At 37.7% G+C, this 144,179-nt stretch overlaps 1 non-coding gene across 1 annotated transcript; it reads right to left on the minus strand.

The window, feature by feature from the left end:
* Window positions 1-117,231: 117,231 nt before the first annotated feature.
* On the minus strand, window positions 117,232-117,365 carry LOC139019116 (small nucleolar RNA SNORA5). Its single transcript, XR_011473016.1, has one exon. It is a non-coding gene; the product is annotated as a small nucleolar RNA SNORA5 (small nucleolar RNA).
* Between the last annotated feature and the right edge of the window lie 26,814 nt (window positions 117,366-144,179).

Consider the following 144,179-nt stretch of genomic DNA (forward strand, 5'->3'; position numbering starts at 1 on the left):
ATAGAATTGTCAAGTGACTCTGAAGGTCTCTTTCTCAGTGACACTGAAGTCTCTTATAGCTCTGTTACACACCAGGGTTTAAATGTTTTCTGAACTCAAGTGTGCAAGCAAACAGAAATAGCACAGTTTAATGAGGATGATATGATAATCAAGATCAGAAAAATTTGTTCCAGTTTATAGCTTAACTAATGAAAATTGACCAGATCAAAATAATCATCATATCACTCCATATTATACACAGGAAAAAATAATACTTTTCCCTCTCAATTCCTTCCAGTATGGAAAAAAAGGTTTTAATCAATAAATATGAATTTCTCGGGTATAACTAAAATAAGAATAGAGGAAGGAAATAATTGACTTCTTTGACTTCTTTGGTTTCTATATAGTTATTTCTTTCATTTGGGGGACAATCATCTGGAGTTCCACACCTGATCAGAGCAATAGCACAGGACCTTGAGCTGAAGTCCAAGCCAGGAGTGTAGCCCCATAGAGTCCATCATTCTCTGTCTGATCTCTTATCCAATATTTTCTCCCAAGGAATTTCCCATCTAGGGTAGTGATAGCTCAGCCGAGGGCAGATATTGCTGTGGTAGTTTCATATCATAGATTCATTAGCCACTTGCTTTTGGCCAAAAGTCTCTTTCTTTAGTTGTAATTATGTGAGCCAAAGGAGTCCTGACGGAATACATCTGCTTCACTTTAATTTCAGCCTCTGTGTGAATTCCCTTGTGTTTGCATATTATCTGTTTGGTATGTACCTCATTAATTAAGGTGTTTGGGATACATTATTCTTAAAAGTTCTTTTCTATCTCTATTACATAAAATATTTTTATTGTATTTTGTCTTTGCACTACACAGTTATGAGCTGAATAACAACATTTGGTCAGTGAGGGAACACATATAAGATTATAATGAAGCAAAAAAAATTCCTATTGCCTAATGATATCCTATTGAGTATGGATGAAAACTCCCTCTTCTGGAAATGAATGCCTCTGAGGACTTTTATCCATGAGGAGGCCAAGTGAATACTGATAAGTAATATTCCTCCATAATTAACTTATGTAGTTTCCAAAAAGTCTTTAGCTGCTTTTGAAACAGCACACAAATCAAATTGGCCAGCTTAAAACTCATTCTTTCCTTCTGCTCCCTTAAAGCAGAACCGTGATTAATACAATCATTGAGTTATTTTACTATGTATGTACCAGCTAGACGAGAGCCAAAGCCTCACCTTCCCCACTGAACCAAAGGCTGGAGACATGACCTGCACTTGAACACGGGCCATGAAGTGAACCCTTTCATAAGTGAAGGGTCTACCATCTAGGAAGATGCAATTCGAAAGCCCCTTCATAAACGGCCAAGTTCCAAAACTCTTCAATCAAAAACTTGCCCTGCCAGCACTTCTGCATAGCTATTCCCTCCTAACCCCTTATAAACCTATCCTGGATCAGGGAGGCAAGTTGGAGCAGTGTCTCCTGTCTCCTCATAGGTCAACCCACAAATAATAAAGGCTTTCCTTTTAAAAACATGTATTTTTATTGATTTCAGAGTGGAAGGGAGAGAGAGAAACATCAATTATGAGAATCATTGATTGGCTGCCTCCTGCATGCCCCACACTGGGGATCCAGTCCACACCAGGCATGTGCCCTGACCAGGAATCAAATTTTGACCTCATGGTTCATAGGTCAATGCTCAACCACTGAACCATGCTGGTCTGGCAAAGCTCGCTCTTTTCCTCAAAAGCTGGTGTCAGAGTTTGGCTCCTATACACATTGGGCAGAGGACCTTGCTTGGTAACACCAACACATCAGCACTCACAGACTTGACACTTACTTTCAAATTATGCAATGACTCAAGTTCACCATCCAGACATAAGCAGTACATTCATGATCATATTCAGGTCTAGCCTTTTTTTCCCTTAAATATATTTTTATTGGTTTCAGAGAGGAAGGGAGAAGGAAAGATAGAAACATCAATGATGAATCATTGATCAACTGCCTCCTGCACGCCACACACTGGGGATTGAGCCCACGACCTGGGCATGTGCCTTTGACTGGAGTCGCACCTGGGACCCTTCAGTCTGCAGGCCAACACCTATCCACTGAGCCAAACCAGCTAGGGCTAGCCTTTACTTTTAACATTGTAAACAAACAGGTTTGGCTGTATGTGCTGCACACAGTTTATAGACTAGACTATAGTCTATCATGTTCACCTAATGATGCATTTTTCAGAACCTATCCTATCATTAAGCGATGCATGACTGTACTTAAAAAACTTAGTGTTAGAATGCACAAGCATTTTTGTGTTGCACACTGACTGCTCACTTATTATCTTCCTTTTGCTTCATGTTTTATATTTGGAATCATTTCTCTTCTGGACTGAAACATGGAAAATGTTCACAAAGAACAGATAGGGATTGTTACATGATTGTCATTCTACCTGCCCTGATTGTGTCTCATTGCACAAAAAAAAACTATTGTCCTAATCTTTTGCTACACTTAAAACAAAAACAAATGTATCAGTACTGTGGAAAGTACAGAAATATACTCTGATTCAGGGAGCTCGCCATCGGTTAAGAAAACCTTTCTATGTACTATTTCAGAAGCATAGGGAACCAAACAACTTTGCCAGCCATTTATCAAAGATCAAGAGTCTATCATTTCAAGAAGAATAAAACAAGCACTAACGTTAGAGAAGTGAATCAATATATAGTATTGTTCTCCCACTTATTCAACTTCCCCCTTATATTCTTCTTAGGAAGAAAGAAAAAAAAAATATACTTATCCTGCTTGCTACCAAGAATAAGTAGCATGCAAACAACAGCATATAATCAGCAGATGGAACACAAAATATAAATCTTTATCTTATCAATTTGATAACTGGAAGAATTTCCAGTTTTTCAAAATGTGTATATCATATGTGAGATATACAGAATTCAAAATACATCCTTCACACTTCCTTTCCTATATTTTATTGATATATTTGGCTTTATGAGGCAGCTTGGAAAACTTATCCAGCCATCATTAAATGTTATAGTAATCCTAAAAATAATGGTATTAATATTATGTAAATGTATTTAATAAACAAAATGTCTCAAACTCATTCTGAGCTAATCTGTATCTAACAACCTTTGAGATTTCTTTTAATGATGAATTATGTAAATTTCAAAAACATAATGCAAAAAGGACAGTCTCCTTAATAAATCGTATTGGACAAATTAGAAGTTCACATGCAAAAGAATGAAACTATACTGCTATCTGATACCATAGACACAAATTAACTAACATGGATTAAAGTCTTGAATTTAAGACCTGAAGCAATAAAATACAAAGAAGAAAACATAGGCACTAAACTTATGGACCTTGGTCTCAGATGGGTTTTTGTGAACTTGAACCCAAAGACAAGTGAAGTAAAAGAAAAAGAAATGAGTAGGAACACTTCAAACTAAAAAGCTTTCCACTGCAAAAGAAATCATCAACAAAACAAAAAGTCAGCCAACCAAATAGGAGAAAATATTTTCAAATGATACCTCCAATAAAAGGCTAATAACCCAAATATATAATGAGCTCATATAACTCAAACAACAGCAACACAAAACCAATTTGGTTAAAAAATGGGCAGTGGACACTTTTCCAAGGAAGACATACAAGTTGCCAACAAAAATATGAAAGTGATATTCAAATTCATTAGCTATAAGGGAATTGTAAATGAAAACCACAATGAGCTACCACCTCATACCTGTTACAATGGCTATTATCAATAACACAAGATATAGCTAAAGGCTGCTGATGTCACCAATAGCACCAATTGCCCACCTCCATCTGGCTGTCTCGGTTTTGTCCGCACCCTGGCCACTTTCTTTCAAAACACTATTAGTCTGGCCACTATCTCTCTTATTGAAGTGGAGAAGCAATGGTTTCTGTCCAATCAGAATATGCCTGGAGGAGATTAAAAATGGCAGCAGATTAAGTGGATGCTGCATGGACATGCTCCCAGGAACAAACTGGAATTACAACTAAAATACAGAAAAAGTTACTGAATAAGCAAGGGAAATTTCTCAGGAGAGGACCCTGATACCTGAGGACTGAAAGTGGAGACCACATAGAGACTGGTAGGAGGGACAGAGGCGGGAAAGGGCTGGGTGGGTGCCCACAGACAGCAACTGAAGTCCAGGAGAGATATCTCAGCTGTGGGGGGTTGCCAGTGAGAATTCTGCAATATAATCCCCAAGCTTGTCCCCGCCCCCCAGCAGAGAGCACCAAAACTGAGGAGGGTACCCATATAACATCAGGCTGTGAAAAGCAGTGAGGTGCTGTTTGCCAGGGAGTAAGAGCTGAAAATTTTGGCACCCTCTTAAGGGCCAAAGTACAAAGTTCCCTGTGGAGCCACCCACCTTGCTCTGGCAGAGGAAGGGTAAAATAGAGGAACTGTGAGAGCAGAAGCTGGGGCTGGGGACTTGGGGGATGGAGCTCATAAGGCAGACACCCCAAGTTTCCTAGACTGAGGCATTTCCTCATTCAGTGGAGGACATCTTTCCCACATAGACATTTGCCTTGCCTGAAGGGAAGACAGTTAACACACCCTATTAGAAAAAACCTTTCCCTGAGGCCACTTAAGAGATTAAAAATAACAATTAGCCACAAGGCAGAAGCAACTGCCCACCCTGTTGAAAATAACTCTGGCTACACCTGAGAATGATTGTCTGGGGGTTAACTCGAGTCAGAATCCTATCAGTCTGTAGGCAGAGGTGGTCTCTGGAGCCTTTGAGTCTATGCCTGTACTAATTAGAAACACTGTCCTGCAGTAGAGATTGAGAGGTGTAAAGGATCTACTTAATACATAGTCACATACTCAAACAGAAAGCTAAAGTGAGGAGACAAAGAAACAACCCCAAATGAAAGAACTAGAGAATTCTCCAGAAGAAGAGATAAATAAAGCAGAGATAAGAAGTTATATGAAACAGAGTTCAGAGTAATGATGGTAAAAATGCTCAACAACATGATAAAATATATAGTAACTATGAAAAAAGAATAGTCTGAGATTAAGAATGACATAACACAAATAAGGAATACACTGGGAGAAATACATAGCAAATTAGGGGAAGCTCAGGATCAAATCATAGAATTAGAAGACAGAGTTGAAAATATCAATAAGATAACCAAAATAGCACTTTATAAGAGAAACAAAAAGAAAAAAATAATTAAAAACACAGGAGGACAGCTTAAGGGAGCTGTGGGACAATGTGAAATGTAATAATATTAGAATAGCAAGTGTGCCAGAAGAGGCAGAAAAGGAGAAAAGCATAGAGAAGGTGTTTGAAGAAATAATGGCAGAAAACTTCCCTTACCTGGTAAAGGAAAAAGTCACACAAGTTCAGGAGGCACAGAGAACCCCAAACAAGAAGAACCCACACAGGCCAATACCCAGACACATCATAATTAAAATGCCAAAAATTAAAGACAAAGAGAGATAATCTTAAAGGCAGCAAGAGAAAAGAAAACTTTACCTACAAAAGAGTTCCCATGAGTTTGACACCTGATTTCTCATCAGAAACTCTACAGAAGGGAATGGCATGAAGTATTCAAGGTAATGGAAAGCAAGGATCTGAGACCAAGATTACTATATCCAGCAAGGCTATCATTCAAATTAGACAGTCAAAAAAAGGGCTAAAGGAGTACATCACCACCAAGCCAGCATTACAAGAAATGCTAAAGGGTTTGCTGTAATGAGAAGAAGAAAGAGATAAGAGAGAGGAACCTAGCCATACAGAATTAAAATAGCAATAAATAAGTACTTATTTATAATAGTCCTACATGTAATTGGATTAAATGCCCCAATCAAAAGGCATAGGGTAGCTGAATGGATACAAAAACATTATCCCACCTCAAAACAAAAGTCACACGCAGGATGAGAGTGAAGGGATAGAAAAAAATTTCCATGCAAATGGAAAAGAAAAAAAAAGAATATGCCTGAAAAATAAAATACTTGTAGGGTACTGTCTTGAAAATGATAACAATAATCAAAGGAGTTATCACAGAAGAAGAAAAAAAAACACAAAACCAAAACACAGGATATGATACATGTTGGAGAGGGTGTGGACAAAAAGGAACCCTTATTCACTGCTAGCGGGAATGTCAACCTGTACAGCCACTATGGAAAACAGTATGGAGGCTCATCAAATAAAATTAAGAATAGAGCTAATATACAATCCAGCAATCCATCTTCTGGGTATCCACCCGAACATTTTGAAAACACTTGTGGGTGAAGACATATGTACCCCTGTGTTCACTGCAACATTATTCACAATAGCCAAGACATGGAAACTAAGTGCTTTTGATGGATAAGTGGATAAAGAAGATGTGGTAAAATTAAACGCTTTATCATACTTTATATCTTTATATTTCTTCAGCGTATTCTGTGGTGATTATCTACATGGGAGATCAAAACTCAAGATATTACATCAAGGTAACTTTTTTGGGGGTCATTTTGCTTTACATCTACTTTAGTATTCTAACTCCATACATTTAGTCTGGTGACCATATCCTATTATCTCCATCTCTCTCTCCTCAAGTTACTATCTACGTCTTGTCAATCATTGTTCAGTCTTCTTGCTATGTAAGACCAATAGCTTGCAAATTTTTGTTTGATTTACAACCCTTATCTTATTCCATCAATTTTTGCATCTTCAATTTCAGTTCCTGGCTGCCTTCCAACTCTGTATAACTAAATTGTTTTAAGATGACTATCGGATATCTAGGTATTCATTATTTCTGGAAGCTGTCTTCTACCTTTCTACCTCTCTATGATATATATAGCTGTCAAAATCCTGGACGTAATCCCAAGCCCTGAATTTTCTACGAAGAAACATTCTAAAGCCGCCATTGGGATATTTCTTGAGAAAATAACTAAGAGGTGTTAAATAATGGTAACTATCTTAATCAAATTTTCTAAGTTTTGTTACATTTATTAATAAAAGAGATGAATGTCATGTTTACTTTGTAAGGTCAATGAGACTGAGTTACTTTTTCATGACCTATTAACAGTTATACCACAGAAACTGACACTCTCTTCCATCTAAAGTGGAATTTTAATGAATATTCAGAATAATAGAACTGAAGATCCTAAAAGTATCTTAAATCCTCTAAAAATACAGGAATATGTCAGAAAGAAGTGTTAAGTTCATTTATGTTCTCAATGCTTTTTTCCCGTAATCTGGTAAGGTCAATAAGAGCCATATAAACATAAAATAGCATATTTATTCAGGATTTGATTCTGTATCAACATTAATAGCTCTCATTTCAGATAGCTAACAATACCTTATTCTTTTAAATTTTTTACTTGATTTTTAATTGCCTATTGATTTATAATTTTTCAAGTTGTTTGAAATCTCATGGAAATTGAGTAAGAACAACATCCTTATAGATATCCATTCATATTCTGAACCACTTCATCCACTGGAGAGGTTTTTAAAACTAACAAAAATAGACCTAATTTATAGAAAACCTAAAATTATATTTTGCATATTTTAAGTTAAATTCTAATGATATTTTTGAATAAATTTGAATTATATTCTCTAAAAATTAAAATAAGTTACATTAAATACCATTGATTAATAAAATGAAGTTCTCAGATATCATAATGAGGTCTCATTGATTTAAAGCATATTTTTCTAACCTTTTTACAATACTTGTGCATAAATCATAACCCTTATTTCACCTGTCACTTCCTCAAATGCTTCTAGATCTGAAAGTAACATCTATAAAAATGTTAGTCTAACACACAAAAAAAAGGTAATAGCACTGTGAAGCTACAGGGACTTGACAGACCAGGCATAAACCCTTAAGTCACATATAAGAAAAGTGGCTCCTGAAAAAGTACGATTTCATTAATTTCCTAGAGAGATTTTAGATCAAAACTGGACCTAAAACCCGAGTATATTTTTCATCCCAGTGCTTTCCTACAACTACACTGAGTATAAGAGCTAAACTACAATCAGGTCACTACATACTGGAGCACTCATTTGTAACAAACTGATTTTTTTTTAATAGAGAGGAAGGGAGAGGGATAAAGAGTTAGAAACATTGATGAGAGAGAAACATAGATCAGCTGCCTCCTGCACACCCCCTACTGGGTATGTGCCCACAACCAAGGTACATGCCCTTGACTGGAATCGAACCTGGGACCCTTCAGTTCACAGGCCAACGCTCTATCCACTGAGCAAAAACAGTTAGGGCACAAACTGATTTCTAAGATGTGTTTATATCTTCATCATTATTATTTTATAGAGGCATATAGTGTATGACACATGTTGTATGTAATTTTAAAACGTATATTTATAAAATGTGTTGTTTATAATTATGAATATTCAGTGGAACCATTTACTACACAAGTGTTTGCATAAAGTCATTTATGGTATATAAAATTAGAGGTATTATGTCTACTCTTAATAAATAATTGGTTCTAAAAATAAATCTTTTAGATTGGTAATCTTACTAGTACAGTGGAGCATCTCTGAAATCAAGCCTCTAATAAAAAAATATCAAGCGGTAAATAATTAGATAAAATGTAATAATATAAAGGGCTCATAAAGGGCTCATTCAGTCATTTACTCATTCTTTCAATCAACAGATACTTTTAAATGCTCATTTACCTGTCAATATTGCTGCCTTGTGTAAAAACATAAAAAGCAACACAGATCCCAAGGATTAGTATGGGAGTATTAAATATTAATAATCAGTAAAATAAATATTTTCAAACAGACAAATTCAATGAAGATACAGTACATTGTGCTAACGGGTAATAGATCTGGCCTTGTTTCGGGGTTCAGAAGTGATTTTCCCAAGAAAGCACAGCTTAAGCTGGCATCTGAAGGATGGGCAGAAGAGGTACATTTTTAAATAGGATTTGGGGGCTCCTGCAGCAGGTGTGGCAGGGTAGTGAGTTCCAGATGGGAAGGTCAGATTGGAAAGGGTGCTGGGCTTCGAGGGAGAAAAGCATGGTGTGGTCTAATCTGAATGGGATAGAGAAAACCCCGAGATGGAGACATAAATATGCAGAGCCATGAGGGCATGTTAAAGACTTTTTCTTTTTAAATCTAAGAGAAGAAGGGTGGTACGTGAAGCATGTTAATTGAAAAGTGTAATGACAGGAGTTCTGTTGTGAAAGATGACCTCCAATGTGGTGTGGACGGCAGACTGGAGAAAGGGCGCAGTGGATGGAAGGACGTCAGTGGATGTTGTAACAGTGAATGAGAGGAACGGAACGTTGGTAGTGTTAACTTAGGTAGAGCCAGAGGAGATGAAAGTGGAGTAGACAGAATCCAAAGGTATTCAGAAAGAAAATATCATGAATTTAATGGATGGACTAGACAAAAAAGGCTTAAGATTACATTTAAGTTTTGACCTGTTAAATGGAATAAAGTATGATATTCTTCACTGAGAAAGGAAAGCCGGAGAACAAATAGTTCAAGATAAGAGAGTGTCTGTTATGACCTTGATTTTGGAAGTATAAATATATAGAGAAGGAATATTTCTTCTCCGTATTGCCTAAGGGTAACTTTTATTATAATTTGTGAGTATGCAAAACAGATTATTTTTGTATTATTATTGTATTACTAGAGGCCCTCAAGTAAACTGGGGATTAAATCAGCAAATCTCTTATGGTTATTCTGAAGATTAAATGGATCAATACATGTAACCTCATTATAATTCTGTTTGTTACATTTAAAGTACCTCAATAAGTATTAGCAATGACTAATATGGGGAAAATGAAAATATCTTTTCATGAATCTCTTATCATGAGATTCGTGCAAGGGGCTTGGCCCTTGCAGCCCGGCTTCATTTCAGCTGTCCGGTTTAATTAGTATATTACACTTTTATTATTATAGATTTTTCATACAAACAGCTATAAACATACTATTGCTCACCCTTCTATGCAAAGGGTGACAGGTATTTAAAGTTCTTTCTCTGCCTCTTGCATGTGTAAGACCTTAAGCAAACTACTTAATGTCTCAGAACTTCAGTTGTCTTATCAATAAAATGGGTAAAATAATGAAAATCCTATTACATATATCATAGGCTTGTAAAAGGTGAAAATATGTGGATGTGCAAATCTCTTTTAAATTCATAATCATTATAATGATACATATTTTATATTGTTTCTGCTTATGCATGAGAAGTGCGAGGTGTATTGCCTTTGAAAGGTGAGCCAGACAATCTCTGGATATTAATTCCTTGACCTGAATTTCTAGATTTAAAAATCCACATTGCAATTACCCAACATTATATATATATATATATATATATATATATATATATATATATTCTTCAGATCTTAAATATCCCCAGGAAGCAAATACCTAAAGGACACCTTTGGAGCACCTTCATAAAAAGATATTTTCATTTTCCCCATATTAGTCATTGCTAATACTTACTGAGGTATTTTAAATGTAACAAACAGAATTGTAATGAGGTTGCATGTATTGATCCATTTAATCCTCAAAATAACCATAAGAGATTTGTTGATTTAATCCCCAATTTAGTAGAGCATACAGAGGTTATATGTCAGCTTTAAGTTTAAGAAGGTATACATAAAAAATTGCAGCCCAGCATTTGGTCCCATAGGTAGTACTTGAATCTTTATGCTATATTCTCAGTTCTCCTCCAATACAGCACTTCAGGGCAATAAGTGCTACAGTATTTTATACACCCAACATAAATCATATCCAACATGAAGTTCCATCATTAACTTGTGAGAGAGTAAATCAGTATTTTCAACCACCTTAAATTAAGCATTATGACCACCACAGGTGTTAGTAAATGAGTTCAATCCATTTGTGAAAAACTACAAAAAAAGGGGGGGATTGAAAGTGCTATAGAACTCATCTATACATATAAAACCCTAATATGCAAATAGACCGAATAGCCGAACAAATGGCTGCTATGATGTGTGCTGACCACCAGGGGGTGCACGTGGAACAGGGCAGCAAGGGCAGCAGGAGGCAGAGTGTGGAACATGGTGAGCATCGGCCATGGTGGGATGGTGAAGCAGGTGAGTGGGGGCACCAGACCAAAGTGGGGCACTGGTCGCTGACATCAGGGTGAGCATCTGGTGGTTACTGAAAATTCTTTGGTCCTGCCAGGCACTCACACCTGCTGCTGGCACCTGGCTTGGCTCTGTCAGTGGGTGCCAAGTGGCAGCTTCTGGCCCCAATCACCCCTCAGGGCTTCTCCACCTCCCCCTGCTCCTGAGGGGTGATTGGGGCCAGCAGCTGCCTCTCGCACCTGCTGCCAGTGACGGCCCCACTTGCACCTGCTGCTGGAGCCAGCCCCAATCACTCCGCGTCATCAGCTGGTGTGAGCAGGGCCAGTGGCATCAGTGCATAGGAGCTACAGAGTCTGCCAGCTGACAGGATAGGAGGGCAGAGACCCGACCCTGTGCCCACTGCAGCCTAGCGGCCCACAGTTCCTTTCAAGGTGCATGAATTTGTGCACTAGGCCCCTAGTTTTAAATAAAAATAAACCATTTTACTTTTAACAATGTTAAAATATCAGTTTTCTTTACATCCACCAAAGTTTTAATAAGAGCATTATGCATGGCAGATATGGATACTAAAAAAAAAAATCCATCATTTGTTTATGATATAGTTGAGTTACTTATTAAATGGGAAAGGCTTATTCTTTTATTACCTCATGACAATAGTAACCTTACTCTGTATACTCTGCTTGCCTATAGAGAAAAAGGACAAAGGGATTAATGAAGAACTCTCAGCTCTTATTGCTCAAGGAAGCCTTCAATCATGATAAGAGAACCCAAATGAAGTTTCAATTGGTATGTAATTATATGCAATTATAAATCTATTATTTTAACCAATTACTCTTTGCTCTGCAATGAATGCACTTCCATTTATAACTATTGGATAGATGACTGTTTGAACTTTTCAAAAGCAAAAGTTGCTCTTAGCATTGTAGTGCTTTGACACAACCAAAGCTGACTTTCAAGCACTTCATGGTTACAAAAAAAAAATGTGCAATGTCTGAAAGACCTTCATGAAGAATTACTATATTTGCTTGCTCTCCATGTTTACCTTAATGGGATGGGATGAAAGGTTATATAAGGTGGGGGAGGGTACTGCCAGACAAAGTATATTAGAGTCCTTTAAGAACGAATCACCGAGACCAATTGTGAAGAACAGGAGAATCATTACATTTTGACTTAGTTTTGATTTAGAGGTAGAATAGAATTCTTATAAAATAGCCAAAGGCCAAGATAAAACTATAAGAAAACTCTGGCAGTTTTGAAGAGAGGAAGAAAATGAGGGAGGGCGGGAGGGAGGGAGGGAGGGAGGGAGGGGAGAGAGAGAGAGAGAGAGAGAGAGAGAGAGAGAGAGAGAGAAAGGGGGAGGAGAGGAGAGGAGAGGAGAGAAGATATACATAAATACAATCTAGCAAAACAATTTTTTTAGAGGAGAGGGAAGAAATAAAAGAGAAAAAAAAGAAATAAAATCTTATGTAATGTTTACTAACTGTACATATATTTTGGTAAGCTCAATAATTGGTGCTTGTGGAACAATTTTAAATGCTATAAGTATACTAGCATATTTAATGACATGCTTGAAGGATTTACAAACTCAAAATTACATTAAACAAGTCAACCATAATTCCAATCTTAATAGTTATACATCATAAAAATATCTCACAATATCTGTAAATATGCTCATAGCTATCACAGGCCCACCCTTTGGTTATATGTTGTTATCATGGAGTCATTATAGTTATTTTAAAATAATTACAAGGTAAATAGCTCACATGTTACTGTTGAAGTCTAACAGTGTTTTAGGGTAAGCTTTCTTTTAGGCTGTGCCCCTTCCCTTCTAGAGCAACTACAACATCCTGCTCCACCTTGAACTCCATAACCTGCTCTACAGAAAAGTTCAATTGCAAATATTATTGCATTGTGTGATTTCTTAGTTTCAGGAGGAATAATAAATGCTGTACATTAATCAAAATGTAGTGGCACATTTATAGTAGCTCTGGGATCTATGACAACTCATCAAGAACTAATATTCTCATTCATGTTAAAACAAAGATTAAATTAATCAACAAGCCATTGAGAAAGTATTATTTTAAACATTTTTGCAGATGAGGGAAATGAGGGTTAGAGGAGCTAGGTAAATTCCAGCATCTTGGGAGGTAAGAAACAGATGGTGGAAGGCTTAGGTTTTATTTTGTCTTTTTCTCCATCAAGAAATTAGGAAGACAACTTAGAAACACACACACAGTACATCTAGAGATTCAAAGAAACTGAAACATGAACATATATAAAACTCAATCTTATATATGTAAATACTTAATTTTCCCTTCCAGAAACATTTCAAAGCTTTACAGGAGAGGGAAATACTTCTGTCCCTTTTCCTTACTTATAGAAATTAACAGGTTTAATTTCAACATGAAACATTTTCCCTCCAATATACCATGATATAGTTTAATAATTTCCAAGCATGACATGGAAGCATTACTAGTAAAGTAGTTGGTCTCATATGGCTATCCCAGGGAGCGCAAAGTGAAATACATATTCATATATCCTCTATTTACTAATTTATAAGACAGGCATTGAATATTTAATACCTGTATGAATTAATAGAATAGCTATAATGCCAACAAAATGGATAGGCTATGCTCGAACTACTCTTATGTGCCTATCTGTCTCACAGTTATCTATCTGTAACAGATGTAATAGATAAGGACTGGGATTTTTAAAAGGCTTCATAGTTTGTTTAGCTCAAGAGCCTCGAATAAAAAGCATCTTTCTAGTATCCAAGTTTTCCATCACATAGCATTTTCCAAAATGTTGGGTTACTTGCAAGGGAAACAGTTCAAAGAGATGACGCCGTATTTAAAATCAAATACCATCTAATTTCAACCTAAAAGAAATTCTAATATAAAGTTCAGGTGGTTCTCCCAAATTTAACTAGAGCACACCTTGACATTCAATCTCTAACTTTGCCTACTGGACTAGCAAACGATATGGGCACATTCATGAGGAGTTGAGCTTGTAAAAAGTGGGAAACGACCTTGGTTAAAGTTGTAAAGGACAACAAGTAGAAAACAGAAACCATATGCTTGATACACATTTTTTTTTTCGTAAATAGCAAAGATTTAAACCAACACGGGAAGACTGCAGCTGAATATTTCACTGTGTGCCTCTGAGTGTGGCATCTGTGTGCCTAAGGCTTCCACTCCAGACCACAGATTTATTTGCCATGTTTGAATCTCTAAAGATTCCTCTCTGTGATTCATTCCCCTCTCCACTGCTCTGAAGAAAACTAAATTCTCTTTCATTTGCTGCAGAAAGTTTTTATCAACAATAATGCCCCAGCATTGAGATTATTGCTTTCAGCTGCATGGGCAGATGTAGGCACACTCATGTCTAACTTGCTAATTGAATAGATCCATAAATTATCTGGGAGTCACAAATAGACATCCTGCAAAGACGTAAATGGTGTGCTTGAATTAGCTTTCCTATTCTCCGCAGTCTCTTACATCTTTAAATGTTTCTTCACATCCTAACAGTACATCGTGTTGCTATTACTTCTGCTTTTTTATTTTTCTCCCTTCAATTGTTTATTTACTACAAGTTCAAGTTTAAAGTTGAAGCTACTCTATTTTTCTTTACTTTAAAATCATTGTCACAGAAAACATTTACTGAATATGTGCTGCATTAGAATTCTGTATCGGTCATCTGATTATTATTTGTAAGTATCCATAAACACATTCGGGAAAGCAAAATACCTTGCCCTCATGGAAACTCAATTTACATTTGTACTACTTAGTCAATTCTCCTTTGATGTTTTGAGGTCCTTATTTAGATAAATCCCAATATTGTTTGCAATTTAGGAAGCCTTATTTGAACTTTACCTTTGAGACACTTAGGCACAGAGATTGACTTAGGCTTCAATCTCTTTGCATTTATATGTTTTCATAGAAATCCATGAACCTATTGCCTGTGGGGCATAGATACTAGTAGAAGGTTTAAAAAAAAGTTGGTGATGTAGGAAGGGTTGATTGGTTCACTTCTCTGCTACCAAACTCCAATCTTGATTCTTTGCATTATGGGATTTTATCATCTAATATCCTTACATTCTAATTCCTTGTCTTAGGAAAAATAATAGTTTATGTAGAAAAGTAAGATTATTGCAGTTAGAAAAGTATATTTGAGACACATTTATTTAGTTATTGCCATGCAAGTTTAACTAATTACTTAACCTCCCTGGGCTTAACTTTTTGTGTCTATAAAAAGGCACTCATAATGGCCAGTGCCTAGTTCAATTCCTAGGACTTAGTGGGCATTTCAGAAATATTTTCTCACATTTTTTCCCAACGAATCATTGTAAAAAATGACATACTGTAAATTAATGTTGTGGCACCTATAAGGTATGTGAGTGAATTCATTTAGAAAATTTATTAACTTCTGATGCCTTTCTATAATATTTGACAATTAAAATAGGATTTAAAAAAGTATATATTTTTATTGATTTCAGAGAGGGAGGGAGAGGTAGAAACATCAATGATGAGAGAGAATCATTGATCAGCTATCTCCTGCACACCTCACACTGGAGATCGAGCCCACAACCCAGGCATGTGCCCTGACTGGGAATCGAACCATGATCTCCTGGTTCATAGTTCGGTGGATGCTCAACCACTGAGCCATGCCAGCCAGGTTAGAATAGGATTATTTTGATGGACAAAGGCTTAAAAGGCACCTGGCTGTTTTTTCATACAATATCTCATATAATCCTCCAATAATCCTTTAGTGTATAAATTGTTTTCTACATTTTAGAAGTGACAAAAACAAAGGTCACTTAACTAAGGTTGCATAGTTATAGAACAGTCACAAATTTCGATTTAAAATGCACGTCTAAGGACACAGGCAATAAGGTACTGAGGGCCTGGGGCAGGGCTGGCTGAAAGAGGTCGATGGGGGACAAAGGAGGACATGTAATACTTTCAACAATAAAAAACTCTTTTTAGAAATTAAGTTAAAAATAATTATATCTAATAACCTAAAGTAGCTTTCTTAAATGAATGCATTTTCAAGTTATTTGTGTGCCTTAAAAAATAAAGGCCCAGAAAAAAGAAGCATGTCTCTCTTACTCTAAAACCTATGTTGTTCCCACCACACTATAATGGTCAATCATTGGGAAAACACACATTCAAATGTAACATTTCAAAGACAGTGTCTTCAAGGATATATAGCTCTAGGAGAAAAATGACTATACCAGAGCACCATGTCTGCTAGGGAGATGAAATAGGCTGAAGGGAGAAAGCACAAATGGGGAGAAAGTACCACATATAGAGCTATGGACATGGCAGGCAAGTTTCAGGAAATATGGAACTTCATTTAAAATATAGACACACACAATTTATACAATAGGGAACTGCTTCAATCAGAATAGTACACTTGTTTGGCTATAACAATCACCATGTTCTAATGGCTTAAAAAAAATCAAGGTATGGTTCTCATTTGTACTTCACGTTCATTACTGGCAACATTGAAATGGAGGACACGTGATTCCTCAGGATGCTAAGAGATGTGCTAGTGTTTGGTGGCACGAAGTCAAGAGGACTTGAATTAATGAGGACTTCAAGAGGCTTAAGCCAAGGCCATAGATGTAGCAGAGAAACAGGAGAGAGAGATGAAGAGACAGGGATAAATGAGTTGGACAAGAAGAGGAGAAAAGGAGGAAAGAGCTTGACTCCGATTAAAGAAGACCCAAATTCACAGCAGTGATTGTCCTCAGCCTCCACATTACGTCTTCAATCCAAACAAAAGCCTTTATTTGTTTCTTGTTATGATTATAACATTGACATGAGTTATATAGCATGATTGTGGCTAATTAAGATGCTGAAGGTTTTTAGAGTTTTTAAAAGGTTTTTCATAGGAAGTCAGTACAACCAGTTGGAGAAAGTGTAAAGTGCACAGAAATATATACCGTAGGGATCAGCATAGGACAAATGCAGATTTTATTCAAATAGGGTTTTCAAAGATCAAAGCCATAAAAATTATTATTGTAAGTATTGAGGATAAAAGTGAGGTGAAGCCATAAACGGGAAATAAATAATGAGAGAAGAAATCATAGAGGTAAGTAGGGCGGTTTTGCCAAGAAGCCCAGGAATGAATAAATGAGTGTCTAAGGTATGACCAATGTGTTAGCTTATAAAAAGTTTACAGAGATTATGAAGGACCTGATGTCAGGCACTAAATTCCTCTGGAGCTGAACAAAAGTGTCCCAGGGATGGACAGGAAGCCAGTGCCCAGAGTGATACCGCTAGCTCATTCTAATAATAGACCAGACACTAGAGTAATCTATGTAATCCTTGATATTTCATACACTATAACCTTAATATAGGTCATTGGCTATTGCCACCAATTGCTTTGATAATGCTATAAAAGTCCAAACCAAGCCCTAGCTGGTTTGGCTCTGCAGATAGAGCATCGGCCTGTGGACTGAAGGATCCCAAGTTCGATTGTGGCCAAGGGCACATGCCTGGGTTGTGGGCTTGATCCCCATTAGGGGGCGTGCAGGAGGCAGCCTATCAATGATTCTCTCTCATCATTGATATTTCTATCTCTCTCTCCCTCTCCCTTCCTCTCTAAAATCAATAAAATATATTTTTTAAAAAGTTCAAACCAAGCTAAGTAGGCATCATATTATGTTCATTTGTATCCTCCAGAAATCAGATGTCGGCATGGAATTAGAAATATAAGAAATATCTGGAATAATGCCTATAAAAGACAGAGAGAATGGCAAGAGGAGTAGGTAGTGTAAACATTCAGATTGCAGTGCTGGTCTAACATATGCGAATGGAGAGGGGGATAGAAAGAGGATTGAGTAGGAAGATTTACTTTCTGGTGCAGCTGAGAAAGTCCCTCCAGACCAGCAGGGATCTCAGGAGCAGAGATTGCCTATAGAGGAGTTTTGCTGTGAGCAGAAATGGCCAAGTTCATTCATTAGCTAAGACTGAACAAGAACCTGGCCTCTGCTTAAATTCTGCAGTGGGTCCCAAAGTTGCTTCAGTTGGAGTTGTCAATTGAATTTACTTCTCACAGCTGATTGGCAGGATCTTTCCCTGAAGGAGAGCCAAGTGAAAAACTCGCATGTCATACACATATGCCCAAAATGTTCCATAGTGCTAGGTCAAATTCTGAACACTACATTTTATATAAAGTATACGAAATTAAAGTAGCTCCCCAGAACTGGAATAAAGGCAGAGAAAGGAAAAAAAGAAATAAATGACATCAAGGTAAGAGAAGAATTAAGAAATGTTTGATGGTGCCCTGAAATATAAGAGTATGATAGGCAGGAGAAAAAATATTATCATAGATTGATCCATCAATGTAAGCAATATCCAATGTCTAGCAATGACAGTCTTTACAAGTAGTGGGGTCCTCATCCCTAGAAATAATCACTCAGAGGTTAACTTACTACCTAAGGTGATGTTGATATGGGGTAGCTGCACCAAGGGATCCTGGCCTAGGTGCCTTCTTCTCTAAACATGCCATGTTGTTCTGTAAGTTTTCTAGACTTAGCTACTGCACAATTCAGAGAAAAGCTCGTCATTTGCCCCACACTATTATGCTCTTTCGGAGAAGTAGACAACTACCAAGCAGAAAAGCTTTTTGTAAATTGTCACTGAACACCTAAAACTACAGGGCAATGCCACATTATACAGCCATGAATTACACCTCATGAGATTAATAGGAGAAATAATTGATGTCATTCTCTGTGCTCCAAGAGCATTTTGCATATGTGATCTCACTAGTCCTCAGGGCATTCCTGTAAGGTAAGTTGGAAGGCAGCATCCTTATCCTCATTATGAAGACAGCAGAATGAGCAGGTAGAGGATAGGACTGGCTCGGAGCTCTCTGTAATTGAGGGTGTAGAGAGAAATTGAAATCAGGATTTCTGTCCCCATGTATTAAAAACGGACAGTTCTAAAGCTGTTCCTCACGATCAGTAACTTAAAAACACTAACAAACACAATCCGAGAATATGAGAAAGAAGCAGTACTCACCCTGTGGGCCCTAGCCTACTCTCAGCATGAACTTCCATTAGCCTCTTTGTGAAGTGTAACTGCATGGAGGCTGGTGTTGTGATGTGGCTCCAGGGTTTTAATAGAAATGCACACTGGGTCCCAGAATGTAAAGCAATAAAATTATAGTCTCTCCTTTGAGCCAGGATGTTAGAATAAATTAAATGGTGAGCCAGATAAATAACTTGCCCTATAACTTGACCTGACAAATCTCAGATGCTATTATTATCACTAATTAACATGTGATCACCCACCGTGTATTAGGTGTTACTTTCTTCAACTAAATAGAAATAGAAAGGAATAGAACTGAACTAACTATAAAAGATGGCAAAAGAAAAATAATCCAGGGTTAAAGCACTTACTAGTAATTGGAAGTGGGGAGACCTGGATTTTTGTTGCGGATTTTCTACTAACATTCCCTGCAATTTAGAGAAGTTTATTTAATATCTTTACATAAAAGTTTCCTATTTTCTAAAATGTGCATTCATAAATGATTTTGAGTTTCATCCAGTTCTAAGATTCTATTAATAGTATATTGTGTTTTTATATGTTTTATTTTAAAGACTCAAATCCTGAACTACTTTACCTTGACTGACAGACTGCAGAGGATGTCATTTATAATATCAGCTCTACTTAAGCTACTTTCATTATATGTGGCTCCTGTATTTTAGTTAACAAAGAGGATCCTTTAATTTCAGTACAAAACAAAGAGACTTTTAAAAGTATACTTTTGTATAGGTTGTTCTTGTTTAACAGATGTTAAGACGTGATGAAAAGCAAGGACCTACAATGAAGATTATTCTATCCAGCAAAGTTATCATTTGTAATCAAAGGAAATATAAAGAGATTTCCTGAAAGAAAAAGCTAAAGGAACTCATCACCACTACAAAAACAGTATTATATGAAATGTTCAAGGGTTTCCTTTAAGAAGAAGAAGATTTAAAATGTTAACAATAAAATGTCACTAAATACATATTAATCAATGATTAAATAAAAAAATAAACAAGCAAAATAGAATTAGACTCATAGCTACATTTTGATGGCCATAAGATGGGAGGGTTTGGGGGGATAAGTGAAAAAGGTGAAGGACTTAAGAAGTATAAATTTATTGTTGCAGAATAGTCATGGGGTTGTAAAGCACAGCATAGAGAATATAGTCAATAATATTGTAATAACTATATGATTTCAGCTGGTATGAGATTTATTGGGATGATCACTTAGTAAGTTATATACTGTCTAACCACTGGCTTGTACACCTGGAACTGATATAATATTGTGTATCAACTGTAACTGAAAAATAAAAAAATAATGTAAATAAGAAAAGTTACTGAAGGCTCAGTGTTGACTAGCTTGAGAGTTAAAAATGTCACTGTATTGATTAATATTTTACTGTTAAAAGGGAGTAGTGAGTGGGAGTTCAAGGTGATGGTGGCATAGGTTACCCCTCAGTTTTGTCTTCCTAAGTTTGCAAGCAAAATGCCTCTATTGGCATTGTGGGGTCCATCCTCAGGGACAGGGAACCTAACTCATCAACTGGTATGTACTGGGTAACAGGCAGACAGACGTTTGTACTGTCTGTGAACTCTGAACAGTTACGGACCCCCTCAGCTCTGGTCCAGATGTACCTGGAGAACACTAACCTCGTCAGTCCCCCATAGACAGAAAGCCCCTGTGAGAGTCTGGATTCACATAAGAGAAGTCCAGTCACTGCACTGGAACAAAACATAACAGTCTGAATGCTTTAGAATGGGTAAGAGGAATAGTTTGACTTTGCCCTTGTCACCTGTCCCCCAAGGCCGCACAGCTTAGAGATACAGGAGACCTTGTGGGCTGTGATTTCTTCCACAGGAAAGAGGAAATGAGGTGAGTACATGCCTGGCCTCCCCACCGTACTGGATGCTGCCAAAGAGTTTCATTTTTCTCTCAAAGCATGTAGAGCAGGGGTTCTCAACCTTCCTGATGCCGCGACCCTTTAATACAGTTCCTCATGTTGTGGTGACCCCTAACCATAAAATTATTTTCATTGCTACTTCATAACTGTAATTTTGCTACTGTTATGAATTGTAATGCAAATATCTGATATGCGGGATGTATTTTCATTGTTACAAATTGAACATAATTAAAGCATAGTGATTAATCACAAAAACAATATGTAATTATATATGTGTTTTCCGATGGTCTTAGGCGACCCCTGTGAAAGGGTCATTCAACCCCCAAAGGGATTGAGACCCACAGGTTGAGAACCGCTGGCCTAGATGATCTATTGGATACCTTGCAAATTAATATGCAAATTAAGAGTTCCAGAAGGAGAAGAAAGAGAGGCAGGGGTTGGGCAAGGAGGAAGGGGGCACAAAGCTTATTTAAAGAAATAATGCAACAATAAAGATTAAAAGAAAGAAAAAAAAACAAAGAATACTGAATAAGAGTCCCTGACTAGGAGATAATAGTTGCTGGGTTTTTTTTCTAATGATTTTGTGCTGAAAAACAGAAAAGGATATAAGAAGTATGAAAAATCTACTAGAAAAAATACAAAATTTCATAGATGATATTCATTGTAATATAAAATTATGATAATTATGGTTTAAATTATAACATAGTATTATAATTAAAATAAAATACCTATAGAAAAAAAGTAAAAAGTATTTTTTAGAAAAGAATAATGGCTGAACCCTGGCCGGTATGCTCAATGGTTAGAGTGTCAGCCCCCAGACTGAAGGGTCGTTGGTTCAATTTCTGGTCAACGGCATGTACCTGGGTTGTGAATTCACTCCCTGCCCCATCAGGAAGCAACCAATCAATGTGGCTCTCTCACATTGATGTGTTTCTCTTACTTTCATACTCTGCTCTTTTTGGAAAAGAAACTGACTTGGAAATTTGTGTGTATGCGTGTTTTCCAGGTCACTTTGCCTCTTGCTTTGATTAATGAAAGCTATTGGCAGGAGATTGGAAGAGATTGGGGTGGGGGGGAGAAAGCAGTCTACATTTTTCTGCCCCTCCTTCAATCACCACTTTTGATAAAATAGCAGTGGTTACTTCTTTCCATGGGTAGGATTTTCCGTGGTTCCAGTTTCTGGGGTGTGGCTTTGGCTTCCAGGTCATGATAGCACAGTCTTTTTCTTTGGTCACTCCTGAACCAACCTTGTGCATTTATTAATTTCAGTTACCTCCTATTTCCTGCTTGCTTTTACAGCTTTTCTAACAGTTTCATTACTGATTTACATATTTCTATTTAGTTTCCTGGTATGGGTTTTGTTCTGGCTGGATACTGAAATACTATACCAGTTGCTAGCAATGACATATGTAAAATTGAAATATAGGATAAATCTATGAACTAATTGATATCCCAGGCCACTATGATTTTATTAAATGTCTCATTACAAAGTTCAAGTAATAACTTCATTTCAAAGATTGAGTAGACAAGCTAAAAGTAGTGTATTACTCAGGATGTTCAGAAGAAACCGAAACTTAAGATGGCTTAAATAATATAATTCAACTACTTTTATAACTGAAAATACAAGGGTAGTGGGGGTGCCAGATACAGTAGGATTAGGGACACTGTGTCCATTCCTCTGTTTTCACTCCCCATTCCTCCATACAAAGTCTTCATTAAGTCTGGCTTTGATTCTAGTTGCAATCTGATCATCAGTGGCAGCTAAGTCTAAATGTTTATATTTCTTTAATACTTCATTCACCATCACTCAGATGCTTCACAGGTCCTTAGGTTTGCTCTATTTTTACTAACGCTGGACAAATATTTATACTTAATGGAATGCCATGGTCTCATTAGCTCAGTTTCTCTAATGGTATTTGCTTATCATCACCACTAGTCCTAGGACTGTACACAGTGCATATCCTATCCAAATCATACAGCTGTAACACTTTCAGCAAGTAACAGCTCCCTAAAGGGAAAGATTTTTTAAAATATATTTCTTTGTTGATTTCAGAGAGGAAGGGAGAAGAGAGAGATAGAAACATCAATGATGAGACAGACTCATTGATCGGCTGCCTCCTGCACGCCTCCTACAGGGGATGGAGCCCACAACCCAGGCGTGTGCCCTTGGCTGGAATCAAATCCGGGACCCTTCAGTCTGCAGGCTGACACTCTATCCACTGAGCTAAACTGGCTAGGGCAAGGGAAAACATGTTTTAGAAAGAAGGAAGTGCAAGGATGGATGCCATGTAAATATTCAACAAGTGTCCACTACAGTGAGGGTTTGGAATTTCATTTTTTGTTAAATAGAACTTTTTCTTTTCTTTATGTCACTCTGACCTCGACATTGCTCTGAAATTAGGTGAGCCTGAATGGAGTATCTGGCCATTATCTGCTATCTTACAGGGCCTAATAGGGAGTTTTTACAGGGGTAATGGATAATATGTAATGAAAAGCTGGATCAATGTTACTCCCTTAAAATCCTCTTGTAAAAGTAATTACTAAAACTCACTGTGAATTCAAATATAAGTGCATGTTCTAAATTACTTCAAAATGTATATGGACAATTAGGAAACCCATCTATAGGTTGCTTTTCTCTAGGAGCCTAAGACACAGTAAGAGTGATACATATGATTAATGACAATAAAACATTATAGCCAAGATGTGTGTATGTGTTTTCCTGAGATACTCCATTTCAGAGTTTATGATCTATGACTAGTTGGTTGGGATCAAGCAATTACACTTTCACCAAGGTGCTATTTTATGCACATATATTAATAGGTATCATGCATGCACCTGTAGTGCTTAACCTGGCCAGAATGCTGTGCTAAGAATATCCCATTTAGTTCTCACTACAGTCTTATTAATTAATACTGTTCTTTCCATTTATAAATAAGGAAGCTAAGTTTAAATAGGTGGAAAGAAGTAAAGGGATCTTAAACTGCTCAAGTACAACTAATAATAGTATGCCATAGAAAGACGCTTGAAGTTTTCTTGCTATCAATTGATTCTTTACTGCTGTAGCCTGATCTTAGCTAAGTGAACAACTTTAAACAAAGCGGGAAGCAGCAACTATTTAGAGCAGGGATTAGTAGTACCCTCTCCAACAACAGTAACCATAATAATAAAATCCATTTGGTTTAAAGGCAGAAAAGAACAAGCCATCAAAAAAGGAGTCAATAAGGCACCCATAAACTACACACACTCCAACAAAAAATTGCTTCTTTTCCAGCTTCACATTGACACTGGCAAATTTTAAGACAGAACTCAAGAGCCACCAAAGGAGGAAGAGGGTGGGGTGGAGAGGAGAGCTGGGAGCTAAGGGCATGAACACTCTTTCTCTAACTTCCACATTGGCAGTTGTGAAGATGTCTCAGGAGTCTCCATTCTCTTGGCAAGGAATCTAGCCTTCATTCTCCTCCTTACATACAGCTTCTTCCATCTTTATGTTTTTTAGCTAATACCACAAAATTCAATATTCATGTAGCCATCCCTCATTTTTTTTAATACAATTTTCATGCAAGTATGTACATTCCAAATGTTTACCCATCTCCTAAATCCCCCCCAACTTTCCTCGGTACCACTGGAACTCAGGCACCAATCGGCATCATCCCCCATAGTCTTAACACCTCAGAATTTCCCCTTCTCCTTGCTCTTACAGAAACTTGATCTACCTCTGGAGATACAACTTCTGCCGCCTATTCTAATAGTTCATCTTTCTCTTTAATACCCCCAGAAAAGGGAGTGATTGCCGCTCTGGTTGTTGACACTTTCAATAACTGTCTTTTTGCTGAAAATCTCTACCTTAAATCACTTATCAATAGATTACTCTCTACAACCCTCACTTATTGACATTGTCTTAAAGACTTGGAAGATCACCCCTTTTGTTTTTGAAACACTTAATTCCTGAGTTGTTGTCATTATCTTGAACACTTCTGTCACATTTTTGGCTGATTTCACCATCCATGTTAGCTCTTATAGCACTACTGTTGACTTATCAAGTCCTTGACATCTTCACCTCCTCTTATGTTGACTTTAACTACTTCAACCATTCACTTCCTAAGCGTACCCTATATCCTGTCATTACCAATTGCTGCAACCCTATCATAATCTCAGTTTCAAGCACCCTACTCTCTAATGCCTCATATATCCAGCTCATATAATCCAGAACAATAATAGAGTCATCAACAATCCATTCATTTTGATCAAATTTTACTCTCAATCCCATGTCCTCTTTCCCTGCCACCATAAATAAGTCCCTCCATGAGTCAAACTAATCACTTCCATCTTAAACTATCCTTCTGCACTCTCAATCTCTTTAACCTTTTAAATTCAGCATTTTGCCTATTCTAACTCTGTATCCATATAACTGTCTAAAACTAGAAACACATGCAAAAACAGACCATGCCTAGTATACAATACATTTATGACATCAAACTTCAAGTATTCTCTTAATGCTGCCCCGAAATCACACACTCTTTCCTTAGGCTACCATTCACTCTCCTGGATAACGTTTCCAAACTTTCTCATTTACCCTGTAAATCCTAATGACTTCTGTATCATTTTTACTCTAGCATTACTTTCCATCTCATTAATAATGAAACAGATATTAAAAATGTTCACTTTATATTTACCTACCTGCCTTTTCCCTCTTATTATTATGGGCATGTTATGTGCAAATGAATGTCAATCCTTCCAATCTGTGTAGATCTCTTTGCCATTTGCCTACTGAAATGGCAGCAGTTTCTCTCCCTCTCCTGCTTCATCCAAGCTTATCTAAATCATTACCATCAGCATATATTATGCTGATGCATATATACAGCATATGCATATAACTTATGCATATTATTTCTCCCATTAAAATATTTCTCTAATGACTGCTATTCTCTCCTTTATATGTCATTTTCCCTTTTGGAGCAAAATTCCTTGATAAATTTGCTCAAACTAGTTGCCTATAATGTTCTCTGTATGTACTCACTTGGCTCCATACCAAAATACATTTGCCCTAAATTTGTACCCAATTCCTCTTTCAAGTCCAATCATTATTTTTCAGTTCTCTTATTTCTTCAGCTATCAATAAACATGTGGCATAGTTATGCATCTCTCCTGCTTTAAGCATGCACTTTACTTGAATTTGAAGACAACACACTATCTTGTATAAATAAATTCTGCCTCTCAGGTTAATTCATCATTGTGATAGAAGGATAATGATTTCACCAAAGATGTCCATGGCCTACTTCCCAAAACCTGTGAGTATGTTTACCTTACATGGAAAAAGAGACTTTATAGATATTGTTAAATTAAAAACTTAGGGTGGGCACATGATCCTGGATTATTCAAGTGGACCCAGTGTGATTACAAGGGTCCTTATAAGAGAGGGAGACAGAAGAATGAGAGCAGAGAAAGAGATGTGATGGCTGAAAGAAAGGTCAGTGAGATGGAACTGCTGGCTGTCAAAAGGGAGGAGAGGCCCATGAGCCAAGGAATGCCGCCTGATCCTTCCCTAGAAGCTCAGAAGGAATACACTTCCGGTTTGATTTCAGCCCAGTGGAGCCTATTTTTGGCTTTTCACTTTCATAACTCATAGAAAATTAATTTGTTGTTTTAACCACTAAATTTATAGCATATTGTAATAGTAAACAATAGAAAATGAATACAAGCATATCTCTCTCTCTCTCTCTCTCTCTCTCTCTCTCTCTCTCTCCCTTTCTCTCTCTCTCTCTCTCCTCTCCTCTCCTCTCCTTTCCTCTCCTCTCCCACCTCTCTTCTTTTCTTAATATTGGAGCATTCCTGGAATTAATTCTTAATTTTTCTTACCTTCTCTTTTTTCCCCTCTCCTCTCAGCTCCCCCTTCAATTTCTATCGCTTTCCTTCCTTTGTCCCCCTTTGTCTCTCCCATTTATTTTCACTCTTTGAATGATCTCCATGTTCATGGCTTTAACAAATATCTAAATGTTATTTTTTATTTAAATTATTTCCAGGCATAGTGTCAGTTCACTATAATAATAATAATAATGCTCACTTAGGTCATCCCTCTTGTAAATATTCATCATCATCCCACAAGCTAGATCAAGAAACAGAGAGTAGATGGACTAGGACCAATCCATCACTTTCACTTGAAGGAGCATATTGTCTTGTGGACTGCAAGAAACAGCATTTTATTTAGATATGGAAGTTGGCATTAGTACTATTGAAATTTTCAGTATTTTTAGGGGCATAATTTAATGTGGCTTATGTAGATTTTCTTTATAGTTTTTTATACCCCAAACTTCTAAAAATCAAATAAAATATATGGATAATAGGAAAGCATGCATTTATTAAGTTAATAGTGAGAGTCTATAATTGCCAGTATAAGCAAGTCAGTTTGATTAAATGGATACATCATAGTAATATAGAAAATTAATTCCAACAGTGATAATCATTATTATCTGAAATTCATCATCAGGAGAGAGGCATATTGAAGTATTGAAAAAACACACACACAGCAACACATTCTGCACCTGCTCAAACTCATGATATTCACTATTTTCACCTCCATTACGCTGGTCCACTCTTAATGTGCTTAATCTCCCAGAATGAAATAAGTAAGTTTTATGTTTCCCATTATTACATCAGAACATAAAGTAGAAAAAAAAATCTCATATTAGGCTCTAAGGTAGAAACTGCATCAGGTTAAGAATCTGAGTCAGGTATCCATTCCATTTCTGTCATTTATTAGCTGTATGATATCAGGACAATCATTAAATGTAATAGAGATATTATTTCCTTAACTGGTAAATGGGACTAAATAGATCTGCCCTGCTCACCTTAAAATATTATAAAAATCTGGCAAAATGTACGTTTGAAATTTTTGGTTTTACAACCATAAAACTGTTGAGATGTAAAGCACTTTTTATTGCATCATTCTGAGCTTCATTATTAATTGCCATTACTTTTCAAATTAATGCAATGTAATTTAAACCATACTGTCAAACCAAGCTTAGCATGTAGCTCAGATTCAGAATTATATCTGAGCACAGTCACCATATCAAGCTCTTATAGCTTAAGAGTTACCATGGTTACATCTTCCTTATTTTGACCCTTCATTAAGAATGTGTCTTTAATTTTTACTTTTAATACTTGAGTTTCTTTAATCATCTTCCTGGAGATTTCATCTCTGCCTATATTTTCCACCATCCCCTCTTGTGGGCTGATTAGGTAATCTTCATAGAGCAACATTTTCATTACCAATGTTTAACTTGTACAAAGCTAAATTCATTAGTTCACCTAAACCTTACACTTCTTTCTGCTTTTTTAGGCTCAGCATCATGGAGTATTTTATTTTGTTTTGTTTGCATCTCTTTCTCACCTCTTCTACCGAATCACTCTCTTATACCCCTTGTTCAGGTCTTGCTCCCACTGTGGCACACATTGGTAAGCCCCTTGGGATGCTTCATTAGGAAAATATATTACCCAACTCCATACACAGGACTTACTAGTACCTGTCTATTGGACTCTCCTTAACTGCAGAGACCTTTCCCCCTGATTCTAGCACAAGGCTTAGTACAAAGTATCTGCTCAGTAGACGCGAATGAATTAATGCATAAATAATTATTTCCTTCTAGATTCTTGCTTTAACTCTTGCATTTATTCTTTTTTTGAATTTTTGTTTTGTGTTAAGGTTTGTGTGTGTGTGTGTGTGTGTGTGTGTGTGCATCCCAATTTTAGTTTAAACCTGGTATAGCTGTACAAGCTCTCTCAGAGCTGAAACGAATGTGCTTTTATGGTGTTGGAGGAGGGCAGAAGGAGTATATGTCAAATTTTTACAGTGAGCTGTGAATCAAATTCATATTTTTGAATCACATACCAAAGTTCTATTCACATGTTCACATGTCCACAGATGAAATATTTTAAAAGAGCTTTTGTTAGGAAATTGTTCATATAAAATAAAATGCATACATTTATGAGCTTAGCAGTTTGAAGAGTTTTGGTAACTTTATACATATACCAACACTGTAATGAAGATATAAAACATTTTTACCAACTCCTCTTTGCCTCCTGCCACTTTGCAGTCAGTTCTGCCCCATTCTTGGCACCAGACAACCAGGCATATGTGGCCCCTCCCCTCCATCCCAGGCCCATGTGGAATATTTCAGGAAGCACAGGTCCTGAAATCTCTCTCCAGCATTTTCTACTGAAAGCTGAACACTGTGCTCACTTTAAAAGTAGAATATTTAATGTTATCTCTTTTTAATTTTTTATTGATTAAGGTATTACATATGTGTCCTTATCCCCCTATTACCTCCACCCTCCCACTCATGCCCTGACCCCCCTGTTGTCTGTGTCCATTGGTTAGGCTTATATGCATGCATACAAGTCCTTTGGTTGATAATGTTATCCCTTTTATAATACAGAGCATAAATTAAAAGGTGCATTGAGAATTGAGAGATAAAGAGTGGATAAATAGCATATAGGATGTGGCTGATTAAATTTATAAGAAACTCCAAATTGTTTTGAAAGTGGTTGACCATTGTACTCTCCTATCAGCAACGTGTGAGCTATGCAGTTGAAACACACTGCCTTCATTACTTGGTACTGGCATTCTTTATGCTCTAGCCATCCTCACGGGTCTGTAGTTGTATCTTGTGTTTTTTAAAAGACATTATTTTAGTGCAATTTTAGATTCACAGAAAAATTAAGAAGAAGGTACTGCTATTTCCCATACATACCTGTACCCAAACATGGACAGCCTCCCAGATTCACATCCCCCATGCAGAGTGGATTTGTTACAATCAATGAACCCATATCAACACTACATAATCACCCTGAGTTTTTAGTCTGCATGAAAGTTCACCGTGGTTGCTATACATTTTATGGCTTGGACAAATGTATAACATGTATCGATCATTTTAGTATTATACTGAGTATCTCCACTTCCTTAAAAATCCCATGCTCTATGCCGGAACCGGTTTGGCTCAGTGGATAAAGCGTCGGCCTGCGGACTGAAGGGTCCCAGGTTCGATTCCGGTCGAGGGCATGTACCTGGGTTGCGGGCACATCCCCACTGGGAGATGTGCAGGAGGCAGCTGATCGATGTTTCTCTCTCATCGATGTTTCTAACTCTCTATCTCTCTACCTTCCTCTCTGTAAAAAATCAATAAAATATATTAAAAAAAAAATCCCATGCTCTGCCAATTTGTACCATCCACACCTCACCACCAACGTTGATCCCTACCACTACCACTGATCCTTTTACCCTCTTCATAGTTTTGCCTGATCCAGAATGTCATGTCATTGGACTCATGGAATTCAACAATATGAAGCCTCTACAGATTGGCTTTTTCACTTAGATGCATTTCAGCTCTTGCACCCTGAGATCTTCTATGACAGTCCCGGGCCTCCCAGTTCTCAGGTCTCAGGGGGAGACATAGCCTCGCTTACATCCCAACAATGGAGGCTTCGACCCTGAACACCCTCAGTGCACCCTTATAGGTCACCTCACCTGTACCCCCCTCGCAGAGTCCCCCTCAGCGCTGCTCTGGGGTTGCTGTCTAGGGCCAGTTTCTGGATTTCTCAGCACTGCAAGCAACAGAGCTGGGGAAGTTGCTGGCTGGAGTCCTCTACCCTCCATCTTCCTCTACTGTCCAGCTTTCTGCCCCACCGTCCCTTGCTTGAGGCATGCCAGGATCTAGCCACTCCATCAGATTTTTATTCTACTCCTCTGCAATCCAGAGGCCAAAATGGCTTCCTCCACTCAGGAGCCCTGCACAGCAGATGCTTCTACCCATGGCTAGAGAGCTCATTTCAATTTTATTTTATTTTTTTAGCTCTGAATAATACTCCATTGTCTAAATGTAACAGTTTATCCATTTATCTATTGAAGGGCATCTTGATTGTTTTCAAGTTTTGGTAATTGTGAATCTAGTTTCTATTACCATTTATGTGCATGTTTTTGTGTGGGCATAAACATTGGGTTAATAACAAGGGGCACAATTGCCCTGTTTCCAGATCTTAGCTATTGTCAATAGTGCTTCTGTGAACACAGGGGTGCACATATTCTTTCTGAATGGTATTTCGGGATTTGTAGGATGTATTCCTAGAAGTGGGATCACTGAACACATCTGGGTATTTTCATGATTTTATTGGACATTTGTCTATCCTTTTCTGTGAAATGTCTGTTCAAATATTTTATCCAGCTTTAAAAAATTGATTTTAGAGAGAGGATGGGAGAGGGAGAGAGAGAGAAACATCCATGACAGGGAAACATGGATCAGCTGATCAGTTGCCTCCTACATGCCCCCTACTGGGGGAACCAGCCCTCAAGCCAGGTATGTGCCCTGACTGGGAAATTGAACTGGTGACCTCCTGGTGCATGGGGCGATGCTCAACCAACTGAGCTACACCAGCTGCTATTTTGTATCCCCCTTACCCCTGCACATTTTTTTTTTTTGCAATCCTCACCCAATAATTTCTTTTTCTCGTTGATCTTTACAGAGAGTGGAAGGGAGGGAGAGAGACACACAGAGAGAAACATCTATGTGAGAGAGACACATCAATTGGTTTGCCTCTCAGACATGCCCTGACCAGAGTATGGATCAAGCCTGCAACCAAGGTGCCCTTGACTGAAAATGAACCCTTCACCCTTAAGTCCAAGGGCTGACACTCTAATAACTGAGCCAAACCAGTTAGGGCATATTTTGACCAATTTTTAGTGGGTTACTTTTTCTATTATTGAGTTTTGAGGGTTATTTAGATGGTCTGGATATAGGTTTTTTTATTGGATATACTGCAACTATTTCCTCTGTTTGCTTACCTTTTTATTTTTTACATACCTTCCATACCTGGATAGTCAATCATTCTAATAATTTTTTGTTGAAAATGTTATCCTTCCCCATTGAATTACCGCAGTGCCTTTTAAAAAATCCATGGACTATACATGCCAAGGTCTATTTCTGAGCTCTATTTTGTTCCATTGATTTATGCTTATACTTATGTCAATACCATACTGCTTTGATTACTTTAGCTTTATCAGAAGCATTGAAATTGCAAATTCTTCCTTCTCTTTCAAAATTGTTTTGGGTTTTCAAGATCATTTGTATTCTCATATGAACTTTTGATGTCACTTTCTTAAAAAGAAAGATAAAAGTATCCCACTGACATTGAGCCTATAGATTGGTTTGAAGATAATTGCATTTTTACTGTGTATAACATGAGGTCGATGGGGGAGGGGAGGTAAGGGAAAGGCAGTGGTTGTGACTTTTCAATGCTATGGAGATAATACTAATTATAACATAAGAACTATGGATTGACTACTGCTATTGTCTTTGAAATATATTTTAAAGAAATGGAGCAGTCATCTAGCTGGCTGCCAGTTTAAGGCATGTCCAGAATGCAAGAGGATTCTTTGTAGTAGCTTTTAAGAAAAATAATTTTCTGTGGATTGTATAGAAAATCAGATCAAGTATTTGATGAAACTAAAAAGAGACCTAATGCTTATATTCAAAAAATCTCTGATATAAAAATCAGGTGGGGAAAAGGTGAGATATATGAAATATCTAGATATTGAACCTAGATATTTCAATGAATATGCATTAAAAATATAAATACTCCCAAACTCTACAGATTTACAGAAGCAGCCCTGACAATTCCAGAAGAGTCTACATTTGATAGAGATAATCCTATATAATAAAAGCATAGTATGCAAATTGTCCCCTTGACTGGGAGGTCATCCAGGAGTTTGACCAGGGGGTGGGGTCAGCGGGGGAAGGGAGGGAGGCCCTGGCCAGCAGCCAGCAGTCACTAGGGACCCTAACCAGTGCACAAATTTTGTGCACTGGACCTCTAGTAATGGATATTGAAAGAGTGTCAAGTGTTGCACAAAGATAATGCTTGTTCTATTTAAGACCTGCTTCTGCTACTCATCATTGCTGTTGAGGCCAATTTTAGGTTCAGAGCTTAGAACATCCCAAGCAAAGAAGTGCAGTGCTTATCTGGGGAGAAATAATGTACCACAGCCCCTAAACGTAGAACCTGATTAATATGTATGGGCAGGAATTCAGGAAGAATTTACCAAAGTGGATCTCAATGGGCAATAGGAGTTGTTGCAGAATCTAAGGCTGCAGAAGGAGTATATGATGATATAGAGTGCTCATCTGTTCCTTGAGGATCAAGCATATTCACAATGATACCTCATCCAGTCCTAAGAGTCAACTGGGGTGACTACTGGAAATATGAATACAAAAAATTACTTATGACATTGTACTACTGAAAGCATTAGAAAACCCAGAAAAGTGGGAATATTAGATGGAGTTACTATGTAAACCCTGAGACTGTACCACCTGAATATGTTTATCAGTGGGACCCTCATCTAGGCCAACAAGGAATTAACAGATGAAGAATAATGGAATCTTTGAGAAATTCACTAGTAGCTATCCTCTGTAGGACAAGATTGACGGTGGAAGACATTTCTGTGGACCGGGCTTCTTAATTTAATTGGGCATGATAGGATCTCATAATGTAGCTAGGTAAGAAGACAGTATGTATAGACAAGGTATTTGTGCTTATTACAAAGGATAGCAAAGATGCCTTGCTTCACAGGCATCTGTTGGAGTTAATAATGTTTCTCAGGTTGAGCTAAGTGAATGAACAACTAAGTTGTCATTCATCTTACAAAACAATAATTTTACTTAACATCCGAGCAACTTTTAAATTCCCCCAAAATTAAAAATAGAACTACCCTATCATCCAGCAATTCCACGTCTGAGTATTTATCCAAATAAAATGAAAACACTAATTCAAAAATACATATGTACCCCTAGGCTCATTGCAGCATTGTTTACAATAGCTAAAATATGGAAACAACTTAAGTATTTATTGATAAATTAATAAAAAAAGATGTGCTACACACACACACACACACACACACACACGGATATTATTCAGCCAGGAGAAAAGAGGATACCCTGCCATTTGCAAGAACATGGGTGGCCCTTGAGCATCTTATGCTAAGATAGTCAGAGAAAGATAGTGCTATATAATACCACTTATATGTGGAACCTAAAAAAGCCACACCTGAATGAAAAAGAAAAAAAATAGAGTAAAATGGTGGTTGCTAGAGGATGAGGGATGGGGATATAGGACAGATTTTTTAAAGGGTACAAACTTACAACATATAGTCAATAAGCCCTAGACATCTAATGCAGTATAGTAAATATAGACCACAATATATTATAATCAACAAATGTGCCAAGAGACTACAATTTAATTATTCCAGCCACTAAAAAAAAGATAATTATGTGATAGAGGTGCTAATTATTGTTATAATGACAATTATATTACAATAAATAAATGTATCAAATTAACATGATGTACAACTTAAATTTATATAATGTCATGTGCCAAATATAATTCAATTTAAAAAAAGAAATGCATGGATGGACTAATGAAATTGTACAGAAAGCATGCAAATAGTGTTGTCTAGCATCAATGACCTCAGGAAGTGTCTGCCTCAGAGGTCATTCTCTGAAACCAGATGGGGAGGATTACATGGTCTGTGGATGTCAGTCAGACTCTCTGGGCTGCGTCAGTGCTGGCTCAGTGGACCAATGAATGTAGTTTCCATTGTGGCAGTGATGAAGGCTATACGTTAGTTCAGCAATTTTCAACCAGTGTGCCCTAAGAATTTTTAAAACATGCAATGCCTGATTGTTTAGTAAGGGCATTAACCGCTTTACCCTTATATTGGCAAATAAAAAAATGACAACAGCCAACACAATGTTAGCCTCCTGGTGTGAATGCTGTGTCTTGAACTATAAATATATAGGTCATATAACAGATTTATAGCTTATTGGCCATGTTGCATAATAAGGTTGTGTCTGATTGCTTAATTCTTGGTACCAGAAACCCTTATATACCAGCATAGGTACCTGATTTTTTTTAAAAGTCACTTTGGAGCAAAAAGGGTAGGTAATTACTATCATTATTATTATTCTTTTGTAAATCGATCAAAATTATACCTATTTTTTTCTGTTAGATTAGCAAAAAATATATTTCTGGGTTTGCTGCAGAATGTTAGTAATTAGTTTATGTGTGCTATGACACGATAAAGGTTGAAAATCGCTGTATTAATTCAACAGCATAAGTTCCATTTTATCAAGGCTGAGCTAGCTACTGCCACTGCTAGTAGCAAAGAGAAATATTGATCCCTAGACATGACATAATTCCTTAAGAAGACTAGTTATCTACTGGAAGACATCATTAGTCAGATATCTTCCAACCTGAAAATTTTGTACCAATTCACCCTTACCCATAAGTGACACCTACTGCAAAGTGTATTTGCCTTCTACCAACAGTACTAATGTATAACTTATATAATAATTCATGTGTTGATATCTAATCCTATGCAGTATTGTCACAGCTCAAAGGACCAGTTTAATATCTAATCCTATGCAATATTGTCGCAGCTCAAAGGACCAGTTTATGACAAAGGACGATCACTTCAATAGGCACAAGTGTCTTAGCAAGACATATTCAAGAAACAGAGGGACTAATTATATTGTGCATGATCTTTAAAGGCCCAGTCAGGATGTCAACTTAGAGGCAGCAATATGGTAGGATTAGGATATTACCTTTCAAGGTATGGTAAATATGCCAAATTACCAGATAATATATGGTGCTATGTCTCAAAGAACAAGAATTTACAGGGTATAAATTAAGAGGTAAGATTTGGCTGGCCTTCTCCAGGTAGTTGCTGTTGGTTCATATATTAAAGAGTCTGAATTCATTTTTTAATGTCTGAGTCTCGATGAACGTGTGCCAAGAAATGCCTAGAAGGCTATGTATGCCCTATTGCTGAACTGTCACCAAGCCAATAACTGAATGAAATGAGCTACAGAAGCCTAGCCTCATTTCCTCTCAGCCAGACAACTCTGGGGTACCATTCATTCTTCAGAATTTTGTATAAGGTCAGTTTGAGCTTGACTTAAGCTGACTTCATATCTTTGTCTACCTTCTTTCTCTGCCCTATTCTGCTTCCCTTACTCCCATATAATTTCATATTAAGAGTACACATTTAATTAATCCATTGCACAATAGTCTAATCTCAGGCTCTGCTTCTTTGCAACCTCAGCTAAAATAGTTTATATCACAAAAGGTCCTAGGACTCATAAGAATAGGATTCCAGAGTTGGTTTATTCTTGGGCCCTATAACAATGAAGACCCCATCACTTATGAAAGGTGAACTATTAGAAGGGAGTGGAGCTGAAAGGGATGCACAATTTGGTGCAATAGCTCGTCTTTGATCAGTGGAGAATAAAAATAGTTATAAAGACCTAGGCCCTTGCTTAGCATATTTTATACTTTCAATAGAGAAAATGATTAGCTCAGATGAACTAATGCCCTATATAACACAAAGAACACAAAGTTTAAGCACCAAATGTCTTCTTTGGTGGCATTTGAAGAGTCTTTCATCTCCTGGAGCCAGATGACAGGTTGAGCTGGAAGACTGGGCACATAATTAATTGCAAGAACTGAAATGGCTGACTTCAGAGGAGGATGAGTTTTCAGCCAACGTTAAGCCTTCTATGCCAAAGGCAGGAGCCTGCTATTATTACTGAGTTATCTGGGTAGACTAAAGAACCCTGAAGTCTCCAATAACACTGAACTCTCTGGGATTTCAGGAGTTGCCTACTTACTTTGTCAGATGACAGAAGCCCCTGCTATGATTGTAGACTTGGCAGATATCTTATAAGACAATGGTTTTTTCTCTCAGAATCTATCTCTCCTACTGGCCACCAGAAAATCAATAGAATCAAATCTAAGCATGACCCCAGTGGGGAACACTAGGGCTTGTAAAGGGAGAGAATGCTTATATTCCAAAAGGTCTGGCTAACATGTATGGCAAAGAACTGGGAGCACTTGCCTGGGGATAAATCGTGAAGGTGCTGGATAAAGAAGAGCGAAATATGAAGCTGGATGAGGGAGATTCTATCAATATGGGGAATTTTCCTTTGACACAATATTTAATATCTTGTCAAAGGGCCCCGGATACAGCTCTCATGTCCTCTGGGATGACTGGGGGAAGTTTGGAAGACTATAAACCTTGTTAAATTAGTATGGATGCCAAAATTTCCATAATAAACCCCCCAAATGGGAACAAGGACACAGAAAGATGAATGTGCTAAAGTGGATTTGTCATATATAAGATACCAGTGGCTGAGGGCATTCTTCAAGAGGGCTGGGAGGATTTTTGTTCACCAAATGATAAGGAACATTCTGGTAAGGGCAGGTAACAGTGGCTAGCTGTGCTCTGTAGCCAATTGGATATAATCTCTTCCCCATTTTGAATTGCCATAGCATTTGATTATGTGTTGTTTATAGGAACCTAACTAAAATCAAGCATCATATTATTTGTGTTCTTGTTTCCTTATCCTCCCATTTGGTCCTGTTGAATTCTGAACACTTAGCACTATACCTGTTACAGTTAATGCTAAACATGTCATTGTTAAACTTTTAAACGTGAAGTCAATTTATATCACCTGAAACACCAAGCATACTATTTTGAAACCAGTAGGCACTCAGTAAATAATTGTTAGAATAAACTGAGGTTACATTACCAAATTAATCTTCCTACAATACCATTATCATAACATTAGTGCTCCACACAATTGTCTACAACATTTTCCTATTAAGTTAGAGAATACAATTAAACTCTTTTGTGTTATAGTTAGAGCCTTCCAACAATCTGTTCCTAACTTTTGCATCTGTTCCCAAACATTATAACTAGGCTCATTGTTTACATCTATTTTAAATTAACCTTGTGCTTGAACTAAAAAAGCATTTTCCCCGCCTTTACTCCCCAAAATTCTCTGCACTTTCTTCCATCTTAAATTCTATGCATATTTGTATTTTACCTTCATAACCTATTTCTAACCAGCCTGGAAAAATAGTCCGATGCTAAATAATTAAAATGATTTTTATTGTATGCCTTTCAACAGGTAAATCCATCCCTATGTGAGCATGGTGCTAAGAGTGGGGGATAAGGGCATTTTATAGCTATCCTCTCTCCTTCCTTTTATCCCTATTTGCACTTTTGAACCTGAACTTCTGAGGTGCTCTCCCTGTCTCACTGTTCCATCATTGACTAAAAGATCCAAAGCCACTATAATAAATATTTGCACCAACTGTACTTCTGTGATACTGTATACCACCAATTTTTGTCTGAGTAAAATTCTTCAATTCTAATGTTCAAAATAGAAACAGTCAATTATAAAATTCATAATTAATCAAATAGAATTAAATAAATTATTCAAGAGAAGTATTATTCTTGGAAGAGTAATCAGATAAAAATTTAATCTAGATGTTTCTAAAATGAGGATACATGTGATGTAAGAAAATTGTCTCAAATGTTATTCTTAAAGAATAAACAATGAGTTTGGTGTTTATTTCAATAAAGCTTAATACATTAAACTAATAATATCCGTGAGCAAAAATGGGGTGTCTGTAATAAACTTGACAAGTCTAGTAACCAAAAGTAACCGCACAAGGTAATTTGATCATAAATTCCTAAATAGACAGGTCATGGTGCATAGTCTCACCCCAAACATATAACTTTTTTAGTAAAAGGTCTATCTTTGCCTTAAGCAAGCCCTGTCCACTGTTCTTGTGGATCTAGGTTAACATACCTTTGAAATGACAGAGTCATACATTTTTTTTCAGACCCCTGGGAGGCATAACTACCCTCAAGGGAGCATATAATGCTGTGAATTAAATCTGCTTATGTCCCTCCTTAATTCCAAATGTATAAAAGAAACTGCAAAACTGTCATTCTCTTAAGCATTTTCTCAATCTGTTGAGATCTTGCTTCTTGGAACATCTTGTGTTGAACTCAAACTAAAAAATCCTCAAAGGGTTTGGAAATTTTTTACATTGACATTTACTTGATTCCAAAGAAGCCCACCCAGGACCACCCTGCAGAGCAGGGCCTGGTGCTGGGTGGCAGCCTGGGCCCACTGTGCCCCGCCAGCGCCTGCCTTGCATTGTGTAAACTTGGGTGAGTTTTCTCTTGGAGTGTGGACCTCCCTGCTTTTCATATCAGGTTTGCACTTTATTTGAACCGTCTTTGAAAAATCCTCTAGTCCGTGGTCGGCAAACTGTGGCTCATGAGCCACATGTGGCTCTTTGGTCCCTTGAGTGTGGCTCTTCCTAAGCCTTAGGAGTACTAACCTAATTAAGTTAATAACAATGTACCTACCTATCTAGTTTAAGTTTAAAAAATGTGGCTCTCAAAAGAAATTTCAATCATTGTACTGTTGATATTTGGCTCTGTTGACTAATGAGTTTGCCAACCACTGCCTATCAGTGATGGTGAACCTTTTGAGCTTGGCGTGTCACATTTTGAAAAACCCTAACTTAACTCTGGTGCCATGTCACATATAGAAATTTTTTGATATTTGCAACCATAGTAAAACAAAGACATATTTTTGATATTTATTTTATATATTTAAATGCCATTTAACAAAGAAAAATCAACCAAAAAAATGAGTTCGCGTGTCACCTCTGACACTCGTGCCATAGGTTCGCCATCACTGGCCTAGGTGAAAGAGGGTTGAGATAAGCAGGGAAAGGAGAGGGGGAAAAAAGAGAAAAAAAAGAAGAAGAAAAAGGTGACCCTTTTATTTTTGGATTCTTATTGGAGTGCTTACTGAGGATCAGAACTAAATCTTTGCTGATAAATTAGAGACTGAACTCTATTTAGCTCTGAAAGAGAAAGGACACTTGCTCCCCCAACCCAGATCTCAACTCTTCTTAGGTTACGGAGAATCTTTGGGGATTGACTGAGGAAAAATATCCTCTAGGCATGAAGCAGTCCCATGGGGATATTCACTGCATTCGCCTCATCCTGAAACATGCATATGCAGGCTAGTTTCTCCTAGAAGCTTGTGCAGTTTTCAGAAGAAAACCTGAGATTAACATGGGAAATATGCCTCCGAAGCCAACAAGCCCCACAACTGTCAGCCCCCCATTCATACTCCTGCAGGATGAGAACCTTTGAATCTTTGATACTTCTACGCATTTATCAGGCAGAGTTAGAAAATGTTGGCTATAAAAATAGGCACAATGAATAAAAACATTTAATTGATCTCTTGAGTCCTCAAAAAGATTTAGATAAATGTTGCTTAGGTGGTAACTCAGTGATGGCGAACCTATGACACGCGTGTCAGAGGTGACACGCGAACTCATTTTTTTGGTTGATTTTTCTTTGTTAAATGACATTTAAATATATAAAATAAATATCAAAGATATAAGTGTTTGTTTTAGTATGGTTGCAAATATCAAAAAATTTCTATATGTGACACGGCACCAGAGTTAAGTTAGGGTTTTTCAAAATGCTGACACGCCGAGCTCAAAAGGTTCGCCATCACTGTCAGGTAACTCAATTCTTTGAAGTATTAAAGACAGCTATCCTTATTTTAAAATAGGCAAGGTCATTTGGAACTTGAATTGTCAAGGATAGATATAATTGCAAATTCCTCCAAAACAAAAGTTGGATCCAACTGTTCTTTTATAAACTAATGAGTTATTCTCATTGCTAAAAGGTCTCCGTGCCTATATATGCACTATGTTGTAAGGGTGAGATAATTTTCTGAAGACATATAGGATAACTTTTAATGTTCTTTAGGGAGTATGTAAATGTTCTATGAGATGCAAAACACAGAAAAATGAGACAAACACCAAAACTTAGCTCATGATAGTTCACAGAATATTCTTGAGCATCTATATTAACACATTTTTGAAAGCCAGAATAATCCTATTTTTAGATTCCTTGGAGGCATAACTACCCTCAAGGGAGCACATAATACTGTGAACTCTAATCTTTTGTGTGCCCCCTTCTTAATTACAAATAAAAAAGAAAAGAAAAGAAACTGCAAAACCTTCATTCTCTAGAGCATTTTCTTAGTCTGTTGAGATCTTGCTTCTAGGTGTGTCCTCTGTTTGGCTCAATAAACTTAAACTCCTAAAAATTCTCTACAGGTTTGGACATTTCTTATATTGACATAGAACACAAAAATCACACCAAAGGATAGTTCGGAACAAAAGCGCTGTGGGAAAGTCAGTGACCAGCTCTCTGTTGATCTAATTCCACACTTTTGTCAGCCACTCCTTATTATCTTTCTCTCACGTTAAAACATCTTTCCTTTTTAAAAAAAATATATATTTTATTGATTTTTTTAAAAATATATTTTATTGATTTTTTACAGAGAGGAAGGGAGAAGGATAGAGAGTCAGAAACATCGATGAGAGAGAAACATCGATCAGCTGCCTCCTGCACACCCCCCACCGGGGATGTGCCCGTAACCAAGGTACATGCCCTTGACCGGAATTGAACCTGGGACCTTTCAGTTCACAGGCCGACACACTATCCACTGAGCCAAACCAGTTAGGGCTACAGCATCTTTCCTTATTGTCCATCCATCTACATGTCTTTAATTTCCAAAAACATGTTCGGTTGAGTTTGGTAAATGCTCTTGCCAAAAACTCTCTTCAAATACAACTCCAATCATCCACCATGGTTCATTCTAAATCACATTTCCTCAGGCCTTTTGTTTTTCACTGGCTAATCCAGTCTTAAAAATGTGTATCATTCACAAAGTGGCCCTCCGTGTCCAAACTTTGTGAGGCTCCTCTGAAACTTCTCTTTAACTAGGCCTTGACTTTTCACTTCCTCATTCATCTTTGCGTTGCCCAATTTTAACAAGAATCTTTTAAGTAGATTTAGCCAGAATCCCCCACCCTCAATAGCGGATAACTCTTGATAGCTGACCAAATTTCTCATACAACTCCTCCCCCGCCCCACCCTGGACATCCCCAAGTGATATCCCCAAGTGATACCCTGCCTGTCTTTAGCAAGAATTCTGTTAGGTTACTTGAGCTTCCACTGACCTCCCTCAACCTCATTCCTTGACCTATAATTTTACACTTTTCCTTTTATTCAAGATTGAGCCCAATTGCATACTGAGATCACTTTTCCTAAAAAATGTATTTTCCCTTTTCAAGTGCATTTATCTCATTTTTAAAAGTAGATAATAAGGATTCACAGAAATAAACACTAATTAGTAACCTTCTTATTGATTGGCTAGTGAAAATTCTGTATTCCTCTAAAACCAACATGGCTCTCTGGAAAATTGACTCTTAATTATTAGGCCTTTGGTTTGTAAAGGCTTTCAAGACCCTCCTTCTAATACCAATATTAATGTTATGAACAATAATAGTATTTTTAACAATACTTGTATTAAGTAATAACAAAGTAAATAACACCAAACTAAGAACTCGACATATATCATAGTCTTTAATACTCTGTTAGTTTATTAATCCTATTCCATTTCTATACACTATTATAACTTCACAGTCTATCTAGAAATAAATCAGCACCAAAACCTATTAGTCCAATTGATTATATGTTCGTCTCTTATTTTCTATTTGACTAGCATAAAGCTAAAATATCCTAGAGATTTATCCAATTTTATGTCTATTCGAAAGGGGAAATAAATCACATCTGGTAATAAAAAGCATAAAACTGATTAATTTCCTTCCTTCCTCCCTCCCTTCCTTCCTCCCTCCCTCCCTCCTTCCCTCCCTCCTTCCCTCCCTCCCTCTGTTCCTCCCTTTCTTCCTTCCTTCATCTTCCCCTCCATACTTCCTCTATTCCTTCTTTCCTTTCATGCTTTTGAGGAAAAATTGTGCTATGCTATTACTCAAACACACACAAAAAAACCTTATTTATTTAAGTAAAATCTAAAGGCTATAATATTTCAGGAATATTTTGAATCACACTCAGTTGAGACCCTTTTTCTGTTCCATTTTGCATAAGATTCTGCATAGGCAATTTTAAACTAATCATGTACAAAGAGCTCATAAGAATTTACATTATTTCTTATAGATGTCACATCACAAATAATTCCTACTTTCTTGGCAAGTTAGTTTGAACATATCTAATTTTAGATATTGAACATCAGCCCATTTAGTACGGGAGGAGACTGAGATACTTACATGCAATAAAAATATTTTTGCCAGATGTGCCCTAATTGACTAAAAAAGTAACATTCCATATGAGAAAAAAAAATGTGATAGACTGTGCTCAAAGTTTAGAAATCTTCACTAATTCTTCTTTTAGAAAAATGTGTTGTTACTCATTATTATTATTTAATATAAAGGCATACCTTATTTTATTGTACTTTGCTTTATTGAGTTTACCAGTGTTATATTGTTTATAAACTAATGGTAAGAACCTCCACCAGCAAAAAGATTACCAACTCACTTTATTGCAATATTCACTTCAGTATGGTGGTCTGGAACCAAACCCACAATCTCTGAGGCATGCCTGCATAACTGTAGAGTTATAAAATCATTGTCTATAATTTACAAGGTGACTATTTAGTTATATCACATGGGGACATAATCCACATGTTCAATTAGAGACATGTTTACAATGCATAGGGAATTGTCTGATAACAAGAGAAGTCTCAGCTCCATGCTTCATGATGCACAAGTGCATTTTAATAAGCAAATAAATAAAAATGAAACATTGTTATGAGAAGGTTTCCCTAATATAAAACATGATGCCACTTAATTTTTTTCTGTTTAAACCTTTAAGATGAAAGAATGAATAATTCAGCATAATTTAAACATCAGTGATTTCATCAAGTACATAGATTTCAAGACAATCTGTATCAAATGGCAAATCACACATTAGGCAAATCAGACAATAGGGTAGTGAAGGCCTGGGGGGGTGGGAGCAGGGTGGGAGAGTTCAATGGGGGAAAAAGGGGGCCTATGTAATACTTTCAACAATAAAAATTTTAAAAAAGAAATGATAACTCAAGTTAAGCATAGGGAATTTTCAGTAAGAATAATTATGCTTATGTGAATACTTAGGGAAAAAATATAATTCCCATTGATGGAGTAAGTGTATGAAAGAAAACACCTTGGAGTAATGTCTAGTATTTAATCCTTATTTTGACTTTCTTAGGCTAATTTATCTATAATCAGTTCAAAGCCTTCATAATTCAATCATTCTGGACATCAAATGAGCATTTTTCTACTGTGTACACAAAGGTTCTGGCACTGCTGATAACGAATGTAAAAATGTCTAATACCTTTACAAGAAAAATGGAGTAAAACTTAAAATATTGGTAACTAATGCTTATAAAATCCTTCCTGGAAACAAAAAGGTTCTGTGTGCTCTACATGCTCACTCACTCAAACCTCAAAACAAACATATGAAGTAATTGCTCGCATTATTGCCTCCAAATTTTTTTTGTTAAACATATTTTATTGATTTCTTACAGAGAGGAAGGGAGAGAGATAGTTAGAAACATCGATGAGAGAGAAACATCGATCAGCTGCCTCCTGCACACCTCCTACTGGGGATGTGCCCGCAACCCAGGTACATGCCCTTGACCGGAATCGAACCTGGGACCTTTCAGTCCGCAGGCCGACGCTCTATCCACTGAGCCAAACAGGTTTCGGCTTGCCTCCAAATTTAAAAAAAATATATTTTCATTGATTTTAGAGAGGAAGGGAAAGGGAGAGATAAGATAGAAACATCAATGAGGAGAGAGAATCATTGATTGGCTGCCTCCTGCACTCCTGTTACTGGGGATCGCAGTCTGGGCATGTGCCCTTACCAGGAATGGAACTGTGACCTCTTGGTTCTTAGGCTGATGCTCAACCACTGAGCCAGCTGGCCAAGCTATTACTTCCATTTTACAAATGAGGAAATAGAATCCGGAGAGGGTAACTTGCCCAAAGTCAGGCCAAAATGCCAATATTTGAAATCTAAACCCAGGAAATCAGACTTTCAAGTCTGTGCTCTTAAATTATGCAAGACTGCCCCCCCATGATTTCAGTTGGTTGAAATATTTCATAAAGATAATACTCCCAGCAAACATCATCCTATCTAATAATAATAGACAAACATGGTAATTGACCATACCTTCGCTATGCCTCCCATTGGCTAATCAGCATGATATGCAAATTAACTGCCAACAAAGATGGCGGCTACTTTGCATACTGCAGGCAGGGCGGAACAGTGTGATCCGCCCACCCTGCCACCAGCCGCCACCTGCCCTGCTGCCCACTGGGCCTGCAGTCCATGTGCGCGGCCCGGCAGCCCGCCCCGCCCCACTGCCCACTGGGCCTGCAGTCCATGTGCATGGCCCGCCAGTGGTGGGGCGGGGTTCAGCGAATTGCGATCTGCCTGCCCTGCGCCCTGCCTCGTCCCGCCGCCTGCCTGGCCTGCAGTCCGTGTGCACAGCCCGGCGGCCAGTGAGGCGGGGCACGGTGGATCGCGTTCTGCCCGTCCCGTGCCCCACCCCGCCATGCTGCCCGCCAGGCTGATCGCGATCCGCCTGCCCTGTCCCACCGCCTGCCAGGCCTGCCATGTGCGGTGGGCAGCGGGGTGGGGCAGCATGTCAGAGGGCCTGCCATCTGCAACCCAGAGCGGGATCCGGTCCTGCCATCTGCCACCTGGGGAACTGGCCTAAGCCAGCAGGTGGTTATCTCCTGAGGGGTCCCAGACTGTGAGAGGGCACAGGTTTGGCTGAGGGACACCACCCACCCTCCTCACCCCCCTTCCAGTGCACAAATTTTGGTGCACCGGGCCTCTAGTTAGTACATATAGATCCAGAGGTCATGGCAAACATCAGTATCTGTCTGTCAGAGTCCAGTCATCTATCATGTTGCAAGGAGTTCAGGAAAAGTCATCTAACTAACTGTACTTGCTGCTTGGTAATGGAGTTACATTCACATTTAGTTCTCATATCTTAAATGGGGTCAAATTATGACCTTTGCACAGTGTAATTAAACACACACACATGCACACATACACATTTGCGATGTTCAATTCAATGCTATCAAATTTGTGTTTTGGCCACTGATTTCACTTTTCTTTGGTACTGTAAATTTAAACCTGGCCTAGGAACTGATTATTATTGTAGGGAGTGGCTATAGGGTTAAGCCTCGGACTGACCTGTGGCAGGGCCACAAACATGTCCCAGCTTGTTTGGGCTGTGGGAGGTGCAGCAAGTGCTGCCAAAACAAGGTGAAACTCACAAGAACATTGTAAACATGTTGACCATTTCCCTTGTTTTGCTTTGTGTGCTCTGACTATAAAATAAAGACTCGGCTTGCAGGCCATGGTGCTGTCTCTCTATCAGAGAAGCAGCATCCCACCGAGCCCCAGCTGTATTCTCTTGCCTGTCTTCTTTAACCCTTCACCGCCCCTCCTCAGGCTCATCGAACCTGCCCGTGCTGGACACAGCACATTGTTATACAAACACTTCCAGAAAATAACAAAGGCAACAATCTCCAACACATATTCTGAAGCGACTGTGTCTTATAAACCAAAGCTAGATAGGTGCAGTGCAAGAAAGGAATACTATAGGTCACCAGCACTCATAAAATAGATACCAAATAGGAGCAAACCACATCAAGTAATGTATTAAAAAGATATGCATTATGCTCCAGTTGAGATTACCTTAGTAAAAACAAATGTCATTTATCTTAGAAGAATACTTGTGCTTGTGTCTGTAATTTTTATTAATAGATAAAAAGAGGGAAAAAAATTAAGGCAAATAAGTATTTTACCTAATTTATCAACCACTTATTACAAAAACTCTTAGCACACTAAGAATAAGCCCCACATTTTTAACCTCATACTGGGCATCTAATTAAAACTTGCAGCAAACATTTTTCTAAGTATGAGTAGAATTAAGAAATTAAGTTTCCTGTGGCTGTGGTAAGAGTTACCATAAATTGGGTTGTTTAAAGCAACAGATATTTGTTCTTTTGCTTCTGGAGGCCAGAAGTTGGAAGTTATTAGTACCAGGCTGAAGTCATGGTTTTGGCAGGACTCTGCTCCCTCCAGAGGATTCAGGGGAGAAGCTGTTCCTTACCTCCCTCCCAGCTCCTCGTGGCTGCAGGCCTTCCTGAACTTGTGGCTGTTGTCACTCTTATATCTGCTGTTAGTCACATTACCGTCTCTTAGTCTATATCTGTCTGTCTTTATAAGAACAGTTGTAATTGCATTTAGGGCCCATATTGATAATACCAGATTCCCTCCCCACATTGCTTAGCTGCTAATCTTAGTGTACAAAATAAAATTAGATCACTAATTTACATCATGCACATCAATGCATATTAATTATTTAGATGTGAAAGAAAAACTTCACTAAGGGAAATTCAAACAAGATCTCAATGGGATGCTACCTTATACCCATTCCACCAGAAAAATAAAAACAAAATGTTTGATAATACTAAGTATTGTCAAGAATTTGGCAGAAAGAGAGCTTTTAAAATTGCTGTTTAAAATTGATATTGGAATAACCATTTGGGGTAGAAAACACTGCTATCCATTTTAGTTGATGTACTCCCATTTGTGGCTCAGTTGGTTGAGCACTGTCTCATGCACCAAGAGGTCAAGGGTTCAATTCTCAGTTAGGACACACGACCAGTTGTAGACTGGATCCCCATGCAGGAAGCAGCCAATTGGTGTGTCTCCCTCTCCGTCTCCCTCCCTCTCTGTCTCTCTGAAATCAATAAAAACATACTTTTAAAAAGAGAAAAGAAAACATAGGCAGTAAAATCTCAGACATTTCTCATAGCAATATTTTTTCTGATATATCTCCTTAGGCAAGGGAAACAAAAGAAAAACAAATGGGACTACATCAACTAAAATGTTTTTGCTCAGCAAAGGAAATCACATATATATTCTTTCATTTTATTCAACATGCCAAACTCTGTCCTACCTTAGGATCATTGTAAAATACACTTCTCCGTTACTCCTGGAGAACACTTTCCTTATAACTTAACTTGATTTCAACTTATTTTCAGGTTGCAAATTCAATGCCCTTTCTCAAGAAAGTTTTTCCTTTCCATCTTCTGGCATCTTCCTGTCCTTCACACTCAATGAACTACCTTTATCTTTTTCATCATAGTGCTTATGTATGCTGCAATTAATTATTAGGTGATTCTCTGTTGAATTTTGCTTATCCCAAAACTCTAAGCTCACTTATAGATCATGCCTTAATTTTTAGTACATATACCATTTTTTCTAACACAATGCTCTGCATTGAATGGACATCAATAAATGCTAGTTGAATTGAAAATATTACTAAGGCTTTAATAAGACTCTACTGCTAGCACAGAATTTTGCACCTATCCTATATAATAAAGAGGTAATATGCAAATTAACCCTCAGACTCTCACAAGATGGCTGCCTACAACCAAGCCCGCAGGAGGTTTAGTGCGAGATGACCAAACTACTGAACATCAGGCTGTGTGGGGCAACCAGGCTGGCAGGGGTGCCTGAGGGATGACCAGGACGGCGGGGGTGGGGGGGCAGTTAGGGGTGACCAGGCTGGCAGGGGGGCAGTTGGGGGTGATTAGGCTGGTAGGGGGGGCAGTGACAGGTGACTAGGCCAGTAGGGGGGGGCAGTTAGAGGTAATCAGGCAGGCATGCAGAGGCAGTGAGGGGCCATCAGGCCAGCAGGGGGGGAAGTTAGGGAAAACCAGGCAGGTAGGCAGGTGAGAGACTAGGAGCCAGCAGTCCAGGATTGTGAGAGGGATGTCCTACTTCCAGTTTAGGTCCAGGATCAGGCCTAAACCAGCAGTCGGACATCCCTCAAGGGGTCTCAGATTGGAGAAGGTGCAGGCTGGGCTGAGGGGACCCCCCCCATGCACAAATTTCGTGCACTGAGCCTCTAGTTATATAATAAAAACTTATTTGTTTAACTGGATTTTAGAAACTGTTCATTGTTAATGTTTATAATTTAAATATTCCAATGAAAAATAAGCAAAAAAAGTGTTTTGTTTTGTTTTTTTTTAAATTTAATTTGCTCAGCCTATATTGAATGGGCAGCTACTATACCCAAAGCATTCTGTTCATCTCTAGAGATTCAGTGGTAAAACCAACACAAACTCCTTGCCTTCACAATGCCAGGTTGTGTTTTAAAGACTGACAGAACATCATTCCCTCTATAAGGTCATTAGCCTACCAAAGCAAAAGTTCTCTCTACAAGGTACTTTGGAGCTGTGTGCTTGTATTATTTGAAAGGAGACTTCACACAGGAGCTCTCTCCCTTGACAGCTTATTTCATCCTGAGCACATCTCAGTTAGGATGCTCCCAGGATGCCAAGTCTAACTTTTCTATAGTATCTCTTCAGAAGAGATTACTGTTTAAAGAAGTTGCAATGAAATGCAGATATATTACATTATTATAATAAGCTATCAGTACTTGAACACTGATATTATATATTAAACTATCCTAAGAAATGTTAACATTTTAAGACAGAACCACTGAAATGCAAACCCTATGAAGTCAGAGATGTTACCTGTTTTGTTCAATGTCATATCTCAGTGTCCAAAACTGAGTACCTAACTTCTTATTTATTGAAGTAATGAAATAAATGCACACAATTATTTTCCATATGATTGCAATTTGAACTATAAAAAACAAAAGTATATATATTACTAAATATATATATATAATTTTATTATATGTAATAAAAGTAAATTATATATATATATATATATATATATATATATATAATTTCATACACACATATGTAAAGCCACATGAGTATTAGCACAAATGGCTGGAAGTGAAAGAAAAAGATTTATGGGAGAGATTTGAATTAAGCTGATTCTATGAGGGCATATAAGATTAAAACTATTACGTAGTGGAAAGGCATTCCAATAGAATGAACAGAATGAGCAATGATGAAAAGGAAAGAAAGTAAAGGCTTCCTCGGGAATGACCAATTAGTCTGGCAGAAGCAGAGATTTCATCAAAATAATGATGAGAAAGTAACATTGATAAGCAAGATAGGAATTGTATCCATAAGCAAGCTAGTAGATATGATAGGATTTTGAAGATCCATTGAGTAATTTAGAATTTATATTAAAAACCCCTAGAATCACCACCCGAAATGACTCTTGCCATTTAATGAATACGCCATTTATCTCCCAAATTTAATTATAAGGTTTCTTGTTTGTTTTGTTTTGTTTGAGAGCAAATTTATATATTCCATGCACTTTAGAGGTGGTGGTTTGCATGATATCCTTCCTTCTTGGGTCCAGAGCTCATGAAACCAGCATTTATTTACTGACTCACTTCCCTTATACTGATGGAGAGACTACACTGAGCCGGGCACCACCCGAAAACTCATCAAATGTTTAACAGACAGAGATTGTAAGTTAGGGAATGTCAGTGGTCTTAGTCAATGAGAAAATTTTTATAACTTACACAGGGTTTAGACCCTCTAAATCAGTGGTTCTCAACCTTCTGGCCCTTTAAACACAGCTCCCCATGTTGTGACCCAACCATAAAATTATTTGCGTTGCTACTTCATAACTGTAATGTTGCTACTGTTATGAATCGTAATGTAAATGTCTGATATGCAGGATGGTCTTAGGCGACCCCTGTGAAAGGGTCGTTCAACCACCAAAGGGGTTGCAACCCACAGGTTGAGAACCACTGCTAAATGGATATAGACAATGGAGCAAATTAATCCTTTAGCCATGACAACACCTTAATACCATCACAACCCTACAATTGACCCAAACTATGCAATATTTGTAACTTACTATATTTTATTAAATATCTCTTTATCATATTCTATTCGAGTCAATGATCCAGTTATAGCTCTGTGTGGCCTATCCTGTTAGGTTTAAATTCTAATTCTCATTCAAGCCTTTCAGTCTTTTGTCACCTAATGTGAATTCTCTCTTCAACAAGACTGTTTTCTTGTTATTGCCATTGAAGCCAACCAGGTCATAAACCTGTTAAGTCTTAAAAGCAGAGTCTGACCTAGGAAATCTAGGGCATTCAGTCCTTAGTTTATAAAACCATGCAAACCAAGCAGTCATTTTTCAGCTCAGCACCCTCTTAGATAGGAAGCAGTTGGCTCCATTTAAATAAGTTAAAAATAGACTAACCAGCAGTTAAAAATTTTTAACACAGCAAAAAAGCAGTGAGGACATGGTTTATTCTTTGATCTCCAAAGGTATGCTTCATTGACTCTGATAATGGTGCATGACATGAAGAATGCTAGCTATATGTACTCCAGTCTCACATTACCTGGGTTTTACTTAGTCATCAGTGTAATTTATCTAAGGGCAAGTTGCCGATAAAAAAGAGCTCAGCTTGAAGCCTTCTAGCTTACACAGCAGGAGTCTTCTAGAAATTTTACTGCTGGTAAGGAAATTCTTATTTATAGAATCAGGGATCCTTGTTAACATTTTTACTGTATTGACTTGCAGGCAGAAAACTTGATTTTTTTTTTCCCGTTGCCAGATTGGCCCTATTTTCAGGAGGCTGCAGTATATGCAGAATTAAGCATTGGCTCTAAATACAGAAAACAAAGTAAACCAGAATGACAATAAAAAATTTTTAAATATCTTTCTCATTGATTTAAAAGCACTAAGTCCTTTGGGGTGGGGGTAGGGGGAAGTTACAGGTAAAGTTATAACTAAATCCTACTGATGTGGTGTTCTCTGAGGAGTTATATAGTTGTGAGGGTGTCCATGCTGAATAGAGGAAGCTTGGTAATACTATTCAAGTAGTTTTGCACTGATTATATAAAAATTCTTATTAAGTTGACAAAATAATGTGTAAATGCATATTACCAATAAGAACACATTTTAATTACATATAAATGAGACAAAAAGGAAAGTCCAATATCAAATAATAACATCTCTTAACATTCCACAGTAAACACTAAGTGGGTTATTCTCAGATATTTGCTAAGAGCGCCAGGTTTTCCTTTGGTCCTGCCTGAAAGGAATTGGTTGAGCTACCCCTACTGCATGGCAGATGCACAAAGGATAGTTGCTTTGCTATAATCTCCTTTCCTTCCTTCCTTCCTTCCTTCCTTCCTTCCTTCCTTCCTTCCTCCCTCCCTCCCTTCCTTCCTTCCTTCCTCCCTCCCTCCCTCCCTCCCTCCCTTCCTCCCTCCCTCCTTCCCTTCCTCCCTCCCCCCGCCCTCCTTCCCTCCATCTTCCCTCTCTCCCTCCTTCCCTACCTTCTTCCTGCCTTTCATCCCTCCATCAATTAGGTTTTAGTTATTAAATACAAGTTGTGAGCCAACCACTACCTCTAACAAAGGTGCTCACAATTTAATGAGAGAAACAAAATCATCTCTGGAAAGTGCTATTACAGTTTCTAACTGAAAACAGAACAGAAGTGTTTGGGCTTAGGGAGAGGCTTTATGTGGATGGGATATTTGAACTACATCTTAGAGAATGAGTAAGAGTTTGCCAGGAGAAAAAGGAGAAGATATTCTAGGTAATCATGGCAGCATATAAAAAGGCACAAAGAGGAAGATTAAACTAACAAGAACAGCACTGGTGTACCCATGCTGAGATGAAAAGTTAAAGATGAAGTTAGATGCACAGGGGGCTTTGTTGAGAAATAATTTATGGCTGGGTTTTATGTGGCAGAAAAATACTTTTATTTTAAATTTTTAAATAATATAGGTAACATACAATTAAAGATGTTTTAAAATGAGAGATGACATGTCCTCATATCTTTTTAAAGATACTGACTTGAGGAGAAAAAACTGACAATGACTGAAATGAAGATTTACAGAGAGATTGGAGTAGATAGAGAGTGGAGTGGCCCAACCTGAAAAGATGCACATGAATAGCACTCCACAGGATTTGAAATGCAATACATTTGATTTTTTTAACTATTAATTCGGTTACTATAATTAAACTTGAAATGTATATTTTTATTTTTATCACTCAAAAACAGATTATACTTTGTTTTTATAAGAGAACTTTCTGTGTGTTTTATTATCACTAAGCTATTCCATTTTTTTTTTAGTTTGTCATCCTATATAAATTGTTGCCTTCTCTGTGTTTTTCAAAACTCTAAAACACATCAACTATACTTATGTTCATATTATTTATAAGAGAGGCACTTTAAACCTTGACTATTATGCTGGTACTAATTTCATAATCCTTTAGCATTTTCAAACATGCATTTCTCCTGACAAATCAGGAAAGCATTCATGAAAAAATATGGCAATAAAAATACTAGAGACTTCAGTATTTTATCCAGTGTCACACACAGGAAAGCATTCATGAAAAAACATGGCAATAAAAATATTAGAGACCAGTATTTTATCCAGTGTCACACACGTAAATACCCCAAAATTGACATTTTGACTCCAATGTACAATCTGTTTTTCTACATCCTACTATCTATTTTATAGATTTCTTAATGTTTTATATACTTTCAAACCATATTTGATTTATTTTCCCTTTATAATCCTGGATCTCTATCCCTTTACTAAAGACTGATAATTATGGTGTAACCACAGAAAGATCGAAGTTACTAAAATTCTCACATATATAAAGACACTGGTTGGAAAAGTAGAGTAATGAGGGACCTGACCTTAAAATATTTATTCGAATCTAATGATAAAAGAATACTTTGAAGTGTTCTGCTTTCTCCGGCACTTAGCGAATTTGGGTATTCAGAGACGTAAAATGGTAATAATAATAATTACTAAAAAGGCATCAGTACTGGAAGAAGTGTATGTACTAGAAACAATGGCATGAGCCATCACTCAAAACAAATTAGCAGTGATGTTATAAGCTTCATGAAGTTTTACTCTTGGCTCTTTATGAAAGAATATAGATGAACAGTCCCCCGTCAATAAACCTGAATTTGTATTAAATTCACTTCATTGAAAGGTCCAACATTTGTTATGGTTGAGGACACAAATTACTGCATGGTACAGCATTCAGCAAACAGTGATCAGCTTAACTTAAAATCCAATTTATCAAAACAAAATAATCTTGAATCAATTAATGTTCTGTAGTGATGAATGTTCGCCAATGAATCAGCTCTCTCATTCAGATAAATCTTAGAACCTCTAAAAATTTACCATTGGAGGCATATGACCAGGTTGACAAGATTGTCATTCCCATGGCCTCCATCTGTCTTCCATTTGATTTATATAGCCTTCTAGAGTTTGATTTTTTTTACTTTTATTATTACAGATAATATGAACCATACTGAGGAAAAGACAATTCTTCATCAGAACTCTGGCCCATTTATGAACCAAAAAGTCCCATTTCCTTAGATCTCTATATTTAATGTAGCTGATATATGCTAAAATTCTAAAACCAAATAAAAAGAGAAAATAAAAAACTTCTATAATGTAGAAAATATTTTTTTCAGTGCCAAAAATGATAAGTATATTCTTCAATTATTGTCTCTAATTATTTACTTCCCAACAGAGTACAATCTAGTGTCATTAAATCAATCATTTCACTAAATGACCTTTTCATTAAAAAATGCAATAGTCACTTCTCAGCTCTCTCAAATAAAAGCTTGGCATCATTAAATACTAAGGAACATCTCTATCTTTCAAACTTTTTATCTTTATTATGTTCAGCAGGGGTTGACAACTGTAATGTTTCATAATCTATACTGTAACTTTTAAAAAGTTCAGCTCCCTAAAATGTCAATTCATTTACTCATTTGTTCAATCCTACAACATAAATCAGTTTAAGAAGAGCAAATTCTGAAAAAAAAGTTCAAATTTTATACTCTGTATTTTCTTTTAATATATTTATCTTCTTTTTTTGATTCTGGTAAAGTTGATATGTTTTGTATTGGTGGTTACCTTTGCATTCACATCAACTGTTTTTTTATTTATTTTTATTTTTGTTAATTCTCACTTTTTTTCCCCACTGATTTTTAGAGAGAGAGGAAGGGAGTGGGAGAGACAGAGAGAGAGAAACATCCATGTGAGAGAGACACATCAATCAATTGCTTCCTGAATGCATCCCGACCAGGATCAAGGGTCAAGCCCATACCCAAGGTACATGACCTTGACTGAAATCGAACCCACAACCCTTCAGTCTATGGGCCGACACTCCAACCACTGAGCAAAAATGGCCAGGCCCACATTAACTTTTAATTTAATATTTTATTCTTTTGTCTATCACTATTAAGTTATATTTTTTATCCCCACACATTAGCTATCTAGCAATCAGTAATTTACCTCAGTTTCCCTTACTCTCTTCCTTCTCTGATGTTTAGTAGCATTTTTTTCTATTTGTCAAACAGTATAATGTTACATATATTTTTTATATTTTATTTCCCTTATTGAGTCTTGACGCTACAATTTAAAAATAATAATTCTTTGGTTCAAAGTTTTCCCAGGCATCTGTGTTAGACATTGGATGACAATCAGCCTCAAATGAGGTTCTCAAGAACAGCACAAGCACAGTTTACTGGAATTCTAGAATGTCGCAAACTGGTTTTCTACATCCTTAATATTTGAAGGATGGCTTGTTCAATGTAAAAATCCCTGGCTTGTCTTTATTTAAATTCCTTGAAAATGTTGCTTCCCTGCTACCTTACTTTGTTTTTGTTTTGTTTTGTTTATTGCTTAAAGCATTACAAAGGGTATTACATATGTGTCCTTTTCTTTCCCCGCCCTTGACAATACACCAGCTTCCCCTACCCCCCAGTGTCTTATGTCCATTGGTTATGCTCATATGCATGCATACAAGTCCTTTGGTTGATCTCTTACCCCCCTCCCTCCTGCCCCCCAACCCTCCACGGTGCAGTTTGACAATCTGTGTGAGGCAGCTCTGCCTCTGTATCTATTATTGTTCAAAAGTTTATAATGGTCTCTATTATCCATGAATGAGTGAGATCATGTGGTATTTTTCCTTCATTGACTGGCTTATTTCACTTAGAATAATGCTCTCCAGCTCCATCCATGCCGTTGCAAATTGTAAGAGTTCCTTCTTTTTTACAGCAGCATAGTATTCCATCATGTAGATATACCACGGTTTTCTAATCCATTCATCTACTGATGGGCACTTAGGCTGTTTCCAGATCTTAGCTATGGTGAACTGTGCTGCTATGAACATATGGGTGCATATATCCTTTCTGATTGGTGTTTCTGGTTTCTTGGGATATATTCCTAGAAGTGGGATCACAGGGTCAAATGGGAGTTCCATTTCCAGTTTTTTGAGGAAACTCCATACTGTCTCCCATAGTGGCTGCACCAGTCTGCATTCCCACCAGCAGTGCACAAGTATTTCTTTTTCTCCACATCCTCTCCAGCACTTGTCGTTTGTTGATTTGTTGATGATAGCCATTCTGACAGGTGTGAGATGATACCTCATTGTTGTTTTGATTTGCATCTCTCGGATGATTAGTGACTTTGAGCATGTTTTCATATGTCTCTTGGCTTTCTGAATGTCCTCTTTTGAAAGGTGTCTATTTAGATCCTTTGCCCATTTTTTGATTGGATTGTTTATCTTCTTTTTGTTAAGTTGTATGAGTTCCCTATAAATTTTGGAGATTAGGCCCTTATCAGATATGACGTTGGCAAATATGTTTTCTTGTTGTTTTGTTGATGGTTTCTTTTGCTGTGCAGAAGCTTTTTATTTTGATGTAGTCCCATTGTTCTTTTTCTCTTTAGTTTCAACTGCCCTGGGAGCTGTATCAGTGAAGAAATTGCTTTGGCATATGTCTGAGATTTTGTTGCCTTTGGATTCTTCTAGAATTTTTATGGTTTCCTGTCGTACATTTAAGTCCTTTATCCATTTTGAGTTTATTCTTGTGTATGGTGTAAGTTGGTGGTCTAGTTTCATTTTTTTGCATATATCTGTCCAATTTTCCCAACACCATTTATTGAAGAGACTATCTTGGCTCCATTGTATGTTCTTGCCTCCTTTGTCAAATATTAATTGAGCATATTGGTTCGGGCGGATTTCTGGGGTCTCTATTCTATTCCACTGATCTATATGCCTGTTCTTGTGCCAGTACCAGGCAGTTTTGAGAACAGTGGCTTTGTAATACAGCTTGATATCTGGCATTGAGATCCCACCTACTTTGTTCTTTCTCAGGATTGCTGAAGCTATTCGGGGTCTTTTTTTATTCCAGATGAATTTTTGGAGAGTTCGTTCTAGATCTGTGAAGTATGCTGTTGGTATTTTAATGGGAAGTGCGTTGAATTTATAGATTGCTTTGGGTAGTATGGACATTTTAATGATGTTGATTCTACCAATCCATGAACATGGTATGTTCTTCCATCTGTTTATGTCTTCCTCTATCTCTTTTTTCAAGGTCCTGTAGTTTTCTGAGTAGAGGTCTTTTACCTCTTTAGTTAAGCTTATTCCTAGGTAGGTTAATTTTTTTGGTGCGATGGTAAATGGGATTGTTTTTATAATCTCTCTTTCTGAAAGTTCACTATTGGTGTATAGAAATGCCATAGATTTCTTGGGGTTAATTTTGTATCCTGCTACTTTGCCAAATTCATGTATTAAGTCTAGTAGTTTTTTGACAGAGTCTCTAGGGTTTTGTATGTATAATATCATGTCATCTGCAAATAAGGACAGTTTTACTTCCTCTTTTCCAATTTGGATGCCTTTTATTTCTTCTTCTTGTCTAATTGCAATGGCTAATACTTCCAGGACTATGTTGAACAGGAGTGGTGAGAGTGGGAATCCTTGTCTTGTTCCTGTTCTTAGGGGAAATGGTGTTAGTTTTTGTCCATTGAGTATGATGTTGGCTGTGGGCCTGTCATATATGGCTTTTATTATGTTGAGGTATGATCCTTCTACTCCCACCAAGACTCAGGTAACCAGTGCCAGCTGAGGCTTGCACTGACGGCAGTGGCAGTAGCAGAGGTGTGATGGGGGCATCGCCTTCCCCTGATCACCATGTCACCTCCTGCCCCTGAGAGCTCCTGGACTATGAGAGGGGGCAGGCCGGGCTGAGGAACCCCTCCTCCAGTGCATGAATTTTCATGCACTGGGCCTCTAGTATATCTATAAGAGACTTGTATCTGGAATAACTAAGACCTCAGTAATAAACTCACAATTAACCATTTAGAAAATGTTAAATGTAATAAACAGATATTTCTACAAATGACCAATAAGCATACGAAAGTTATTCAATACCATTAGCCATTAAGACAATGCAAATAAAAGCCACAATAAGGTACTACTTCATACACACTAAATAAACCATGAACAACAGTAACAACAAAACAAACAAACAAACAAACAAAATAACAAATATGGCAAGGAAGTGGAGAAACTGGAAACCTAATATGCTGCTAATGGTATATAAATGGTGCAGACATCTTGATAAAGAGTTTGAGAGTTCCTCGATAGTTTCCAGTGGTTCTCAACCTTCCTGATGCCGCGACCCTTTAGTACAGTTCCTCATGTTGTGGTGACCCCAACCATAAAATTATTTTCATTGCTACTTCATAACCGTAATTTTGCTACTGTTATGAATTGTAATGTAAATATCTCATATGCTATATGTGTTTTCCGATGGTCACGATCCACAGGTTGAGAACTGTTGGAAACAAAAAGTTATTACCTCACTCCCCAAAGAAATGGAAGTATATGTTCACACAATTGTACATGAATGTTCAGAGCACAATTAGTCATAAAAGTAAAAAAGTAGAAACAAATTAAATGTCTGTTAATTGAAGAATGGATAAACAAAATGTAGTCTATACACACAACAGAAATTACTTTTTCAATAAGAGGAATGAAATACTGATACAAACCATACATGGATGACCCTTGAAAACATCATAAGTGAAAAAAGTTAGTAAAAAAATTATATATGATTCAAGTTCTATATAATGTCTAGAATAGGCAAATTAGTGCTTGGACTATAGTGGAGGAAAATGGAGAGAAATAAATAATAGCTGATGGCAAAAGGTAATAGTGTTTCTTTAGAGATGATGCAAATATTCTAAATTAATTGTGGTGATGGTTGCACAACTCTGAATATGCTAAAAGTTATTGAATTGTACACTTTAAATAGCTAAATTTTGTGGCATGTGAATTATATCTCAATAAAGCTGTTACTCAAAAAAAATTATTTCCTTCAGACACCATATTTTTATGTTCTTTTGAAACCAGAGAATAGAATCCCTTGGTGTGCTCCAAATTGTGAAAGTTCAATGTAAATATAAACAGGAATTTTGATCATTTTTCTGTCCTCACAAGGAACTGGAGAAACCAACAAACCAGATCTCACAGGGAGCCCAGAAACAGTAGCTAAGTGGAGCTTCCCAGAGACTGGAAAGCTATCCAGAGACTTAGAAATGTATGAGCCTTTCAAAGATTGTTCAGAATATGGTGTCTTGGGAATCCAGATTACCTTGTCATAGTTCTGTATTTTGTGGTAAGAGATGGCCTCACAGAAAAATTAACACAAATATTTATATCATAATGATGTAAATAGTCTATATCCATTGAACCAAACCTGTTCTAAGAAACAGATGTTAAGAAAAACTCACTCAATAATACTTCAAACTAAACCAGTTGGGTTTGTTTGTTTTATCAGAGAAAACTGATAAAATGCTAACTAGTATTTTAGCATTTAAAGGAACATATCTGTTCAATTAAACAGATACTATGTGCAATATTGCCAGGAACTAGGTGGATTCTAGAGATAACATATGAACAGGATTCAGTCTCCTTTTCAGAATTTAAGACTGGAGGAAGAAGCATCCATACAAATGTGTGATGCATTCCTTCAGCTGACATGTGGCCTGAAACCCTTCCCCAGTCCTTAATCTGTCACTAGCCTGAAAGGGCGAGGGCTAGGCCCTCCATCTTGCCCCAGGGTAAGGGCTATGCCCTCCATCTTACCTTGGCCATGTGCTTGGCAAGGAGCTTCTTCCCGGAAGTCTAAGCCTCTGCTAGCCACACCCAGGAACAAGACACCCACTTGCGCCTGGCCAATCGGCAGAGCAGAGTCCTTTCTCCTCCCCTTACTATAAAACCCGTCTCCACACAGAGTTTTCTCTCTCAGCCACTTGGCTTGCCGTTATGTCGGTGAGTGTGGTGGAAGGGAGCTCAAGCTAGCTTGAAATATAAAGGACTCTTTGCTTTTGCATCAGACTGGCTGGCTCCCTGTTGGTCTGCTGGGGATCTTAAAATCTGGGTATAACATTCCCTTTTAAACAGTCATTCAAGGTAAGGCCAATGCCATCATTTCTACAGATAAAACAGTATTTTGCTAGCGTAGCAGATATTCCTAATGCTATTATTCTAGAAGTGTAACTAGAGAGTATTCAAAGTCATTAATGTGGTCATTTTGTGTTCCTGGCCCTTATTTTCAGTGTACTGAAATCCAATTTCTGTTTTGAATACAAGCCTAAAATGTCCACAGTGTATCATTGAAACAGCAGATGTCAATTTGATAAAATCACTTTTGAATCCATCAAAGGGCTGAGCCGAGGGCAGCCATAGAGTCAAACGTGACTGCCCTGATTGCATGGAGATGAGGCTTTCCAGGCCCTTTCCAATATGAGGCCATGCAATATATTATCTTTAAAATAGCCTTCCGCCTTCTGGTTTTCTAATTTCTAAGTGAAATTGCTTAGCACCTTGACGGGGTGGGGAATACCCATTAAAATAGACATTCAACATATAATTTATTTTCAAGGAGGGACTGAGATGACAGTAGAAGGAAATGAAAAGATCAATGTTAACTACCAACTAAAATGGCTTCCAACATATGCTCCTTATGAGCCAGTTCTTCGGAGTCACAGCTCCTCCTGTGGATGTGAAGGAATAGCCTCACATGCTCTGGTGAGTGCTGTCAGCCTCCTCAACAGGCAGCCCTTTGCGAGACAGCACTCCAGCTACTCACAGGAAAGGGAGTCCAATCTCAGTGATTACTTAGATTGTCACACTGACCACAACGAACTGGATTTTTATTACCAGGACTTTCACCTTCAGTGCCTGAATTACTTTGAAAATAGGTCAAATCAAGTAATATTAAGTAGCTGCCTTGCTTAAAAAAAGAAATGAATGGATTATGATCAGTAAAAATATTTCAGTATTTCTTTACAAGAGCACCATCTAAGAGAAGAGAAAAATGTATTTCAATCCAACTGAATAGTTCATTTTTTAAAGTAGTAGCTAGAAAATACTGACAGAAGCAAGAAGTGAAACTGGAAACATACCAGTGGGAAAAAAACAACCCAGAAACTTATCAAAACAAACAAAAGAAATCAATAGCTGAGTTCTACGAGTTCAATGGGATCATTAAGAGTATTAGCACATGGCCAAGAACCAAAGGGCATCAATTATAGCACATTATGTCAACTCGTGTGTTAAAATAATGATGTGTCATTGAAATATTTTCGAAGTTCAATTTAGTGTTTTAGAAGATAAAGAATCGTTATATCATTTGGGTAGAGCTTTTAAGGGCATTTAAATGATTTCTGATAGGAGATAAGTTTTAATTTTCTTAAAATTGACATATAAAGAATGATCCTTCCTCTAATGCTGCAGAGCTAATGAGATATTACCGTGTGTGCCTCTGAATGTGCAGGCACACATTATTTAGGCAGTTCAGTTCTGCTGAGACACGGCCAAAAAGTTATGCTCTACGCTTAACACATGTTTATTCAGTGAGGTCTAATGTGGAGAGGAGTGGCTTCTACGGTGCCTTGAAATAAACGATCATCAGAATACTTCTCACCTCTTTAGCTTTACTGTAGCCTTCATGGGAGTAAATCAAAAACTCTGCTTTAAAAAGCATACCATCATTTTTACCTGAGGATGCTGACCCTTTTTTCCAAGGCTGTGGATCACTAGAATCAGCTACACAATATGCAGCCAACTATAATGCAACACCTGAGGGAAGAGGGAGCATTTGTAAAACCACAAAATATCTCCCCATATTGCCAATGACAAAGTGAGTTCCTTTTAAAATTAATTCTTTGGGTTTTAAAATGGTTTGGTCTAATAAGACACTTCTTATTAGAATGAAAATACCCAAGGGACTGGAGCATTTCTTAAGCTGTTATTAGTGTCCTCATTAGTGGTATTTAATTGACAGCCAGCAGACATGCCTGAGGGAAGACAGGGCCTGGAATGATGAGCAACCTTGGAGTCACAGTTGGGGCCCAGGATGGCCTTAATAATTCTATACTTAGAATAACACTAAGCTTCCTCCTCTTTATTTCACTTGACTGTTTTAGGTTAATAGGCTCCCTTTGTTGGTCATTGACTTCTAGGTTTCTTAGAGATCAACCATGATATATTTGAATATACCAATTTAAAGATAAAACTGAAGAAACTGGCTTTGTTTCCACTATTTTATAGTATATTTAGCTCCCTGTAAGCTCAGTTTATATAGCAACTTGGAGCTGGAAGAAAATTTTAAAATGAAACTGTTGTCATATATCATTTATTTTTATTTTTGAAAGTAATATCTCTCTAGCATTTTAAAAGTAATATAGTATTACAAAGCATAGGGTGAAAAACAGTGACCCTAAACTCTACAGTTCTTCCCTAGCCCTGCTGTAAGAATATATCAGCTCAATATTTTAACTCTTTAACTGTTTCTTCTTGTATTTGCCTCCATGTTTCAGAACAGTACCACTCTTAGAGCAGGCAAGCATGGATCTAGTTCCAGGAAAGTGGCCTGCCCTCAGATCACTCCTGCTAGATAATGCAAACATTACTTTCTTGGGATCTTGTAAGATTTAGCTGCCATGATGCTGCTAACTTGCTGATTTGGGGTGAGTCTTTCATTTCTGTCAGACACAGGACAAGGTCAGACCTTGGACTACCATCTCTTTCCTGTTGACACTTGCCTAGAGCCCCATTTATGGGTCTGTGCAATGAATTGCAATGAATTTGACCCATCCATGTTACAGTCATCCCACCACGTCAGGTCTATAGCCACCAAATGTGTGTGATACTGGTACTGTCCAGTATCAGGCAGTCCTGCAGAAGTGGCTGTGCTATCTCCTCCACGGGTTCTTACAGCTGTTACTCCATAATACCAATAGGCACTTCTCATCAATTTCCTTTAATTGCCTCCAGTAGATGAGGAGATATATGGTCCAGAGACAGTCTTTGCTTGTACTAGAGAAGAGATAAACAGTCCTTCTCTGAATGAGATTACTCTACTTCCTCTACCCAACTGCCCTCAGTTACCTTCTCCTGGTGGTGGTGGATAGAAGGCAGAGGTATGGCCAATGTCAAAGGAGATCACATCCTAGGAGAGTGGTTCTCAACCTTTTGGCCCTTTAAATACAGTTCCTCATGTTGTGACCCAACCATAAAATTATTTTCGTTGCTACTTCATAACTGTAATGTTGCTACTATTATGAATTGTAATGTAAATATCTGATATGAAGGATGATCTTAGGCGACACCTGTGAAAGGGTCATTCAACTGCCAAAGGGGTAGCGACCCACAGGTTGAGAACCACTGTCCTAGGAAGATGGGCATTACAGTCCAAAGTAGGCCAGAAAAGCTGAAACCGGTTTGGCTCAGTGGATAGAGCATCGGCCTATGGACTGAAAGGTCCCAGGTTTGATTCCAGTCAAGGGCATGTACCTGAGTTGCGGGCACATCCCCAGTAGGAGATGTGCAGGAGGCAGCTGATCGATGTTTGTAACTCTCTCTCTTCCTTCCTCTCTGTAAAAAATCAATAAAATATATTTTTAAAAAGAGTAGGCCAGAAAAGACATAGTTGAAGGGTGTTGTTACACATTTACACTATACAATGCTGAATTGTAAGTTTAACAAAACCAGAAAACTAATTCATTCACATACTCTTGTGTACTTTAGATTAGACCTTCATCTATGATCATTATCAATGTGACACACTAGCAGGAACATTGAAAACCAGTATTCATAGAAAGTAATGGTGTGGCCAGCATTAAAAAAGTAGAATTAGGGAACTGTAGAGCAAGACATATTGCTTCAATAAAAACAGTTTTGGAAGAAACACTGCATAATCCTATCTAATAAAAGACAAAAAGGGTAATTAACTCTACCTCTGCTACGCTTTCCATTGGCTAATCAGGGTTATATGCAAATTAACTGCCAACCAAGATGGCGGCCAGCAGCCACACAGCTGCAGTGAGCAGGAGGCTTGCTTGCTCCAGTGATGGAGGAAGCCAAGGTTCCCCGCCTGCCCCAGCCCAGCTCTGAGCCCGAAAGCAACAATGTTTCAATTATAGAAGCTAAACAAACACCAGATACCTGCTTTCAGCCAGCCATGGCCTCAGAGCTGGGAGCACCAGTAACAGCAACAATGTTTCCATTATAGAAGGTAAATAAATCCCAGAATTTAAAAAAAAAAAAAGAAAAAAAGGAGAGGCTGGGAGCTTCAGTTGCTGGCCAGCCTGAAAACGGCCCTCAGTCCCTCACCCAAACTGGCCAGGCACCCCAGTGGGGACCCCCACCCTGAAGGGGGTGTGGCCAGCCTGAAAACAGCCATCAGCCCCTCATCCAGGCTGGCCAGACACCTAAGCAGGACCCCCACCCTGATCCGAGACACCCTTCAGGGCAAACCAGCCGGCCTCCACCAGTGCACCAGGCCTCTATCCTATATAGTAAAAGAGTAATATGCAAACTGACCCTAACAGCAGAAAGACTGGGAATGACTGGTCACTATGACACACACCGACCACCAGGGGGCAGATGCTCAATGCAGGAGCTGCCCTCTAGTGGTCAGTGAGCTCTCACAGGGGGGAGCTCTGCTCAGCCACAAGCCAGGCTAATGGTTGCCAGTACAGCGGTGGTGGTGGGAGCCTCTCCTGCCTCCTCAGCAGTGCTAAAGATGTCGGACTGCAGCTTAGGTCTGCTCCCTGCTGGCAAGTGGACATCCCCCGAGGGCTGCTGGGCTGCCAGAGGGATGTCTGATATCCATCTTAGGCCCAGCAGGTGGTCATCCCCTGAGGGGTCCCAGACTTCAAGAGGGCACAGGCCGGGCTGAGCGGCCACTCCCCCCCCCCCCCCAAATGCACAAATTTTTACGCACTGGGCCTCTAGTGAATAATAACAGTATTGCTGGCTTTCTTTGCTTGAGAGTGGAAGGACTCAACTTAGTCAGAACTAGCAATAAAGAATACAATGCTATGGTTTTTGGACCTGTACAGGAAGAGATGGAAGCTGGACACTATCACACTTACAAACATGTAATTACCGATTTTCAACACCTGAACCAAATCCTAATGCCTTGCATGGGCCCCTGAACTTTGTCACACATTGTAAATCAAGTTGTTTATGTAAAAAAAGGCCACCACAAAGGTTTTATCTTGTGTCCTGCATCCCCTTGGGAAGGCCTTGTTTGTAATTTAAAGTGCTACTATGCCCTGATTTCCCAGATTTAGATATTATCTATTGAGCTTCTTTTGTAGATCAGAAATAATCATTCATATATTTGTAAAATGTCATGCCCTGTCTTCACATAGAAATACTTCCTCTACCTTCATCTTAGCAATTGCATAATTTTTGTTAAATATTAACGTTTGCATTTTATAATTATTTAAATATTATTTATAGCTAAATCACATTTTGTAGCAGGATTGTATTTTATTTTGTAGCATTTGCTTTTTCTAGAATTTGATAATTTCTAAAATAAGTCTAATAAAATTGCCAAATTAATAAGATTACTATGATGTTTAATAAATTAATATATACAAAACACAATAGTTACCTGGTGCAAGTTAACACTCAATAAGGGTTTTCTACCATGGTCTGAGTACTTAGTATTTTTCTTTTTTCACATTATCTAAATTTATCTTAATATGGTCAAGCCATCAAGCAGTTATAGATCTACTAGAGGCCCCGCATGCGACTAAAATCGAGTGAGGAGGCACCCTGCCTCCTGCTGTGCGAGGAGGCACCCCGCAGGCTACTGCACAGGAACTTATGCCTGACTTCCCCCCCTGCCCCCCTGCCTGTGTCTGTTCTGGGTGCTGGAGCCGCTGCACCGGCTCGGGCAGGCTCCCCTGTGTCTATCTTCTTCTCCACTAGCATCAACTGCATGCAAAACCTCCTCCTGTCTGGTTGTGACCCGTTACAGTGTCCCAGCCTACTTTGCATATTCTCTCTCTCTCTCTCTCTCTCTCTCTCTCTCTCTCTATATATATATATATATATATATATATATATGTGTGTGTGTGTGTGTGTGTGTGTGTGTGTGTGTATACACATATCCCTTTGACTGAATCCCTCTTAAAGCTTTCTATCTTCCTGAATTGGTCTTCCCTGGGGAATTTCTAGCTGCTGCCCAATAATCATCCTCATATTTCCCTTTGAGCGTCTTGAATATTCGCATCTTTGTTTGTTGAATTATGTAACTTTCTCTTTCTTAATTCACACTTTTATTTTGATTGGAACTTATATATCAATAAACCCTAAAAATGTACATAAAAGATAAAATTTACATGTTTTTTATATCTGAAACTATCTTCATTCTGTACTGCACTGGCAGAGTTTGTCTCAGGATGAAATATTAAGTTGGGAAATAGTGCTGTGTCATTCTGATTTCCAATCATTTTAGGTGAGTTTGATGCTAGATAGATGGGTGATGGATGTAGATATTCCCCTCAAAATGTATCTTTGTTAATTCAAAAGTTGCACAGTGATGAATTACTTTGGGCCCTTAGTGGGTGGCCCCTTCAACCTGAAACCTCATGTAACTTCTATTGAGGGAAAGTTTACTGTAATTTTTTTGATATCTTTGATAACACACATTTTTATATTTTGATAAATGTAAATTTCCAATTTACTTGGCTTTACTCACCAGTTGTTTTGTTTTTCTGAGTTCTTCTACTTCTGAGTCATATCCTCAACTTCCTCAGATAAGCTTTCAAATAAAATTTTATTTCTGTCAAAATTTACTATTTAAAATGTTCAATACCTATGTTTTAATTCTCTGAATGTTCTATTTCTAAAAAATACAGCATTCTATTCTTATGTGCTGTGATGCCATATCTTCTCTTGATACAATAGCTACTGTTAATTTTGTATTTGTTGTTTTTGAAGTTTTCTTCTCTCGAAATGGTCCATATTTCCTTGTTTTTTTGTGTGTTTTTTTGTCTATAAACATATTTATCTTAGTGTCTGTCTTTAAGTTGAAATAAATTCCCTAAATATATTCACTGTCTGTTCCTATTAAGATTTAGGAACTAACAATTGATTGTAACATATGTGGTGTGGAAAGGATTAAATTATTAATGGGTTTTATTTTATTTGGTGGACACTAAGTTGTTTCACTTGATGATCCCAAAATAACAGCATTTATTAACTTTTTAAAAATTTTTTCGGTCAGACACTTCTTCTTAATTACTAGGCTAAGCCTGGCCTTCAGGATTTTAGAAAGCTGAAAAAGAGAAGTAGGATGAGGTCTTGGAGTTTGATAAAAAATACATTCATTTAATAGGCAATTTTAATATCCTCACTTACCCTTGATCCTTTTAACTTTGCTCAAAATTTTCAAGTCTAGAGCTAATCAGTTTTAATTTTGCATCAAATAGACTATTTTCCTACCTTTCTAGAGGAGAGACAGTCATCTTGTTGTGTAGATTAAGAAAGGAAATCTTTTTTTTTTAAGAAAGGGAATCTTGACAAAAAATTTTAAATAGTTCAAAACATGTTTTCTGTTTTCATTCCCACCCCTTATCATTGCTTTCGTTTAATTGCTATCTCCACTTCCTGAGACTCTCCATGGTATTTCAGCATAAATAGGTTGCTTATTGTTGGCTTCTAACACTGCCAGCTGATAGATTTCAGCTTTCTCTCATGTGCTAAGGAAGCTACTACACATCATTTTCCAAAATTGGAATACTATCTCTTAACTGTATTATCTCCTCAACTTTCCCCCTAGGTATCTCTAAATAAAAAAAAAAAAAATGTTCCTTTGTAGACCATAGCAGTTTTGGATAGAGTATACAAAAAAATTAAGGTATTCTGTCTACCATATTTCCTAAGAAATACAATTTCTTTATTTTATACTTGAATAACTGTTTAGTTTATATGCTTCACAGAGTTTGAGACCCACAGTAAAAACTCCCTTCCATCTGTTATAATTATTATTGATGATGGTATTAATGCACCTGTTATTACTAGAAATTTGCTGTTATTCTTACAATTGTTCACCCAGGCAGATAATATCAGGGCTGGGCCTCAAATCCTCGCCCTCTAAATTCCCTCCTTAATTCTCTTCAGAAATAGGACATAATCAAAACTTCTAATTGTTCTCTTTGAAAATTGTCTCCTACTGTAAAATCAAACAGAGGGCAGGATGTATGGAGACATCAGGATGTGAGCCATTTCAATCTGGAATCAAAGTTTACTTTGACGTTTGAGTGTGGTGCTATCTTTTTCTTGAAATGGAAGTATGTGGATTCCTGATCCTTGTTGGAAATGATTACTCCTTATTCAAGCCCTTTGGAACACCCAACAAGGAGGTATCCTATTTTTTTTAGATGCCAAGACTACAAATATTATTTTTAGGTCTACCCTAAAGAAGTTCACTTTGTAGAGCTTAAACAGATTAATCATAACATAGTCAGATGCCTGAGCTAATGGAGCCATGAAAAAATAATTAAGAGATCAGAAAAGAGAACAGCCTGGGGGATTATGTCTTCCCAAAAAAGTGTGGCTTGAGTTTGTATGGAGGGTGAACAGTAGGCCTTAGACTCATATTCTAAGCAAAGGAAATTGGGGGAGACAAGGCACAATGTTGTGCTGTACCCAGAGTGTGAGCAGCGGTTTATAACTTTTACCGTCAAATTCCCACACAGTCCAGTGAACTCAGGTGTCTTTGGCTCTTGGACTAAAATGTTGCATGCTGCAAACCAAGCACACCTTTCATAAGCAATTCAGCCCAACATGTTGCTTGAAAAAAATGACATGTTTGGAAAAATATTGAAACAAGCAAGATATATCAGAGTAGTATTGGGAAAGTACAGATATGTGGAAAGGAATATTGGTAAATAAGCTAATGGAGCTAGGGTTGGTCTTTAATTTGATTCCATTGGCAGTAAGAAGTCCTGAAAAGGGCATATTTAAAGCTGATGATTTTAAGAACATTCAAGTCATAATTAGATTAGCTTTATAGGAAAGTTATGTCCACTGGAAAGACTTGGGAAATGAAAATCAGTTTACTCGACCTATAAGTATATTTTATCCTATTTATACCAATTAACTTTCTGTTCTTTATATGTCAAGTCTACCCCTGACCTTAACAAGAATGGCAAACTTGTCTTTACATCTGATTATCATTCTCCCCAATTCTGTGAAACCTGACTTATGCCAGGAAGCGGAATATAATCTTGCATCTCTCTCTGCCTAACCCTCACTCAAATGAGTACTGCCTCACTCACTCAGCCCACACCCCATAGCACCATTCACTTTGACCTGCTTGGCAAAAGCATGTTTGGAAATTGCCATTCTGAAAGTTGAGATGAAATAATGAGCACACCAGGCTAACAGTTTTCAGAACATGCACTCTGCCAGCACAATCTATTTTAGACAAACAATAGGAGACTTAAAATAGCCAGACTGTCATGGTGCCCATTTTGAAATGAATAAAATGTTTTAGGTAACAAAAGGACATGTTTGCTCTCCTTCACAAGGTCACATGGCAGATTAAATGTGTCTGTGATGGGCTATTGTAAAACCAGGAAAAAAATAGCATGACCATGACTTCATGGGTGTGAAAGTCATATTTGTTCTTTCTGGGGGCTTTGGGTTGTTATTTTTTAAACTAATGATAAATTTTTCTTACAACTTAGCAAAAGTTCCACATAATTATTTCTCCTTTTAAAAAATGTACTTCTTTTTATAAGGTTATTACTTAGCATGTCTCACTGTAAAATAAATCTAAATACTATATATGTATAAAACAGTACCCTACTTAGCTGTAGCGTCATAAAGGATGGCATTTTAAAATTAATAGTGTAGGGCATAGAATTAATTAAATTGTGCTATATAAATTCTCAAAACCTCATTATATTTTATATTCACACTGCATGAAAATTATCTCTTGCTTGTAGAAACTTAAAATATAAACATAAGAGAGTTGGAAGAAATTGTAAAGGCATTTATATTGTCATGATCCTTGCATAAATAAATGGCACACTTAAGGAATAAACATGAACAGAATTTAATAAAGGGGCTTTCCATAAAGTTTGGGTGGACCAAAAAATTCACGATAGATGGTGAAGTACCCAAGGAATATCAACAATGATAAGACATTACCAGCATTATGACCATTGACCTGATGGAACAAGGGGCTAAAGCAGAACCAGTTAAGAGTAGAAGCCAAGGAAGAGAAGCTGACTAACAGGAGCCATGCCTAAAGAGGCTTACAGACATTGTCCAAACTATGATAAAACCACGGAGAAGCATGAGAGAGCAAAGGAGAGTCACGCATACTTTGATATCACTTTTATTTTATATATTTTCAATCACTGTTAGTTTTTCCCCAAATCAAGGAAAAGAAGGGTTCATACACTTCAATCTATAGTGGTTGGTTAACCCACCTAGTCACAGAGGTGAAAAGAGTATGGTATAAAACTTGTGGGTACACCTCTGCCTTCATTTCTCCACATCCATTTGCCATGCAACAATCATATTAAATCATTAGGTCAAGAAACTTACATTCCTCCAATAAAAGAAAAGTCTAATGTCTCATCAGCCACCATATAAAAACAGGGTATGACTAAATCAGTAAAAATTAGCCACCAGCAGTACTGCTGTATATGTTAACAGAATGAAAGGAGAGAGTGTGAATAATAAGCAACAGAGCTGTGACAGTTCCCATGCTGTTTTTGGTAATAAGTCCTATATTAGTAATTCTGGCTTCCTTTTTCTCACAGTCTCTTTTCCCCTGCCCTCTGCCAATACCTCAGATCTTTTGTTTATTTATTTGTTTTTCTTTTTAGTAGGAATGACTCAAACTTTTATCACTATGACATTTAAGTCCTTATAGGTCCTATCTTCATGAGACTTTTGCAGTTTCTCATTCACCATTATTATTGGGGATGGGAAAACTGAGTTGCACTCAAGTCAGTCTCTGAATTCCAGACCTTGCCCTACCTATCACATTGTATAGCCATAATTCAGTTTACCTAGGTTATACAGATCAGGCATCCTGGCCAGTACAATGAGTCAGGAGTCTGCTGATTCAATATCCTGAGAGTACAGATTTGTCTAGAAGGAATATCAGCGTCTAATTGAAAATAGTTTGGGTTGTTTCCTAGAGGAATTATTTTCCTCTTGAGCACTAGTATTTCCAAACCTACCAAGCCCAAGACTGTAGGAATAGCAAGAAAAAAAATAATTTTAGCAAATCGGTTGGTACAATCATGAGAGGGGCCATCTTCAACTTCACTTCTTGGTTTATGGAGCCCCCCAAAACTAGAAATCTGAAAAAGGTCACCCTAAATTGGTCTTTATTTTAAAGCATTTATTAAACCCTGTAAGATGACACACTAACCTAATTAGATGACATTTTTCAGCAGACTCTGTGATTAAGACTTCAGTAGGCCTTTCTACAGTTCTATCACGTGATACAACCAGTGGTTGTCATCAGTGGAGAATCACTGCTGCATTTTTTTTTCCACTATAAAATTCATTCCTTGGACAGAGATTTTTTTTAGGTATCTTAAAGATGAATAAAGCATTGAGGTTATGCTGGCAAAACTGCTGCAAGAGGAAAACTCAAATATGTGTCCAGATTTATGTATCCATTCCCTTAAGGCCAAGTTATGCTCACCCATGAAGAAAGTAATCCAATGCAATTAACCCACTGTTAAGTGGTGGACATGAAGGGGTGCCATACAGGCTGTTAGTCTGTGGCTCTCAACAGCTTCAGTAACAGATCAACCTTAGCGAGGAAAGAACATGTGGTTAAGTGCTTACATAGCTTTTGTCCTGGCTGCTATCTCCAGATTATACATAAGCACATTGACCAAACACAGGAGCAATGTGGAAAGAGGCTTACTGACATCTACAGAAGGAACAGTCTTGTATACCTGATTATTGATAAGGTTCTTTGTCCAGGAACCTTCTCCTGGAAATTTACATGAGTACATATATATAGTCACACTGTGCCAGTTCCTTAAATATTTCTTCTGAAAACCCCCTTATAACTAACCTTCTTGTTCTTTCTCAGTCTTTGGAAAATTTCCCAATTCTTTAATCATGTTCCATAAATCTAATCTAATCAGAGGCCACTTCCCCTTCTAGATAAAGAAAACAATATGATTTGCTGCCCCAAATTCTTCCCACTGGTATGTTTCTCATGGTTTCTATTAGGACCATTACTGAGTGAGTTTATAGCATAGGACTCCATATTTGCAGTGGTGCCAAACACCAGACAGATTCATCTATATGCCAGGCCCAGACATGCTTAAGTTGGTCTACTGTTAACTGAACATAGAAAAGTCTACACAAGGTCATAGTTTTAGATTCAGAGAGAAATAGGAAAGTGTTTAGAGCAGGTACCACTGGAATATGAGCCACATCTGCATGCAACTTACTTGTGCCCTCAAGACGTCCTTGGGTACATTCACAATATACATTTTTCATTTACTAATAGAACGCTGTCTCATATGTCCAACTTTCTGATTGAGTGTATCAGATAATGCGCATTTCATAATGGACATCTTGGGTTTCACAGTCACTTAGTGCCCCATGATCAGGCATTCTGCCTCTACCTAAGTCTAATAGCAAGATAGGAGCTATTTTACTAAAGGTAAAATTTTTGTTGGCACAGTATAGCATGGCCTTATTTCCATATTTGAGAGTCTTCACTGTGATTCTCTTACTGGGACTTGCTGAAGGATTCAGACAAGTACAATTTAGTTCATTGGTTCATATAATCCAGGTGGCAGGGCTGCTTTTACTATAGCCTGCATGTGATGCATGCAATGCCCTTTCTTGCTCTGAGGATTGCTGAAACTGGCAGCACTACAGACTATCTGGTAAATGGATCAGAGAATCACACTCTTTTTTTCTCCTCTAAAATTCAAAGACTCTCTCACCAAGTATTCTTCTTTCACCTTAATAGGTGATTCAAAGAACAGTAACTTAAGTTTCACCTTAATAGAAATCTCTTGGCATGCCCAGAAAACAGAACTTCTATAATTTTAAAAGATGTGGCAAACCCCTAACCCTTTTCATAAATTCTGGTACTCTTGTATCTATGGTATCTGCTCACCAGGTTCAATTATCACAATAGCATCAATGTATTGAACAAAGGTGATATTCTGAGGGATGTCAAAATGAGAAAACGACATGTAGATTATACCACAACAGAAAACATAAGAGCTGACATAATCCTGAACTAAGGGAATAATGATATACTGTTTTCCCTGAGAGATAAAGCTGAACTGTTTATGATATATACTAATTGCATTGGATATAAATAACTTCTTAAATTAATAGCTGCATACCACTATTTTTAACATCAATATGTAATAGTAGCTATGACAAGTGCCACCATTTGAAAACATTTACTGTTATCTAGGCAGGTGGATGACTTATTTGACTTTTCCACTGGCCCCAGAAGTGAGTTATGGGGGGGATATGTAAATGATCACCACCAAGGAGGCTTTGACATTGGTGATGAAAGAATTCATAGAGATGCATCTTTGATTAATCTTTGCCTGAGGTGAGAGAAGAGGTATGGCAGGTGACAATCCCAGGGATCCTTTCTACCATGATACTCTACAGATATGTTAGGGAACAACTGAGAATTCTGCATGTTAATAGGTGTATCTGTTTTCACCCTACATTCTGGGACAAAATTAACTATGGAATCAGTCCATGGATTTACTTGATTCTCTTTGAGATTGACTTGGACCAAGACTTCATCTATCCCCTTACTAGAAAAATTACAGAAGTAATTAAACACTCTAAATAATTTTATATACATAAAAATCAATTGAAGACTATTTTTGTGTTTGTTCATGTATCTCTGGAAAATATTACCATAATCTTCTCAATCCCCATTTTTCTTCATTTTTGGTCTTAAATAATCAAGAACTTCAAAAGAAAATATTGCCTTAATGTTATATCAACCTTCTTACCTTTAAGCTGTTCTTATCATCAAAAGAGTGAACAATGACTATTGTTTTTATAGTACTACTAGAGGCCTGGCGCACAAAATTCGTGCACGGGTATGGTCCCTAGCCCTTGCCTGTGATTAGGGCCATCTTCCCTGGCTGCCTGCAGCCAGCCCCACCCCTCGCCACCACCCATCCCTGGTCCCCCATTTGCCATTGGGCGATCAGAACCTGCTGGCTTGGGGAAGGGACTGAGAGGTCGGGTGTTCACAACCACTCTCTGCCCCCATCGTGGGTCACCCTCTGTGTGTGGGGTGACTTGTCAAGTGGGAGCCTTGGCCTAGCGCCACCTGCATCCCCCACCACCCACCCCTGGTTCCCCATTCACCATTGGGTGATCGGAGCCTGCTGGTTGGGGAAAGGGACTTAGAGGTGGTCAATGCACCTCATAGTGACTGATCAAGTGGTCATTCTGGTCGTTCTGCCATTAGGGTCAATTTGCATATTACACCTCAAATTGAAAATTCAAAACCATAAAAGTCCTGGAAGAAAACATGGACAGTAAACTCTGACATTGCTGTTAGTAATATTTTTTATATGTCTCCTCAGGCAAGGAAAACAAAAGAAAAAGTAAACAAATGGGACTACATCAAGCTAAATAGTTTTGCACAGTGAAGGAAACCATCAACAAAATGAAAAGACAACCTACTGAATGGAGGAGGACATTCACCAGTGATATATCTGACAAGGGGTTAACATTCAAATATATAAATAACTCATCAACCAACTTAACACCCAAAAAAACAAATAATGCAATTAAAAAATGAACAAAGGACCTGAATAGACATTTGTTCAACAGCAACATACAGGTGGCCAATATGAAAAGATGCTCAAAGTCACTAATCATCAGGTAAATGCAAATGAAAATCACAATATGTTCCTTATCACCATACACCTGTCAGAATGGCTATCATCAATAACATCAACAAATCAACAAATTAACAAGTGTTGGCAAGGATGTGTTGGCAAGGATGTAGAGAAAAAGGAACCCTCTGGGTATTTTTCCAAAGTAAACCAAAACGCTTATTCAAAAAGATATATGCACCCCTATGTTTATTGCAGCATTATTTACAATAGCCAAGATATGGAAGCAACCTAAGTGTCCATCTGTAGACAATTAGATAATAAAGAAGTGGTACAAGTATAAAATGGAATATTACTCAGACATAAAAAAGAATGAGATCTTACCATTTGTGACAGCATGGGTGCATAGAAGGTATTTTACTAAGTGAAATAAGCCAGACAGATAAAGACAACTACTATATGATTTTACTCACACATGGAATCTTAAAATCAAACTACATGAACAAACAAAACAGAAACAAACTCATCAATACACAGAACAAATTGATGGTTGCCAGATAGGAGGGGTTGGGGTGGGTGAAAAAGGTGAAGGGATTAAGAAGTATAAACTGTGAGTTACAAAATAGTCACAGGGATATATAATACAGAATAAGAAATATAGTCAGTAATACATTACAATAACTCTGTATGCTGTCAAGTAGATACTAGACTAGACCTATCCAGGGAAGCACTTAATTAACTTATGTAAATGTCTAATCATTGTGTCCTATACCTGAAAGTAATGTAATATTAATTGTAATTTAGAAATAAAAAAAGTAAAGATGTCATAAACTACAGACTATGATTAATTCAATCTTTGCACCTGAGGTCCACTAAATAAGAAAATATTTATAACATTATACTCAATAGGATACATATGAATATGACATAATTATAAAACTTGTTTGTAACCTTAGATAGTTTCCTTTGAGGTGTTCATATCATATTGCATATTATCCTCTACTATAAAAAAAGTATAGCACTTAGAGCAGTGGTTCTCAACCTGTGGGTCGAGACCCCTTTGGGGGTCGAACGACCCTTTCAAAGGGGCTGCCTAAGACCATCGGAAAACACATATGTAATTACATATTGTTTTTGTGATTAATCACTATGCTTTAATTATGTTCAATTTGTAACAATGAAATTGGGGGTCACCACAACATGAAGAACTGTATTAAAGGGTCGAGGCATTAGGGAGGTTGAGAACCACTGACTTAGAGGAAGGCAATTTTAGCTTGAACATAAGTGGCAATGGTCAAGATACTATTGAGGTTGAAGAGACCCAAATCATACCAGTTTTTAACATGCCTGTTAATGACCCTCAAAAAGATATCACAGGTGTTTAGGGAAGTTACTGGCATGCTGTTATTTACATGTTATCGGATGCCAGAATAAGTTACAAAGCAGGATTTCAGCAGAGAAACAATTATAGACTTGAAAATGGTGACGACTGTGGAGATAAACATAAATGGGTTTCAAATATGTTTTCAAAGTTTCTAACTTCTCTCTGATCATCAACTTTCTGTAGACGGAATATTTAGGCATTAATGTTAGAGGAACATAGTGATGATACCTTTAACAGAACAAAGCCAGCAGTCACTTCCTCCAAGAACTGTGGCTCCAGGCACTGAGAACATCAACGTTTTAATGCAGCCTCCAAGCTTCACTAGCATGGTGTAAATTGAACACGTTGGCACTATATTCTAGTGCCATATTTTTAACAGCTAGGTAGGGAAAGAAGGAGAGAAGTCACTCTGAATGTAAGTGATTATTACTTAATTTACAAAGAAATTAGTGCTAAGAAATCTTTAGAAGTTAATAGAATATCATTACTTGGCTAAGTCACAGAACATAAAACCTGTAATGCAGTAAGCCAGGCATTTTTCATGTAAGTACTTGGTTCCCTTTATGCTAAGAACAGTGGTGAAGCAAAACTAAGAAACCTTGAAGCAACCACTTTATAAGCTTAAATAACTCTAATGAATTTCTATAACAGGCAATTTCTTCCACACATTAAATTGTAGAAAATTATGTAAACCACTACCATGAAATTATCTGGTTCTTCTCGCTGAGAAATGACTCAGAACCGGTTACATAAACCTTTGTGGGCTTCCCATCTGATCCCGTTCTTCTCCTTTAAAATGCAGCTGTGTGCTCTGATTCAATTATTACAAAGTACAGATGACCTCCTACACCAAACAGGCAAGACAATAGCATGAACAATGTGACAGTCTCAACCTTTACCAGTTACCAACCCTTTTATCTAATGTCAGCAATGGAAATCTCCACATAAGGGAATAAGGAGTAACAATACTTGTTGCCAAGACTCAACTTGGGAATCGGTATTATCAGTCAACTTGGTTAAGCTACAGCCCTCAGTTATCCAACAAAACACTCATCTTGATGTAGCTGTGAAAAGTATGTTGTAGATGTGATTGAAGTCCATAACCCATCAACTTTATGTAAGAGAGACTATTTTGGGTGGTCTGGATAGACCTGGTTGAGTCCTAAGCACAATACTGAGGCTACCCTCTGAAAGAAATGCCACTCATAACAGTTTCATCTCATGCTGAGAGCAGAGCTCCAGTCTGTCCTATCTGCTAGTCTTCCCACCAGAGTACAGATTTGCTTTACCAACTCTCACAAGTATATAAGACACTTTCTGCAGTGAATAGTATCATGTGTATCCCCTCCTGTTCTGTGTCTCTTATTGTACCCTAGTTGGTATAGGGATATTCTGAAAGTAAGAGCAACTATACTCATTTAAGAAGGAAAACGGGTGTGCAAGCCTCAACACTGTGGTGCATCTAAGAAAACATGGCCTTCCCTTTATTTACCGGTCCAGGGAAGAATGTTTCCAAGAGGTAGGGGTGGTGGAAAGAGAATATCAGAATTACCGTAACATTTTTCAAATTAAGATGATCTCCTTGTTCCAATAATATACACTCTAACTCCTCCCAGATCTCAAAAATAGATATTTTTAATATTAGGATATTAACTTATACTCCATGTATAATCCTTAGGAGAGAGAGAAGGGAATGAGCCATAGGGAGATAAAGGAAGAAAGGTAGAGACAGCATATGTAAAATAAAAACACAGCCATAATAAAGAATCAGACTCAACATGGGAAAACATACAGAAACATACATACACGATGTCCTCTAGTTTGCAGTAGGCATAGTTCATTTATCTAGAACAGGTGGACTCCTGCATGGCAGATACCCTGTTGAGTTACCAATTTGCCTTCTCTCACGAATAGTTTTTTTTTTTCTCCTGCCATCCAATGCATTCTATGCCATCTTGTTTCTTCAACCACCAAACACAAGAGACAGTGGGAGATAGTACTTCCCTCTCTGAATTCTTTAAGACCTGCCCTCTCAGTTTCAGGGTTTTGCCTGAAGTACTGCATCTTTAATGAATGGATGGCACATGGAATACCCAGCCCTGACTTGAGGCTTTTCCAAGACAACCTTATCTCAGTAAAACATAGCAAAGGCAATGATTACCCATTATAGAAAGTGGCTGTTGGGAAGACTGGATTAATGTGGCTGTATAATGGTGTAACATAACAGAGAACACCATTATGCACGTTAAAAAATAGCTCTGTTTGTTGTTCTCCATTTCTAAGTTATATTTCCTGTTGCCTTCCAGCTTTCCCAGTTCTTATTATAAGTAAAGGTCCTTGTGACATAGCAACTCGACTATCAACTATAACATTTGCCTACAACTTTTGATTTGATAGTAATACACATGAAAAGTCCTTTTTTTAAACCACTAATAATCTATATTCCTTTTAATTCAACAAGTACTGGTTAATTACCTTATCTCTGAATACACTCTTGAATAACAAGAGGATGCAAAATTTAGTGAGAATGGTTTTACCTTCATGGAGTTTGCCATCTAATCACTCTGGAGAAATCATATACATAATCATTCTGGAATTCAGCTTTCTTGCCCATTAAATGAGGCCTTTTATTTTGGGAATGCAAACCATTTACATCACTCTCTTTTTCCATACTACTGGGAATAAAGTTGAAGAAGCATGATTTAAAAAATGAGTTTATCATTTTTTTGCTTTTTCTGTCATAAAATTTTAGAAAGTATAAAATCAGGAGACTAAGTAATGCCAAAATCCAGGTGAGAAGGTAAAATCCATGAAGTCAAACATGGAAGAGTAAAATTGCCGCTAAAATTGAAAGTGGGTTTTGAAGGCCAGGGGATGGGTCCAAACTCTAAGATGGAGGGAAGCCAGAATCACGAAAGTTGAGTAGAAACAGAGACTAGTCCAGGACAATTTCCTAAACAGGTGTTGTCTACTTGGCATTTATGTAGGGTATGAATAAACTAGCCACATTTAAAGAGTTTGAGATATAAAATTAAAAAATTCTACATAAAACAAAAAAACCTAAAAGATATTTTTCCACCTCTAAAATTTTTGCACTCAGATATTTTGAAATACAGATGCAAATAAAATTCTTGGTTGAATAAAAATAACAATAATTATTATTATTATTACTTGGTTAAGTAATATTAGTTAGCTATTATTATTACTTGGTTAAATAGTAATTATCATTACTATTTAAATATAGCAGAGAATCAATTTGAACCTCTGCTGTGCTTGGCTGGCAACTGGCCAAAAGTTTATTTTCATGCAGTATGAGTGGACTTTCTGAGACCAAATTCAAACCTAAGGGAAGGAGGAGCAAATCTCAATAACCATGACCAAGGAATCAAGGTTGTGTCCTCAAGGGTCAAGCTAAAAACAGCTTGATGGCTCTCAGGAGCATCTGTCTCTTGTTCCAAAACCCACTGCACTCATGTTTACTCTTCCAGAGAACTGTCTGACACAAGGCAGGGACATGCGGTCACAGAAGCAGAAAGAGAATGGAAACAAAAATCAACATAACACTCTTCTAAAAGTGAAATAGTCATTGTGATGCAAGCAGTGCTTCTGATTCGCTCTCAAACGGATGTAAAAGAAGTTATGAAGGAGGTATGTTCACCTACCTCATAACAGAACTGAGTTGAATTTTAGCATTTTGAAGATTCCATGATCTATGCTGTGACAAGGAACCAAGCTGACGAGAGGACATGGCAGTTTCCAGTGGGTCCTCAGAGGAAGACCCTGAAGCAGCAGCTGTACCCTGAAAGACATAATAGGACTCTATGTAGATGCGAGGCGAGCTTGACACTCTGCATGAGCAGACGGTGGAAAAACCAGGGGGATTTGGATGGTTAGTTACTGTAGCTTCATGTATACCCTTGGGCTGCTTTACATGACCTCTATGACTATTTGAGTCCAAAATATATGAGAACAAAAGCATGGACATATTTATGAATGAGTATATCCTCAAAAGAGCAATGGCTTAAAAGAAATTGGCAGGAGGCTGTTCAATGTGTGCCACTATTTTCTATAGTTCTGATTCATAAAACACACGATTCTGTAATCTATGTACACACGATGTCATCAACATTAAATTTCTAAATTTTCTTAAAAACAAAAACAAAGGGGACATCTGTAATACTTTCAACAACGAAGATAAATTTAAAAATGAAATTTCTCAAAAATTCTAGATTCAAGAGATTTTTAAAGGATTCTAAAAATAAATATTGAATGACCTTTACTCAACAATTGTCAGCAGCTTGCTTCACAGGTAACCATTAAACTCAAAGAACAATTCATTCTGGGTCATATTTTAAGGAATTCTCATCAATGCTTGATAGGAATGTCTTTGCCTTCTCTTGCCCTTATTCTGTCATTTCATTTCTATTCTTTCTTTGATATTAAACTGCTCTTGCTGTTACTCAACTCCTCATGCTATTAACTTGACTCCTTTTTCTATCAAATGTTAACTCGTCTTTTCTGCTTTTTCCTCCTTTTGACTTTATTCTCCATGTGTATTCTTAAACTGTCTTACTCTTCCTTCACTTTCTCTACCCTACATTTTTTTTTTACCATGCATAAATATATCTAGGTCCTTTTCAAATAACTATGCCAAAAATAATCACATTTTCTAACCTATAGGATTTACTCATAAAAATGGGTATAAAGATAGTGAAAACTGATACCGTTGTATACTATCACCTATACTGTAGATGATAGAAATCATGAATTAATAATTAAATGGAATTAGTGTTTCATGAATTATTTTTTCTTAATATTATAGTATCATATAAATACTTCTTGAATCAATAATTGAAATGAAGATTCTCTAAACTCTAAGTAGGTTTTTGCCTCTGTCCCATATGTTATTAAACTGTGTTAAAACCTTTCAAAGTGGTATTTTGTCATGACTGGTTTCTCTTTCTCTGAGAAAGCAAAAGCTGTGACATTTTCTGTGAGTGTGCATTGTGGCTCATCATACCAGTTTGTCAGGCATGTTAAGTGAAGACAATTATTGGGCCCAGCCCCGTGAGTTGCTGCAGGAATTAAAAGAAATAGTATTGCTAAACCCATATACTGTTCCGGAACAGTGAGAGTGAAGGACGACACAAGATAACTTTTCTCTTCTAATACTGGCCAAAGCATAAACATTATTTTATTCTGTGAAAACGGAAGCTTAGAGGGATTAGAGACTTAGAGAGCCATGGCCAATTATTAAGAGCAGAAATGCGATGTAAACTGGATATGTCGAACCCTACAGTTAGTGTCCTTAACCAATATAGACCTGTTCTAATATTCCCCTTTCCTGAGATGCATTAGGGTCTTACTTGCCCTGCTAATGGATGGGCACTTCTCCAGTGATGTGGAAGAACAGTGAGAGAAAAGATCACTTAATAGAGATCACTGCTGTAGTTCAATTCCATCTTTAATTCATTTATTGCTCCCAATTAAATACTCACCCTGTGCAATGTTAGACAAAAATATGCACCTGAGTACTTCATTTTTTCTCATTTTTGTGAGTGGAGTTGGAGGGAAAAAGCATAACTAGAGCTATCCTTAGGGGTTAGAGTACATTGCTACAATTTGGCATTTGGGAAGTATCTCAAAGTCTCTTCATTTTAAATGAAGAACAATTACATGCATAAAATATTATGAGTAGAATATTCAAAAATTCTGTTTGGTAAGACCATGTTGGACCTTGTATAAATCCCAAAGCATTTGAACTATATGAAGTGAGCAAAAGGGAAGCGAATAAAATTTTTGATAGGAGAAAAACACAATTTCTTTTGGCACAAGCAAACTTGTTAAATAAAAAACAGAATCAAAATGCTTCTTAACTGTTTTCAATCTATACTCTGCCTCATATAAAACTTCTCTCTGCCAAGATGCACAATGTTAGTGAAATATATATGCAATGCAAAAAGGCAAAAACTCAACCCAATATTGGTATTTGGAAAAATTAAGATGAGAAGTCATCAAAGCGGGGTGATCTCAACATGCCCCATAGTAGTTTGAATAAGATTTTTTTTTCTTAACAACATTCTCAGGGAAAATTTCTATAGATTTTGAGAAATCAAAGACTATGTTAATTCTCTAGCACATCTGATGCCTTAAATTTCACTGAAGCAAAATAAATATACTCATTTTATCACAAATAAAAATGCTTCCTACCTAGGAGGATAAAGTGGTTATATAGCAGAAATGCCCAATGCTGAGTTTTATGCTACTTATTTATTACATACCCACTTACTGATTTTTTACCAGCTGGTGATAGTAGGTAGGCAGGATTCTCCAGTGATAGTAAATGTTTTCAGATAATATACTTTATATTTATTAAGCAGGTCTGTGCTTACAGGAGAAGGACGGGATAGAGAGAAGAAATGTAAATCTGGCCAAGTACTAATAGCCAGTATGGCAGCTATTGAAGGACTCATGATCTTCTTTATTTTTTTGTACACAGATGAGCAGCACATTAGATATAGGAAGGAGCAGAGCTTGAAAACTATGACACAGAATACGCGTTTCTCACTTATAATACTTTCCAGGTCTCTCCATACTGTTGCAAAAGGTAAAAGTTCCTTCCATTTTTGTGGCCACGTAGTATTCCATTGTGTAAATGTACCACAGCCTTTGATATACTCATCTACTTATGGGCATGTGGGAGGCTTCAAAACCTTGTCTATTGTAAATAATGCTGCAATGAACATGGGTGTACATATAACCTTTCCAAACAGTGTTTCAGGTTTCTTCGGATATATTTCCAAAAGTGGATTCCCTGAGATATAAGGCAGTTCCATTTTTAATTTTTTGAGGAAACTCCATACTGTCTTCCACATTGGCTACACCAATCTGCATCCCCACTAACAGTGTACAAAGGTTCCTTTTTCTCTGCATCCTCACCAACACTTGTTGTTTGTTGATTTATTGATGATAGCCATGCTGACAACTGTGAGCTGATACCTCACTGTGGTTTTAATTTGCATTTCTCTAATGATTAGTGACCTTGGACATCTTTTCACATATCTATTGAATATCTATATGTCCTCTTTGGAGCAGTGTCTATTTAGGTTCTTTGCCCATTTTTTAATTAGATTGTTTGTGGGTGTTTTTTTGTTGTTGTTGTTTGCTTGTTTGGTGTTGAGTTGTATAAATTTTTTTATAAATTTTAGATATTACACCCTATCAAGTATATATATTTGGCAGATATGTTCTCCCATTCAGTGGGTTGTCTTTTCATTTTGTTGACAGTTTTCTTTGCTGTGCAATTTTTTTTAGTTTGATGTAGTCCCATTTGTTTATTTTGTGCAAGTAGACATATCAGAAAAAAAATATTGCTATAAGAAATATCTGAGATTTTATTGCCTATTTTTTCTACTAGGGTTTTTATGGTTTTGAGTTTTACATTTAAGTCTTTAATCCATTGTTCATTTATTCTTGTGGAGGGTGTAAGAAGGTGATTTAATTTTTGCACATATCTATTTGTCCTATATTCCCAACACCCTATATTGAATAGACTATTTTTACCTCATTGTATGTTTTTGCCTTCTTTGTTGAATGTTTATTGAGCATAATGGTATGCATTTGCATTTATTTCTGGGGGCTCTCTACTCTGTTCTATTGATTTACATGTCAATTTTTATGCCAGTACATGCTGTTTTGATTACTATTGCCTTGTAGTATAGTTTGATATCAGGTATAGTGATTTGTCTAACTTTGTTCTTTCTCAAGATAGCTTTGGCTATTTGTTTGTTTGTTGTAGTTGTTGTTGTTGTGTGTGGTTCCATATAAACAAGCCAGTCATAGAAAGAAAAATACCATATGATTTCACTTATATGTGAAATCCAAAGAACAAACAAAAAAATAGAAACAGAATCATAAACAGCTGTTGTCTAACAGAATCATAAACAGAATCATAAACCCCTTCCTCTAAAGGGGTTTTGGAGGGCTGGATGAAAAGCTGAAGGGATTAATAAAAAAAATACACACACAACACCTCATAGACACAGACAATAGTATGTGATTACCAGAGGGAAAGTGGATTAGGGGAAGTAGAAGATGGTACAAGGGGATAAATGGTGATGGCAGTAGACTTGACTTTGGGTGGTGAACACACAATGCAATATACAGATGATGTGTTATAGAACTGTACACCTGAAACCTATACAATTTTATTAACCAATGTCACCCCAATAAATGTAATAAAATTAAATTAAAAAAAAAAAAACATGAGTTTCTTGCCCAGCCTGGATGGTTCAGTTGTTGAGCGTTGACCTATGAACCAGGAGGTCATGATTTGGTTCCCAGTTAGGTCACATGTCTAAGTTGCGGGCTCGATCCTCAGGGTGGGGTGTGCAGGAGGCAGCTGGTCAATGATTCTCAACATTGATGCTTCTCTCTCTCCCTCTCTCTCTCTATCTATCTCATGTACTCACATTTACTTCACAAATTCATAATAAATATTTCTCTCTGAAATAAAGAAAAATAAAAAAAATTAAAAACCATGAGTTTCTCAGTTGGTAACTATTTCCAAATAAATACCTAGTATACACACGTATCTCCAGTATATTATATGGAAATTTTCAAATTAGCAAGTAAGTCACAGAGGGGCAGAGTGCAATGGAAGGATAATGGCAGACAAAATGCCAACTAAAAACCAATGGCTAAAAGCTCAAAACATCTAATCCTAAGTTTTCTTGCCTCATTGCTCTTCTCTTGTTCTGTGCTTCCATTCATACTATAATATGTGGAATTTCCTGAATATATGTGCCCTCTCTCACTTCCAGACCCTGAATGTGTGTATGACTGTGAATGGTTTGTCTTTTACTCATACTCTCCGTCAGGCTGAATGTGTCTGTATTCAGCACATCTCCCTTTATGCTTCTCTTGACTACGTTAGTCCTCCCTCCTATGTCTCTCCATTGCCTCCACACTTAACTCAAGCAAAGCTCTTGCCACATAGACTGAGAACAGTCACCCTTTCCCCATTAGACTGCAAGCTTACTGAGTTTAGCACCAAAATATGTTATAGTTCAGTTACTATAGTGTTTGGCATGTCTTATGAGTTTAAAAACTATGTTTCTGTGGCTTGAGTTTGGAAGTAATACTGAATGGACAGTCAAACTGCTCAAGCCTGAATTTTTAAGTAGTTTGCTTAAAAAAGAGTAGACAGGTCACGAGGTTACTTCACAAATTCAAAATACTCATTCATTGTATTCTATGAAATAACATATGACAAGTACTTTAATTGTAAAATAACATTTTAATATTAAACCGAATGGAGAAGTTATTTATCTGAATTCATCTTTTTCACTAGTTGTTATCATCAACAGCAGAAATTGAAGGGGCATCCTGATAAGTTGGAAAAAATATTTCAGAATAATCCATAAAATAAGAGAATGGGAATGGATGCTTTGTTTGTACACGAGATATGACATTAGGTGAAATAATAAACTCATAAGCTGAGAGTAGAGGAATGTAGTCTCAGAGAACTCTTTGGAAAACTCAAAAAGTAAACAACAGTAGAAAAATATATTTGTTGAAAGTGCTGAATCCGTGACTTTTGAAGGCTTCAAAGAGAGAAAAGGGCCCTGGCCAGTGTATCTCGGTGGTCACAGTGTCAGCCCATGAACCAAAAGGTCCCGGGTTCAATTTCTGGTGAAGGGTACATATCTGGTTTGCAGGTTCCATCTCTTGCCCTGGTTGGGGCTCATGAGGGAGGCAACCAATCAGGGGCAACCAATTGATGTGTCTAATTCACATGGATGTTTCTCTATCTCACTACCTCTCCCTCCCTCCCACTCTCTTTAAATAAATCAATGGAATAAATATTATCTGGTTAAGATTAACGAGAGTGGGGGGGGGAGGTCAGGAGAAATTCATAACTTTGATATCTTTAGTTACGATCGATTCAAGAACTCCCATTTTACGTTGAAATGGCATTTATTTTCCTTCTGCTACTTAAGCAATTTGCCAGAATCTTTCACTAGATTGATTTGAACTAGAGTCCCTAAGAAACAAGAATCATTACATAATACCTTGTAAATTTGACAGTTACTAATAGCACTGTATGATTTTTATGCCTTTGTCATTTTCCATCTCATTTCTTAGGTTTGGTTATAAGATGATTATATTCCAAGCTCAGTTACAAAATTGTATACACTTTCAGTCCTTTCTTCCCCAATCCATTTTGAGCAAGTGAGAAAAAGTCTCAGCTAACCAATTAATTCATCTAATTATTAAACTTTATTTCCCCTTCTGCCTCTGACAGCATGCCCCACGCTGTTCATCTAAGTGTCTGTCTCAAGCCTTCCCTCCCACCTACTTGCACAGAGCCTTGATGGTTTGGGCAGCATGCCAGGATTTCCACAGCTTTTACAAATACATTAAAAATACATTACAACCCCTTCTGCAAATCTGTCCATGTGCACTACTGTGTCACAGTTGCATCTCTACTTTGCTTAACTTCTTATCCATACCTTTAATGCCTCTCAAATGAATTACTCAGTTCATTTCCGCAGTAGCCTCTCGGGGTTCGTATTGCCAAGTTCTATGATGTTCCATGCCAAGCTGATCACAGAGGTCAGCAACATCACCCCTACACACACACCCATCATTTCCTCTTCCTTAAGCCATGCCATAGACTATCTCCTCACTGCATTTGTTCCTAACATTTCTTTTCTTGTTTTCAAAGACATGATGGGATTCTTATAGTTTTTCCCATGGAAATCTATAACCTGTAAACCCCTCCCATCCAAATAAATTACTCTGACGTTGGTAAATGGAATTTCTCCCCCATAACTCCTGTTGTCTTCAAGTCTTCTTATTACTCTCCATCTCATTAGCTTTCCATTTCCCAGCTCGACTGAAAGGTAGAATGTTTTCTCTTGCCTGACTCTCATTTTCTCATTCTCTCCTTCCCTTTAATACGATTACAGGGGTAAACATCATTGATCGACTGTAGACTGTCTTATAATGGGAATCTCAAAGGACTAATAGCACATGCATCATAGATCAAAGTGGTAAGTACTGTCTGTCTCTATGTTAGACTGGCTCCAAAAGATCATTGTTTCCAACAGGACTGTTATTATCGGTGCAGCAGTATTTGACGTGCATAAAGCTCAGAGAATTTTTTACCTAAAAAATCTTGATCTCTTTCTATCTCTATGTCTAGTTTCTATGTCTATAAGGCATGGTGAGCATAACTGAAGTCACATCAGGCAACCCTAAGCCTTGAAACAATGTACATTCATTGTGGGCATCAGAGTTATCATAAGTACAGAGTAAGTACAAGCTAATGTTATACTTGGGGGGAGAGGGGTTAATACTGTGTTGATCCTTTTATGCATTCAACTTATAGAAGGACAAAAGACAGCTATGTTGTGTAGATTTACATATGCAAATATTTACATATGCGATAATTGAGCAGTGGTGAGGTATAGAGGAAAATTAATGGATATAATTATAATATTATTGGGCATGCTGTAACATGCCCTGTGCACAACACTTTAAAACACCTTATTTCTCCTAGTCCCATAAGATAGGTTCTATTGTCACCCTGATTTACCTAAAAGAAAAAACAGGTTTTGAGAGTATAAGCATCTTACCCGAATTTCCATTGCTTATTGGAGACCTGGCTGAAAGTCAAACATGTGTCTTCTGACACTAGAGACCAAATTCTTATTTCAAAGTCACCTAATTAAACATCACAAGAAAATGATATCTTAATTGGGTCTTAAATAATAAAATACAATTATGACACATAGAGATGGTAAAAAAAATTCCTTCTAAAGTTAAGAAGCAAAATGAGTGTCTCTTTCAAGGTGATAGCACATTCCAAACACGCACCATAAAAGTTTAAAGAGAGGCTCCGTTCCATTTTTCAGAATTAGTATAATTCGATAGAAGCCGAAGTTAGGGAATATAAAGATGATAAACATCCCTACACCAGGGAAATATGTAACCCATTGTTTTTATTGAGGATATGGAACTAAGAGATCTTTTAAACTGAAGTTTGACGTACTGTGCTCAACAAACTTTGAGCACAACATAAGCACAAAGTACACAGCGCACAGGCCACTCGTGGGCAGATGAACAGATGGGCAACTGGGAAGGAAACAAGGTCGCTTTTTCACCAGCAGAAATATTGGAAAGGAGCAGGAGCACACAACTCACAACAATTGCAAATGGAGTCAGTTTCAATCTAGCATTTTATGGTTTATAAATTTCATAAATGGGGAGAAATATAGGGCACTTGTTATAATCACCCCCCTTTCTGGAGGGGAAACTAAAGCTGAGAAGCGACTTGCTGCGCTGAGTCAGTGACACACGGGGATGCACGAGCCAGTCATCTGATGCCAAGAGAAATACAGCAGCAGCAGCACGGAACGCGTGCACGTGCCCGCCTCTCACAGACACACAGCATTGTTTCAGGACAGCCAGTCCTCACTCCACAGCACTCTACTCTGCGCTGACCCTTCAGAATAGAGGCTCATCAGAAATATGTGTCCAGAAATATGCTGATGGTCTCCTCTTTGGCCCTTTTTTTTTTTCTTAACCAGTTGGCTCACCAAGGATGCGAGCAACCTGGCTATGTATGCTGTTGCTGGCTCACATTTTCCCACAGCCTGAACGATAAAGCACATTCGTAGCTAGGGTGTCCTGGGGATCTCAGTAAGGAAAGGTGGCCCACTGCACCCTCCTCTTAACATATATGTGTGTGGGGGGGGTTGTTTTTGTGTGTGTGTGTTTTTGTTTGTTTAGGGATGGAATATAGCTTGCCAGATACTATAGTTTATAAGGTTAGTAGCTATAAAGGAAAAAATTAGAGGAAAAAATGAGACAACATACTTTTGGAAAAGCAAACTGAGACGGGAGCTCCATCTTAGACTCCCGGATGTCACTTCCTGGCCCATTTTATTGTGCGTTGCCCTTTGCAGTTAACTTCCTACCCACTGATCTCAGGATATTCTGTATTCATTCAGGACATAGCAATTACCCTTTATGAGCCCCACAATTCAGCTATTCAATTCTTAATACCCTGGCCACCGTTAAGAGATCTTTTTTATTACAGGCACACAATTCTCCAGCAAGAGAATAAAGCAGTTTCTCTATCTAAAACCCTGTGTGCTAAAGGTTTCGACTTCAGAGATTTGCAAACAGTGGCTTAAATAAAATACTTACTATGGCTAGGCTCTCAGAGGTGTCTGAACCCCATGCCCACCTAGGGGGAGGGCTCCTTTGTATAGAACTCTTCTTTTATTCATTCCATTTCTATTGAACATTTTCCCTCTCAATCAATGCCTTTTCCTACCACTTTGGTACTGAGGATTCCTCCTTTTTTATTTAGACCTGGAGGCTCCAAATCTATTAATCATTTTAATTTGCTAACGAGGATACAGTACAGCATGAGTGGTTTGAGAGCTTTTGATATGCAGGGATTATCTAGTGCAGGCTGGGAGAGAGTACTTTCATCTCCCATTTTTTTTTTCAAACATTATTCCATTGTACTGTTGACTGTGCTAAAGGGAACAATCCTCTAGGGCAGGGAATGAATGAGACGACCTTAATGGAGCTCGCGCACATCTAATGTCTATGACTCTTTAATTCAGTTATCCTTCAGGCAGGGAAGAGCTTTCCATCATTACTCCCAACTGTCTGACTCTCATTGTTCCTTCAAAAAAAGGCCTCTCAAGTCATGTTCCACTTTCCTGTCTCGCTTGAACCTCTGCTTCATGTCAGTGGCTGCCACTGTTGATACAGCTTTTCCACCCTGCCCGCATCACATCCTGGGGTTCCCCCCGGTTGTTGCTGAGAAACCTGGTAAAAATGTCCCTTTCCATGACAGATGTAGAAGCATTCCTTCTCTATTTGATGACAGGTACATTCCTGGCAACACTCATTGCTGCATATATATCTAGGTTAATATGCTGGAGATGGAAACCAAGTAGTTTATATGTATAATTTATACATAATTTTCTGCTTCTCCTGTTATTTGAAATTCAAGTTCAGTGTCTTATGAATGTTTATAATCTTGAACAAGCAGAGCTCTAGGCAAAACATACCCTGATGCTGTCTACCCTGAACCAACAGTGGAGACCCGCCAGGCAAGTGACTGGATAAAATGAGACAGATTTAAGGAAACCAGGAAAGAATAAACACACACACAGTATTCCACCGACCAGTGGCGTGCAGGTGGTGTTCAATATCTAAGACTTTATGTGTAGTGTTTGCAAACTCTACACATGCAGTTATGTATAGTATGTTGCTAGTATGTTGTCAGTGACACCTTTCCATGACAATTGGTTTCAGGTGTAACTCCACATGAGCATGAACTTTAAATAAAATTGTTTGCAACTAGAGGGGAAGATGCATGTATTATTAAACTTTTATTTTTAACGCTGATCAGGACAATACAGGTCAGCTCACTGAACATTCTTGAGAATGTGCTTCTTTCAGGGACATGCAATCAGCAAGTAGTAAATTTCTTTCCAATCCTTATTTTATCAGCACATTATAAGGTTAGTATATACTCAGAGAAGCTATGGCCACTAGTCCAGTAGGAACTGTGCAGCTGGATTCCGTCACCAACTGATGTGCCTTCTAGAACTGAATGAGTTCACTGATTCCCTGTCTTAGCTATCCCCACCCAAGGGCTTCAGATCACTCTGTAGTGACTCATGTGCCCCAAACAGAAATGTTAGCTTTCTTTTATATACCTCATGATGCAGGGGATATATGTATTCAAAGTAAGAAGCATTATTGCAGTGCAAAGTGTAAGCACACAAATATAGATGTTGTTATAGGTTCAGATGTCGATGCAGGCACCGGCAGAGAGGGCTCTAAATTAGATTTATTGGTTTTGAGTCCCTCTTCTCCCTTTTACAAATTCTGCTGACTCTAGGTAATTAATCTTGATAAGTTTCTGTTCCCTCCTGGTAAAATGGGAATTATCCTAGACCAGCCTCATAGGATTCTCCTTGGCAATAAATAAGATCATGAAAGTGGAATTATGGACAAAGAGTAGAATGCATGATAAGTGTTAATCATTGTTACATAGCACATACAGTTTAAGAGTTTTCCTTTGGAATTAAACTTTTCATGTCTCCTCGGGCATTGTAATCCAGATGCATGCTTCCTTCCTCAGCCCACTACCCCTAAAAAACTCATATTTGAATTTCAATTACCTATCAATGTGCCTATCTCCAAACAGTCTAAGTAGCTGAATGAAAGGATAAGGTTAAGTATATACCAGTTCATGCAAGTATTTCCAGACGACTTCAGTGAGTGATTGAATGAATGAGTGAAACAGATAAGATTTCATGCTTTTACCAATAAATTTAACAAGCATTATTATATATCAAGAACATATAATGTCTAGAATTATGTGCAACCAGAAATCTACCAAAGAATACTCATATATGTTTAGTTTAATAGGGTCTTTGAATAAATGAACTGTGTTTTAAAGAGATTGCAATATTTTTTTTGAGATAACCCCATGCATTTACAACCTCTACCAGATGCATTTACATTAAAAATAAAAATCCAAGCCTTATACCTAAAAGGCAATGCCTATTTTTTATGGTTAATGTGATCTTTGATAACAAATAAAACTTTAAAAAATCATAAATATTAAATTTAAATTATAGGGTATCCCCCAAAATGTACACACACTATGAATAATTATAAAGGTAGTGGTTATTAAAATACATTTTATTTTCAAAATTAAGCTATAAGTTGTTAAAGTGTGTATACATTTTTTGGGATACCCTGTATAATAATGAATTGCAGATATAAAAGTATCTTAATATTTACAATGTAATGTGTGTCCTGACAATAACATTGTGCATTAGAGAAAAAGCAAAAATAAGCCTAGTCATATACTATCTTGGGGATACATAGTTTTACTTTCAAAACCCTAATAATTAATATAGAAAAGTATTATACCTAGAATTTCACACAATAAACTTTCCTTTTTTTAAAGTACTTTAAAAATATTTTTTTTATTGATTTCAGAGAAGAAGCGGGGGTGGCGGAGAGAAACATCAATGATGAGAGAGAATCATTGATTGGCCACCTCCCGTATGCCCCCACTAGGGATTGATCCTGTAACCCGAACATGTGCCCTGACCTGGAAATGAACTATCACCTCTTGGTTCATAGGTTGATGCTCAACCACTGAGCTACACTGGCTGGGCCACACAATAAAATTTTCAGATCGCATGTCTGCATTACCTTATATATTAAATTTATTGGGTTTTAAATAATATAATTTTACCATTTGAACATAAATTAAGCCAATGACATTTTTAGTACAATGACATTTTTGTTTTTAACTGAATGGGTTATTTATGAATGATTTCTGCACTTTTTGGATGATGTTAATATTAAAGACCTTGATAACTGAAAAGATAGTTCCAAGTTTACACATTTTTTTCCATAGTATTACTTTTAAATTTGTTTATGGTTTGTCAAAACCCTCTCCTGAGGAGAAAGGCACATATTCTTTGGTGTCGCTTATATTTCACTTCTGTTCCTTGTGCTATAAGATCTGCTTAAACTAAGTCGGTTATGATTGCTACTTAATTACTGCTCCCCAAGCACAGTGCTCCCCGCATACACCATCTCCTTACTGCCTACTCAAATACTGTGAAGGATTTGATAATCAATAGTATACGTATGTTTAGTTATGTAAGTTTGTAAACCCTAATAATTTTTACCATATGTATACAATAGAAGGGGAATCGATTCATTACAGCAGAGATGGAAATTAAGACCTCCCTGCTTGTGTCCTTCCCCATCCTCCTGTGAAAACCATTTGTGACACTGAGCGTTAGAATTTCCCTCAACGCTCCGTTCCAGACAGCCACTGCCAATTAGAGTTAGTATATGCATGGAAGCTAATTTAACATTTCTAATTAGAATATAAGATGCTGGGATATAACTGAATTATAGATCAAGAGATCACAGGCCCCTGGGTAAGAAAGATAATTTAAAGAAGAAATTAGTGTGGTGGGTTACAGAGAAATTGGGAGAATTGAATGTACCATTTCTCAATGAAGAAGCTGCGATCCAGATACAAGGTAGCCTGAACAGGCTGTGGGAAATAGGAATGCATCGTACTGCTATACACAGCTAGAAGAGAGGCATCACCTGCAACTATTCCTATATGTTCGGGACTATTATTATCACCTGCCTTTCCTGGATAAGCAACTGGGGGCCTGAGACAATTCATAAATCATCTAAGTTAAAGTGGGTAATAAAAGGTAGAACTAAAATTTGAACCAGATACCCTAACTTCAGAGCCAATGTGTTAACTATAAACTCCATTCCTTCTCCAGCCTACACAGATCTGTGAGATAAATTGAATAAGGACTTGTGGGTGAAAATAACTTTTAAAGCACTGGAAGATATAAGAAGTTAATATTAGTGATGGACCCCAGAAATGTGTAGGGGTGATTGATTGTTGAGTTTGCAAATAAGAAAGCCCATTTTTATTTTTAAAATATATTTTTATTGATTTTAGAGAGGGAGAAAAAGGGAGACAGAAATATCAATGATGAAAGAGACTCATTGATCTGCTGCTTCCCGCACTTCCTTTACTGGAGATCAAGCCCACGACACAGGCATGTGCCCTGACTGGGAATGGAACCATCATCTCCTGGTTCATAGGTTGATGCTCAACCACTGAGCCACTAGGCCAGGCAAGATAGCCCATTTTGATATGTGCAAATGCTATGACAATTGTATTAGTGAGTGCTGAAAGTATTAGAAGACATTATTACACTTAGTATTTTAATATTAACATTTTATTAGTCTAGCCCCAATAAACTGACCCGGGGAAATAATGCAAAATCCCAGTGACTTTCTATTTGACTTTACAGATCTTCTTCTATTTAATCTGACTTACCGGAAGGTCCTTGAAGGCAGAAACAATAATCTGTGTAACATGATCTCCCCTGCAGGGCTACCTCCGGGCTTTGAAGAGAGAATAGGTATTCTTAGATGTGTATGAAATAAGTAAATGAGGTCTTTATACTTCTACTTACAGTGAGCTTTTACTGAAACAAATGTCAGCATCATTTTTGGAGGGCATAGATTTAAACTTGTTTAGAGTCTCTTAACCCATGCTTGGAACAGGTTTACATAAACAGAAGTCTCATGCTGTCCCAGCTCCCCTCCACTAGCACATGCACACACTTCTGTGAGAGTAGCTGACACCACGATCCTGAGGGTGGAGAAAGCAGGATTGACCTCAAATGTTCCTTAATACCTGCACCTCCACGGAGTAGAAGGGAATTTGGTTATGACAGTTGCCAGAAAACAAACAAACACACACATACACACACACACACCCTGAAAAGCTGATAATGGGATAAATAGTATCAGCTTTTAAGGAAACAAGTTCACATGTCAATAACTTAAGGGCAAGCCAAATGAATAGAACAGTGGAGAAAGCTATGTGGAGCTGCAAGGCCCTTTTCTAGAAAATAAAAACTCATCTTTACATTTTTTTCTCTTTTTTTTTTCCTTTTATAGTATGTGTTTCAAAAAATTTCACAGCATCCCTTTATCTGGGCTTACAATAGAAAAGTCACTGTTTTCCAGTGAGAATTGACAATTTCTGATAAGGTACAAAGGCAGAACACTCCTTTTTGCAAGTTTGCCATTATTGGTAACTTTTCAACTCCTTCAATGTCAATACCAATTGAGCTGAAACTGTCATTTATTAAAATTCCATGTACCTGAAGGTATACAATTCCGTTGGGCAAACAGATGGTAAAATAGCTTCAAATAGGAGCTCAGATTGAAATTGAAATACAAATGGATACTATAATTACTAAATTATAAACACAGAATCATAATTAAAAGTAATTATTGAGATAATCCTAGTGACAGAAGCAAGCGACATGTTTGTGTTATGAGCTAACATACCCCAATACCCAAGAGCAGTTCTTTATGTGCTCCTGAGAAAGGTTTTAATCTTGAGTGTGTCAACTGTATCTTTCTGATATTTTTACTGTGTGTGTGTGTGTGTGTGTGTGTGTGTTTCTTTAAAAAAAAAAATGACTGGAGTGTAAACTAGCACTTTGAGATGTTATTCTAAAATCATTCTCCTGACATGGATTTAGATTGGACTGAAGTATATTTTAACCTCGCAGTTTGGTTATTTTAATGTTCTTTTAGATGTTTATAAAATTTTTAAGTGTCAAACCACATAAATTTCAAGTGTCCCTTAAAGCCATTTAGACATTTTTCTCATTACTGATGATGAGTAAAAATCATTTTTGGAGGCAGCAGTGTATGGGCTTCACCATCTCATTTACCGTAGATATGAGTTTGTTTCATTCCCAATTTTTATAGGCAATAATGCAGCTGTGCGAGGCATTTGCCAATTGTGACTCTCCTTTTTGTGTGCACAGGAAGTGATGAGGATTTAACACGCCAACACTCAGGCAAACCACTCCTCTTACCCACAGATCCCCACAGAGAACAGACACCAGATCTTTCTGAATATTTATGAATGTCAGTATTCTATGGGACTTTCCTAGTTGTCCAACTGTTTTCTGAGTTCACAATAGTAAAAAAGAAAAAAAAGAAAACAACAACAACCCTGACATGGATATATTTAAGCTCCATCCCATAAACCCACAACACACAGCATGATACTCATGTGCTCAACACACCACAAATATGAAATAGGCTTGGTATCATTCTTATAACTACCCACTTCCCTTTCACTCAAGGGAAAAATTAGCAGATGAAAATGCGTACGATGATTTAAAAAATAGCTCAGTTATAAACTAGTATCTTTTAAAGTAAACTCTAAGGTGTATTACATTTTGGAAATATTACCCCTGGAGATTCTGCTGTACTGGAGAGAGCTGATGCAAGGAATAGGCAGAGTTGGCGGGTGGGGTGAAGTTGAGGTAGGATATAGAGGCAAAGATCCCCTCTCAGCAGCAGCTACCAGCAAGACACTTAGTGACATCAACACAGAGGCCAGAAATGTCCCAAACACTTTGGTTCCCACCAAGATGAGGAACTAACAAGGCTGGGGAGCTATTCCCTCCAAAGTCAGCTCCAAAGAAACTACTAAAAAAGAAGGAAGGAAGGGCGGGAGGGAGGGAGGGAGGGAGGGAGGGAGGGAGGAAGGGACGGAGGGAGGGAAGGAAGGAAGGAAGGGAGGGAGGGAGGGAGGGAGACATGCCAGCTATCACGTGGCAGTGGTTGAGTGTCCACCTATGAACCAGAAGGTCACAGTTCGATTCCTGGTCATGTCTAGGTTGCGGGCTGATCCTTGGTGGGGGTCATGCAGCAGGCAGCCGATCAATGCTTCTCTCTCATCATTGATGTTTCTCTCTCTCTGTCCCTCTCTCTTCCTCTATAAAATCAATAAAAATATATTTAAAAATAAAACAGAAAAAGATGAATTCCAGAAACTAAGTTAAAAAAATAAAAACAAACAAACACACTAAAAAGAAAACAAAAACCCACAGCAGGTCTCAGGGGAGACCGAAGCGATGTGGAAGTAACTGTTGTGTGCATTGCAGGGGATGGGAGGAAAGTGGCTACAGGCTGGGCAGAGAGTGAATGAGGTGGCAATAAGAGCATTTCTTTCGGAAAAGCTTTTAAAGTTCTTCATCTCATTCTCCCCCAGGCACCCCTTGGAGACACTCTCATCCCCCTCTTTGCAGGAATTCCCTGTGCTAGGCAGTGTCTTGCAGTCTTTGGGGCCAAGGCAAGTAAAACCAGGAAGGGCGAAGGGTGAGGAGGAGCTTGTGAAAGCAGACAGTGACTGACCAGGTCCCCTTGAGTGTGACTCCTCTGCACTGCCCTTCTCCTTCTAAACCAGTGAAGCTTTTGCTTAGCCGTTCAAGATTTAAAACCTTGCGAGTTTTTTGTTCTCATGGATAATAACAAATAGAAGTTCTTACATTGCCTGTGTAGTTAATGAAGCTCTCTGCTCCATCCTTTCACTCACCAGGACTGATGGAACTGGGCCTGGCTTTGGGTCCTTCATCAATACACATATCCAACCAGAGTAGCTGCTATTTCTAAGAGAAAAGAGGTTTACAAGCTCTAACACCACCACCCTAGACTGCCAAGGAGTCCCACACTTTGAAAGAAACAGACATACTGGGCACCACATACTATTTAAAGCCAGAATTATTGGAACACAGAAACCAATAATGTAGATTGTACAATAAGTACTCAAAAGGAGATAAGGGAGAGTATTATGACACAGAAAAATAAATCATAATTATAGCATTGGGTATAAAATAGACTAATGAAAATGAGGAATGAGTACATTAATTAAAGTCAATAATACATAGGAAAAGTAGGAGGAGGAATCCAGCTTGGAGGAAAAATAAAATTAAAACACAACAACACTGAGTGAAAAAAGTAGATTGAAACTCTAACCCAAAAGACACAAGAAGAACCCAGAGACTACAAAATATGTAGCATAAGAGCTAAAAGATATGAAAAAGAATTTAAGCTGTCAGAATACATACTAGGCATCCTAAAAGGAGAGAAAATTAAAAATGGATATGAAGAAAAAATTAAAAATAGATAAAAAGCCAGTATTAAAGATAAAAGAGACCTGAGGTTAAACTGTCAAACAGAAGAAAAAAGGAAAAATACAAATTTAGACATATTATGGGACATTTTTAAAATATCAAAGAAAAGCAGAAAATTCAAAATGCTTTTAAGAGAAGAAGCAGGTTACCTCTAAAAGAAAAAGAATCAGAGTTGCATCAAAATTGTCACTAGTGACTGTAGATATAAGAAGAATATAGAGATTTTTTTGTGTTGAAGGAAAATAATTTTGAATCAAATTTTCTATCATGTGTAAAACACTAATTAAAACATTTTCAATCATAAAATGCCTAAATCATTTTCTATATGAAGTAAAACACTTTTAAGCCCTAGCCTGTTTGGCTCAGAGGATAGAGTCTCTGCCTGCAGACTTAAGGGTCCTGGGTTCAATTCCAGTCAATAGCACGTGCCCTGGTTGCAGGCTCAATCCCAACCCTGTTTGGGGTGCATGTGGGAGGCAACCAATCAATGTCTCTGTCTCACATTGATGTTTCTTGCTCTCCTTCCACGGTCTCTAAAAAGTCAATGGAAAAATATCCTCATGTGAGGAGTAATTAAAAAAACAGACAAAAATAAAGAAACAAAAAACACTTTTATGAGTAAATATCAAAACAACAAGAATACAGGAAATATTAATAGTAATATGTGAATTAAGAGTGTTTTATGATGTGCATCTGTGTTTATAATAAGGACAAAAGATAATAACAAAGGAAAATATTAAAACATATATATTTATATGAAGTTGAATTAAAGACAGAGAGCTTTTGGTGATAGAAACTAGTGGGAGAAAAGAGAGATATAAGAGAAGATTAAGTTACTTAAGCTGGAAGAGGTAAGATATAGATGATTATGTATTCAATAAGGTAGTGGCAGTAAATGAACATGAATAAGGATCTTCAATAAATAGCAACAACCTCTGAAATAAAAATATAATGACTAATCCTTATATCCATTGAAGAAAATGTCATCTATCAAAAAGAAAGGGAGAGATAGGAAACCAAAATGTTACAATAAATATAATATATAAATAAAATGTCAAATGAATCCTAATAATTTTATAGTAAAAAGTGTTGTCACTTATTAAGAAAATACATTCTGTCGTGATTTTAAAAATAATTTGAATTTCGAGTTAAAATACAATTTTTAAAAAGCATTAAAAATCATAACAACCATATATTTTACATGTATAATATCTTTACACTGAAAATTATAAAATATCCCTGAAGGAAATTAAAGAAGACCAAAGTAAATGGAGAAATGTAATATGTTTGAGGATATGTATGTAACATAACTTGCTATTGTTAAGAATGACACTTCTCTCTAAATTAGGTGATAGGTTCATACAAATTCCGCTCAAAGCCAAGTGTAAGCATTGACAAGCTGATACTAAAATGTATATGGACATACAAAAAAACCAGACAGCCCAAACAATTTTGAAATACAGGAAAAAAGCTAGAGGACTTATATTACATTTTTTGAGTACTTATAGAACTATAGTAATCAAGATAGTATGGTGTTGGTGTAAGAATAAGAATATAGATTGATGGGAAAGAGCAGAGAATACCCACATGTCTATGGTTAGTTGAATTTTCAACAAAGTGTAAAAGTAATTCCATGGAAATAACTGATGCTGGATATTCATCACTCAACAAACAATTGTTGGATATGTAATTAGAGTAAAAGTGACTCTTAATCCCTAGTATAAAAGCTAAATATATAAAACTTTAGCTTTATAACCTTAGTTTTAGTGTAACTAAAATTAAACTTCCAGTTGTAAAACTTTAGTTTTAAACTGGTAAAACTTTAATTGTATAAAAGCTAAAGATATAAAACTCAAGAGAATGTAGAGTAAAAAAAATTATAAACTTGAAGTATAAAAAGGATTTCCTGGACAAAATACAAAAAGGACTAGCCACAAAAGTTATCATTTGTATTAATCAAATTTAAAATTTACCTGCTCTTCAAAAGTCACCAGTAAGAAAAGGCAAGCCCCAGACTGAGTACAAATATGTTCAATCTGGCAAAGGATATATATCTAGAATATATAAAGGACTCTTACAATAAAATAACAAAAAATCAATGCCTCAATTTAAGAGTGGACAAAAGATTTGAACTGATACGTCACAAAAGAAGACCCACAAGTGCCAATAAACTCATGAAAATTTAAAATACAATGAGATTCTACTACATACTCATTAGAATAGCCAATATTAAAAGACTGACCATACCAAGTCTTGGCAAGTATGTGAACCAACTAGAGTACTCATGCATTGTTTCTGACAGTGTAAAACAGTACAACCACTTCAGAAACTGTTTTTGCAGTTTCTTACATAATTAGTCACACTTATCACATGTAGCAGACACAGATGTATCACTCAGATTTCCCTCCAAGAAAGCTCACAGGACCCAGTTGTAAGAAGAGTGTTTTCCCAGCTCTTCGCTCTGCAATGAACTGCCTTGGCTTCCAATTTGAGATTATGCTCTTCTCAGTGTAGCGCCCAACCAATGACTGAGCAAGGAGGTAATACAAGGACCCAGCCATTTCTGTACTGCATGAGATCTCTTTACTTGGTAATTTTTTATCTAGAGTATCTGGATGGGTGATCACAGACATTTTCATGTCTATATTGCTGCCTGATATCTTTCCCTAACAATCCTGTTTCACTTTTCACAAGTGTTACCTCCCCCTCCCCGCCCCTCTCCCCTCACACACACCAATGAAACTTTAGCACCCCTCTCTCCCAGTGTCTGCTTCCCAGAAAAGCCAACCTATGACATTTGGCACTAAGAATGGTGTGAGAAGAAGCTAGAGAACTGGGTTGAGGGATTGGATTACCTATATACTAGCTGGGAGTGAAGACTCCATCCTGGTGACGGATAGTGTAAAGACAGCTCCTGGCAAGATGGCAACTCAGTTGTTAAAACTTTCATCTGGTGAGAGCAGGGTGATGCTGGTGGAGGAGATTGCTTGTGATGATAAATAAAGGATAATGCAATTGGATGGCTATTACTAAGTTGCCTTGATGCCTTCCAGGCAGATAATTAAAAGCTGATGACAATTAACAAACTGATAACTAAGTATGAGAGTCACAGAGTTCTTCTGATAGCAAACAAATAAGTCTTCATAATATGCAGTGAATGAGCATAAAACAACTGAAGATAAAGCCAAGGCAGATACATGTTATTCTAAAAGCATGGCCCTAATTTGGAACACCAAGGATTCTGACACATGGGATGGGAATGTTTGGGTGGATGACCCCAAAGGTTTACTTCCCGGGTTTCTCTAAACATTCTGAGCCTATAGAAGTGGCCCATCCTGCCTGTTAAAGCTAGCACCCTAGGTGTGCAGAAAAATATCACATAATTATTTCACCCAAAAGGTGAAAACGATCACCGCAAAACCTGCCCACATGTCCTCCCCTACGGCTATCCCCATAACCTATGACCATGGTCAATCACAGTGTAACTCATCAAGGGCAAGCTGAGCCTGATAAAGGAGAAAGGGGACTTTATGCCAAAGATGCCGTTTTTCTCAGAAGATCCAACCTGTGATATCATAGGAAAGAGTAATTCCCTCCCCAAAGACAATAACAGAGTTCTCTGAGAAGCAAACATCAAGATGGTCTTATACGCACAGATTTATTGAAAGAAACACATGTAAAAAGGTAAGGTGGGATGTATGTGGTGAGAGCTTTCAGAGCATCACACAGGTCAGACACCTGTGAATAAAAGGGGACAAGGGATGAATTCAACAGGAATAATGCCACACGGTCATTGTGAGGCCGTCTCTGCCTGATGGATGGGATGTCCTGCTGGAGAAGGCCTGCACAGGGTAAGAATGGCTCAGCTGGGGTCTTAGTGACTGGCTAGGCATAGCCTCGGGGAACACTGATGACAGGACGATGACTGCAGCAGATGAAAGGTGTGACAGCTGGAGATTTTCAGGCAACTGTGCTCCCCCGAGCAAGCTCTTGACAGGATATCTGGGCAGCACAATTTCATGGCCATAAACATAACATGTGACTACACAGGGCTGGACACAAATGTTCAAAGCAGCAAAACCATCCAAATGTCCATCAATAGGCAAATGGTTAAACATATATATCCTTACAATGAAATATTACTAAGGAATAACATGAGACGAACCACTCATGTGCAGCAACATGGGTGAATCTCAAAAGTTTTGTGCTGAGTGAAGCCAGAGAGAGAAGGTGGTGTACTGTCTAATTCTATCTACATCAAGCTTTAGGATAAACAAAAGCTAGAAGTAGTCACAGGCATTTGATTGGTGGTTACGTGGGGCAGGTCTTTCAGGGAAACTGATGACAAGGAGTCAGAAGAAAACGTTTGGTGGTGATGAACGCTCAGTATCACAAATGAGGCCATGATTACACGGATGTGTATGCTTGGTGAACTTATCAAGCTGCACTATGAACATGGTTACATTTTATTGTGTGTTTATTTAATGGTTTACATAGTATGTGAATTACATATCTATAAAATACATTTAAGAAATAAGTTGCTATTTGAATAATCCTGTATTAGAAACAGCCCTTCTTTTTCTGTACCAACTAACTATAAAAAATCAATTTGATAAATATCTAGAAGGGGCTCGTAGTTCATACTTCCCATATGACAAGACTTAAAAAAATACAATTTTTAAAGTTCAGATTATTCTTATTTCTGAAATGAGGCGGTGATGCTCAGCAATATCAGTGATCTCAGTTGAAATCACACAGCCCCTGTGGGGCAGAGGCAAGCCCATGAGATGGCAACTTTAAGCTCTTCCACTGTGCTTTATTATCTCGTATTTTGATAGCGTAAAATAAAGTCAGAAGCCCTTCCCACTAGCAGTTTACATACTGGCTTCAGAATGTTTCAAAAAATTAAATCTGATAATACCCTAAAATGCTTATAATTATTTTGCTCCTCAACTCTGCCAATTCAGGGACCCATTACATAATAAAATAATAATACTCTACCATGAATTGATGAAACTCTATTCTCCTTCTGAGTTGTTCATTAATAAAGTCATCGTATAGCTCTTCTGAAATTATGTTTCGTCAGCTACTTCCAGGATTCCTTAATATTACACTAAAGAGAGTTACAAAGTTAATAGAAATAAAATAGATTTTCAGAGGAGATTTGGAGATAGTTAAAGCCATTGATTCGGAAAGACAATTGTGAGTAAAAATGCTCCAGAGAGGGTTAAAAATGGCTGCCTTTGTATACACACGTCCAAAAGGCAAACACCCAAAAGATAAATGACAGTAAGAGGGAAATACAGATCAATACACCTGGAATTAAACCAAAAAAAATCAAGAAGGCAATTTAAAAATGGATGTCAAAGTAAATAGAAACCAAGTGATTTATATAAACTAGAATAATGTGTATGTGTTTGTTCTTAGTTCCAGTGAAGAAGCCACTAAGTAACACTACAAGTCTTGTAGCTCACATATAAAATGAAACAAAATGAAAAAGAAGAAAAGCATTCCCCATACAGATGGCTTTAGTAAGAGTATTAATACTCGCCTGCTCTGCAATGCACAGATACTGCTTTATTTTTCAGTTACTGCACCGTGAAAGGGCTAAGACTCGATTCCTCATTATCATTGTGAGTCCCTTGTCTTCTCTGGGATTTCAAGCTCATATTAAAATTTCCATTTACATTGAGGTGACACTGAATTTACATTTAATTTCCCCTGTATATATGCTATAGCCTGAATGTTTCTGTCCCCACAGATTTATATGTCGAAACCAATCCCCAATGTAATAACATTTGGAGGTCAGGCCTTTGTGGGGTAATTAAATCATGAGGGTGAAGCCCTCTTGAATGGAATTAGTGGGCTCATAAAAGAAGACACTGAAGTTCCCTTATCCCTTCTGTTATGTGATGTCATAGCAAAAAGATAGCTATCCATGAACCAGAAGTGGGTCCTCCCAAGACACTATATATACCAACATCTTGAGCTTGGACTTTGCAGCCTCCAGAACTGTGAGAAATAAATATCTATTGTTTATAATCCACCCAGTCTATGTAATTTTGTTACAGCAGCCTAGATGGATTAAAGCAATGTATTTCTGGACATGGAACACTCTATTAGTCAAATCAGAAGTTGTAGTTCCTCCTATTTTTCTTAGACAACCTCAATGCAATTTGCTTTTTTCTTGTCCTCAAAAATGATTCATTTAGTGTATGCCATTTAATGGCATATCTTTGATGAACATTCTATTCCTCATATGTAAAAATATATCAGATTACGTGATCTCTTTATTGCTACAGAAAATATTTTGTCGCATATAATAGGGGTTCCTTGACCTCTAAGGAAAAAAAAAGTCCTTTGGTTTTTCCTCATCTTTTAATCTATCCAAAAGAAGAGGAATGCTAATATTATTAATTGGATTCTAATTAATAATACAGATACAAAACCTCATAGAAATAACGTGGCCTACACTGTATAACCCTATCCTCTTTCTCCTTTTCTGTTGGCCCTAAATATTTGACTTTTCATTCAATAGACATTGTAAAGGCAGAGACTCAAGTTTGGATATTGGGCTAGTTTTTCCTTTTCTTCTGTTATTGTAGTTCTCTACTTTGATGTGTGAACACAATCTCCAAAAATAATAGTCATATATAGCTTTTCCCTTCCTTCTTACATGACTTTCTCTTTAGTGACCTTACTAGGAAAGGGGATATTGTTTCAGGTTTTCTGAATGCCATGGCCCAGTTTTGTGAGAAAATAACACTTTAATTCAACATAATAATTATTCTTGATTTTCAACATTCTCAACAAAGTACTAAGGGAACTAAGGCCAAAGAAAGACATGACAGGATTAGGTTTCTACTTAATATAAAGTAGGATCAGGAACATCCTTGATTGCTTATGAATAAGAGCTTAGAAAGGAGTATTTAAGCCTAAATGAGTAAATAATAATAATAATATGAATAATAATAACAACAACAACATTCCTGGCCAGTATGGCTCAATTGGTTGGAGTATCATTCCATAAACTCAAGGGCTGTGGGCTCAATTCCCAGTGAACGTACATATCTAGGTTGGAGGTTTGATTCCCAATTGGGGCATGTGCAGGAGGTAGCCAATTAATGTTTCTCTCTCACATAAATGTTTCTCTCACCCTTAAAATCATGGCCAATAGACACATGAAAAAATGCTCAAAGTCACTAATAATCAGAGAGATGCAAATAAAAATGACAATGACAACAAACAAGTGCTGGTGAGAATGTGGAGAAAGGGGAACCCTAGTACAGTGCTGGTGGGAATGCAGACTGGTACAGACACTGTGGAAAACAGTATAGAGATTCCTCAAAATATTAAGAATGGATCTGCTTTTTGACCCAGCAATCCCATTCCTGGGAATACATCCTAAGAATCCTGAAACACCAATCAGAAAGAATACATGCACCCCTATGTTCATAGCAGCATTATTTATGATAGCTAAGATCAGGAAACAGCCTAGGTGCCCTTCAGCAGATGAGTAGATAAATATAACTGTGGTAAATTTACACGATGGAATACTATGCAGCTATTAAAAAGGAGGATCTCTTATCCTTTGAGACAGCATGGATGGACCTGGAGATGATTATGCTAAGCGAAATAAGCCAGTCAGAGAAAGACAAATATCAAGTGATTTCACTTGTAGGTGAAATCTAAAGAACAAAATAAACTGATAAGCAAAATAGATTCAGAGGTATGGAGGCATGGAACAGAATAAAAGACTCTGGACAGGGTTTGGGGATGGGGGGAGGGGGAATAAGCATCCAGAGAATTTGCTGATTTTACGTGGACTTTCAGAAAGAAAGAGGAGTCAAGAAAGACTCCTGGGTTTTGACTTCAGTAACTGGAAGATTGGAATTGGCATTTATTGACATAGAGAAGGTAGGATGAACAGGTTTAGGAGGGGGGAGAAGAGTTCAGTTTTGAACATAATTTAACTTGGGGTGTATATTAGAAATTCAAATAGAATTGTCAAACAGGCAGCTGGATAGTTAAGTCTGGAATTCAGGATTCCATTCAACAACAGTTTTCCTTTTTGGACATCTATAAAAATCATTTCCTTAATACTGAACTTTAATTCTGCAAAACCATTTCTTTGGGGAGCTATAACATAATAATTCAATAATGTTACTTTTGGTGATACAACTGATTCAAAATATGGAAAAAGTATAATTTTGGCAGATTCAATTCATGTCAAGGGTCTTACACAGTTTCTAACCATTTTATTGAGATAAAACATAAAATAGTGCTACTAGTAAGATAATGTAAATTCAAAGGCCTTTATTCCTTTAAAATGACTTATATCAAGAAATGTATTCCCCAAGTTTGTGAGGATGTTTTCTTTGTATGTGGAAAGATGTGCATGAAGTATTTTTTATTAAACATCTTATACAATATTGTTTTAGAAAGATATGTTTTGTTAAATATTTAGTAGGCAGTTGAGTGAATCTATTCCTATTATCTTAGAATTACGTCAATTCTAAAGAATTATCTCAAGCCTTGGAGAATAAATGGTATTTAACTGACATTTCAAAGAGAGTAGCTGAACAAAGTGATTAGACACATGCCTAGAGTACTGGCTATAAGGCTGAAAAATGCGGTCTCCACCATCCCTTTATTAAGCTTATTTGACTATATACGTGAACTTTAGAAAGTTGAGAATTACCATGACCTTCCAATGAGCAAAGGAGGAGAGCTGGCAGGGATTTACTCAAAGAGAACAAAAAACTCTGCCAGGAAGAGTAACTGGTAGATTATTTTCTGGTTAAGTCCACGTTTGACTTTGAACTTGCTGATCTGTCCTCTGAAAAAGAAGACATTAACAAGCAGACACCTGGCCTGGTGAATCAGTTAAATTTTGGTGCTGCTAGAAGCTAGCCTGACACTCACAGCTAGGCTTTGGTGCTCTCTGTAAACTTATATCACAGAACATCAATACCACACAAAAATACTGTCATGGTGATAGATCAATAAAAGAGTAAGATGACTTCATGGTTATCATTGAACACAGACAACACAAACACTGTCTAAGACAAAAAACAAACAGACACCCAAACAGTCCATACCTTAGCTAATATGAGGGACAGTTACATCTTTACCAATTATAGCGTTAGCCTCACTTTAGTCTTCTCTCTTTCTAGATAAGATTTATTAAGCACCCAGTCTTAGAATTACCTCTACTTGCTGACAGCATATGTTACAGAGCAAACCCTGTTTCTTTAAACCCTCCACAAAATCATCTACCACAGACCCAAATACAATAAGCCCTTTGTAACACATTCTTACTTAGATTCCCACCTTTCCCCCATGGTATACATCCTCCCTTGCTGCCATGAATAATGACACAACTTGTATCTCTGCTGGTCTTTGCCTGGAGGGCATTAATACCTCTAAGTACATATATTTAATAAGAAAAAAAATTCTGGAGACAGAAGACAAAGAGAGAGGTAGAAATCAGACCATTTTCTTGCTCCTCTGATTTGGTAAGGATGCTTCAGCTTCCAAGAGTAAATGGAAAGGCAGACTGGTTCTATCCGCCTTGCCAATCTCCAACCCAAATGGGCTTATTGTAGGGCCAATGAATTCCAGAAGTTAGAAAAAGTAAACAACAGAGGAGGTCAATACATTGTCTCTCTCAACTAGGAAGTGTTCTCAAAAACTGACATAAGAGCCCTAGGGAAGACCCAACATGTAAATGCCTGGGCACAGAGGGCATCAAAAATAAAGGCAAAAAGTTATACAAAGAGTAAATAGAAAACGTTTCATACATTTGTTCACGCCTTCTCCTAGTCCAGTGATGGCGAACCTATGACACGCGTGTCAGAGGTGACACACGAACTCATTTTTTTGGTTCATTTTTCTTTGTTAAATGGCATTTAAATATATAAAATAAATATCAAAAATATAAGTCTTTGTTTTACTATGCTTGCAAATATCAAAAAATTTCTATATGTGATACGGCACCAGAGTTAAGTTAGGGTTTTTCAAAATGCTGACACGCTGAGCTCAAAAGGTTCACCATCACTGGCCTAGTCCATACCATTCTAGAGGAGAAACGGCGATCCAAAGGATGCAGAAAAGTGAGGTGTGTAAGTAGAATAAAAGACTACATCTACCCTTTGTCCCAGCATCGATTCCTTGTGCCAAAGGCCAAGCATAAGCTTAGCAGTGGTTCTCAACCTTCCTAATGCCGCGACCCTTTAATACAGTTCCTCATGTTATGGTGACCCCCAATTTCATTGTTACAAATTGAACATAATTAAAGCATAGTGATTAATCACAAAAACAATATGTAATAATATATGTGCTTTCCGATGGTCTTAGGCGACCCCTGTGAAAGGGTCATTCGACCCCCAAAGGGGTCACGACCCACAGGTTGAGAACAGCTGGCTTAGAGGACAGGAAAAGCAAACTTTTCAAATAGTTCAGAGACCAAGTCAGTGAATTGGGAAAACTGGATTGGATTTCACTTAAATGACTACAAAGCAGAGAGATCTACCCAAAATATCACTAAAGCCCAGAAAGGGATATTCAATAGAGTAATTAAAGGCAGGGTTGGAGAAAAACAATTATGCTTCTCCCTCACTCAGTTCAGACTGTGCAATAAATAGGTCCTGCTGAGTAGAAAAATATCTCAAAGCTTGTACAACCAAGGGTGCAATGGTTTTGCATTCATTTTCCTTTTGACCTACCTGAACTTTTTTCAAGAATAAACAATTATTTGTATTTTGAAAAATAACAAAATTAGGTAATTTTTAAAGGTAAGAGTTTCTAGCAGATAAGAGTGTGTAACATTGTGGCAAATAACCATTTTTCTTTTTTTGCGGATGGTTGGTGCATCAGCATGGAAATAGGAGATAGTAGATGGAGTGAACTTTGCTATTGTACTGTCTCAATCAGACCCTGCCTCTTCTATTTATTAGTTCTAAGAACTTTGTCAAAAGACCTAACCTATCTATGCCTCAGTTTTATATTCTGTAAAATGAGTATAATAACAAAGTGTTAATGAGAAATATGAGTCATGTATTTCTAGAATTCAACACACTGTTGGCACAGAAGAAGTGTTCAATACCCTTCTAAACTTTTTTCAAAAACATTAATAGGGTAAGTAATATTGCAAAACTGTAGGATGATTAATTCCAAATAACTGTATCATGGTAGCTGCTGAAATTCCCCAGTTATCTAGGCCAGTGGTCGGCAAACCACGGCTCGCAAGCCACATTCGGCTCTTTGGCCCCTTCAGTGTGGCTCTTCCACAAAACACCACGTGCAGGCGCGCACATACAGTGCTATTGAAACTTCGTGGCCCATGCGCAGAAGTTGGTATTTTGTGGAAGAGCCACACTCAAGGAGCCAAAGAGCCTCATGTGGCTCGCGAGCCGTGGTTTGCTGAGTCGCAGTTTTCCAACCACTGATCTAGGCAATGTAAAAATGCTTCACATACAGTAACTGAATCTACTGGTTTCCAGAGATTAGCAAATGGTTAAAAAACTGGAAAGAAAATCCATTCAAATGACATGAAAAGTGTTTCCTTCCAAAGCATACTCTCAAAATAATGAAGACACAAGCCACAGGTGAGGATAAAATATTTGCAAAAGACATGCAACATTTACTAAGATTAAAAAACCCTTATCCAACATAGAATAAGGATTCAAAACTCAACAATAAAAAAACAAACAACCCAATAAAGAAAGAGGTAAAAGATCCGAACAGACATTTACCAAAGAGTGCATATAGATGACAACATATGAAGAGACGCTCCGTATCGTACACCATGAGGGAAATGGAAGTTATAAGAGGTGCTAATGCACATCTATTAGAATCTCCAATATCCAGAACAATGACAACACCAAACACTGAAGTGGGTGGGGAGTGACAAGAACTCTGATTCATTGCTGGTGGGAATACAAAATGGTACAGCTACTTTAGAAAGCAGTTTGGTAATTTTGTGTGTGTTTTTTTTTACAAAATTGAAGGTGGACTTACTATATGATCCAACAATTGATACCCAAATGAATCAAAACATGTCCCCACAAAAACCTGCATGGAGATGTTTATAGCAGCTTTATCTATCATTGCCAAAACTTAGAAGCAACCAAGATATCCTTCAAAAGAAACAATGATAAACCGAGGTACATCCAGACAGTGTAGCATGAAAGGAAATGAGCTGTAAAGAAATGCAAAGACATGGAGGAACTGGAATGCATATTACTAAGGGAAAGAAGTCAATCTGAAAAGTCTACAGACTGTGTGATTCCAACAACATATCATTCTGGAAAAGAATGAACTATAGAGACAGTAAAAAGATCAGTGATGTAAAGAGCTCATAGTCATAGATCCAGAGAACAGATTGGTGGTTGGTAGAGGCTGGGAGAAGTGGATAAATGGGTAAAAAGAAAAAAAAAGTGCTGACAGCCACCAGGAGACGGAAGAGACAAGATGAGCATTTTCCCCTGGGGCCACAGAGAGAGTACAGTATGCCCACACCTCGATTTTAGGCTTCTGGCCTCCAGACTGTAAGGGAATAAAGGTCTGTTGCTTTAAGCTACCAGTTTGTGGTAATTTTGGGAAGCCTTACAAATGTTACAGCGCTTATTAAGAACTAATACAGTTTACAGCGATAGTTCAATAGCAGTGAGCTCATAGGGGGCACCCTCAACCTCATCCTATTTTGGACCAAAGGTGAGCACCTTTTGGAGACTGATACTTCTCACACAGGAGTGTGGAGAAGCACAGAGTGGCTGTTAGAGACCCAAGACTGGATGTGAAGACACAAACGTACACCCAGGGAAGGGACTTGGGAAGTTGAATCCACAAGACCTTGAGATAAAATTGTGTCAATGAAACTGCCCTCCCTTCTGACTTGAGCAGCTGGGAGCCTCCCAACTGAGCTGACAAAATCTACAAGGACAAGTGGTGTAATTTGGTACAAGTTGGGTATGAGGCCCTTCTGTGAACATCCAAGTGAGAGATCAAGATTAGAGAGCCATTGGCACTTTTAGGCCGACTTGAAACCCAGTGGCAGGATCACATAGAGGATGCAAACCAAGAAGTAAAAATATTGGAGCACTCCAATGTTTCCCAGATAAGGGGGAGAATAGACAGTGAAAAAACAAGAGAGGGCGGTAAGGAAGGGAGGAGATTCCAAAGGAGTACCTTAGAGAATCCTGGAGAGGAGGTTCTCTCCTTCTGTCCTTCCAAAGAAAGAAAAAAATAAATAAAAGATTAGTGGCTGCCAGGGGTTAAGGGGGAGGAAGGAATGGTCAAATAGTCAGAGCACAGAGTATTTTAGGGCAGTAAATCTATTTCATATGATATTATAATGGGGGGTACATGTAATTATACATCTGTCAAAAACCCCTAGATTATATACCACCAAGAACAAACTCTAATATACACTATGGACTTTGAGTAATAATGATGTGTCCATGTAGGTTCATAGATTGTAACCAAGATGTTGAAAGTGAGGGAGCCTGCATGTGTGGATGTAAGGGGTACATAGGACACTTCTGTGTTCCCTGCTCAATTTTTATGTAAACCTAAAAGTCCTCTAAAAAAGTAAATCTTATTTTCAAGTTAGTGTTTTTATAATTACTCATGGAGAATTGTAGAATACTTTCAAGTATCATTATCCTGTTTATTTTGTATTTGCATTAAATTTCATGTCCCTTGATAATGAGATGTTTTTCTTTATTCATTCTGAAATCTAAAACTATCTTAAGTAAACAGCCTGATAAATTTTCTGAAACTGGACATACCAACACGCCTGTGTAATCAAGACTCAACTCAGCATCATAAAACCAATCCCCATCTCATCCTCCAGTTTTCAACATCCCCAGATAACAACTATCATAACTTATAGCATGAAACTATTTTGCCTTTTTAGTACGTTATATGGAGAAATATAGTATGCGCATATTTGTGCTTGGCTTTTTATATTTGTGAGATTCAGCCATATTTTTGCATGTGGTTAGTTGTACGCCAATCACTCTCATATTGCTGTTTGGTATTTTGTTGATCCATTCCACTGTTCATGGACACTGAGTAGATTTTAGCTTTTTGGCAATTACAAAAAGTGTAACAAATGTTAAGATTACCTGGATATATTATTCATAATATCTTATTTTATCTTCCTTATGTCTATACTATCTGTAGAGATGTACTATTTCACATTTTACAGATTAATAGTGAGTCCACTCATTTTTTATCAGCCTTGAAAGAGGTTTATTACCTTTACTAATTCTAAGAACTAACTCCAGAATATGTTGATTACCTTTATTTCATATGCTTTTGCTCTTATTATTTCTGTCAATCTATTTTATTTGTTTGACTTACAGCTCTTTTCCCAAGCATCTTGATATGGTAGTTTAAGTTACTATTTTTTCAGACCTTTTTCTCTTCTAATTTATAAATTTCCTTCTAAGCATTTCTTCCCATTAGTATGTTTTTGTTATATCTTAATTGTCATTCAGTTCAAAATATTTTATATGTCAGACTTTAACTAGAAAGACACAGAAATGTTAAAAAATAAAAGTATTCTTAATTGTGAAGGGCTCGATATTTTACCCTACTTACAAGGTAACACATGAGCCTTCCATATTTTCATGGATGCTGGCAGAAGACACAGAAAATTGGGTCTAAGAACTTTATTCCTCGTGGCAACGCAAGCAGCATGAGCATCATGTGTGCACTGCTTCCACATGGTGCCCCGTCCCAAGGGGTGAATAGGGAGGCCCAGGGAATCCTGCACGTGCAATACGTTCGCCTTACAGCTGAGGAATACAGAGTTTAGAAACCACATAGACCAGCGGTTCTCAACCTGTGGGTCGTGACCCCTTTGGCGGTCGAATGACCCTTTCACAGGGGTCACCTAAGACCATCCTGCATATCAGATATTTACATTACGATTCATAACAGTAGCAACATTACAGTTATGAAGTAGCAACGCAAATAATTTTATGGTTGGGTCACCACAGGAGGAACTGTATTTAAAGGGCCAGAAGGTTGAGAACCACTGGCATAGACAGTAAGCCTGCCTGACCTTTGCCTGAGAGGAGGAAGACATTGTTTTTACCATTCTGGACAGTAAAAAGACAGCAAACCTATGATTGCCAGAGGGGAGAGGGAGTGGAGTTATGGGTAGAAAACAAAGGGGAATAGAGACAACAATTCAGTTTATACTGTGACAGATCATTACTAGACTTAGTGTGGTGAGCACGTTGTAAGATACACAAATATAGAATCACTGTGTTGTACGCCTAAACTAATATAATATTGTATGCCAACTATACTTTAATTTTCACACAAAAAGTAAAATAGAAACAAGTTTAATTTTAATTGTATATTTTTATCCAATCCAAGACATGAAAAAGATTATTATTTCAACTTATAATTAATATAAGAAGAATTGAGATATTTTATATTCCTTTATTTCTTGTACTGTCTTTAAAAATGTTGTGTGTATTTTTCTTACAGCACATCTCAATTTAGCCACCTTAAAGTGTTAGCTAGTCACACGTGGCTAGTGACTACTGTATGGGACAGACCATATCGAGAAACTTTTGGTTTATTCTCTAGTCAGTTTTATAGCTCAAACTTTAGCAAAGGTCTCGGGAGACTGGCCATGTCTGAAATCCCTCACTTGTCTACTATGTCACTCCATGAACACAAAACATTTCAGAGCACTGCTGGATTCTGTTTCCCCATTGCAAACCAGATCAATAGCCTTTATTAGCACTAAAAAATGAAAAATGGCCCCAAGAGAAAATGTCTGCCAATTCTCAGCCTACCTCTGAAAGTTTGTCTCCTCCCCAGAATTTTAGATGCATCCTTATTGCTCTTTACTACTTGGATGCCTTTAGTCAGCTTTTCAGAATTTAGTTTGGTTTCGATTAATCATACCATTGGCTTCATCCTACCTGAATGCAGTTAGTCACAGCAATTAAGTGTAGAGTTTCTTATTAACATTAAAGGATTTTTTTCAGGCTTAGGGAAGATATATTCCTTACAAAAACAACTTTAATTACAACGTTTATGTTTGTTTCATCTGAAATGTTTCTGAGTTGCTACTTGACTTACCTGTCCAGGGATGTTAGGTTTCCCAGCAATCTCTATCATTCCAACACAGCTAATATCTTGAATTCACAGGTGTATGTCATCAAAGCTAATAGTCTTGTATCTAAGATTATTTTAACAGTGATAAAAAAAATTGTTTTAGGTAAGGATGATAATATTAAGTAAGATGCAGGTTCTACTTTTTCTTTTTTTAATTTTTCAATTAGAGTTGAGACTCAATATTATATTAGCTTCAGGTGTACAGCATACCAGTTAGACATTTATGTAACCAACAAAGTGATCCTCCCCCATGAGTCTACTACCCACCTGGGGCCACGCATAGTTATTACAATATTATAGACTATGTTCCCTAAACTGTTCTTGACATCCCTGTGACTATTTTGTAACTAACAATCTGTTCCTCTTAATCCCTTCACCTTTTTCACCCAACCTCTCAACCCTTCCTCCCATCTGGCAACCATCAGTTTGTTCTCTGTATCTATGCTCTTTTGTTTGTCCCATCATTTTGTTTACTAGAGGCCTGGTGCACAAAATTTGTGCACTCGGGGTGCGGGGGGGGGGGGGGGTGTCCCTCAGCCCTGCCTACACCCTCTTGCGGTCCGGGAGCCCTCCCTTGAGGGATGTCTGATTGAGGACATCCTTAGCACTGATGCAGAGGTGAGAGGGGCTCCCGCCTCCGCTGCTGCACTCACCATCAGTGAGCTTAGCTCAGGGCTTCTGGCTGATCAGCGCTCTCCCTGTGGGAGTGCATTGACCACCAGGGGGCAGCTCCTGCATTGAGCATCTGCCCCCTGGTGGTCAGTGCATGTCATAGAGACCAGTCATTCCTCCATTTGGTCGATTTGCATATTGGCCTTTTCTTATATAGGACTAGAGGCCCGGTGCACAAAAATTTGTGCACTGGAGGGGGGGGGGTCCCTCAGCCCAGCCTGTGCCCTCTCCCAGTCTGGGACCCCTCAGGAGATAACGACCTGCTGGCTTAGGCCTGCTCCTGGGTGGCAGAGGGCAGGCCCAATCCCTAGGTGCAGCCCCTGGTCGGGCTCAGAGCAGGGCTGAGTGGGGAGTTGGGGCGCTGCCCCATCATGCACAGAGCAGGGCGGGTTGGGAGGTTGCGATGCCACCCTCAGTCATGCTCAAGGTGGAGCCGATTGGGGGGTTGGGGCACCGCCCCCTGTCACACTCAAGGCAGGGTCGATGGGGAGGTTGCGGCGCCACCCCCTGTCACGCACAGAGCAGGGCCCATCAGGGGGTTGGGGAGCTCCCCCCTGTCACGCACAGAGTAGGGCCGATAGGGGAGTTAGGGCACCGCCCCCTGTCACACACAGAGCAGGGCCGATCAGGGGGTTGGGGCGCCGCCACTGTCACACTTAGGGCAGGGCCGATGGGGAGGTTATGGCTCTACCCTGTCACACACAGAGCAGGGCCCGTCGGGGGGGTGGGGGTTGGGGCACCGCCGTCTATCACCCACAGAGCAGGGCCGATCAGGGGGTTGGGGCGCAGCCACTGTCACACTCAGGGCAGGGCCGATGGGGAGGTTATGGCTCTACCCTGTCACACACAGAGCAGGGCCTGTGGAGGGGGGGGGGGTTGGGGCACCGCACCCTGTCACACACAGAGCCGCAGGGCGATCAGGGGGTTTGGGCGCTGCCCCCTGTCACGCTGATCTGGTGCCAGGAGGCCTCGCGGCTCCACTGATCCTGGTGCTGGGAGGCATATTACCCTTTTACTATATAGGATAGAGGCCTGGGGGCCGGCTGGTTTGCCCTGAAGGGTGTCCTGGATCAGGGTGGTGGTCCCCACTGGGGTGCCTGGCCATCCTGGATGAGGGGATGATGGCTGTTTGCAGCTGGTCACACAACCTTCAGGGTGGGGGTCCCCACTGGGGTGCCTGGCCAGTCTGGGTGAGGGGCTGAGTGCCATTTTCCTGCTGGCAGTTGACTGAAGCTCCCAACCGCTCCTTTTTTTCTTTTTTTTTTTTAAATTCTGGGCCAGCTTTAGCTCTGGCTCTAGCTCTGAGGCTTCTGCTGCTGGTTTGTTTGCGTTCTATAATAGAAACAATGTATAACTCCAGCTCTGAGATCCCAGCCGTCTGAAAGCTGGTTTCTGGGGTTTTGTTTAGCTTCTATATTTGTTAGAATGTTTCAAACTGCCAGCTCAGAGGCCAGCAAGTCAGGCGGGGAACGTTGGAGTCTGCAGTCACTGAAGCAAGCAAGCCTCATGTTCGCTTCCAGCTGCCTGGCTGCCGGCCGCCATCTTGGCTGACAGTTAATTTGCATAAGGATATGCTGATTAGCCAATGGGAAGGGTAGCGGTCATATGATAATTACCATGTTTCTCTTTTATTAGATTAGATTAGATTCTTTCCACATATAAAGAAATCATATGGTATTTGTCTTTCTCTGTCTGACTTATTCACCTAGCATAATACCTTCTAGGTTCATCCATATTGTAGCAAATGGTAAGATTTCATTATTTTTATGGCCAATTAATATTGCATTGTACATATGTACCACTTCTTTATCCAACCATCTACCAATGGTTGCCTTAGATTGCCTTCATGTCTTGGCTATTGTAAATAATGCTGCAATGAACATAGGGATGTATGTATATCTTTTTGAATTAGTGTTTTGAATTTCTTTGAATATATAGAAATATACCCAAAATGAAATTGCTGGATCATAATGAAGCATCCATCTCATATATAAACTGCTGTTTGAAATTTTAACCCTGCTATTCTGGCTTCTGTCTTAAATAATAAGGAAAATAAGACTACTCCCACTCCAGAGAGGCTGTAAACTATGCCCCAGACAGAGTTGTCAGTGCTGACACCAGGCAAGGCCTTGAGATAAGGTCTCATGGCCCCTTCCCAGCACACAGGCCTTCTTTCTCAGAAGGCCTGGAAGTCTCATTCCAAATTTGGGAGATAAAGGACTGAAAAAAGTGTAAATAAAGAGAGTTTCCTCCATGTGGGGGAACCAGAATTTGAAAGACACATTTTTCTCTGGGCCTGCACAGAATTTAATAATAAAATGTAACTCCCTTTCTCTAAGCGTGGCTTGGTTTTTCTCTGGTCTTTCTTCTGCAACATTAAGATAGTTCTTTAATTTTTTTAGAAACCTTCATACTGTTTCCCATAGTGGCTGCACCAATTTGCAATTCCACCAATAGTGCCCAACGGTGTACCTTTTCCAAAAGAGATAATAGAACAGAAAAAGCCATTTTTAGAACAATGTTCTGTTAGGATCTTTTAAAACATTGACTGTGGAAAGAATTATGCTTAATATGAACTACTCATTCTGAAGCTCTGTTTTTCTGAATCCCTGTAAAGAATTTTATTTTATTTTTTTCTCTCCTTGATGTCTGTAGCCAAACTTAACCCTGAGGCCCAGCAGAGGGGACCAGGGCCCATGCACCATAGTGTTTCTGTGGCAGCCTTCTGGGCCAGTGCCTGCCATGGGTGGGCAGGCACTGAATTTGATACGGCTGCATATCAAGAATTTTATAATGAGTTTTGGGTCTAATTAATAATTTATTAGAATGAAATCTGCAGAGGTACATTTACCAATTATGATTTAACACTTTCCTACTCTATATGCTCTGAAAGATAAGAAAATTATTTTTTATTGAACCCTATAGGTTAAATGCCCAGGATCCTATCATAACCAATATTTGAAGAGGAATCATTGGCTGTTTTCTTGAGGGGAGATCATTAATATAAATCCCTAAATCCCAATAACTTGACAAAAGCAGGTCATGCATTCAATAATTCACTAAACTAACATTTACTGAGTACTTGTTACATTTTATTACTATGTAAGAAAATCCAGAGAATACCATAAGACCCTACACTCTAGAGACAATAGATTTGTTTATGGAAAAGATGTGTGAAAATTCACAGTATCATGTGCTATTGGAATAGTACTCTTTTCACAATATGAGAATTCAAAGGAATAAACTCATTCTAAAGAATTAAAGAACCTAAGTATGATTTTAATTTAAAGATACATTTTTAGGATGAGTAGAAAATAAAATGCTATAAGAGGTGAAGACATTTCCAAATGATAAAATAATATTTATAAACTTATGGATGGGTAAACACTTGGAATGATCAGGAAAAATGTAGGTATATTATAGCTTATGAGATGGTTAATGGTTCCTGAGAGGCTTTCTTTGGGACAAGTAGTTCGTGAAGAGGAAACCTGTTTGGAATACTAATCAGGGTTTGAAATACAAACTAACTAGTCACAGTATTCTTTAAAAGGGAGCTATCTAATCTCAGTTAACATTTAAAACAATGTTAATTTAATAGTGTAAAGGCCAATATTATACAGTATGATATGAACATGTAGAACATTTATTAATCTATATAGTTGTAAATGTTGATATAAATATTGAATATAGACTTTCACAATCCGCAAATCTGGCAGGTTGAATTTTCTAGGAGGGCCAAATAGATTAATGTCTCATATGTGTATACTACTTATCAATTGGATGCCCCTTATGCCCATAAAGCTAAATTACAGTTCAGAAGTAATTGATAGAATGTGTAGCAAAGATAAAACTACTGATTTTATGTTTTGAAGATGGAGATTTTAAGTGAGAATAGAAAAATGCAGAGTCTTTGTTTTGTGATATTTATCTCTAACAATGATCATTGAAATGCACTGATATGCATTTGCAAAGTATATACTAGAATAAGTGCTACAATTTTGACTTTGGCTTGACTTTGAGTCTCAGAGACCCATTTTCTATTTAAGTCTTAACGCCGCTAAACATGAAACAGCAGAAATCAGGAGAGTGTTCTATACCTAACTATGGTCCCTGAGTTGAAATAAGGAAACTTTACCCCCATCTCTAGAAAAAACTAATTATTACTATTATTTCAGGCTGTATTTAATTGTTATGAAGTTAATGGGAGAGCATTATTTCAAAAGATAGCATGTCAAATAGAAGTATGTTGATTTGAGAATCAATCAAATAAATTTGGCAGTAAAAATGGAAAGAAAATGAGTTTCCTGAGACAATCAGTGTATAAAATATTTCCCCTTGACATATGGTCTTTGGGTAAAGAAAAGTACTGTTCCTGTTTTTATTTCAGAAATAAAATGTGTACAGTTAACATCTGCCAAGTTAACAAGCCTTTAAAAAGGAAATCTGCTGAAGGATGCCATTCCCATCATCTAAAACCCGGCCTTGTTAAAAATTAGAAAAAGGGTTAGACCTTGAATTTTATTTGGCTCCATGTGGTTTTTAATGACTAATTGGTTATAGAAGAAAGAGCAAATATTACCATTCTTAACATGGCCCTCATCAGAGCTAGATTTTTTTTTTAAGTCAAAATAAGTTCTTTTTTTCTGCCCCTAGTGACATAATGTCAGTAGGTGAATTATCTGGCAGCACATGAACCAGTCAAGACTATGAAGTTTCTCAGATTCTCAAGTGAAGTGAAAACCATTGTGATTTGAAATAAAGAAAAAGAAAAACAAACACACAAAACAAAACAAACAAAAAAAACCATGTTACATATGCCTGGACTAGGGAGAGCAGCGGCAGCCCAAAGCAAAATATTTGGCTTTTAATCTTACAATTAGTCAATGTGAAAATAAGAACATGCATAACTTTATAAAAGAACTTTATACTTGGTTATTGGGCTGACTGCCAGCATTCCATATTCCAGGGTATGGATTCTAAAGGAGATTCATCTTGCATGCCAAATCGGATACAATGGTAGTAGTTGCCTGGGGGGCACTATATTTAGCAAAATTCTGAGGCTGCATTTGGGTAATTTCAGGAAAACTGTCATGATTGATGAATTATTCATAGGCCTGGAAAGAAACAGAATGCATACCAGGTGGTTCAGATGAGATTTAATGAAGGAACCAGTTAGAGAGCCATGGGCAGTGCAAAGGGGACTTGTAAAAGGTACAGAGACAAGCAACAGAGAAAACGCTAGGACTAAACAGTCAGGGATGAAATAATGTTACCATATCCTTTGTGAGAGATGAATCTGTAGGGGTGGGCCTGCCTGGTAGGAGCTGTGGAGAACTGAGAAGATGTTTTCCAAAATTGGGGCACTGAAGCAAGGGGGGCAGGAGAGAAGTATCATAACCTTTTTTCATACAGTCTGATCTTCTGCCTGTCCTTCCTGTTGGCCAAATCAGGGGTAGGCTGATAAATGAAACACTTAAAAAAGTGTACCTTGCCAATACCCATCATACCCACCATGGCCAATTTCATGCACAAATACGATGTCATTGAACTGGAGTTGAGAAGAGTTGCACACAATTGAATCTCACAAACTGGTGTGAACTAGCTCCAGCACACTGCTAGTTTAAACCTAAACAAAAGCCAACCACCAAAGAGTCCATGGGAATAAAGTTTGACAGGTGCTGTTGAGGAATCTAAACTTTTTTTTAAATGGTTCTATCAGCCTGAGTCAAAGGGAGAGGGCTGTAATGGCAATAGGATCAAGCTTTCTGTCCACCAACAGTGGGGCAACAAATGCATGGATTTTGCTCATGAGTCAGAGTGGGCATTGGATAAAATTGACTGGAGCCCTCTTAGCACCTGTCCAATGCAGGATTATAGGAGTGATGTAACAGTAGAGATGAGGGACTGCCAGATACCCAAGGACTCAGAGAAGAAATCTAAGTAGCCAGATAGAAAAATAAAAACAAAAACAAAAACATCATCTGAATCATGGGAAGGACAGTTCAAGTCCACAAAGTCACCATCAAGAGAGAGTGTGCACTGAATACCCACAAAACCTAGAAAGCTGCAATGTTAAGTCAGAATAAGACTTGACAAGTAAAACTGTGATACTTTCTTAATTATCCCTAAGTTGCTCCACCTTCTAACTAGTCAAATACTGGGTGATCAGAAGCCAGCGCTGGTTAACGTGCAGTAGGTAAAGACATGGGGGAAGAGAACAGAAAATCCAGCCATCCCCCTTTCCCACTACAACCTTTTCAAGCATAAAGTAAGCTCAGAATGAGAAAGTTTGAAGTTCTTATTGTTACTTGAGAAAAAAATTAATCTCTAAAAGAACACTATTTTGCTAAGAAAAGTGTATGTAAACATTTTAAATATCAGAATAACCAAAGAAATTACAGAGGTATTGAAAGCACAAAGCAGAAAAAAGAGATAAATATATCACTCCTAAGAAAATTAGAAATGATGTTTGTAACACATATCACTCATTGTTTGTATATAAAAATATATATAGGAAGAAAAGGTAATAAGCTAAATAGAAAAAAAAAAAATGGGCAGATGCCACTAACAGGCATATTCCAGAAGAGGAAATACAAAAACACAGCAAATATTTGAAAGCTGTTTGATCTATCTGAAAATCAAGGAAACACAAATCAAACCCTGAATAAAATATAGCATATATCTATAATAATAAAAGCATAATATGCTAATTAGACAAGACAGCCGAACAACCTTCCAGATGTCATTCTAGATGTCCTTCCGGACAAAGCCGCTGCGGCGGGGGCCGAGGCGGAGGCAGTTAGGGGTAATCAGGCAGGCAGGCAGGTGACCGGTTAGGAGCCAGGGGTCCCAGATTGTGAGAGGGTGCAGGCTAGGCGAGGGCCCCCCACCACCCCATGCACAAATTTCGTGCACCAGGCCTCTAGTATATAATAAAAGCCTAACAAGTAAAGTGCTAATAAGAATGCAAAAGAAGAGAAATGTACATGCCACCAGAGAGGTATAAATTTGAACTTTGAAAAATTATTTGGAATATCTAGTAAAGTTGATGTAATGTTATACTCTTTCAAAAAGTAATCTGTGAATGTGAATCTCAGAATCCCCTTCCGTGTATTGTTTTGTTAGAGTTTGCCACATGAGAATTTTACCTGTCCTTTGGTTAGTCTGTAAGGGAAAAACTAAATGGTGACAGGTTTCCAGTTTGTCCTCTTACTCCACTCCTCATCCAGCCCAGTTTATGGATTTATGGCTGCAAACTCAGAGGCAATGCCCATGAAAACCCAACAAATGCCTATAGACTTCTATATAAAACTCCTTCGCAAGTCCACTGTGGTGGCTAGATATACCTAGTTTCCCACAAGCTTTAACTTTTTCAACTATATCAGTCAGAAGTGATTAGTTACATTTCTCTGATGCTTTTCAGGTGTTTACTTCACCAGAACTTCCCAAAATTTTGTAAGATTCCTTATTCCATAATATTTGAAGCACTTCTGTCATCCTGATCAAAAACTGACCCATGTGTAAATTCTGATTCTGCAAATCTATTCTTAAGTATATATCCTGGAGTATGTTTTGACCCTGCACACCAGGAATTTTACTGCAACATATTTGTAATAGTAAGACTGAATTAACCCCAAAGCCCGTTAGCAGATGAGTGGATTAAAAAACTGTGGTATATCTACATAATGGAATACTATGCTGTGGAAAAAAGACGGAATTTTTACCATTTGCAACAGCATGGATGGAACTGGAGAGCATTATGCTAAGTGAAATAAGCCAGTCAGAGAAAGATAAATATCACATGATCTCACTCATTTGTGGAATATAATGAACAACATAAACTGATGAACAAAAACAGAAGCAGAGTCATAGAAGCGTCGAATAGACAGTCCACAAACATTTTTTTTTTGCTATACTTACATATCTGGTAAAATAATCTTTAAAAGGGATAGGAATGAAAATCACTAAATTCAGGATAATGGTTACTTTATTTTTTTATATATTTTTATATATATTTTATTGATTTCAGAAAGGAAAGGAGAGGGAAAGAGAGATAGAAACATCAATGATGAGAGATAATCACTGATCAGCTGTCTCCTGCATGCCCCATAACTCAGACATATGCCCTTAATGGGAATCGAACCTTTATCTCCTGATTCAAAAGTGGACACTCAACCACTGAGCCATGCTGGCTGGGTGTGGATAACAGTTACTTTTAGAGAAGTAAGACTAGAATGGAAAGTGGAAGAGACTGAAAGGTCAGTGTGATGGATTGAGTTGGGCCCCCTGCCAAATTCATATGTTGAAGTTCTAACCCTCAGTACCTCAGATTGTGCCTTTATGTGGAGATAGGGTGTTTACAGAGAGAACCAAGTTAAAGTGAGGTCATTAGGGTGAGCCCTAACCCAGAATGACTGGCATCCTTTTTAAAAAACAAACTGGGCCACAGAGACAGATGCAGAGGGAAGGGTGTGAAGACAGGGAGAAGAAGGCCATCTACAAGCCAAGGAAAAAGGCCTGCAATACAGTCTTCCCTAGCAGCCCTCAGAAAGAATCACCGTGCCAACCTCTTCATCGGTTACTTCTAGCATCCCGAACTGTGAGACAGTAAGTTTCTGTTGCTTAAGTCACTCCTTTTGGTTCTGTTTCTCTGGAGAACACCGACTAATACATGGAACGTCTTGAGGCTTCACCGTCATCCAGGCAGTGAAGAAAAGCCAGCCCCACCAGCTAGTCTGGACAGGCAGTGGTGGGAAAGTCTGAAGTGGCTGTAGAAGTGCAACCCATCATGTTCCATACGTCAGATCACTGATCATACAGCATTATCTCACTAATCACAGGTGTTTTCAGATGGGCATGATTAGTTTCATTTTAATGGTATAGAAAAGAAAAGTCTTGGAGTTTCTAATTGATTTATGCTAAGTCACATAGCTGGTAAATGCCAACTCTAGAATGTACACTTTATGTGAGTCTGAGGAGTACGCTTACAAAAACAAGTGGAACTTAATAGACCACTATCATAACAAGTTCTCCTCTCCTGAGAAACATGTGAACTCACTCTTCTTCCTTTACAAGGCCCACATCTCTGTTTCTTTTCTTAGTTCTTCTTAGCTCTTCTTAGCACCTTGGAATGAGTCCAGCCGAGGATAGAACATCATGAATTTGGCTAGCAGTTAATTGCCAAACTTAGCTCATCAACAAAAGTCCCTGAGGAACATTTTAAAATAAAGATAAGGAAGTCCTAGGTTTGCAAGATGAAATGGCCAATTTCTGAAATTCTGTCCATATTTTTCAGATTGAGATATAATTGACATATAACGTTATGTAAGTGTAAGGTACACAACATGTTGATTTGAGGCACATATATATACAGTGTAAAATTATCACCACCACAGCACTCCAGACACCTCCATCCTGCCACATAGTTAACATCTCTTTTGTGGTGAGGATTCTAGTTATATTCTAAAACTCTATCTTGACTTGAGAGCAATAGATATAGCACAGCTTCTCTGAAACCCAATGGCATTTATGCAACCAGTTTTATACGTATCAAATTCTATCTTGCATTATAGTTCTCTATCTAATGTCTACCTCAGATTCTGTTAATATTTCTTGAAATTAGGCTCACTATTTAGGTAAAACATGTATTTCCCCCAAAGAACAAACATCAGTATTTTGTATACACAATGTTCACAAAAGTAAATTCAGGTCAAAATAAATACATAAATAAGGCTTTATAGGTTAGGAAACAACAGCTTGGTGAAGTTAAAAGCAGATAAATCTTACAATGCAGATTTAGAGGGGGGGGGAAGTAGAATAAAAGTATGTAAAGCCTTGAAAGAATGTTATAATTTGTGAAAGGGGTAGGGCGTTATATAATCCCATGGAATCATGACTAGTATTTGAATGATTTTAAAATGTTGAGTAAATATACTCATTTTTATAAATTATTGATATTAACCTGAAACTTGTAGGGCCTATAATTTATTGAGTGCATTCTAGGAGCAATAGACCCTGGTCTATGTACTTTACTTTATTCCACAGCTCTGCAAGACAATTTTTAAATTGACATTTTATTGTCAAAGAAACTGAGGACTAGAACAATATTCTAATCCCACATAAGAAGCTCATAGATCTGTCTATGGTCCTTGGTACAGTCATAGCAGGACCACTGCCCTAGGCCAGGATATAGAATTTTTTTTTCAAGCAAACCTCAAATCAATTATGCCCCGTAACCCCTATTAGTCACTAAAATCCAGAGGACTGTACTTCAACTAAGTAGCAGACTAGAGTTTCATTCACTATTTCAAAAATTTATTCACTATTGAGATATTTTTGAGTCACCTTGTCTATAACAGATACTGTGCTAATCTGTCCATAGAAATAACAATGGTGCATATATGAGCACCAACTACCTCTGTGCATGCATTACTTTGAGGAACTGATTTAATCATTAATAATTTTACACATTCATCTGTGAAATAGAAAACATTTTAACTCCTCTCATATGATTATTGTGATAAATAGCTTATGAAAACAATTTAAAAGCATTTAAGGAAAAACAAAGTAGAAAGGACAAAATTAATAAAATATTCCTTATGGTACTGGGTCCCTACTGAAACTAGGCACATCTGCTTACAAGGCATTTTTTTCATAATTACGTCTTTATCTTTTAATTTAAAATAAACCTGTTAGCTTAAAATAAACCTGGTATGAAAAGTTTTCATATCAAAATGAATGTGTTGTTCCCCAAGGAAAGTTTTATAAAAGCCATTCAGTTGTATAATCTTAAACTGAAATTAGCAATGATAGGTGTTTAAATAAGCAAATTACAATTACTATTAACATAAGCAATTCATTGTTCCAAATATAATCCATGTAGCTATTAAAGTACTGTAAACAGAATCATTATCAATGTGAATTATATTATTACACCATGCACAGTCCATCAGATACACTCTTTTATAGTGAGTTTTAATTTTTTTGTTCTTTGTGTTTTTATATACTATATACACGAAACATGTACATGTAAATATGCTATATGTGAACATTGACTTTTGTCACTTTTTTTCTTTCAGGTTTATAAATAAAAGCCAGAAGGACATTATAGATTTGGAAATAATACATGCCAACAAAAACCTATCCTTATTTAACAATAAAACCCATTGGCTAAATATAGCTGGTGATGGCTTTGGGGTCTAATTTTAAGTTCTTTGTCATTTCTATGACTTTTTTCTCCGTTTTAAAAAGAAGTATAATTTCATGTTATCACTCATGTGGCTAAAAATATCGTTATGTGGAGTATGGACTACACTATAATTTAAAGTAAGATATTTCACATATTCTGAATCTGCCAGTTTCATACAAGATGGTAGTGGTGATGGTTATGTCTTTGTGTGTGTAGGGGTGGGTGCAGGGAGAAAACAAAAGTTAAATGTTTCTTAGAGGAACAATGGCAGCATTGATCAGATCAAGGGCTCTCTCAATCACACCCAGAGGACTCAAAACAACCACTCACATGGGTTTAAGGGCACTGGATTAACCAGCCAGCCAATAATTTTTTGAAAGAGCACATGTTATTTCTTTACAAAATGAGATGATAACAAAATATTGAAGATTTACTTGGTCCTCTGTTGGCTATTAAAGTTAAGGAGGAACAACTTCATCTAAATGCTGAGTGGATCTTATGGAAACAAATTATGTAAAATTAATTTCCAGTAAGTGACAGGGTGGGCAACATGATCCTAGACCACAGCTATTTTTGTGAAGTCTTGATGATTAGAAAGGAAGAGAAACTGCTTAATTAATTTTTCCAACATTTTTCAGTCCCTTTGTGAGGACAATCTGTCATGTTTACATAAACTGATTTTGTTATATGATGACAAAGCAAACTTCTACTCTGAAAAGAAATGCTTTACACCAAAGAAAAGTCAAACTTGCCATCCCAATAAAATTTGCTATTATTATCAGTAGAGTTGCTTTCCAGTATATTACCTCCCTTTTAGGAAAAAAAAAACCCTCTGATACCCCTTCTCTCTTCCAACTGCCACCACTGCCCAGAGGTTGGGACTTGCACTCCCTTCCCTTGAAGTAATAAGATTACACACTGGCCCCTACATCACAGAAATTAACTAAAAGGAGAAAGGTTACTCAAGAAAAATCCCTGTGAAGGACCTTGGGCTGGAATAATTATCACTGACTATGTTTGCTGTTACAATTTCCTTCAGTCCTGCCCAACTCTTCAAGTAAATTCTCTTAAATGGTCAAGCTTGGTATCAGCAATTACAGTTTGTAAAAATATAGGAAGTTCCCATCCACACCTTGTAAGGCACAAAGTAGCATAGCAGAAGCAGAAGTTGCCTCAAGTTTATAGTTAGCAAAGAGAGACCCATAAGAAAAGCAGGGCAGTGATCTAGAGTCATCCTAGTTACAAGTAACAACCAGAATGCATTTGCAAAATATGTAAGCATTCCTCATGGATTCCGGGAGTAACCATTAGAACAGCGGTTCTCAACCTGTGGGTCGTGACCCCTTTGGGGGTCGAACGACCCTTTCACAGGGGTCGCCTAAGACCATCAGAAAACACATATATAATTACATATTGTTTTTGTGATTAATCACTATGCTTTAATTATGTTCAATTTGTAACAATGAGATGGGGGTCACCACAACATGAGGAACTGTATTAAAGGGTCGCGGCATTAGGAAGGTTGAGAGCCACTGCATTAGAAGATGTTCTATTATAGCCAAGCATGAGACTTGCATCTTAAGGATTTGTGGTGCCTTATTTTAGAATCATCAGCTGGAGATAATTGTTACATCCAGGTTTGTGACCCTGCACATCCACGTGGTGCAAGATGCAGCTTTAATGTTTCCTTGTCCTGAAATGTAAATAGTACCAGGGTTGCTATAGGCTGGGATTTGAAGCAATCATGACTAAAATTTCACTTGAATTAAGGCATGGCTGGGCTCCTATCATTAATGTCCTAAGGACTTACTGAAAAGGCCAACCTGTTTGGTCTATCAAGTTTGGAACCTAATTTTGAGATCACCAAGATTTAGCCTAAAGTAATCATCACATACCTCTATGCCTTATCTCTTCTAACGTGCTTGATGGCTTGTTAGTATTCATGATATTTTGAAATTATTTTAAATGATCATACTCACTAATTTGAATTACATTGGGTTTTGACTGCTGCAGCTGAGCCTTCCTGCGTCTATTAAATTTCATTTATTTTTTATTAAAATTTTAGTGTGAGGAAATAACCCAATAAAACCAATATGGCACTAGCCTTACTGAAAGAAGGTTTGCTAAGTAAGGATCATCATCTGGTCCTACAAAGTGGGGTAAAAAGGATTAAGTGGAAATCAGAGACTATCCAGTTTCCATTTGCTGTCATCACAAATTGACGGCTAGAACATCTTTAAGGCTAAATAGTAATTACAAGGAGAGGGTTCTGGTCCCAAGATTTAGACGAATCTCAGTTTCCCTGAGCACAGCAGCTCAAAGGAGTATAAATACATGTGTCCACAGAAACTGAAGTAGCTTGAAAACTGGGTTAATTTTCCGTGGTGCTTACACATGCTCTGCACAACAATGACAGTCTGTCACGGGGCTCAACAAAATTAGTGGGAGGACATCAACTTTAAAAATGTGAGATTGCATTCTCTTCCCAAGGACACAGGATGTGAACTGCCACACACACACAATGAAAGCACAAAATAACTTAGGCAATAAAATGAAAATAAATAAACTCTTTATAGACATCTATTAATCTTTAAAACTACACTTGAATGCATTATTTTCCTTGCTGTATAAAAGGGAAATCAGCTCACTGAAATCAGGAAACTGGATGATACCACTTTCCTATTAAATGCAGAATGTGGGATCTAACCTACATCTTATTGCTTCAGGGCGTATTCATTCCCACTGCCCTGTAGTCCCTCAAGTTTTAGGGTGTGTAGCTCCTCCAAATACCCCCGCCCCCCCCAGTCTTGGAGCCATCACTTTGTTACAGCCTTTAGTTTTCTTGAATGTTGCTCTGTTTTCTTTTGGAATTCAATGAAAACAGAATTTAATACTATATCCTTGCTGTGTTCAGTTTAGGTCACACGTGGAAAAGGAACTCCAGGTAATAGCTATGTTTTTTCATAAATTGAAATCATTAGTGTTAAGAAAGAGATGCAGTTAGAAGACTCACTCCGCTTATTAATTCAGTTAATATAACCCAAGAGGAAGGGAGCAAGCTGGTTTTATTTGATGTCACACCTGGCTTCCTGCTTCATAAAAAAAAAGCATTGCTATGTAGCCAGAGAAGACATTCTCTCTCTCAAAAGAGAGCAGATTTTCCTTTAAGAGAAGCAATTATATTACATTTCCTGCTCATCCCTCTGTTTTGTTGTTCACCAGGACTGAAATAATAGATTCATCTGCCCTAAAGGTAGACATTATTAGTTGCTCACTTGTGTCAACAAAAGTTTCCCTCATTAACAGAAGGCTCCCCCATGCTGTGGTTAGTCATGGTTATGCATTAAGCAGCAAATTTCATTAAATCAGTACCTCAATGTTCTCTTTTTTATCTGTACATTTGGAATTTATGAAATAGTTTACTCCCTCACATTTGAATATTTTTTTACAATTGATTAATCTGCTAAATGTCATCCAACCTACTTGTATGTTTTTTCTTTATGGATATACCCAAGTCTGTAGCAAGAATCACACTCCTAAAATGACAGGATTATATAACTGTGCTATTGTCATGGGTATGGAAGCTGTGTCTTGATCACTACTGCACTTTAAAAGAGAACATGAGGTCTTTTGAATACAATCACATGCCACTTAACAGCTGCGATACCTTCTGAGAAAGGTGTCGTTAGGCAATTTCATATTCTGAGAACATCCTAGAATGCACTTACACAAAACTAGTTGGTGTTGCCTGTATGGCATAGCCTATTTATTGCTCCTAGGCTACAAATGTGTATTGTATACTACCGTAGACTTATTTGTAAATATTTTTTATTGATTTTTAGAGAGAGAGGCAGGGAGAAAGAGAGGCAGGGAGAGAGAAACATCAATGTGAGAATGGAACATCTTTGGGCTGCCTCCTGCATGACCTCCTACTCGGGAATGAGCCAGCAGCCCAGGCATGTGCCCTGACAGGAACAGAACCAGCAACCCTTCAATGCATGGGACAACATCCAATCAGCTGAGCCACACTGGCCAGGGCTACTGTAGACTATTATAAACACTGTACACTTAGGCTATACTAAATTTATAAAGCATCCTGAGAGTAACTCAAGCACAAGAGAAGATAGTACAATCAAGAGTCCTTGTAAACGTGAGATGTATAGGGCTGCTGCTGGCATAACATGGCATACTGTTTTATAGCAAACTATTTTTTTATAAACAGAAAGTGTACACTCTAAAATAACATAATTATACTGTGTTGATGGTTACACGACCCTGTAAATATGCTAAAAACCACTAAAATGTGCACTTTAAAAGGTGAATCTTATGGCACTAGAATTATATCTCAATAAAGCTGTATGGTTTCTGTTTGTAAACATAAAAAACCAAAAATATGAAAAAATATAAAATAACCATAAAAAGTATAGCATAGTAAATACATAAACCAGTAACATAGTCATTTATTATCATTATGAAATATTATGTATTATGCATAATTATAATTATATATGCTATACTTTTGTGTATTTAAATTATTATCACTCAATTTCAACACATTCATAATTTTTTTCCCTTTCCCTTTGGCAGTTATCTAAAATAAAGCTACTATTTAAATGCATCTTTTATGGTACATTGTTTTATAAGTGAAGAATATTTTGAGATATAAACAGTGTTGTAAGCTTGGATTATTGATGTTTCTGAAACAAGGTCAGAACTGCCCATTTTTCTTGTTCCTTTTCTGTCCTGAGCTATACTGTTATAAAACTGGCAGTGCAGGTCTATTTACGTCAGCATTACCACAAACACATAAGTAATGCATTGGCCCACACATTGTTATGTAATGAGTGGCTATAGTTCAACTTTCTAAGAATATTCATGTCCCAGGGTCAATGCATGCCTTAAGAATTGTTTATTCAGGTTGGGGGGCAGGAGGGAGGGGGGTAAGAAATCAACCTAAGGACTTGTATGCATGCATATAAGCATAACCAATGGACATAAGACACTGGGGGGTAGGGGAAGCCAGGGGATTGTCAAGGGCGGGGGGAAAAAGGACACATATGTAATACCCTCTGTAATACTTTAAGCAATAAAAAATTTAAAAAAAGAAACAAAAAGAATTGTTTACTCAAACTTTGTTCTGTTTTCTAAGAGTTAATCTCTCATACACACACACACACACACACACACACACACACAATTATTGATTCCAGAGGGGGAGATAGAGAGAGAAAAAAAATCAATGATGAGAGAGAATCACTGATCAGCTGCCTCCTGCATGCTCCCCACTGGGGATCTAGCCTACAACCATAGTGTGCCCTGACTGGGAATCAAACTGTGACCTTCTCATTCATAGGTCAACACACTGAGCCACACCAGCCAGACAAAGAGTTAATCTTTTAACAATAAAAAATAAAATGGGGTTGGAGGTAATTTAGGAATAATTTAAATATGAAATTTTCTGTGCTCTGAACTAGATTCTTGACTTTGAATCTGGCCCCTGATCTCCCAAACTAGGATTATTTGGCTCTTTAGTATAGTTCTTTAAAGAATACACAGTTCTTATCCCTGTCGGAGTTAGAATCACACATCTCTTACTTTAATCTTGCATGTATTCTGATTTATTCAATAAAAAGCCAATAGTCTAGAAATGATTGCAAGGATTAATTCACTACATAATATACGCCTTCAATTTAGTCTTTCACTAAATCTTTTTGCTTAAGTCCATTCTGGACTTCAGTTTCTTTATCTTCATAAAAAGATTATAATTCCGTACCCCTTAATGATATAAGATTAAATGAAATAAATGTTGTTATTTATTAGTACAAAGTATAAAGCACTATGCAAATATTAGCTGCTTTTATTGCTATAAATATATTTTATATTTTTGCTGTCATCTCCAAAAGTTGAGCTTATTTTTGTTCATTTTACTCCTAAATATATGCTTTTCATAACCTTTTTTAAAAAAAGCATCTTTGTCTCCATTCCACCTTTGCCTGTCACACCCAGAATATTTGTGTATTGCCTATTAAAAAACATGATTATTAACTGATCTTTACTTTAGATAAGACTATGACTTTTTAGAAAGTTACTTTATTTCTGTTTACACCTGAAATATATATATATATATACCCTAATATGGAAAATACACCAAACAGCAGAACAACCGAACAACCAGTCGCTATAATGTGTGCTAACCACCAGGGGGCATGCAAACATGGTGGGCATTGGCCGCAGAGGGATGATGCATCAGGTGAGCAGGGGCGCCAGACCAAGGCGAGGTGCATGTCGCTGTCATCAGGGCCAGCCTCTGGTGGTTACTGAAAACTTCTTGCTCCTATGGGCCACGGTCCCGCTTGAAGCTCGCACCCGCTGCCAGTGCTGGCCCCATTTGCACTCGCTGCCAGTGCCTGGAGCTGGACCAGATCACTCGGCACCATCAGCGGGTGTGAGCAGCAGCTGCTGGCCCTGAGCACCACTGAAGGCTTTTCCACCTCCCCCTCCTCCTGAGGGGTGATCAGGGCAGCAGCTGCTGCTCACACCCACTGATGGTGCTGGCCCTGCTCGCACACACTGCTGGTGCTGGCCCCAATTGCTTCGCATCATCAGCAGGTGCGAGTTGGGCCAGCACTATCAGTGTGTGGGAGTGGCGGCTGCAGGAGTGGGGCTGCTGGCAAACAGGGGACCAGGGGCTGTGGCAGTGGGTGCTGGGCAGTGGCACGGAAGATAGGCTGAGACCCAGCCCTGTGCTCACTGAGCGTTGCAGCCCACAGTTTCTTTCAAGGTGCACGAATTCATGCACTGGGCCTCTAGTATTTCATAACACAGTAACTCCTGTCTCCAAAGTTAAGCTTCTCCTCCAGCCTTCCCTAAATGTTCTCCAAAGGATGAAATAAATTTGTAGAGCCCAGTAATGTTTCTATTGAGCTCTTAATTTCCCAGAGAAGCCAATGTCCTTGTAATATGAGTGTGGGCGGAGGGGTGTATGGAGTTATAAATATGTGTATGTGTATATAAAATTATAAGAACATATTAATAAATTAGAAAGAAACACAATGATTTTATTTAAAAGCCAATGATAGGGAGCAGCGGGTTGTTGAAAACAATGACAACAGAGCTTGCAATACACACATCTACAGGAGATCCACAAACCACTGCAGCCCTGTGTGCTGCTGCTCACCCTCTGGGCTGCTTCCCTTTCAGAAAAGAGAAACTGCATCTAGCAAATTACTATTTGAACAATAGAGGTCAAGTGGAGAAATACTCAACGTGTTTCCTCCTGTTTGTTTTCATCTATGAACTGTTGGGAAGTCGCATTGATTGAAAAATCTCAAGTCAGGCATCACTCTCCACTGGCGTGCATGCATTTCCTTCGGGAGCCCGGAGAAACTCTAAAACGGCCTTCCCTAGGCTGTTGTGCACATTCTGTCTGGGCCTGCCTCCATCAGACTTGATCCTCTTTCTTCAATTAAATTAGTGGAAGCAACAGAATGAAGAGAATTTGGAAAGAAATGTTTTGAGAACAATCCACATTCTCCAGGAGAAAGTGCTATAAATATTCTACCAGCTGATGAAAGATAAGAAAGACTTCAATCATTAGAGGACAGAGAAGACAGGCAATGCCTATAAAACACTGATCACTCTTAAATGTCTATGCCCAGCCTGTACAACTCCCCTGAACTCCACAATCATATATGCAGCTGCTCACTCAAGACCACCCCTCAGATTTGCAACAAGAAGGCACTCAGAGTTGACATGTATACAAATTGAACTCTTGATCTCCACTCTCAGCTTACTCCCCCAATTGCCTCAAACCACTCTGCTCACTCTTTCCATGTCTGTAAAAGCTAATCTCCTAGTTACCTAAAAAAGTTTTGCTTTCACATCACAAATGTAATTTGTCAGCCCATCTTACCTTTATTTTCAAATTATATCCCAAATCCAATACTGTTATCACCTCTAATGTTACCTATTACAAGCCTTTGGCATTTCTCATCTGACAAATTTCAGCACCCTCCTAATAGCACAAGTTGCTCCCACTACATATTAAAAAAAAAAAGTCAAAGGCCTTATAATCTATACTATAGGCTTGGTGCATGAAATTTGTGCACATTAAAAGGGAATTAGAGGAAATATTTTAATATTGCTATTTTCCCTTTATAATAGAAGTGTCAGAGATGAAAGAAAATTAGTAAAATGTATATGAAAATCTTCCGCCTGTCAGAGTCTGGGGAGCACCACAGGACCCAGAATCAAGACCCCACCCAACCACATGTGCCTCAAAATCATGCGAGACCCAGACCTGGCTGGTCCCACTCCCAATTTGCAAGATCCAGACCTGTCAAGCCCCGCTGGGCGGGTGAGGGGGGGCGCAGCCTCAGGTCCCCGGGTGCACCTTCAGGTTCCCTGGCCCGGCGCTGGGGTAGGGGGTGTGGCCTGATGTCCCCAGCCTGGTGCCGGGGTGGGGGGTGCACCTTGAGGTCCCCCATCAAGCCCCACTGAGTAGGGAGTGAGGCCTGAAGTTCCCCATCAAGCCCCGCCGGTGGGGAGCACGGCCTCAGGTCCCACAGCCCAGCACCAGGGCAGGGGGCATGGCCTCAGGTCCCCTGCCTCAGCCCAGCACCACGCAGCCTCAGGTCCCTGCTGATTGCTCGTTAAGGCTCTCTACAGGAACTAGGCCTCCACTGTGGGCGCAGACATCTTATGTTACGGAATCCCTACCTCAGCTGTGGGCACAGCCATCTTGACTGTTATGTTGGGATAGTCAATTTGCATATGCCCTCTTTATTAGATATGATGAACCTTCCTAAACTGGCCCCTGCTGCCACTTTGACCTCATCTCCAACCTTTCATCCCTTTCTTACTCTACTCCAGCTACTCTGCCTGACACACTTAAGTCACCTTTCTGCCCCAGGCCCTTTGCATCTGCTATTCTTATTGCCTGGATTACTCTTCTTCCTAATATTTGTATAGCTTGTTCCCTCACCTCTTTCTAGTATTTATGCCAACATTCATTTTTTAGTGTAATCTTTACTGATCAAACAATCAAATACAAGCCCTCCAGAAAAGCCCCTCCTTCCATAACACTTTTCACCACCTAACTTATGTTATATTTTATTTTTCTTGTTTATTGCTAAGCTCCTATTACTAGAATGTGAGCTTAATGAAGACAGGGATGTTTTTCTGTTTTGTGTAGTGCCCCAGAGTCCAGACTTTTACCTAATTAAAGAAGTTGCCAATTTTAATAGCATGTCTACAGAATACTCAAAAACAGTTTTCATCTGATAGTTTTTTGATAGGTCCTTAACATGCCAGGGGAGGAAAGAACTTTAAAATGGACTAAAGGAATACTGTTTAGGTAAGGAGTTAGAGTGATCTGAGCCATATGTGGAGATGTCTTGTTTGTTTGTTTGCTCACCTATAATAATAAAAGTATAATATGCTAATTAGACTGGACATCCTTCCGGACTATCCTGGGACTGCAAGAGAAGCCTGTGGTGGGTGCCTGCCAGCAGCCAGAGGTAAGCCCGGGTCCCTGGCGCTGGAAGGAAGCCAGTGCTGGAGTTGGGGGAAGGAAGGCCTACTCTTGCCCGAATTTCGTGCATGGGGCCTCTAGTAAGGTTATAAAGAAGCTGAAGACTAGAGAAAGAATAAATATATATTATGTCACTTGGAATTAAAATACACTTTCATCCTGATTTTCTGTATAAATATTTTTGAACCAGACAAACCTCTATTTCTTTGAGTTACTGGGGAAAAATTCAGTTGCTTTACCCTGGATAGTTATATACCAGGTGGTATTACAAATATCAGAAAAATAAGGTATATCTAGACTATATGAGTTATTACACCTATTCCACATAAAGAATTCAGTTATAGTAAAACAGTGAAATAAAAAAATCCAAAGCAGATAATATATAGCTTAGTGGCTCTTACATTTTTCTAGCACTTTTACTGCATGATTCTGCATGCCTTCTCACAGATTGAAAATGGAAATAAACGATGACCCTTAATTCAAATTTGCTGCCAGTGTCAATTTTTAGAATGAGTTTCCTAAAATAAGTTGACTATTTGCTTTGAAAAACAAAAACACACAACACAGTGTTTGGAATGGCTTTTGATGGAAAACTGTAAGTGCACGGATATTCCAAAAGTCAAAATACTTTTCTCTCTGATTGAGTTTACATCACGGAAATCTCAGAATCAGGTGACATTAGAAAATGTATATTGTTAGATATACAAGTTTAGTTTAAATTTAATTTTTCCATAACTTAAAAATCTAATTTATTTTCTATATGACCTTTTACCTCTCCCCGACAGAGCTTAGTCTATGAATATCTATGGATATAAATTTTATCTATGGAAATAAATTTTAAAAATTTGCTCCAATTTTGCTCCAAATTTAATCTATAGCCTAGTATTAAACATTTAGGCAATTTAGTATCTCCTTTTTAAGAAATCTTTTTTTCTATTTTATATTAATTTTACAAGTTAAGAATTTATTGCGTTTTAGCTTTTAATTAATCTGGAGCTATATATTCAAGTCTTCATTTTTATGGCAGCAAATAATATCATTTAGAGATAAGCCAACATATGGTGGTCAGAGTAATGTATATTACAGATAGTTGTAATTTGGGAATAAAGCTAGGCTGAGCTCTGAGAAAGTTTAGAATCTGTTAATAAGAAATAAATGGAATGCACTTACCACAGAGCCTTGTGAATAGAAAACATGGTTTAAATGTTAGCTAATTTAATGCAGTGACTGCTACATTCTGGCCATGTAGGATAGAGGTCAAGTGTTTCACTTCTTCAATGAACATCTAGATACAGCTGTAGAATCATTTCCAGTACTTTCACAATAAAAGTTATAAAAAAATGCCATAAATGCTAATGATACACAAACTTAGTTCAAAATGATCAGAGTTTATTTTGTCGGAGATTTCCTCTGATATTAAAAAGACAGAAAAAGAAGCCAGCTCTTAGGCACTGGTGAGTATAGAGATGTGGTAAAATTGACATGGTTCTTAAGGATTTGGTTAATGCAAACATTGCTACAGTATGTGATGCATCTTAAACACTAAACCACTGGTTGTACGGATCTACTTTATTTTAAACTTTCATAATGAATAGTGTAAACACATAATCTGGTGCTTATGGTTAAGCCTGAAGACTTCAATCTAAACTAGTGCAGGAAGTACAAAAGGTACAGATGTCACAAGAGACATCAGCATTAGATAACCTGCTCTAGTGTGTGTGAGTTCTTGACAATTAACAGGTAATACATGAGATTCTGCATCTGGATAAAGCAGTAACGGTCCAAGATCTTCCAATAATAAGAGTTACTCGATCTCTGGACTTCAGTGTTCTTATCCAGAAATTGAGAAATATTGAATAGAATAATTCACTTAATTAACAAATGTTTATTTAGTGATTATTTTGTATTAGACATTGTCCTATCTGCTCACGATAGCAGATATTTGTGTTCAGAATCTTGTGCAAATACAGGTCAATAGTTTAATTCAATAAAATGATGACTATAACTTAAACAAGTTAAAAGGTTTAGGAGCAATAAGGAGTTGTTGAGAGAAGTATTTCAGTAGGCCTTTAAGATGGTACCAGAAAGAAGAAATGCTACGTAAATTGGGTATTGCTTTTTTCTTTTTTAAAAATATATTTTATTGATTTCAGTGAGGAAGGGAGAGGGAGAGATTAAAACATCAATGATACGAGTATCATTGATTGGCTGCCTCCTGTTCGCCCTCCCCCCACCCCACCCCCCCCCCATGGTAATCAAGCCTGCAAGCTGTGCCCTGACCAGGAATCAAGCTGTGACATCCTGGTTCATAGGTTAATGCTCAACCATTGAGCCACACAGGCTGGGCTTTTTTTTTTTTTTTAGATTGGCCATTTCTGTCCCTTCTTACATATCTTCTCATATGTTAAGTGTTAATGATATAATTAATATACTGGTAAAGTCTTTGAAGAATTTTGAGGAAGAAGATTAAGATCAGATTGGCAAACTCTAAAGTTTCTATGATAGATATGGCAAATATATTAGAGGGTAATGAGATTCAAAGCTTAAAAACACTAAAGAGAAGATATTACAGTATTCCCCCCTTATCCACAGGGATAGATCCCAAAACCCCAGTAGATATCTGAAACAGTGGCCAATACCAAACCCTGTATGTAATATTGTATTTTTGTACATACATGCCTATAATAAATTTTAATTTATAAATTAAGCAAGTTAGATATTAACAATAACTAATAGTCCCACCAACAACACAGAGCAGGGTAACGATTATTTAAGAACCAGCTCTGGGCAGTTGACCTCCCCAATCAGTTTTAAGTGCAATAGAAAAAATAAACCCTTGCTGCTGGGTAGAGAAGCCATATAGCCTCAGAGGCCAACCCCAAAATGCTGCCACCCAGAGGCTGAGCCACAAACTGACTCTTAGGTGAACACAAATTAAGGCAGTCTGGATCACAAATACGGCCTGCTTTAAAATCAGGACTGTGATTTACAACATGGAGGAACAGTGTATCGCAGGGAAATTCAACACTCTCCTGAATACCTGGCAGGACTAAGGCGAGCCAGGCTGAAGAGTAGAAGAACTGAAAGACCTTCACTGCTGCAATTTTTTTTTTCTTTTTTTGCCTTTTTACTAAGAAACCAATTTTCTTTTTCTTCTTTTTCCATCACCTGATTTTACCCTTTTAATTACTACATTTTTATTTTCAACCAGTATTATTACTGCTACCATTTTACCATTTTTTTTTTATAAATATATTTTATTGATTTTTCACAGAGAGGAAGGGAAAGAGATAGAGAGTTAGAAACATCGATGAGAGAGAAACATCGACCAGCTGCCTCCTGCACATCTCCTACTGGGGATGTGCCCGCAACCCAGGTACATGCCCTTGACCGGAATCGAACCCGGGACCTTTCAGTCCGAAGGCCGACGCTCTATCCACTGAGCCAAACCGGTTTCGGAGCATTTTACCATTTTTTAAAGCGCCATTTTATTTTCTCTTTTTTTTTTTTTTTTATTTTGGGAGTAGTGTTCTCCATTCTATTTTCATCGTTCCTATAGCATATTTTAATTCAATAAATATTTTTCAGTAGGGTGCACTTCTCCTTGAGAGCTCTCAAATTCTGAGACTGAAATGATTCTCCTACAATGCAATTTGATCATGATTGTTACCAGATTTTCAGTATTAATAAGATCAGGCTATGCACTTTGGCATGGAATTTACACAATTGCCATTATTTACTCCTTCTTTCTTTCTCTCTCCTTCTTCCCTTTCACTTCACCAGAGTCAATTGATCAGTTACATCAAATACAACCTTTTCCAATGCATAATCACATAGCTGCACATCTTGCATCCTTGTCTTGAATACATCTCCTCATTTTAGAAACATCTTGCAAATTTTTTAAGATACACAAGTGACACCTCTGTGAACTACAGGTAGAGTTGGTCACCCTGCAGAGCCTCGTTAGGTTTGTCCATAGCACTTGCTATTATGTTCTAATTAAAGTTTTATCGGAAAGTAAAGTTTGAATTGCACCACCAATGGCAGTTGCTAAAAACAACCCTCTCCCCACTGAAGATCATTATGCAATCAGTGTCTATCTGCCTCCTTCAGACATAGTCACATTTCTCCTTCTGACATCTCTTGAATTTTTCAAGGTGCTTATTATTATTATTATTATAAGAATATTTTGTGTATATGCCTTATTGTTCTAACAAGGCCTTTGTTACTGCTCTAAATTTCTATTCTGGTTGCCAGCTTAAAATTCTGCTCCTACCTAAGAACAAACCTTACCCTGATTTTGCCAATTCTAGTCACAGATGCTAAAGTCAGTCCCTGAACATCTTCATAGCTGGAGCCCTATTCCCACTTAGACCACATCCTAGTTGTTTTGAATGTTTAACATTATGCTCCCTGGGTTCCCAATCGCTGGTGGTACATAAAGTAGAATTTTATTCTCAACTCCCAATTGACAACATTTTGTCTGGACAACAGCCAGAGAATACAATAATACCTGCCAACCTAAGTAAATACCACTCTCCGTACCTGTAGCTAGATCCATACCTACATCTCTTCCACTTCTTGCATGCATTTATTTTTCACTTTCTGTTTTTGCTTCTTTGCACTATGCATTTCTGCTGAATTCCCACTTCTGACAGTGTAAGTGATGGCTCCCAGGGGAAGAAATAAAATAGAGTCTATTAAAAAATCCATTCAGTATTTTTAAAATAATGGTTATAGAAATGCAGTTATTTGGGAAGAATAGAGTGTTCAGAGGCTTTTGTTATTTCCTAAAAATAAACACTGATACAATAAAGGTACATAAAAGACAGAGTGAAGGAATATGGTGTTACTCTTTCTAATCTTTTCACTTTGGGAAATTGTGTGTGAAGAAGAACAATAAGGAAAACAAGCTTTCAGGTCCAACCTCTTACACTTAAAAAGCTCCGATTTCTTCCATTTTGGTCATGTCTACGGAGTTTCCACCAGGAACTCTAACAGAGCTTTCCCCTCTGAGAACAAGGCTACTAACAGGATAAAACAGGTTCACTGTATTACCTTCCTCATCCCATCCAATTTAACGCCTTTAACTTAGCCACTCCCTCGTTTGCAAGAGTCCATGCTTCCTCCTTGCTTAGTGCAAAGTATCTATGAATCTCCTTTGAGAAAGGCCCCAGGAAGTAGACTTGTAAAGGTCTAATGGACTCATCAGATACGGTTCTCAAATGTTAAATGCCACTCTGACATTCAAAAATTCATCTTGGGTCCCACAAAGAAAAAAAAAAAAGAGTCATGCCACTCAGTGTTCAGAAAAGTACATTATCTACTTAGGATAAGAAATCTCTCTGGTCCTCAGCAGCATTCTTAATCTTGATCAAAGAATAAAGAATGCAGCATATCCGGTGGCAAATTACATTGGATTTTATTGTTTCAAAAGACTTCTGAAGAAACAGCTTTCATCAATTTCTGCATATAACCACTATTACACTTGCAAATATGTTTAATGATCAAAATCTACTTGTCCTTGGTACTACATACTTAGCATGGATAGGATTAAAAACTTGGAAGAAGCTTAGAAGTAAGAGTATTCCCATCCATTTATGAGATTATGAAAGAGTAGAGACCTGCTATTCTAATTTTAGAATGATGTGCCCCACTCTATTTTATCTCTTTTCAGAAAAGGAGCTGCTGTCCTAAATAATTCTTTGTTTACATGACAATTACCCCAAAGGGAATAAGAACTGTTAAAGATGCAGCTGTGTCATTCATCTTTTTATTGCTGATGTCTATCAGATATTGTGTATTTTAGGTACTCAATAATTTGTTGAGAGAATGAAAATAATCTTTAACACAGAGGGTCCAAACAGATGAGTCTTTCTTCCCTTGAAACACATATCCACACGGGAAAAGCTCCTATTATTCCTCTTATCTTGCCTCACAAAACCACATTCTTTGATAGTATTGATATTTTGATGAAGTTTGTGCTGCCCCAGACAGCATACACTCATTGATGCAGCAAGGGGTCACTAAGTCTCTACAATATGCCAGGCAGGTGACCCTCAACCACTGCCCTTCCACACACACAGTATTGACAGTTTGTTATATGAGGTCAACATATAGAAAGCTCATCTTCCATTTTACATAGCACATACTTGAAGCTAGAATATACCCTGAGTTTACCATGGTTTTCTCAAGCACATGTATGTGATTGTCACATATGTTATTGCAGAAATAAGGTTGGGAAACACTGTGTTTAGAAACCTTAGATGATCCGAATAAATCCATTTGACTGATTAACTGCTAAGCTTAAAATATAAAGAAAAAAACAAAATGTGAGTTTCCATTTTACTAAATTCCACCCCTCTCCACACCCACTGCACACAATTTTACAATAATAATCCAAATTCACTTGTTCCATTTTACCTTCTTTGAACGTTACAGCAAATAATAGGTAGAGGCACAATCCCCTATTGAGTTTCAGGATATTTAGGTTGGGCCAATATAGAGCCAGAATTCATCCCTTGAGTAGTCTTTTTCTTCCACAGTTCAACTCATAAGTCCCATAAATGTTATTGCAGCTGTAACCCTATCGTGAATGAGAAGCAGGTTTTGCTGGAAAGATTTATCCTTGTCATATAAGACGGCTTTATCGCCCTCCATACCATTTATTGAGCTGACACTGAGGGTATAATTTTTATTTGGGAAAAAACTTTAAAAATATATTTAGGGAGTGTGACTTACTTATGTGCAGTTACATCCATTGTTAAGGGGACAATTAAGAAGAGATTTCTGACCGACAATCCAAATATGATGGCCCTCAGCCCCAGCTCTGCTTTCCGAATTCTTTTCCTCCTGCTTCCTTTTATGCAGCCCCTTGATCTTCATGGTGGCTCCGCATAAAAACTTATTATCAAAACACTCAACCTAAAGCCACACTTCTCCCACAGGGAATTACTTTTTTACAGAAATCAGAGTCTCCAGCTGAAGGAATCAACGGCCTAGGCAGGATTTCAAGAATGTGAAATGCACCACTTAGCCTCTTAAAAAGAGTTTTGTTAAAGAAGCCTTTTCCTTTTCTTACACCGTAGAAGGAAGTAGTGAAAATAGAAATAACATTTTGAGTTTCTTGAAGGCTAAGCCCTTTTAATGCAGTACCCAGGGCATAGGCTGACCTTAGCTGTTAAAAGTAACAGTGCAGAAATGGACACGGCCATTTAGCGCTTCCAGGTGTCTTGTTGGCACAGTATACTTTGTTCTACCTGGACAGTCCTCCTCTGATCTGATCATTCTTTAACTGCATCCTAAACCAGGGCTGGGCAGGTGCTTGAGGTTGATGAACTCTAATCCATCCATGGTTTCAGAGTCTCTGGATTAATCCTTTTTTTATTCTTTTCTTATCTCTTCTAAATTTCTAGTAACTTCGCAGTTATTCTAGGATACTCATAGTTCAGGAGGAAAATAAAAAAGTATTCACCTTAAGGAGTTTAAATTCAGGTTCATGATATACTAGGACTAGCAGGACTGTTACTTATCTATGAATGTAAAGTCTGATAACATCAATGAAGAAGCTATCTTCGGGAAAGGTTAAGTGTTGGCAAAAGTTAAAATAGCTGCTTACTGGAGAATTGGTTCATGTTATTTTATGAGATCATTTGCTTTACTAGGACTGAGTTCTAGTTTGAATCTCACTGCTTTTCCTGCTTAAATGCTTCACTTTTTGTCAAGCCAGTGCTACAATTCATTCATTTTTCTCTAGAAAATCTCAACATACTGGTGGGTTATGATTATTTTTTAGAGTGCACTAAACTCAATTTTTTTTCTAAAATTTTTATTTATTGATTTTTTGGGGAGGAGAAAGAGAAACATCAATTTGTTGTTCCACTTATTTTTGCACTCATTGGTTTATTCTTGTAAGTGCCCTGACCAGGGATCAAATGGTAGATTAAGACAATGTTCTAACTAACTGAGCTACCCAGCAAGAGCTAAACTCTATGTAATACACCCTCCAGAAATCCAAGCCAGATAACTAAAATTGGCATTATTACACATGTAAACATGAATGAGTTAAAATAAAAAAATAGAAATTATTGAATTGAGTACATGTCTATATTTCACAGTGCTCAGCAGAATGTTATTAATAGTAAAGAAGATAGTAGATGAGATTATAAATGATCATGAGAGTGAAGAGTGATTAGATGGTATCAAGCCCAGAAATGTACAGATCCTACCCTGAATTAGCTACCCTTTTCTTTATGATTTATGCAACAAAGAAGTGCATAAGAGATATGGCAATTGGGGGAAATTGTCATTTTATGTAAGCTAATACCCTACCACTTTATCTTTCAAGGTTAGAGAAGTTGTATAGTTCTAGGAGACCTCCTTTTATCCCTTAAGGCTAAACCTCAATTTAGGGATTTAACCACCCTCTGAGCCCATAGAAAGAGGAGCATGGAGTGCCAGGACTGGCTGGGGCAGCTTATCATTTGTGCAGAATTCATGTATTTTCATTCCTCTCAATGAGAATAAACCAAAAGATGACTAAGTCGCATTATGCAGACTAATGGCTTGAGCCAGCTATATAAAAGGAAGAGAGTATGTATGTACAGTGTATTAACATAGTTACTGTAATATGGGCAAATCGGTATCACAGAATCAAACTAATCAGAATGTTCTTCTCCGTGAATATTTTGTAAGTGTGGTGAAAGCATTTAGGAGGAACAGGAAAAACTAAGCTCTTCGAAGCATCTCTAGACATATACTGATTTCCTGAATACAAAAATCATATTACAAATTTTCAATCTCTTGGTGTGAATGAAAAGAAATAAAACTTACCTAGCATAAGTGAACTGCCAAGAATCAATATAAAATAGA

This window comes from Myotis yumanensis, unplaced genomic scaffold (assembly GCF_028538775.1).
Source record: "Myotis yumanensis isolate MYYU_CA2020_CCGP unplaced genomic scaffold, mMyoYum1.0.hap1 SCAF_10, whole genome shotgun sequence".
Taxonomy (NCBI): domain Eukaryota; kingdom Metazoa; phylum Chordata; class Mammalia; order Chiroptera; family Vespertilionidae; genus Myotis; species Myotis yumanensis.